At 30.9% G+C, this 144,179-nt stretch overlaps 7 protein-coding genes and 4 non-coding genes across 13 annotated transcripts; 2 read left to right on the forward strand and 9 right to left on the reverse strand.

Moving 5' to 3' along the window:
* The first annotated feature begins 31,834 nt into the window (after positions 1 to 31,834).
* Positions 31,835 to 38,464, forward strand: LOC127248536 (cellulose synthase A catalytic subunit 5 [UDP-forming]-like). The gene is made up of 14 exons (XM_051270916.1): positions 31,835 to 32,720; positions 33,584 to 33,779; positions 33,867 to 34,066; positions 34,143 to 34,242; positions 34,334 to 34,517; positions 34,606 to 34,872; positions 34,973 to 35,318; positions 35,420 to 35,557; positions 35,650 to 35,775; positions 35,864 to 36,076; positions 36,166 to 36,436; positions 36,761 to 36,957; positions 37,049 to 37,399; positions 37,474 to 38,464. The coding sequence occupies exons 1-14, from the start codon at positions 32,634 to 32,636 to the stop codon at positions 38,056 to 38,058; spliced, it is 3,261 nt and encodes a 1,086-aa protein (XP_051126873.1). The 5' UTR covers positions 31,835 to 32,633; the 3' UTR covers positions 38,059 to 38,464.
* An 11,889-nt stretch (positions 38,465 to 50,353) lies between these two features.
* Positions 50,354 to 55,811, reverse strand: LOC127248911 (protein LIKE COV 2-like). Its single transcript, XM_051271474.1, has 7 exons — positions 55,483 to 55,811; positions 53,118 to 53,170; positions 52,915 to 53,024; positions 52,496 to 52,663; positions 51,668 to 51,765; positions 50,767 to 50,893; positions 50,354 to 50,682 (listed from the first exon to the last, which is right to left on the reverse strand). The coding sequence occupies exons 1-7, from the start codon at positions 55,606 to 55,608 to the stop codon at positions 50,570 to 50,572; spliced, it is 795 nt and encodes a 264-aa protein (XP_051127431.1). The 5' UTR covers positions 55,609 to 55,811; the 3' UTR covers positions 50,354 to 50,569.
* A 7,935-nt stretch (positions 55,812 to 63,746) lies between these two features.
* LOC127248541 (ribonucleoside-diphosphate reductase large subunit) lies at positions 63,747 to 68,697 on the reverse strand. Of its 2 annotated transcripts, none has more exons than XM_051270924.1 (17): positions 68,187 to 68,697; positions 67,643 to 67,704; positions 67,469 to 67,556; positions 67,081 to 67,344; positions 66,723 to 66,963; positions 66,566 to 66,642; positions 66,289 to 66,459; positions 66,098 to 66,190; positions 65,866 to 66,015; positions 65,700 to 65,786; positions 65,460 to 65,624; positions 65,264 to 65,383; positions 64,795 to 64,997; positions 64,554 to 64,703; positions 64,314 to 64,461; positions 64,118 to 64,222; positions 63,747 to 64,035 (listed from the first exon to the last, which is right to left on the reverse strand). In XM_051270924.1, exons 1-17 carry the CDS (start codon positions 68,412 to 68,414, stop codon positions 63,943 to 63,945), a joined length of 2,445 nt encoding a protein of 814 aa, XP_051126881.1. In that variant the 5' UTR covers positions 68,415 to 68,697; the 3' UTR covers positions 63,747 to 63,942. The 2 variants fall into 2 exon arrangements, with proteins under 2 accessions (XP_051126881.1, XP_051126880.1); XM_051270923.1 differs by having other exon boundaries at positions 63,747 to 64,041; positions 68,187 to 68,693.
* A 1,102-nt stretch (positions 68,698 to 69,799) lies between these two features.
* On the reverse strand, positions 69,800 to 75,528 carry LOC127248542 (26S proteasome non-ATPase regulatory subunit 12 homolog A-like). The gene is made up of 11 exons (XM_051270925.1): positions 75,369 to 75,528; positions 75,067 to 75,264; positions 74,330 to 74,437; positions 74,144 to 74,248; positions 73,978 to 74,034; positions 73,689 to 73,885; positions 72,745 to 72,844; positions 72,476 to 72,588; positions 72,228 to 72,381; positions 72,015 to 72,092; positions 69,800 to 70,262 (listed from the first exon to the last, which is right to left on the reverse strand). The coding sequence occupies exons 1-11, from the start codon at positions 75,369 to 75,371 to the stop codon at positions 70,041 to 70,043; spliced, it is 1,335 nt and encodes a 444-aa protein (XP_051126882.1). The 5' UTR covers positions 75,372 to 75,528; the 3' UTR covers positions 69,800 to 70,040.
* An 11,904-nt stretch (positions 75,529 to 87,432) lies between these two features.
* On the reverse strand, positions 87,433 to 87,554 carry LOC127248976 (small nucleolar RNA SNORD14). The gene has a single exon (XR_007838222.1). It is a non-coding gene; the product is annotated as a small nucleolar RNA SNORD14 (small nucleolar RNA).
* A 39-nt stretch (positions 87,555 to 87,593) lies between these two features.
* Positions 87,594 to 87,690, reverse strand: LOC127248970 (small nucleolar RNA snoR99). The gene has a single exon (XR_007838217.1). It is a non-coding gene; the product is annotated as a small nucleolar RNA snoR99 (small nucleolar RNA).
* A 244-nt stretch (positions 87,691 to 87,934) lies between these two features.
* LOC127248962 (small nucleolar RNA SNORD14) lies at positions 87,935 to 88,057 on the reverse strand. The gene has a single exon (XR_007838208.1). It is a non-coding gene; the product is annotated as a small nucleolar RNA SNORD14 (small nucleolar RNA).
* Positions 88,058 to 101,164: 13,107 nt separating this feature from the next.
* On the reverse strand, positions 101,165 to 104,824 carry LOC127248760 (probable serine/threonine-protein kinase At1g54610). The gene is made up of 8 exons (XM_051271276.1): positions 104,664 to 104,824; positions 104,284 to 104,565; positions 103,923 to 104,207; positions 103,510 to 103,827; positions 102,797 to 103,018; positions 102,616 to 102,713; positions 101,615 to 101,708; positions 101,165 to 101,537 (listed from the first exon to the last, which is right to left on the reverse strand). The coding sequence occupies exons 1-8, from the start codon at positions 104,730 to 104,732 to the stop codon at positions 101,229 to 101,231; spliced, it is 1,677 nt and encodes a 558-aa protein (XP_051127233.1). The 5' UTR covers positions 104,733 to 104,824; the 3' UTR covers positions 101,165 to 101,228.
* Positions 104,825 to 118,957: 14,133 nt separating this feature from the next.
* On the reverse strand, positions 118,958 to 119,080 carry LOC127248973 (small nucleolar RNA SNORD14). The gene has a single exon (XR_007838219.1). It is a non-coding gene; the product is annotated as a small nucleolar RNA SNORD14 (small nucleolar RNA).
* A 6,070-nt stretch (positions 119,081 to 125,150) lies between these two features.
* LOC127248914 (uncharacterized) lies at positions 125,151 to 127,456 on the reverse strand. Of its 2 annotated transcripts, XM_051271481.1 has the most exons (4): positions 127,257 to 127,403; positions 126,909 to 127,007; positions 126,703 to 126,783; positions 125,151 to 125,629 (listed from the first exon to the last, which is right to left on the reverse strand). In XM_051271481.1, exons 2-4 carry the CDS (start codon positions 126,981 to 126,983, stop codon positions 125,261 to 125,263), a joined length of 525 nt encoding a protein of 174 aa, XP_051127438.1. In that variant the 5' UTR covers positions 126,984 to 127,007; positions 127,257 to 127,403; the 3' UTR covers positions 125,151 to 125,260. The 2 variants fall into 2 exon arrangements, with proteins under 2 accessions (XP_051127438.1, XP_051127437.1); XM_051271480.1 differs by lacking the exon at positions 126,909 to 127,007 and having other exon boundaries at positions 127,257 to 127,456.
* An 8,619-nt stretch (positions 127,457 to 136,075) lies between these two features.
* LOC127248706 (uncharacterized) lies at positions 136,076 to 140,581 on the forward strand. Its single transcript, XM_051271194.1, has 7 exons — positions 136,076 to 136,187; positions 136,950 to 137,105; positions 137,226 to 137,467; positions 137,537 to 137,783; positions 138,600 to 139,337; positions 139,873 to 139,939; positions 140,153 to 140,581. The coding sequence occupies exons 2-7, from the start codon at positions 136,959 to 136,961 to the stop codon at positions 140,158 to 140,160; spliced, it is 1,449 nt and encodes a 482-aa protein (XP_051127151.1). The 5' UTR covers positions 136,076 to 136,187; positions 136,950 to 136,958; the 3' UTR covers positions 140,161 to 140,581.
* Positions 140,582 to 144,179: the final 3,598 nt, after the last annotated feature.

The raw sequence follows: 144,179 nt of genomic DNA on the forward strand, positions 1-144,179 counted from the left end.
TAGTGACCCATCCGGTTGAGTTATTTCCTTCATATGTTGCCACCCAATGATGTCTTAGCTCGAATCTTTTTTTATAAGCCTCTCTAGTTTCTTCCAACTCTTCTTCTTTATCCTTCTCATTACTATCGACAAGAATCTCCAAATCGACATCCTCGTGCATTTCATCATCCTCACCTTCATCAATGGGAACTTGTTCAACAAGATGATCAATAGAATCCATAGTAGGAACAATAGATGAACCTTGTTAAGATTGACTTTGAGACATAGCTATAATTACAAATAAAAAAAAAATTAGACAAACAAATTAATTTATTTATTTTTAATGATATATATAATATATATTTTAACAAAATATCACATAAATTTATATATGAATATTTATTCATAAATACTAAAGAGAATCAGAAAACTCAGAACCGTGGATCTAGCAGTTCTATCATCAAATTTGTGAAACATATATATTTATATATATATATATGCATATGAAAACAAAGAAATGCAGAGAAAACTGTAAGTGGTGAAAAAAAATTATAGATCCAACTATCTACTAAATGAAATCGATAAATCCAAAATTGTGAAAATAAACTCAAATTTACCGGGTGGAACTCGGACCGGGAGGACAGCAGCAGCGGCGTGGTGGAGGAGGACAGCGGCGCCTGGTGGAGAAGAATCGTAGTAGCGGCGCGCGTGAAGGAGAATCGCAGTGGTGCGATGGGCGCAGTGGAGGAGGACCGCAGCAGTGGCGTGGTGGAGCGAGCGGGCGGCTGGTGGTGGAATGGTGATGTCGTATGGGAAGGGAAAGAAATATAGTAATTAGGGTTGTAGAAATTGGGTGAGAAATGAGAATGTGAATTGTAAATAATTAATAATTTGTATATCATTTTAGTTTATTTTATTTAAGAATTTAGAATTATATTTTAATTAAAATTGAAATTTAAAATATTTTTAATTTTGAATTTTTTAATATATATTTAATTTATATATAAATTAAAATTGAAAATTGGAATTATTTTATTTTTTATTTTAAACTAATAATTTATTTATTTATAAATTATAATATATAATATTTATAATAAATATATTATTTTAACGAACGTTCGCAAACAAAGCTCGGGCTCGTTCGTTAACTAAACGAGCTTATTTATGTTGTTCGGCTTGGCTCGTTAACATTCGCGAACAAGATTTATTTGAGCCGAATCGAGCCGAACCGAGCCGTGTTCACGAACAGCTCATTCATTTAACAGCTCTACCTGGGGGTGAGAATGGAAAATCCTGTAATATATCGATGGAATGCGCAAGGACTCTCGCATCGTGTGCACTGCCCTCAAACCTAACGAGAGGGTACACTAAGCGAAGATCATGGTCAGCAACTACTAAACAATTTTGCACTGGATCACCCTTTCGCCCTCGATAGCGTGGTTGTTCCGAAACCGTAACACTTGCATGAATAAGGGTGTCATCCATAGCACCGACACAATCCTACATGATGAGATGTAAAAGGAATTAGGTCACAATATATAAAACATGTTTGAAATTGGTGCAAGAATTGAAAAAACCTTGAAGTATCGGTAGAATTTCGTAGACGAAACAATTTTTGGATGCGTATGAGTGGAATTCAATGGACGAACAAAGTCCACCCCAATTTGTGTTATGGCGCGTCCAACCATATCTACATGGCGGAACACCATTTATGTTGAATGTTGGAACCGTTCCGCGGTGACACGCATTCGCGTCGAGTGGACAACAGTGTACAAAAATATTGCAACTGACTCGTACAAAGTTAGACATTGCTCCGGACAAGTGCGGCGCAACTATTTCGGTGATATTTGAGAATGTTGACTTACTTACGCGTATGAGATTCTTTATCTGCATAGGATGACCGTTAAGAAGCTCGAAAAAAAAATCTTGTCCTGATAGCAAGGAAGTGTAGGATGATGTCAGTCCACTGGTCGGTGTTTAAGCGACCGTTGCAGCCGCACCCATTACACATAGCATGGAGGCATTCATCTTTTTCTCATTGCTCTCTCTGTTGTGGAAGAAGCTCCTCAAAAGTAGGCAAATCCATGATACGTGCATGATCCCCTAATTGTGTGATGTGATAACTTGCAAAATAAAGTAAGGAAAATATATCAGCAACGAAAAACACGTATGACAATAACATATCTTATTTGAATCACAACAACACATACACAATTCTGCCCTACCAGTCATTACAATGATGCACCAAATACGTCAAAGAAATCTAAGATTGAGATGGAATCACATGATATCCATCTTTATAGAATAACAATGATCGAGGATACGATGTAATAACGCTGCAAGCACGGGTTCTTTTGCATATAAGAACTCCTGCAGACCACTACATAAAAGTGAATATAAAGTGGCATACTACGAGGTAGGCTCGTAGCAATATGAAACAAACGATAGGGCATCCACGGGAAGTTTTAGGGTAAGGTGTATCTAGTTTCCGAACCCACTCCTCCTGCATCTCCCGTGAGATGGACAAGAAGCATTCATGCATGTCTGGTATAATTAAGCTTATGTGTACAACATAGATAGTGCCGATAGAGAGGTCTTGAATGGAGTTCAAAACTTTAATGCAACGGTGGAGTGTGTTGTCTTGAGTTTCCTCATGTTTGCTCCGCTCAGAAACAAACAACTGAAAACCCTCTCATAGTGTTTCTTGCACCGCAGATGTCCTCTCCTTGTTCGCCGAACATCCAGCACGGCAGTGACATTGAGGGAGATAAGTCACCACTTGTGGACTCCCTACAGCAGTAGTGCCCACCAGTAGTTTGGTCATCCACCAACTTCTTTGTCTCTAAACCTTCTGTTGTGTTGTCTAAGGTTTTTGCTGCGGTACGGCCAGACATGGTAAGACGTGCTTCCATTCTTTCAAACTCAACCAATGTGAAAGAGCCCGCCCTCATGGCAAGGTAACCTCGCTACATTTCATCACAGTAGTGGTAGAAAGGGAAGCACCTCTTGCATCAAAGTCGAAAATGTAGCCGGGGCGTTGGGAAACCATGTGTTAACAAGTTGGTGTGCTTCGGATGCTTCTACATGATAAGGTAAACACAATAGAGGATTGTTATCTAATTGATCCGCCTTTTTAAAAAACCCACTTTAAGATTTTAGCACCAAGTACAAAAGTATTACCCTTTTCCATTCTTCTATAAGTACGGGATCCCCAGCCACGACCCCATGCTCAGCGTCCCAACCTAGTTCTGTTTGGTTGTTGCGTAGGTCATATAGAAGACGATAAGCTTCTCGCAGACGGATGTACTTACCATGAAGTTAGTAAAGTTTATAAGGTTGGCTAGACTCTACAGCAAACTCTTGAACGATTTGTCCCAAGCAGTTTTGATGAAATGTTTCTCTATAAAGTGGCCAGCTTGGAAGAGTGAGTAGATGATCGAAACGAGTATAACCTCAAGTTCCTCATGCATTGTCATTCATAGTCTTAGATGACTCTTCGCTCTGTGGCATCTATCCAGTACAATATGCGGTAGTATGTGAATGGTATGGACGTTTAACGCATACAACCCCAGTTTAGAAGGCACAATGATTTCTAAATAGTGTCGTAAACGAATCAAATCAAACCATATGTTGTAGTATTTGATTCATTTCGTAAAAATATTTGACCCATCGAGTAGCTGTTCAATTTATTTCGTATCCTACAATGTTATTTCTATTCGATAAAATAAAATTTCAAATTATTCCACTCGATGTCAATATTCTTTGCATATTTGATCTATATGTATTTACACATAAATACTTTTTTTGTATTAACATATAACAAATATTATTATTTAATTCTAGTTGTAATTACAATATATATCTATTTACGTAATATTTTAATATTAATTCCATTAATAATTCGTTTGATTTTAGTTTATTAAGATATATAAATATGCATACTATATTTTGTAGGTTCTGTATATATATATATTTTTATTGAATTGAATATTTTCAAATATAGGGACGAATACATAAATTTCATATTTGTATTTGAAATTTTCTCGAGTTGATTTACATCAAATTCAAATTATTAAAATCTCAACTACGAGTTGTAAAATTTTTTAATTGAATATCGAAGTGACAGAAGTTATTTGATTCATGCACGGCCCTATTTCTCATAGTTATTCACTATATTTTGTGTACAATGTCATTAGCGAGCATGGCAAGGGCCCTGTAGCAACTTAAATTAACAAAAAATATTTTCTATTGAAAATTACTGAAAGAAAGCAATGTAAAACATGTACCTTGCAGAATGGTGGTGGTATTCGATCACACAGTTATCCCGGGTTACGGGATTTTCTTGTAAATCACCTAGCAATAGAAATGAAGAGACAAGGAAATCATTTTGTAATCGCACACAGTTACTGAAAATAACTTACGATATCACATGTTCCCTTGCCATATATTTTTCAATTTTTCTTAAGAAGATGACGTAATAAGAATTTCTCATATATTATTTTTTAGGTAAAATACAATAAAGTACAACTCCATATCTGTTTTTCTTGCTACATGTAGTATACACATATGAGGTGTATGGATATATGTATATCTTGATAATATTCTTCAGTGGCAACCACTTAAACAAAAAAAAAAAAAACAAAGTGAAAATAAAAACCAAAAAACAAAACAATACACAATTTTGATGCTTCAACCTATATTAAATTTTAAAACATCGAAGATGAATGCCTATAGGAGTTTGTATACATGTATACACTCACAATGACCAACTTTCAACACATTTATGTAAGCTTTTGCCCACTTTATATACATAGGAGTGTATATTTATGTATACACACTCACAATGACCAACTACACATTATCCCAAATTATTAATTACAAAACACAAAGGACCACTCTATATTGGGAAAAGTATTTTTGTAATAGTAATTCTCCCTAAACACGTTGACAGACAACATGTAGAATTTGCAACAATGATTTTGGTGATGATCATTAATACATATATACATTCAAACATATATACATTCAAACACATCTACAGACATAAATATAAAAGTCAGTCAACAAGCAATGATAAATTGCTCAATCATCATTCCCACATTTTGCAGTTTACCAATAGTATGACTTGAAAAAGTATAAAAAATTTATATTTCACGATGTGAGAACAGAGAAAGTGTCAAACCTATACGTGATAACAAGCCGCAGTAGCAATAAAGCAACACACTACAAAAAAAATAAAATAATAAAATAAATTACAGCAACAACAACTATGAAATCAATTCATGTTTTCAAGTGTACAAATCATAGAAATCAACAATTACAATACACTACGGTAAAGCTTAAAACAGAGCAACAAACATTGCAAGGAACAATTGTGTATATTATCAAAATTTCACACAATTGCAGAAGTTGACATGTCTTTCCATTGAACTACATCCAATGTTAACATATATTTGTTCAACCATCATTTTATATGCACATAAATTTGTAATAGAGATAAAAAGAAAATTACATGCTGAAACAGAAATGTTCATTTCAAGAAATTGGAACCTACTTTACGGCATTTTTGTCACAATCCGAACCAAATTTTGAACAAACTGAAACATATTTTAAGAAAAAAATTTCACCTTAAGGAGAAAGCTCTCCGAAAAGGATTTTTCTTTGGTAAAAAAAAAAAAAAAAAAAAAAAAAAAAAAATAGAGAAATACATGCATAAATAGAAATGTTCATTTCAAGAAATTAAAACCTACTTTACGGAATTTTTTTTACGTTTTTTCCACCATTGCTAATATCTGCTGAGAACCCAAACCAAATTTTGAACAAACTGAAATATATTTTTAAAAATCTTTTTTACCCTAAGAAGAAAGTAAAAAAGGCTTTTATTTCCACTCGCCGGCGCTAATGTGGAAACCGGCGTACAACAACGACGAAGAGGAGGAGAAAGGATTTTACCTTCTAGGCATCGACGGCTGACTTTAGAGGAGCCTCACGTTTCCTTCTGATCGATCGATAGCGTGCGATTTTATGAAAAGGTAGGTCACGGATGAGCCCTGCGATTTTTTATGAGGAGGGTGACTGATGGAGGCGCATATGTTGTGGATTGGAAAGAATAAATTGCAATTCTTTCGGCGGGATAAAAATGGGAACACAATATGTAACAATGAAAAAATATGTATGGGATGTAAACCAAACAAACTCTTAATTAGTAGTTTATATATTTTTGTTTCGAAATCAAAACAAATATGTGTGGTGCGTGGTTCCATAGTTCACTTTTCAAATGTGATTTGATTGTGATATTTCTTTCTTCACTTTAACACGGCACCGTCGCTTTCTCCTTCTTTGTTCCAAAATTTTTTCAAATTTTCTCTCGACAAAGGTGATTTTTACACCTCCCACTTCGGAGTCTCCGCCTTTCCTCCTCATGTCAATGCCTGTCTTTCCCTATGATGTTATGACTCCGACAATATTGGACGTTACAGTGATTCTAGACTTACTTGTGAGTGAAATAAAGCCTTCTTTTTCACCCTCGTATGTTTCTTTTTAAAAAAAAAAAAAAATTGCCATCTATTATGATAGCAGCACACTATGTATTCGAATTTTTAAAATACAACATCCACTAGAGTGAGCCAAACCCCCTCTGAAGAAAATATTGCCCTTTTATTTTTATGGTTTAATAAATATTTTGAGTTCCTTCAAGAAGCTAAATCAGTTGTCAACACTAATGTTTCCAGTACTACATTTGACTCCACTTCGTATTTTTTTTGTTTTCTTATACCATGACATCAATGATTTTTTCTTCGAAGATGGCTAGTTCTTCATCTTGACACTTCCAGGGATTAAGGCCATTTTTTTTTCTTGGAACTATGGACTCCGCTTTGTTTTCCCAATTTATCTAATTCTGCCATCGATCTGAATTTTGTCCTTTGGGGCACCAGTCTTGGGCTAGCCTTGCTTTGTCATCCCTCTCCAAGAAGAAACATTTACTCTTTTGCTTACATAGTTCTTCATGAGACGGAGGCCTTTTTTCTCATTTTTTCTCCCTACTTGATCGTACTCATGGCCCGTCCTCATTCGGCCTTTATGACAGTGGCAGCGAGTCCCCTTTCCAGGTCACTGATTACCTGCATTATTGAGGGAAGTATCTTTCAGCCCGGGAGTTGTTCAATGACTTGAACATTTGGTCTACGTAAAATTCACTGGTTAGAAAAGTGTATCAGCCCCAACTCTCCGCTTAACAATTTGGCTTGATTCAAAGGGTGCCAACTATTGGCTTTCTTGTGTCTTCGCCTTTTGACTTACCTAATGGCATCATAAAGGACAATGTGGCGGCTTGGTAGGCATATGTGCATCATGTGAACTCTCAATTAGATTCATTTTATGTCTTTGAGCCAAAAACCATCACCGTTTTTAATCTATGGTGGGGAGAGCTCCAGAGTTTAGTTGATTTTTTACGATTAACACAAACTATTCTTAGGGTCCTTATACCGCTCCTAAGTTGGGTTATTTTTTAATTCAAAACGATCTTATTACGGCTCATCCTCAACATATGGATGACAATCGGCTGGTTCCGAAAGAATAGGCTGAGCTCTGTTTTTTTTTATTATTATTGTCTTGAGCTATCCCTTCATTCCCACAAAAATAGATAGATTCTTTTAGGCGTTTACCATTACATAAAAAAAATTCTTAAATTATCTGTTGTGCTGATCATGGAATCAAACTTCAGTTTTGTATATATTCTAAATATTAGTTCGTGATTTTTATCACTATTTTTTATTTTTTTTCATTTGTCAAATTTACTTTCTTTTTTTTTTGTCAAATTCAACGTATTGCTAATTTTAATAAAGTCAACTTTTTTAATATTTAAATTTATCTTTCATTCAACGTTTATTTACTATATTTGCTACTACTTTTATTATATTATTTCTTCATTATTTTTAATTATTAACTCAATTTCTACAAATACTCTCAATTACTTTTTAATAAAATATTTATTTATTGATTTATGAATCGGATTCAAATAGACAATTCTGTCTAATGGAGAGAATATTATCTAATTTTAGAATATGTATAAAATACGTTATTCTACCATTTTTTTTCTACACTTCTACTTATATTATTTTAAAAAAAAAATTATAATAAGATTAAAAAATTATTATTATTATCTTGGTGAATTGTATAATATGAAAAGCCTAAAATACTCTTGGGTTTAGTGGAGTCGAAAGTGAAACATGAAATAATATTTGGATAAATACGTGTAAGAATGATCATAAATTGGTAATTAAATAGGGATTACAAAGATTATAAATTAATATATATATATATATATATAGTTTAGGTGTCACAATTCTAAGGTGTATTTCTTTAGGAGGTTTTGGGGAAATTTGAATTTGGGTTGGTTTTTATTTGAATTTTGAAGTGAGTTTGAATTTATGTGTTTTTTTTTTTTTTTTTTTTTTGTGTTTGGGTTTAGATTGAGTTTGGAGAGTTTTGATGTGTATTGATTTGATGGTAATGAATATAATAATATTAATTTGTATAATTTGATATAAATTTATTTTATATTTACATATATATTTATAAATTTTTATTTATTTGTATTATAAAAAAATTTATTCTCTACGAAATGACATATATATTACATATATTTTATTCAATTATAATTATTATAATTCTTTTATATTTATAACTTTTAAAAAATAATAAAAAAATAAAAAGAAAAAATAAAGGGAAACACATAGCCATGTCCCCCAATCCGAAACAGCCCAGGTTGTTTGCACAGTAAATTTGCCCAAACTTGACTTGAGCTGAAAAAACAGAGCTTAATTGTTAAGTGAGATAATACATATAGGACCGATAGGATACAAATCTTTTATTAAAGATATTGAATGCAATGTTAATTTGAAAGTTTTTGTTGTTAACTGTTGAGAACTATAAAATTAATAATATTTTGTTTGCATATTAATTTTTTTATTAATTAAATAGTTTTAAAAAAAAAAAACAAAAAAACAAAAACAAAAACATAAATAAAAGTACCCACAAAATGTGTCTTCTTTTCAAATATTAATTTCATTTTTTTATTTTTTATTTTTTACTTAACAAATTGCAATCTTTATAAAATATACTATATATTATTTTTTTATATATAAATATCTTATCTAAATTTATAATAAAACAAAAAAATAAAATCAATTTTCAAAAAATTACACAAAAAATTTTATTATGTCAAATTTTATTTGTTTTTAATATTTTTAACGAGGATTCACTCAAAATCTCTTTATTTCTAATTCTCTCTTTAATAATCAAATATATTTATCTATATTTAAAACTCCTCATTTTTAGTAAAATTAATTTATGTTTATTATAAATAAATAAATATTTTTTTATTTATTTGTATTATATAAAATATAATTTTCTACAAAATAATATTAATATTGTATATATTTTATTGAAATATATAATAAAGATATTTAAAGACATACTCTAAAAAAAATTTAATCATGTATATTAATTATATTTTTAAAATACTAATAGCATCACTTGTATAAAAGATATAATAAAATAATGTTATCTCTATCCTCCAAAATTGATTATTTTAATTGTCAAAATTATTTATACATGTTGCTCTTTCCATCCGTCAAAATTAGTTATACTTCCTTTGTACTCAACTTTAAAATAAACTACTTATTTGTTTCGAGCACATTTATTTAGATAATGAAAATTAATACATTAATTATAATAAATTATGTTATTTCTTCTGTCCAATTTTGATTACACTTATTATAATTAATTTGTTACATAATTTATCATAATTAATTTATTAACTTTCATTATTTAAATAATTGTGTTCGAAACAAATAAGTAATCTATTTTGAAAGGGAGGAAAATTATATAATACTCCCTCCGTCCCAATAGAGTTGTCTTGTTTGTGTTTTTTTTTCGTTCGTTCCAAAACAATTGTCTTGTTTTCTTATTTAATAATCGTGGTCCCCACTTTATAACAAAATTATTCATACTTTTCTAAACTACCACTAATTATTACTCTAACCTATTTTTTAAAATTATTCAAAAAGCAAAGGTATTTTAATATTTTAATACCTACTCTATACTCACTTTCAATTAAATACTACTCCCTCCGTCCCAATACATTAGTCGTGTTTATCATTTTTGTCCGTCCCAAAACAATAGTCTTGTTTCCATAAATAACCATATCATCATAAAACTACCCTTATTTTTTCATTTTTATTACAGCCACTACTTTTTAGTCTAATACATTTACAAGGGCAAAGAAGTCTTTTATCCATACTTTTTACCAACTATCAATATAATATCAATATTCCTTAAATCGCATGCCCAACCCAACTATATTTATAGAACGAAAGAAATATTGTTCTTTAATTTCCGTACTCACTTCTAATAAGACATTTTTTCTGAGACGGAAGGAGTATTATTCATACATATGATTAAATGGAAATTATCTTAAGAAAAGTATTATCGTAAAGAGAAAGGCTAACAAGCAATGAGGCAAATAATTAATTGCATTAGTGAGTTGAAGGCCGAAAATGCGCGTTTGCTTTCAACTGAATTAAATTAAATAATGTGAATATATATATATATATATATATTATTGGTCAAGCTACCAGACGAGACGACCAAAGAAAGCTTAAATAAATAAAATAAAATAAATAAATAAATAAGTAAAGTAAGAGAGATGATGATTCATCCTTAAGTAAACAAAAAATTAACAATAAAATAAGCAAATGATGATGACTGCCATGATCATCATCATCATCATTGATACTACCTATCTACCTTTATCTATTTATGCTTTCTTCCACTTTTTGTTTGTCTATATTCATATTATTATTATTTTTAGAAAAAGTAATAGTATAAATGTACTTGTAGTTTATAAAAATTACACAAAACTTTTTATTATTTTAAAATTATTTTAGATTTTTTTTTTTATAGTTTCAAATTTTCTAGATTTAAACCATTATTTGAATATTAGTTATAGTGATTTTTCAATATGTGCTCTACTTACAAAAATAATTCGGAAATTTTGTAACTATTAAATTATCATTAACTAATGGCGAAAGAGGGGTTTAAATATTAAGTTTTTAAAATTATAAGTATGTCTAATGTTATTTTAATATAATTTGAGATTGTGTGCAATTTTTATAAAGAACGTGAATTTTATGCTATTCCGCCTTATTATTATTATTACTTCTTCTGTCTAGGTAATATATTTTTTTTTTGGATTGCACAGTAGTTTTAATGTAATATTTGTGTTTGACACGAGAATTTAGGTGGAAAGTATTAAGTATGGTAATTTGAGATAATTTTGATATTAAGTGATGTGATTGGAGAGATAAATGATTTTTTTTTTATTTGAGTAATGTGATGGGATAAAGTGAAGTGTATATTAATATATGTATATAAATATTATTAATTATTTTTAAATTTGAAAATATTGCAGTGAGTTTGGGACAAAAAAAATAAAAATGTTACAGAGTGTTTGGGACGGAAAGAGTACTAAATTTGTTAATTGTAATATAAAATATAAATATTTTATGAAGTATACGAATGAATTAATGATGTGAAAAAAATATATATATATTTTGATCGATTGAGCATGAAATTAGTTATATATGTAAATAAGTGTAAGATTGAAAGATATAAATTAAATAGTATATTTTGATCAATTGTATGTGCAAATAGTTGTAGTATATTTATAAATAAGTGTAATATTAAAATGTATAAATTAAATAGTGTGTAAAAATTATTTACTATCTATAAAAATATGCACATTTTTCTAGATAAACAAAAAGAAAAACAAATATGGATTTAGTGGACATATGGATCCCATTATATGTTACTATTTTCTATTTTTGTCCGTCTCAAAACAAAGTTATCACTTTCTAATTTAGTAATTGTACTACCTAACTAACATAATAAATACCCTTTCAACTTACAATATATTACACAAATATCATTACTTTTATATTACACTATACTAATAGGGGTATTTTTGTTTTTTTACTACAATTCAATATAATACTGATATTAAAAAATCTACGTGCAAAAAGCAAATGACGCCCTTCCAATGGGAGGGATGGAGTATTATTATTATTACTTTTTTGTCGCAATGGAAAGTAATTTTTTTTTATCATTTTTATTTATTTCACTTAAAAATATTTATTTTCTATTATAATAAAAGTAATTACATATTAATACCGAAATATCTTTAAATTTTACATAAATTACAATTGTACCATTAAATACGTATATAAAATACAAAAGATAAAAATATCAAAATTATATTATACACTTCAATTAACTAATAAAATAATATAATTTATTAATTTACTACTTTATATATTCACACACGCTAGTCAATATAAACTAATAAAATACTACTTTCTCTTCGTCCGCCAAATTTATTTTCGCTTTCTATTTTAGTACGTCCACTAAATTTATCACATTAATTTGGGAAAAGTCAACAAATCAACATTTAATTATTATTCTTCATTCAACATTTATTTATAACAAATACCACTAATTTTATTATATTTTCTCTCTTCACTTGCTTTATTTTTTAACTAAATTTTCAATAATATCCTCAACTATCTATCATTTTTTTAATAAAATATATTTTTTTTTTAATTTTCGTGTCGGGCCAAATACAGTAATTTTAATGGACGGAAGGAGTATTATTTATTAATTTAGTACTTTATATATTCACACACACGTGTAACTATAATGTTTGTGTTCCTTAGTGAATACTTCACAAGCTATGGGTATTGTGGACTCGGGTTGGTTAGAGGTGCCCATTTAATTTATTTACTTTAATTTAATGATTGCATTGTTTAAGAAATTCGTTAATAGCATGAGATCAATTTTTAAAAAGTGGTTTAATATTTTCAATTGATTTGAGAATAAAGATATGTTTCTTTTATATTTTTAGTTTGAATTATTTTTAATTGATAGATATAAAGAAAAGAAAAAAAATAAAATAAAAATGTCAATAGTATAAAATAATATTTTTATATTAAATTATTAATTTTTTGTTGAGTATGTAAAAAATATATATTGTAATAAGTACATGTGTATATATATTTCATATTTCATCCGTCTAAGTTATTTTTTTCACAAAATATAATAAATATTCTCTCCATTTCAAAATTATAGTCTTAATTGGATTAGGTACGAGATTTAAGAAATATTGATATTATATTGGTAGTTGAAAAAATGCATAGATAAAAGACTTTTTTTAACCTTGTGAATGTATTAGTATAAAAAGTAGCGGTAATTGCGTAATAAAAATGAAAAAGTAGGAGTAGTTTTATGGTGACATGGATATTTATGGAAATAAGACTATTATTTTGGGATGGACAAAAATGGTAAACAAGACTGTTGTATTGGGACGGAGGGAGTATGTTCTAGCGATAGTTTGTAATAGTTTTGGGGGGTGTTTGGCAAATAGTTTTTGGAAAGCTTTTAGCTTATTGAACAATTTTTAGTTGTTTGACCACTCAAATAGTTAATTTAGGTGTTTGGTAAATTAACTTCCTGGAATAGTTTTTTGGACCCAAAAAGCTAATTTTTGAAAAGCTAACTTACCCAGCGTTTTGAAATAACTTTTTTTGTAAAAAAAAAAAAAAAATTTATTCCTTATATGCCCTTAAAAATATATTATGCATTTTACACAAATAAATATATTTTTGATTATTTATTAATTATATTAGAATATTTTATTATATTATAGTTTTACTTTTATAAATTTAAAATAATTAATTTTTTTATAAAAATTATTTTAATTTTAAAATATATAAATTTATTAAAATCAACATAAAATAGAAAATATAAATATTAATAATGTATTTTTATATCAAAATTATATTATATAAATTTTATACTAAAAATAAATTAAATAAATTAAATTTATTGAAATTTATAAATATAATGAACTAATTGATAATTAACATAATGAATATATACACGAAAATTTTATTATTTTATATTTTACATCATTTTTAATAGAAAAAACTATTTATATATTTTAATAAAAATATATTATTTTTTAAATCTAACTGTAATAAAAATAAATACTTTTATAATACTTTTACAATTTTCAATAACTAATAACAAAAAATTTTAAACATCATAAATTCAAAAGAACATAATTGAATATATTAGAAATAAAAATAAAATAGAAATGTCCTCAATTGTCATTTTACGTATAAACAACTAATATCAAACAGTTGTTTTACCAAACATTTTAATACAAACAACTAATCGAGTCAGCTAGTCAAACCAGCTAATTGAATCAGCTAACAGCTATCAATTCATTGAATTAACTAACAGCTATCAGCTAATTGTCAAACACGCTATTAATATTTAATAATTATTTTACCCTTATGGTATAAAAAATTAAGGCGAGAGTATTTATGTAAATAAGTATAAATATTAAAATATTTGTGATATATAGTATGGTCTATACATACTAAAAATAAATAAATATTATGTGTTTTGATAACAAAAAAGGACAAAACTTATATTTACCAAATGAACCGATGAAGTATAATATTAATTGGAAAGCGTATCGAAAACTTTTTGTTAGGTGTATTCATCCTAAGTTGAATAGAAAATATATATATATATATATATATAAATAGATGTACGATATTAAATTTTAAATATAAAATTATTTTTAATTTAATATGTTAATAAAAAAAATATTTTAAAAACATATTGCCTTTTGACAGACAAATTATGACAAATAGTGAAAAAAATAAAAATTAAAAAGTGAAAAATTTTAATTTCTTAAAATTTTGAATTTAAATAAAAAAAGATAGGTTATGAAAACCCACACTACGAATACAAAAAGGATAATAGAAGAGGGGAATAAATTAGATGAAAAAAGTCGAAGAATTGAAGATTTTGTTATTACACTGCACTTTTATTTAAATTTTAGACTTAAATTTAAATAATATTTTAATATAGTATTTTATGAAAATTATTTCTTTTTAAAAAAATAGATATCAAATTAAAACTTTAAATAAACACTTATAATGAACCAAACTTTCAGGGTTTGTTTGTTTCGTAAAATAATTTAAAGAAATATTTTTTATATGATATATAAATTTTTTTGTAAATAATAGAAAAATGATAACAGCGTGTAATATTTTATTTTTTTAAAAAAAATAATAATTTTGTTTTTTCTTAAAACAAACAAACTCTCATATCACTATAATGTGATTTTATTTATTTGTTTGTTTATTTATTTTTATGACACTTTGGCTTCATTTGTTCGTGGATTTAGGGCAAATTCAAATTTCTTTTTTTGTTCTTATTAATTTTCTCTTAAAATATAAATTAAATATTTATTTTTTTATATTCTTTTTCCTTCAAAAAAATATCTATAAAGCTATATGTTTTATTTTTTAAAAAAAGTACATATATATTTTTTCAAAAATATTAATATATCACTCACATAAAAAAAAATAAAAAAAATAAAAACTCTTTCAAATTATTTTAAAAAACAAAGAAACATGTTAGATTGAGAGAAATAATATTTTAATTATTTTTATATTTTCTATAAAGATAAGATTAAAACTTTTTATAAAATTAATACTATAATATTTGAATTAAAATAAAATAGATGTAAGAAAGAGTCTATCAATATTAATAGTGCAAATAGATAGAAAAATAATAAATATATACTCCCTTCGTCCCAGATATCATGTATATATTGCCGTTTCTATCCCTCCCACGTACCATGTCACTTTCTTTTTTTGGAAAATGATTACACATTTTAATCTCATTTTAAACTTTTTAATTTTATTTTTTTAATTTTAATTAAATTAATTTGTTATCTTAATCTTAATTTATAATTATTTATATTATAGAATAATTATTTTCACTAATACATTCTTAATTATCTACTAATTACACCCCTCCTAAAATACTAGAGACAGTGTCTAGGACGGATGGAGTAATATATAATGTGTATACTCTTTATATAAAGACTAAAATGATAAATATATTGTAATATATAATGTGTATACTCTTTATATAAAGACTAAAATAGATTTTATTATTCATTTTTTTTAAAAAAAAATATATTAAATTACATAATTATTTTTTTATATTATACTATAAAATTATTTTATATTTAAAATATCATATCAATATTTGTTTATATCATATTAAATTACTATTCAAATTAAATCTTTTACTGCTAAAATTTCGAAACCACAAACAAACACACCCTATAGTTGTGTTCCTTTAGTCATCCGTTCTCTATTTCTCTTATGTGGTATAATATATTAAAATTTACCGTATATTTATAAAATGATATACTACTAATATTAATACATAATAATTAATAATATATCAAAATAATAATATAAGGGTGCTTTTATTGTAAATGATAGAATTGTAATTGTAATACATATATTATTCGAGTAGATTATATATTTAATGAATTAATTAATTCAATATTTACTTTGTATTATTAAATATTAAATAAAATTATGTTATGATTATTTTGATATGATTATTTTTTTTAACCCAAAATACTCTTCATAATTTTATATTAAATTATATTAATCTTATATATATATTTTTTCATTATAATAATTTATTAAAATTTAATTGTGATATTGTTATGATATACACATATATACTTTTATTGATTAGAAATAAAAAATATGTATTTTAAATAAAATCAAAATATATAAACAAAAAAATATCGTTATACTTATATAAAATACTTTTAAATATCTATAAGTAAGAATAATTTAGATATTTTATTAAGTAAGATTATAAAATACTAAATGATTAGATTGTGCTAATAATTTTATAAATTATTATTATTGTATCGGACTTTTAATTATATCTTGTCAAGCATAGTTTGTAAGTTATTAAATTTGATCGAGGATTTATCCAGGCACTCGTTGAGTAGCGATTGCGTTCCAATGTTATAAAAAAATAAATAAAATAATATTATCCACCCTAATCTTGGGGTAGTATACTCACCCTAATAGTACTATTTTGTATATTCATATTTTAACTTTTGTAAATTTTTATTCTATAACTATATTTAATTTAAACACTATTATTATTTAATACATCAATATCGGAAAAATTGCAAAAAATATCTCACATGTATACCCCATTATTAGTTTTGTCCTATATTTATCTATCTGACAAAATATATCCCACATGTTTGCAAAAATTGTTATTTCTATCATTTGGCCGCGCGTGGTGTGAATGTCACACGCGGGCAAAGGACATAAGTAGCGCATTTTGTAAATATGTGGAATATATTTTGCCAACGAGATAAATACAGGATAAAAGTGATAATAGGGTATAAGTGTGAGATATTTTTTGCAATTATCTCAATCAATATCTTTTTATTTTAATTCAAATGTTAATCTAACTATTTATTAAATTTAATTAAAAAAAATCACATTACTATGGGCAAACTATTTCTTTAGTCTCGTAACTAGACCCCTAATCATTTTAGTACCGTAAGTGGAACCTGTCGCAAACTAATCCCATAAGTGAAAATTTTTTGTTGTTTTAGTCCTCCGGCGTCGGAGACACCCGCGTGGCTCATCGGAGGCCACGTGTCCGCCAGGTCAGCAACACCCGGCGGACACGTGGATTTTATTTTATTTTTAATATTTATTTTTAATTTTATTTGCTTTTTTTTAAAAAAAAAATTTATTTGGTCCAATTAAAAAAATAATAAATAAATAAAATCCACGTGTCCGCCAGATGTCGCTGACTTGGCGGACACGTGGCTTCCAGCGAGCCACGCGGACGTCTCCGGCGCCGAAGGACTAAAATAAAATTTTTTTTCTACTTATAAAACTAATTTGCTACCAGCTCGAAACTAAAATGATAAGGGTGCGGAACTAAAAAAAAAATAGTTTACTTCATTATTATTTATTTCTCTTTCTATTTAATTTAACTTTTTTTATTAAATTATAAATTCACATCAAATCAATCATAACATATTAAATCATTATATATCAAAACTTTCTAAATTCAACCAAAATCTACTAAAGCTCGAAACTAAAATGATAAGGGTGAAGTTACGGAACTAAAAAAAATAGTTTACTTCATTATTATTTATTTCTCTTTCTATTTAATTTATTTTTTTTTATTAAATTATAAATTCACATCAAATTAATCATAACATATTAAATCATTATATATCAAAACTTTCTAAATTCAACCAAAATCTACTAAAGCTCGAAACTAAAATGATAAGGGTGAAGTTACGGAACTAAAAAAAATAGTTTACTTTATTATTATTTATTTCTCTTTCTATTTCATTTAATTTTTTTATTAAATTATAAATTCACATCAAATCAATCATAACATATTAAATCATTATATATCAAAACTTTCTAAATTCAACCAAAATCTACTAAATATATAAAAAATCAAATTCAAACCAAAAATCAAACCAAATCTTCTAAAACCAACCTCAAAGAAAACGAACCCTATATGTTTAAAAGCCAAAGAAAGTATTGCATTAAAATATATATATATATATATAATTAATATTTTAATAGCGCGAAATTTAAGAAATAATAGTATTTTAATTATAATAGATAGTTATGCAAAAATAATTTTACTTTTGTTTTTTTTAAAAAGTAATGATGTGATGGTAAAGCATGAATATTTGCGAAAAAAGTAGAATATTTTTGAAATAATTACTTTGTAATTGAACAATATAAAATATAAATATGTATATTTATGAGTGAACATATAAAATATATTATATCAGTACCTATTTTATAAGAGAACTATTTTAAAATTTAACTATTCAAAACATCAAACAAAAATCTCCAACTCACAGCCAATCAAACTATAAACACAATTGGAGACGAAATGAAAAGGTTTATACTTTGTTAATAAGAATATTTTTGGTTTTTTTACTTACATTTTTGGATAAATTTATTTTTTATATTAAATATGAAGAATTATATCACTAATACAATAAATAATATTTTATGTTGAATGATTGACTTTTTATAAAAAGATATAGTATATATTATATATATTGTGTTAATATGTGTATATATTTAAAGAGTTTATACTCCCACTGTCCTACTCCAAAAAGGCCATTTAGGATTTTATATTAAATTAAAAAATAATAATATTTTATTGATTAATGGAAATGCGTAAGAAATTTTTATATTTTACTATTTAATTTTATGTATAAATTAATTTTATGTGTAATAGTATGTTTGTAACTTAAGTAAAAATTCAAAGTGTTTTAGTATATGATTACTTTTACTAAAATAGAAAAATGATATTTTTTAGTAGCACAGTCAAAAATGATAAATATATATATATATATATATAGGAATTGAGATAAAAGGAAAAATATTTATAGAAATTTGTACCATTAAAAAACACAATGTGAACAAACCCTTTATATAGAACTGTAATAAAATTTCCAAATCATGAACCTCACGTGTACGAAAGGGATACGAATGAAACTTATGGCCACATACATAAATGAAAACAAATAAGTATATAACTATCGGACCAAAAATTTGGGGCAATTAGAATTCAAAGTCGTATTTCATTTCAATAAATTAGCTCTATGAAAGGATATTTAGCAAATCACCGATGAATGTGGTTATGTCCACGCCATTGTTAATGAAAATCATAATACAAGAAAATATTACAACAAGAATATTGATAGGATTAATTGGTTAATTAATCCTATTAATATATACATTCAAACTAATGTGAATTTAATAAGTTAATCTTATTACCCCATCAAGCGTGTTGTGTGGGATTATGATATACGCGAAGCTTAGACTGTAGGAACTCAAAGGTGGGTCGAGGAAGACTCTTTTTGAAAATATATGCTAATTGAAAATAAGAAAGCAAAAAAAAAAAAAAATAGTGACAAACTTGTCGAAAGAGACAAATTCATAGCGATAGTCCAAATCAATGCGCTTAGCTCGGTTGTGCGCCACCGAATTTTGACTTAACAATATATCACTCCTAGTGTGACTTGTCTGTCGGGCCTAGTTTGCAGGGTATTAGGTTCGGCCGGAGGTTTATCCAATGCGCACTTTCGGGTAGCGGCTGCAGATTCCTACGTCATAAAAAAAAAAAAAAAAAGTAGGCCGGGAGAGCGAATTGGAATGAAGCTCACGAAAGATATGCATCTCCCAAATCAATTCAGAAGCCCCATTCGCCACGGCCTAGTACTCATATTCATAACTAGAGGGAGCAACTGAAGATTATTTCTTGGCACTCCACGAAACTAGAGTAATTGTCAAATATTGGAAACCACCAATAAAAGACCTGTATAATGTAGGATTATGAATGAGACACCACCATTAACAAAATTTTCTTAGCCGTCAAAATGGTGGAGATAGTCTTAGACTCTAATAAGCCAGCTCGTTGAAGAATATCATGTGCATACTTGGCTTGACCAACAAACAAACCATCCCAAGTATAAGAAATCTCAAGACTAAGAAAATAACTTAGTCGTCCAAGATCCTTAATAGCAAACTCTCGATGCGTACAAAAGATAAAAGGTCGCAACAATAATTCATTATTACCCGTAACAATAATGTCATTCACATAAAGTAATAATTCATTATTATCCGATACTCAGATTCACAACTAGATCAAGCAACTGAAGATTGTTTCTTGGTGCTCCATGAAACAAGGTTACCGTTGAAAAAAAATTAAATACCCGTCTACAGATCGTCGTATCTCAGTTTAACATGCTCAATCAGCCTCAGAGTACTTAAGGATCGAAGAGTCAAAACACATAATAATAATAATAATAATAATAATAATAATAATAATAATAATAATAATAATAATAATAATAATCATAAGACCAGAGTGCAAAGTAACCTTAATATATATATATAAGGATAAAGTTCACTACAAAAAATGAGCATCAGTAGGTAATTGCATAAACTAAGTAGGTAAGCTAACTACATATGAAAGGCAGGATGAATAATTGTCATATATTGAAGAGCACCAACAAACGACTTGTATTATATAGGATCATGAAATGAAACACCACAATTGACAAGAGATTCCCCAGCCGCCAAAGGGGTGGAGACAATCTTAGACTCTAACAAGTCAGCTCGTTGAAGAATATCATATGCATACTTCGCTTGACCAACAAACAAGCAATCGGAAGTATAAGAAACCTCAAGGTCAAGAAAATAACTTAGTCGTCCAAGATCCTTAATAGTGAACTTTTGATGCGTACGAAAGATAAAAGAATACAATAGTAATTCATTATTATTCATAACAATAATGTCATCCATATAAAGTAATAGATAAATGACAGATGTACTCCGATGATAGTGAAATAAAGTAGGATCACAACGACTAATGGGACAAGAGCTAAATCTTTGAAACCAAGCAAAAGGTGTCCGAAGAGACCGTATAGAGATTACGTCATACGACAAACATGATTAGGAAATCATTAGTCAACAAATCTTGGAAGTTGTGCCATAAAATTTGATTTTTCTTTAACACCGTTTAGAAATGTGTTTTTGACATAATGTTGATGAATTGGCAACTATGTTGAACAAAGAGTGCCAAAATGATGCGAACAATCGCAACCTTAACAACTTAACTAACTAAATGTGTGATAAAGTCAATGCCAAGAATCTAGGTAAAGCCCTAGGTAACAAGACATGTTTTGTTTCATTTAATTGATCCATCGGCATTAAACTTTGTACGGAAGACCCATTTTAAACCGATTATATTAAAACCAGATCGACGAGGTACTAGATCTCATTTTTGGTTGGAATGAACTGCATCAATTTCCTCTTACATGGTTGCAAGTTATTCCGAGTGTTTAGCAGCACTCTTAAAACCACGAGACGTAAGTGTAGCAATAGGGTGGATAAAAGAAATGTAGATGCCAAATCAAATGAATAACGAGGCTTGAAGATGCCTGCCCAATTCCAAGTAATCATAGGGTGTTCTGGGGGTCCGGGATGTGACACAACAAGATCAACGGGAGGATCCAGAGCAATAAGTTGTTCATGGAGCTCAGATTGAACATAAGCTACTGGACCATGTGGGACTAATGACGGAAACTCATTAGGATCACCCAGGATGGGTGCTGAGACGGAATTTGTTTCGTCATTCAATTCTGAATAAAAAACAATTGTTCAGATAAAAAAGACTTTATTTAAATAATAAAAAGAATAGACTACCTTCAACCATTTCTTATCTATAAATTTAGAGTTTTGGAGTAGTAAATTTAAGGCGATTACCATCAATAATTCAATTTAATATACTTCATCTGTCTATCATATTTAGTCCACATGGGTTCGACGGAGATTAAAAAATAAATATTTTATTAAAAATAGAAAAAGTAAATAAGTAGTTGATAGTATTTTTAGAAATTTAATTAGCAATTAAAGAGAATGAAGATATAATATAATAAAGTTAATAACATTTATTCATAAAAGATAAGAATTAAATGCTGATTTATTGATTTTTTTCAAATATTACAGTAACAAAGTAAATCTAATATATGAACAAAAAGACAAAATGAGAATAAATTTGATGGACAAAGAGAGTTATAAATTTGTGTTTCGAGGGCAACAAACCCTTCATGTCCTTATGTAGCTCTTGCGGTGACAATAAAGACTTTTAAAAAAATTACTAAAGTCTTATTATTAGAAGTTTATCCCTATTCGAAACCTAAAAAAATAAAAAATAAAAAATAATGATATCGATTTTAAGAGAAATTGTGCCATGATTATTTTTTAAGAGAACATATTATTTCAATATTAATTTAATGGTGAGATTATTTATAATATTTGATACTAACTTTTACGATATCGATTTTAAGAGAAATTGTGCCATGATTATTTTTTAAGAGAACATATTATTTCAATATTAATTTAATGGTGAGATTATTTATAATATTTGATACTAACTTTTTTCAAACAGTCATAAAACAAAATATCATATATAAAGTTCCAACACAATAATGTAGACACATATGTCAATGCAATTGATTCATATTACTCCCTCCGTTTCTAGCTAATTTGTCCCCTTTAAGTTAGGCACAAAGTTTTAGATATTGTGTAATCAATAAGTAATTAAAAAATGTATTGATGAAAATAATTACGGTTTTAATAAAAATAATTATATATTAAAATTAAAATTACTAAATAGTTTAATTAAAATAAAAAAATTATAAATTATGAATTTTAAAATAGGATTAAACTGTATAATTATATTTTCAAAAAAAATGACAAATTACTTGGAATAGACAGAAATATAAATAATAGATAAATTAAGTGGAACCGGCGAAGTATATCACAAGCTTGGAATGTGTGTTTGCTTTATAATATTAACTAAAATCGTTGTTCAATATAATTTTTTTTAAAAAAAAATAAGTAATTAATTAATAATTGTCTTTTGAAAAAAAAAAAAAATCAACTGAACACATCCAATAATATGTCTTAAATAAATATTGTAATTATATTATATTACAACACTAATATAATTTTGTTTTTATGAAAAGAAAAATTAGTGATAACTTTTCATTGAATCACAACACATTTTCTATAAATGTATTATATAGTTTGCAAGAAAAATATGTAAATAAAAAGTTTATAAATTAAATTATAGAACTTCATTATAGTAACTGGATTGCCAAAATAAGTCGAAAATGAGTGTATTATAATAATATGCAAGAAATTTTAAATTTTCGATTTAGTTTAAATTAAGATATAACTTTAACGATTGATATTGCCCGTATTTGATTTGGAGTTTCTTTTTTTTTTAAAAAAAAAAATTAATTTTAATAACATTTTAATATTATATTTTATAGAGAAATATTATATATTTATATAATAATTAAATTAAATTAGATTGCAAAAGGAACAAACTCGAACGAAGAATTCAAATTATTAACTTGAGTCGAATATGAATTTATTAGATTGATATGCAAGAAATAAAATTAAATATAAATTAAAGCATACATTTTGAATGCAGAATTTGAGCTACCAACTCAATACAAAATCCAATCACACAAAAGTACAATTTTTAATATACCTTACAATATTTTTTTCTCGCCTCTCAAAATTATATCGATATTTTATTTTTATGCAAACTTATAAATAGTTTATTTATAGTAAAATATTTTAATCGTCTATAATTTATTACTATTATTTAAAGAATTAATAACAATTTTATTATTACTTTTTATACTTACTCTATCATTTTTATAATTTTTTAATAATTTTTTCTTAAAATTCATTTTACTTTTTATTTACCATATTTTAATATTACAATAACATTTTTTAATCTCTGTGCCTAATCAAATCTTAATAAAAATCTCACACCGATGGAGATGGAGTAGGAGTATTTCCTTTTTTTTTTTTCATTTATTACTTAAAATTTTAATTATTATTATTATTGTTGAGCAATAACAATAATAATAATAATAATAATAATAATAATAATAATAATGGCATTAGGATTCTGGATGGGTCTGAATATAAGTCAAACGGTCCAAAAGTCGGGCAAAAGAGGATGAGACGGCCGATACAGAAGTCGGACAAGATGAAGTCGGGCGAAGAAAGAAATATCGGCAGACACGGAGGTCGGACAAGATAAGGTCGAGCACGGAGGTCGGACAAGATAAGGTCGAGCACGGAGGTCGGACAAGATAAGGTCAAACACGGAGGTCGGACAAGATAAAGTCGAGCGAAGAAAGATGAGACGGCCGATACGGAAGTCGGGCAAAAGAAAGTCGGGTAAAGAAAGATGAGATGACAGACATGCAGGTCGGTCAAAAGGAGGTCGGGCGAAGAAAGGTCTGTTAATTGGTCGCTTAATTAAGCGACCTGTTAATCGCCTGATCGATTGGCCGGTCATTTGGTCAGCAGTAGTTCAATCGCTTGAAAGGGCGGTCAGTTGGTCGCTTGATTGGGCGATCAATGAATCGTCTGGACAAATTGTTGTTCGGTTGTTTGAAGGGACCGGATGGTGGTCGCTTGATTGGACGACCAATGAATCATCTGAACGAATGGTTGTTCAGCCAAGTGAAGGGACTAGATAGTGGTCGCTTAAATGGGCGACCAATAAATCGTCCGGACGAATGGTTGTTCAGCCGATTAAAGGGACTGGATGGTGGTTGCTTGATTGGGCGACCAATGAATCGTCCGGACGAATGGTTGTTCAGCCGATTAAAGGGACTGGATGGTGGTCGCTTGATTGGGAGACCAATGAATCGTCTGGACGAATGGTTGTTCAGCCGATTAAAGGGACCAGATGGTGGTCGCTTGATTGGGCAACCAATGAGTCGTTTGGTCTAGCGACCAGTTAGTATCTGGATTGGTCGGTTGGCCTGCGGTCCGTCTAAGGAGTCAGTGGTTATTTTGGGCGGCTGAGTAGCCGGTCAGGCCAACCGTCATTTAAGGCGGTAAGGTGTTCAGAGGCGGTCGGCCGAGCCAGTTGAGTGTTGTAACTGGCGCGAGCGGTTGGTGAGTCGGTTAACACACGTGTCGACAAAGGAAGACCTTATGGGCGATTGACAGCGGTTGCTGTAACCGACCAGACGACGGTTCAAACCGTTTCTTTAAGAGGTTATTTAAGGATTCGGGTCTGTTCTGAAAAACCATCTTCAATCGAAATCAAATTCAAGTGAATTGCTTTTAGGGATCACCATTTACTTTTTCAGTCTGTATTAATTAGTTTCTATTTTATTTATGTATCGTACGGTGTCTAGAGATTTTTAATCTTAGGCATTTATTTTATCAAATTCGAAGATAATCTCTATTTTCGGATTTTACTTTTTATTGTTGAAAATCGGCATCAACAATTAGCGACTACAGTGGGAGAAATAAAAGATTGTTGATCCTACATAAACAGAGAATTTTATACGACTGAGGTCCGGCCGAATCGTCAGAATGAGCCATATAGCAGGCTCACAGCCCCAAGTATCTTCAATACCAGTGGGAGAAACAATTTCACCACCTGCTATGCCGAATGCAGGGGAAGCACCACAAGTACCTACCGATGGGTGTCTTATGTTCAACAATTGAACAATCAGCAAATTTTGGTCATGCAAAACATGTTGCGTGAACAACAAAACCTCATGTTGCGTAAGCAACAAAACCTCATGCAAAATATGCTAGATCAGGCTTTATCAAGGATTGCTCTGCAACCCACTCAGTCACCGCCAGGGATGTCACCATCCAGATTACAAGCAAATTTTGCAGGGCCTTCATATGTAGACAACACTCTTCCAAGTGCCACTACTAGGGTTGACAGGGAAAAAAATCCTCTAACTTTCCCAGATAATGTTTCTTTGGGACCAAGAGTTGATAATACTCAGCCGAATATCTTAAGGGAAGAGAGGTTGAGGGGACAGGCTCATAATCCCATCCCAGTCGAGCCAACCGTCCCCAGAGAAGAAAGATTGGGAGATCAAATTCATAATCTCATCCCAGCCGAGCCAACCGTCCCCAGAGAAGAAAGATAGGAGATCAGATTCATAATCGCATCCCAGCCAAGCCGGCCTTCTCTAGGGAAGAGAGTTTGAGGGGACAGGCCCATAATCCCATTCCGGTGTTCGATCATATTCCACCTAGAGTGGATCCAGAAGACATCGCTCAAGTTCTGCGGGTACATTTCGGAATGAATCCGCAAACGGTGAATAGGCCGGCAAATCAAAGACCTTTTCCAAAAAGGATTATTAACGATTTTTCTCTCCTAAGGAATTATTGACCGCCAAACTTTCATGCTTTTTCAGAAGAAGCCGGATCCTCCACCATAGAGCATGTGGGTCGGTTCACAACACAGTTAGGAGAAGTCGGTAATAACCTTTTTCATAAACTGCAACTATTTGGTTTGTCTCTTACCATGACAGCTTTTTCATGGTTTGTAAATCTGCCACTTGGGCAAATACAAACCTGGGAAGGTTTAGAAATGGCGTTCCATGCTAGATTCTTCAACCTCTTGCCAACTGTTTTTTTTACCGATTTGCTGGAAATAAAACAATTTCCAGAAGAATCAGCCTCACAGTTCATCGAAAGGGTACGACTGATGAAGGGATGTTGCCCAACAATCATTGAGGAGAGTGAGATGACCAATTTGGTGGTCAGGAATATGCATATACAACTGCGAGAGGCTTTAACGGCCCACGACGTTCAAGATCTGGCCAGTTTAGCATCCAAGGCAGGGAGGTTAGAATCCCTTTTTAGAGAAAATGATCACGACTTCCGTCATGGGGGAGGTGCTGAAGAAATGGTAGTGCAAGATCGACCAACGCGGAGGTCACCACCAGTCCGCGATAAATGAAGGTCGGGTCTGACGTAGCCTCGGAAGATGGAGGTCGGATCCGAGGCTGACGTGGCCTCGGATGACGGCCTGCAAACTCCTAAACATCACGAGAAGTGACGCTTAGGAGTCGGACGGAGGAGGCAAGTTGTTGAGCACAAATAATAATAATAATAATAATAATAATAATAATAATAATAATAATGGCAGTAAGATTCTGGATGAGTCTGAATATAAGCCAAACAGCCCAAAATTCGGGCAAAAGAGGAATTCAGGCAAAAGAGGATGAGACGGCCGATACAGAAGTCGAACAAGATGAAGTCGGGCGAAGAAAGAAATATCGGTAGACACGGAGTTCGGACAAGATAAGGTCGGGCACGGAGGTCGGACAAGATAAGGTCGGGCACGGAGGTCGGACAAGATAAGGTCAGACACGTAGGTCGGACAAGATAAAGTCGGGCGAAGAAAGATGAGACGGCCGATACGGAAGTAGGGCAAAGAAAGATGAGATGACAGACACGGAGGTCGGTCAAAAGGAGGTCGGACGAAGAAAGGTCTGTTAATTGGTTGCTTAATTAAGCGACCTGTTAATCGTCTGATCGATTGGCTGGTCATTTGGTCAGACAGTAGTTCAGTTGCTTGAAAGAGCGGTCAGTTGGTCGCTTGATTGGACGACCAATGAATCGTCTGGACGAATGATTGTTCGGCCGTTTGAAGGGACCGGATGGTGGTCGCTTGATTAGGCGACCAATGAATCGTCTGAACGAATGGTTGTTCAGCCGAGTGAAGGGACTAGATGGTGGTCGCTTGATTGGGCGACCAATGAATCGTCCGGATGAATGGTTGTTTAGCCGATTAAAGGAACTGGATGGTGGTCGCTTGATTGGGCGACCAATGAATCGTCCGGAAAAATGGTTGTTCAGCCGATTAAAGGGACTGGATGGTGGTCGCTTGATTGGGCAACCAATGAATCGTCTGGACGAATGGTTGTTCAGCCGATTGAAGGGACCAGATGGTGGTCGTTTGATTGGGCGACCAATGAGACGTTTGGTCTAGCGACCAGTTAGTATCTAGACTGGTCGGTTGGCCTGCGGTCCGTCTAAGGAGTCAGGGGTTATTTTGGGCGGCTGAGTAGCCGGTCGGGCCAGCCGCCCATTTAAGGTGGTAAGGTGTTTAGAGGCGGTCGGCCGAGCCAGTTGAGTGTTGTAACTAGCGCGAGCGGTTGGTAAGTCGGTTAACACATGTGTCGACATAGGAGGACCTTGTGGGCGGTTGACAGTGGTTGCTGTAACCGACCAAACGACGGTTCAAACCGTTTCTTTAAGGGGTTATTTAAGAATTCGGGTCTGTTCTGAAAAACCATCTTCAATCGACATCAAATTCAAACGAATTGCTTTTACGGAAGACCTTTACTTTTTCAGTATGTAGTATTTAGTTTCTATTTTATTTATGTATCGTACGGTGTCTAGAGATTCTTAATCTCAGGCATTTATTTTATCAAATTCGAAGATAATTTCTATTTTCTGATTTTACTTTTTATTGTTGAAAATCAGTATCAACAATTATTATTTTTATTATTTTTTTAACATTAATCATCATATTCATTATCATATTCTTTTAATTAAAATTATCATGGATGTGGTCGGTTTATGAGATTTTGATTTTATTATTTCAAAATATATTTTCGAAAAAAACATCAAATTAAATGAATATTTTTTATTTATCATATTATACTTATAACTTAATTTTAAATTCAAAATATTATGCTAATACCTTCAACATAATTTAGAAAATGAAATTGATACCCAATGGCACACAATTCATATAATTTAAAGTTTTTTATTTTTTAAGAAAGAAAAAAGGAAGCTTACCGTTTTACTATGTTTATTTTTATTTAGAAGTTATCTTCAAAATGGAGTATAATATTACCTAATGTATATTATTAGTTTGGATGGAGGACTTTCTTTCGTTGAGTATGAAAAATTAGGTTGATAATATAAAAAATAATATTTTATATTAAATTATTAATTTTTTTTCTTGAGTTGATTAAATATATATATTTTTTTGGTACCATTTACCATGTTGATTTTTCTATTTTCATCAGTCCCATTTATTTTTTTACTTTTTTTTGGAAAAAATATTAAACACTTTAATTTTATTTTTTTAAATTTTTTATTTTTAATTATAATTATACTAATTAGTTATCTTAATTTTAATTTAAAATTATTTTTTTAAATAATAATTATTTTTATTAATACATTTTTAATTATTTACTAATCATATTTTTCATACCTAGGATGGAAGGAGTATTATATATTATGTTTTTTTAAAATAATATTTACGAGGAATAGTTCTACCAAAAAACCCGAACAAATCCTACGGGTGTTTGTTTGTGAGTTTGAATTTTTGAAATAGTAATAAGTTAAATTTGAATAATTATTTGATGTAATATGTTGAATATAAATTATATTTATAATTTAAAAAAATAAAAGTAATTATTTAATTAAATATTTTAAAAAGAAAAAAAGATTTAAATAATAAATTTTCGTGGTTAAACTCGCAAAAGAGCACAATCTATGTTATTTACTTGGCTGTGTTTGTTTGGAAGTTTGAATTTTGAATTGAAATTTGAATAATAAAAATTTTGAATTGAAATAGTTGTACGATGTGATATAAATATATATTGATGAAATATTTTAAATGTAAAATTAATTTTTAATAAATATAAAAAATAAAAAATAAATATTTGATTTGATATTTTATATAAAAAAAATTGATAAATAATTTAAATCTTTTAATAAAATTCTCCAAACAAACACGCCTCGATGTATTTACTTTTTAGCGATGGAAACTAAAAAGGGTTTTAAGGAAAATACAAGCAATGCCAGCTCAGCAGTTCGAAGACATGTGCCTGACCACTACACACCAATTTTATTACACATGCCATTTTAGTTAACAAACAGTAGGTAGAACTAGAAGAGTCCACTGTCTAACCCCCGATTTTACTATTCTATCCCTCACGCGTTTTCTCTTTCCCCGCTCTTTTTTATTTTTTTTAACATTAATGTTAAAAAATAAAAAGTAATACTCACTCGTCCTAAATATCTTGCAATATTTGTGTTTGATATGAAAATTTAGATGGAGAGTATTAAGTATGATAATTTGAGATAATTTTGGATATTAAACGATGTGATTGAAGAGAGAAATGATTATTTACTTTTTTTATTTGAGTAATGTAATGAGATAAAGTGAAATATATATTAATATATGCATATAAATATTATTAATTATTTCTAATTTAAAAATATTACAGTAAGTTTGGAATAAACAAAAAGAAATATTGTAAAGTATTTGAGAACGAGGGAGTCGTATTTTAACATTAAATTAATATAGGTGAAAAATAAATTAAAAATTATGGAATAAATTTATTAAAAAATCTGTAAAAAATATAATAAATAAGTAAAAAGTATAATAATAAATCAATTATTATTTTTAGTAACTAATAAATTATTAATAAATAAAATTATGTATTATAAATGAAATAAATACAAATTTAATACTCCATTCGTCTCATAACAAAGTATTCATTTTTTCATTTCAGTCCGTCCCATAATAAAATATCTATTTATTTTTTTAGTAACTGTACTATCTAACTAACATTACAAATACCCTTACAACTTACAATATATTAATCATTACCTTTATATCACACATAATAACAAGGTTATTTTAGTCATTTTTACTTTATTCCTAATATATTCTAATATAATACTAATATTTCTAAAATTACGTGAAAAAGTAAATGGATATTTTTTTTTTGAGACGGAGGAAGTACATAATAAAAAATTATAACATAATTCTAAGGAATAATAAGATATACTTATATACAGAGAGAATTAAATAAATAATAAAATACTGGGAATTTCCACACGAAGTAAACTGTGTTAGAAGAACACCACCTCTTCCTTCCTTTATATCAAAAAATATTATTATTATAATCATAAATTAAAATTTCTAAAGTGACAAATTAAAAAGAAAAAAAAAAGAAAATGGTCACAAAAAGGCAAAAATCCATGGATTTCAATACCTAGGTCCATCAACACCATTACCTTAAACTATTAACGGTGTAGATTTATTCGGTGCCGTAGTCCGGGGACTAGCAAAGAAAAGAAGGGTCCAGTGTAAGAAAAAGACATTCAGACACGAAAATAATATTAAGCACAAAAATAACATCCAGAGAGAGAAAGAAGAAGAAAGAAAGAAAGAAAGAAAGAGAAGACACACAAACACAGCTGGATTCTTGCCTACACAAAGGGCCACCCCACCCCGCCCCACCCCACCCATCATTATCACAACCACAAAATTCCTCTTTCTCTCTCTACAAAATACAATTACATTAGAATCCGCCACCGCATTCTCATATGGGGGCCCAAATTCTGCAATTCTAACTTCCCAAATCTTAATTAAATTAGAAGGAAGAAGCAGCAGCAGGACAACAATGAGAGAGAGAGGAGAGAGAGAGGAGAGAGAGTTTTGTGAATTGTTATTACAATAGATTATAGAATCCCAAGTCCACCCACGTCCATTTCTCTCTCTATCCCCACTCACTACTAATTCTTGCTTTCTATTATTGTTATTATCATCATCATCTCTCTCTCTCTCTCTCTCTATGTTAAAAGTCAGTCCGTTGGTTCTGTCCAGCCATGCTCCAGTGCAGCGCTAGCTAGCTTGTAAAACAAAATCCACGCGATTTCTTTTCAATATTAATTAATTGTCGATTTAATTTAATTTCTCAGCATTTATCAAGAGAACACACATTTATAAGCCTCGCCCCCCCTCCTCCCCAACCCTTTCTTTTTTCTTCTCCCTTAAAATTTGTTTATTACATTTATTCGTTTAATTTCTCGACTGTCTCCAGAGTCTTGTGCTGTGTTTTTTATCCGTGTCTTCGCAACTACACTTCACATTCACTCCCTGCCTCCAATTGGGTTCTTCTGATTTTGTGACGCAACCGGTGGATTGTTTTGATTTTTTTTATTTTTTTTTTACAGAAAGGTTGAATCTTGCGTGGATTTGATCGAGGTTTTACCTTATTCCGGTGAGGTTTTGGATAGGGAGGGGGAGAAGAGAGCAGCAGTTTCTGGGGGCATTGGGAGTTAAATCTAGAGCGGGTTTAGGTTGGGTTACGGCTTTGATTGCAAGATTTGGAAGTCAATCCAAAGGCGAGATCTTTGTAGAAAATTTTGATTCTGGATAGAGGGCGAGGATTTGAGAAATTTCGGGTTTTAGGGATTTGAAAGGGTTTTGGGGATTCTTCGTTGTTGTGGGGAATGGCGATGAACACTGGAGGAAGACTCATTGCTGGTTCTCACAATAGGAACGAGTTTGTGCTTATCAATGCCGATGAAACCGCCAGGGTGGGTCTGCTTATTTCTTGTTCTTCGTGTTCATAATCCATTTCCATCTGGGATGTTGGTTTTGCTTTCAGATTTTCATTTTTAGATTTCTGCTTTGTGGAATGGAATGCAATGGAATGTGGTCTGTCTATCTGTTTATCTGTCTATGTTCATCGCTTACTTGGGGATCTTTGAAATGCTGCATTTGTTGCCTATTCTGTTGTGTATGATTTCAGGCATTTGTTTGGTTTTTTATAACCTTAGTTGTGTATGTAAGAAGATTATTTTCGGAAATGAGACTACATTGATTGATTCATGTATTTGATTCTGAGTTCAATTCTTTCTTACCATTATGATATATGATGTTCTAGTTTGCTTCCAAACTGTACCTTGCAATGGCTGTGGATGGTCCAATAGTTTTCCGGGATAATGATCGGAATAAAATTTCGTGCAACCCTTTCTGTAGTGAAATTCTTCTGGGGATCTGAAATGTGCGATTCAGTTATCTGTTGTGGGCTTTATACCTCTGATTAGTCTTACCTTCACGTGATAATTTCCGAGAGGAAATTGACTTTGCTGTAGTTGCTTACATATGTAAAATGCAGGTTGAGAAGCTGTCCCCGACAGCTGTTAATTGCTGAAATTAAGAATGTCGTTGTTACGTGTACAGTCTTGTTAATTTCCAGAGAGTTCAAGAACTGGAAAGCTAGTCCAAATATCGAAAACTTGTGTCATTGTTTTCGAAAATGCTAAAAAATCTGTGTTTTGTCGTTTTTTGAGTATTGTCGAGTTGGTCATTGAATGTAAGACAAAATGTGCGTTAACTAGTTATGCGATGTGTAGTTTAAGTCTAATTAATAGAACTCTCTTGTCTCTTGTAATAGATTAAGTCTGTTCAAGAACTAAGCGGCCAAATATGCCAAATTTGTGGGGACGAAGTGGAAATAACAGTAGATGGAGAGCTCTTTGTCGCATGCAATGAATGTGCCTTCCCTGTTTGCCGGACTTGCTATGAGTACGAACGGAAGGAGGGAAGCCAGTCTTGTCCTCAGTGCAAAACCCGATACAAGCGCATCAAAGGTGAGTTCTTTTTTCAGATTATCCCCTTTTTTTTTCACTATTTGTATTTTTTTGATTTGGGATTTTTAATTTGCATTGGTACTTTAGGTAGCCCGAGAGTTGAGGGCGATGAGGAGGAAGATGACATTGATGATTTGGAGCACGAGTTCGATTATGGAGATGCCGAGGCAATGGGGATGAAGCAAAATGGCAGCATAAACTCTCTCCATGGTTATTCAGGCACAAATGCGAAACAAAATGTGTCTTCTCCATCTCTAGATATCCCTCTTTTGACCTACGGTGAAGAGGTAACTAAAAGATTTATCTACCTTCTTCCTTTTTGGCATGGTTGTCGTTAACTAACTTAATTTGGATTGCTTTTAGGATGCCGAGCTTGCAGAACTTAATCAGAGTGCTATAATTGTTCCTCCGTATGCAGAACAAGCGAATGGAATTCATCCATCTTCTGCTCCAGCGCCACATTGTAATTTTTATTTTGCCAAAGAGCCTTATTCATTTAAAGTTTTGAATGTGGTTAGTTCATTTAATTTATTTGGGGTGGGTTTATGTACTAGTGCACCCCCGTTCGATGGTTCCTGAGAAAGACATTGCGCTGTATGGCTATGGAAGTGTTGCGTGGAAGGATCGTATGGAGGACTGGAAAAAGAGGCAGAGTGAGAAGCTTCAAGTGATCAAACATCATGGGGGAAATGGTGATGGAGACTTTGACGGGAGTGAACTCGATGCTGATCTACCTATGTAAGTTGTACTTCTCTACTTTAAATTTCTGTCGATTTATTTATTTATTTTCTATTGGAGATTTTAATCTTTTTTGTCCCTTTGGTAGGATGGATGAAGGCAGGCAGCCACTTTCGAGGAAATTGCCAATTCCTTCGAGCAAGATAAACCCATACAGGATGATAATTATGCTTCGGCTCGTCATTCTCGGCTTATTCTTTCACTATAGAATTCTCCATCCAGTTCCCGATGCTTTTGGCTTATGGCTGACATCAGTTATTTGTGAAATATGGTTCGCTGTATCTTGGATACTGGATCAGTTCCCTAAATGGTATCCGATTCAGCGAGAAACCTATCTTGATCGACTGTCGCTTAGGTACATGGAATTGATTGTTCTCTCTCTCTCTCTACTGCTTTTAAATTATCATTTTAGCTTTCTTAATTCACTGATACCGACATTGTGCAATTATCTCTAGGTATGAAAAAGAAGGGAAACCTTCAGAGTTAGCCAATATAGATATATTTGTCAGCACGGTTGATCCGATGAAAGAGCCTCCTCTGATTACAGCAAACACAGTTCTCTCCATCCTAGCGGTGGATTATCCGGTCGACAACGTGTCGTGTTATGTGTCAGATGATGGTGCAGCTATGCTTACTTTTGAGGCACTTTCCGAGACATCAGAATTTGCCAGGAAATGGGTTCCATTTTGCAAGAAGTTCAATGTTGAACCGCGTGCTCCAGAATGGTACTTCTCTCAGAAGATCGACTATCTCAAAAACAAAGTTCATCCTGCATTCGTGAGAGAACGTCGTGCAATAAAGGTCTGTCTCATTTTCTTTTTTGAGTATGCAAATTGTTCATATGTAATTTTGTTTCCCATATTTGTTTAATTTCGTTTCCCATATTTGTTTATTGACGGCAGAGAGAGTATGAAGAGTTCAAAGTCCGGATCAACAGTTTAGTGGCCAAGGCAGAAAAGGTTCCCGAGGAAGGTTGGACAATGCAGGATGGAACAGCCTGGCCAGGCAACAATGTCCGCGACCATCCTGGCATGATCCAGGTTAGCTATAAATTCCACTACGATTTCTGTCATTTATCCTACGGTAATTTTTTGGGCTTATTTCATTACATTTTCAATTCTTGTCTCAACAGGTGTTCATTGGTAACGATGTTGTTCGTGATGTGGAAGGAAACGAATTACCTCGCCTGGTTTATGTTTCCCGTGAAAAGAGGCCTGGATTTGAACATCATAAGAAAGCAGGAGCTATGAATGCACTGGTAATAGAAAATAGGCTGTCATACTTCTTACACTATAATCCGGTCGTTTACTTACAGCACATGTTTCTTCTCTTTGTAATTTCTTCAGATTCGGGTTTCGGCAGTTCTGTCAAATGCTCCATATATTCTGAATGTTGACTGTGATCACTACATTAATAACAGCAAAGCTCTCAGAGAGGCAATGTGTTTTATGATGGACCCTACCTCAGGAAAGAAAGTGTGCTATGTCCAGTTTCCGCAAAGATTTGATGGGATTGATAGTCATGATAGATACTCTAACCGGAATGTTGTCTTCTTTGATGTAAGTATATCATTTCTTGTTTCGTTTGGTTTTGTTATTACACTTGCGTTTGTGCGCTAACGGTCATGGTCTGGCCTGTCTGTGAGTAGATCAATATGAAGGGTTTGGACGGTCTTCAAGGACCTATATATGTTGGTACGGGGTGTGTCTTTAGACGACAGGCCTTGTACGGCTATGATGCACCTAAGAAGAAGAAGAAGCCGAGCAAGACGTGCAACTGCTGGCCCAAGTGGTGCTTTTGCTGCTGTTGCTGTCTTAGGAACAATAAGAAAGAAAAATCGAAGAAAGATAAGAAATCAAAGCATAGAGACGCGTCAAAGCAAATACATGCTCTCGAAACCATCGAGGAAGGGATTGAAGGTAAACCTTTAATTTCAAGAATTGGGGTGGGGGTGGGGTGGGGTGTTAATGAATAATTAGGGTGTGTTTGTTTGCGGGTTTGAGCTTTTGGGTTTGGATTTTTGAATAGTAAAAAATTGAATTTGAATAGTTATATGATGGGATATAAATAGACATTGGTGTGATATTTTGAATGTAAAATAAATTTATAGTATAATATAAAAACATAATCTGAATAGTGAAAATCTGTCTTAAAACCGACAAAATAACACAACCTTAGAATTTCCTACTATGACTCCGCATGTACCAATGATGCTGATTTGTAGTTTTCTTTATTCATTTTAGAGACAACTAGTATTAGTCGAGCACTTCTTCCGCAAGAGAAACTTGAGAAGAAGTTTGGACAATCCCCGGTGTTTGTGGCTTCAACACTTCTTGAAAATGGCGGCGTGAACAAGGCCATTAGCTCCGCATCACTTTTGATGGAAGCGATTCATGTGATCAGCTGTGGTTACGAAGACAAGACCGAATGGGGAAAGGAGGTACGCCATGCCTTTAGTCTTTTGATTTTTGTATTACCATTTTTTACGACGAATTCTTGTTTCCCATCTAAAATTACTGGTTACGTACCAGGTTGGATGGATATACGGATCAGTCACGGAAGATATTTTAACGGGGTTCAAAATGCACTGCCATGGGTGGCGTTCCGTTTACTGCATGCCTAAGAGGCCCGCGTTCAAAGGGTCGGCTCCAATCAACTTGTCGGACCGTCTTCACCAAGTTCTACGATGGGCTCTTGGATCTGTCGAAATTTTTTTAAGTAAACACTGCCCGATTTGGTATGGCTATGGAGGTGGATTGAAGTGGTTGGAAAGGTTTTCCTACATAAACTCCGTCGTATATCCGTGGACTTCGATTCCATTGCTCGTGTATTGCACTCTCCCCGCCTTTTGTCTTCTTACCGGAAAATTTATCGTCCCCGAGGTATGTATTGTATCTTCCATGCGATATTTTTTGTTCTTTTGCACTGTAACTAACGTATTCTTTTGCGATTTTAGATAAGCAATTACGCGAGCATCATATTTATGGCGCTTTTCATCTTGATCGCCGTGACGGGTGTCCTAGAAATGCAATGGGGCGGTGTGGAGCTCGACGATTGGTGGAGGAACGAGCAATTTTGGGTCATAGGCGGCGTTTCGTCGCATCTATTTGCGCTCTTGCAAGGATTGCTCAAAGTGTTGGCGGGCGTGAATACGAATTTCACAGTGACGTCGAAGGGAGGGGACGACGAGGGTTTTGCGGAGCTATATCTCGTGAAGTGGACGTCGTTGTTGATACCCCCGACGACTTTGTTGATCATGAATGTAATCGGCGTGCTTGCGGGAGTTTCTAACGCAATCAATAACGGATACGACTCGTGGGGTCCGTTGTTCGGTAGGATGTTCTTTGCAATATGGGTTATAATGCATCTGTACCCATTCCTCAAGGGGTTGATGGGGAGGCAAGAAAGGGTCCCGACGGTGGTCGTGATATGGTCGGTTCTAATCACGTCGATATTGACCCTTTTGTGGGTTCGGATAAATCCGTTCGTCTCGAGGGACGGCCCGGTGCTGGAAATCTGTGGCCTCAATTGCGATGATTAGGGAACAGTTGGACAGGAAGTGTGTAGAAATCGAGCTTCCGTTCGGTTCTGTGCCGACGTCGTTTCGGGAAAGGTAAAATAAGAAGAAGGGGTGTGGTAGGGTTTGTGTTGTGTAGATACTTGGAGAAGAAAGATTAGGGATGTGGATGAAGATTTTGGGATTTGGATTGATATTTGGTTGGTTGCATTGATTCTTTTGTTGGTAACTCTTTTTGTCTGTCTGTCTGTCTGATCATATGTTTGATAATTATTTGTTGTGTTTTTTGTAAGTTATGACAGACCTATCTTCCTACCTCTCAAAGGGGTTGATTTTGTGTGTAAGTTCAGTTCAGGACAGGCACCATTTCATCGTCCTCATTCTTGTTCTGGTTTAATTTTATTTCAAGTATTCTTTTGTGTATATTTTACTATTATGGTGAAATATGTAATGTTGTTGGTGAACTTGTGATTGTAGTGTGACTGTCTTCTAGCATGTTAAGGGAAGGTTCAACCGGTTGAACTACGCACCTTCGGTTCGTCGGATTTAGTTTGCAGGCTATTAGGTTCGATCGAAAGTTTATCAAGAGTACACTCATAAAATAGTAGTCGGAGATTTTCACGTCATTAAAAAAAATAAAATTGTATTACTAAACTTAGTTTGTATGTTATTAGGTTTGACTGAAGTTTATCGAGAATGCACTTGAAGAATGACGGCTGTAAATTTTCACGCCAAAAAAACGAAAAGACATACGTAATGAATGTTATGCCATGGTTGAAAATTGGTAATAAAAGCTCTTTTTTATTACAACTTTGTTACAATATTTGGGCATAACATACAGTGTAACAAATATTTTGTCATAATAATTTTTGTAAAAAATAATTATAGTCAACGTTCTTTAGATGATTATAGATATCCTTTTATTACGACATTTAATCCGTCACAAAAAATATTCGTAATAAAATTATTACAAATGTAAGTTGTGACGGACAAATGTTTTTGTTACTAGTGATTAAATCAAATATTTTTAATGGTATCTCCTACGTTACAAATATTGTGGAAAATAATTTGTCCTTTGCTTCTTCATGAATAATACAAAATTAAATTTCAATCACTACAAAAAAAAAAAATTAAACTTTAATCATTCAATTAACAAAACACATTAAAAAATCTAATGGACGATAGACTATTAAGGCCACCCTCAACACAACGGGGGTGCTTCCCAGCTAGCGCCTCATGTCAGCATTCTTTTATAAAAAAAAAAATTGCTCCTGACATGAGAGACGATTACCTATGAGTGTACAGTTTTTTCATTTTTTATTGGGTCATGGCCTTTTTTTTATCATTTAATAAATAATAAAAATAATATTTATAATATATAATAAAATATAAAAATTATATTTATAAAAACTTTGTTTTATTTAAAATATTTAAATTTTGTTAATTAATTTTTTATTTAATATTTTAAATTTATAATTTAAAATTGTAATTATTATACGAGTGTGATACATAAAAATTATTTTTTCTTAATTTATTTTGTTAAGAAAAAACTAATTTATTTTTATTAAATATTACAAAATATATATATATGATGAAAATATATAATTTTTTATTTAAAAAATATATAAAAATTTTTAATAAAATGAAAAATATGAAAATTTTAAAAGATTTTTTAATGTGGGTGTAAAATATAATTGAAGTTCTTCGTGATATGACGGAGAGAAAAATTAACGTGCCATGTGGAAAAAACTTGTGGGGAGTTTCGGCGGTAAAGGTGTCATAAAACATTAACAAATCCATAAACCGATCATTGACTATATTACCAATACAATATCTTTCAATTCATAACAACTATGAATCAGATTAAAGAACAATATCAACCAAACTATGTGCGAACATAACAATATCAACCAAATCATGAGTTAACATACTTATATTTTCGGCTTTAAATAATCAACAATAGAGGTGACTGTACAAACTGCAATGATGTGGTAAGATATACTCCTTCCCATAATTCAAATATACGTTCAATTTTATTTTATTCGGCATCCAGGGGTCACGGACCGACCATAGAACATTACATATCTACAATACTTTCTGCCCTATCCCATCTGATATATCCCTCATCGTGAATATTCCATTCCCTCTCGCCTTCTGCCTATAGAAACACAGCTTTATCATCGCCAACCTGGGCTTCTTCGGACGACCAGTCAGGACTTTCTATGGTCACTTAAGCAGACCCAAACAGGGAGTTGAAGGAGGGGGACTTATCCGAGGCTGAAAAGGGGGCTTAGAAGCCCATTTATTAGGGACAATGGAACAACAGGGAGGAAACTTCGCGCAGAGTTCTATTACTATTAATGGGTGGCTCCGGGATTTCTTATGGGCACAGGCATCCCAGGTAATTCAGTCTTATGGTTCTTCATTGTCTAATTCTGCAACAACAAAAGTGCCTGGTCAGCCTTTGGTTCGATAGGCTGGTGATCTCTGAATCCGATTCAGTACTCGATGATGGTATTCTTCTTTTTTTAGTTCAGTATTTGACTAGGTAGGAGGCTCTTAGCTGCGATGCGATATGTCATGGCCAACTTTACCAGAGAAGGAAGGGAAATAAATAATAAAAAAAAGAATCCAAATCAAAAGGGATCGATGAAAGGAGTATTAGAATTACTTAAAAACCAATTAAACAACTTTAAAAAAAAATTGAATTGAACTAAAAATCCCACATGCTTGTACGTCCACTCAATCAGATAGACAATGAATACATATGACATCCCGGCCCGCAAGCTACACAAGATCGGACTTATCGGGATTAGACTGGCCCCACAAGTCAATATGAGTGCTTCCAGCGCACTTATTTCCTCACTTACGCGCACTTAGGGTTACCCATCCTCAAATTGCCCTATATGAAGTTTTTCGTGGTCCGGTGAGTCAGGACAGAAATACGCTATAAGAACTCGTATTGATTTATGAAACCAATTTAATCCTAATACGTCCGAACGTGTATGATTTGCAAACAACATAAATCTCTAATGGTCTCATCTCCACTGATTGTTACGAATAATGCATCCGAAATCAAAACAAAAGTAACAAATGCATATATTTAAAAAGGATTACTTTGTTATACAAAAGTAATCAAACACACAAATCTCGATTGTAGTTTATATTAATTATAAATAAATACATGTATTTTTTTTATTTACTTATATTATAGGAATCTCATTCTCTATAAAATAAATTCATATTGCATATTATGATATAAGTTTTAAAATATTTAAATACAAATTATAAAATTATTTAATTTTATATATATTAAATTTATTTTAAAACTATTAATATTATTAATTATATAAAAATTAATAAAATAATATTACAATTCACTAATATTAACTAATTAAATAATATTACTTTAAATATTTTATAATTAATAAAATAAGTCAATTAATAAAATAAGGCAATTACTTCGAGAAAAAGTAAGTATTATACTATCTCCCTTAACAAAAAATTATGTACATATAATTTCACTCATAATTTTATTATAGTACTTTAATACATAATTTTCTATTTACTTTTTCAAATTCATTAGTATTTTTTATTTGTTTTTTTAAAATTTTTTATAATATTCTAATAGTATTTTTTAAAAATTAAAATATTACTTTCTTCGTCATGTTTTAATAGTTTTATTTATTTTTTATTTATTAATTTTTAATATTAATTATTATATAAAAAATGATATAAATTTAAAAAAATAACAAAAATATTTGTATTAATATTTTATCATACTATTATAATAAATATTATACATACTTAAAAAGAGAAAATATTTTTAATAATAATATATAATGCAAAAGATAAATGAGATTGGAGAGCCGGACAAATAAAATATTATTTTTAATTTTTATATCCAACTAAAAATATACTTAATTTTATTATATAAACAAAAAAGCCCTAACCCAAACCCTATCCACCGCCTCTCCGTCCCCCAACGTTTTTGTCGTAAAACATCCGGTCCACTTTCCACCGCCGCCGCCCACGCCAGTTTCTTCCTCTTTCTCTTCCTTCCCCTCATTCTTTCCGTTATTTCTTCTCTTTATTTTTTGCCGGAACAGCCGGCTTGCTATATTGGGAAAGTTCAGAAAAGTGTCTGACCGGAGACCGCAACCCATCGGTTTTCATTATCTACTCGATTCATTCATTGTTGATTTTTTAAATTCTCCAATACCTTTCCCATGTCATCTAGCAGTGGTCGTGTGGGTTGTGGCTTCCGCTCAGACAATTTCTGAACTTTCAGAATTCAATGGCAAATGTCTCTTTGTTGATAATTTCTGTAAGAATCTTTTCTTATTATTTTGTTTTCAAATTTGAAATGCAAAAGGTAAGCGAGGTTTTTTTTTTTTTTTGGATAATTTCTTATTTATGGATCATGTAGTATTTCTATTGATGAGTCGGACATTTAGAAAGTTGATATTTTCCATAAAGGTAGATGAATTAGTTGTTACGATTAGTCACTTTTTTTTTTAATTATTATTATTATTATAAAAGGTAGAATGATATGTCACTGGTGGAATTCAAAACTGATCTCAAGAGTGATAGGAGTATTTTGCAGGCAATATAATGATTTTTTTTTGGTTAAGTAGTTTCTTGGTTGGCTTATTATAAATAGGTGTTTAAACTGTGTTGATCTAAGTGGGTTTTATTTGTGGACTAAACTTATGCCTAATATCTCCATACTTTGTGGCTATGATTAGATATGTTGTGTTTTGGTGTTTTTGAGTTATTTTAGAAATAGTAAAAATTTGAATGAAAAATATAAGCGGTGGATATGATGTTTTAATTAGACAATAGAATTTTTATTAAATATTTTAAATGAGAAAATAGGAAAGAATACAAAATGAACTTAAAAATGTAAAATAGTTACCTCTGGTAAAAACACCAAACCAAGTATGCAAAGACATGATTGAAAAGTTTGGTATGCGGAGCTCTAAGACTATCCGCGGGGACAATAGGACAAGTTGCCGAAGGATATTGAAGGGAAGGATTTTGATCAGAAGCTTTATATGAGTATTATTGGGAGTATGTTGTATCTTACTCTAGCAGACCAGACAGTACGTTTAGTGTCGGTGTTTGTGCCCGATTTCAATCAGTCCCGAAAGAATCCCACTTGAAGGCAGCAAAGCGAATCTCAAGGTATATTCATGGAACCTCCGAACTTGGATTATGGTATTCGGAAAGATCATCGGTTGATCTAATTGGATTCATTGATTCTGACTGAGCCGAATGTTGTGATGATCAAAAGAGTATAACGGGAGGATGTTTTTACATTACTGAAAACTTGATAAGTAGGAGTTCGAAGAAGCAGAGTTCGATTGTTCTATCCACTGTTGAAGTGAAGTATGTTGCAGTTGGAAGCTGTTGTGCATAATTACTTTGGATTAAGCAAATGTTGATTGATTATGGGATTGAGAAGGATTCGTTTGTACCGTGGTGTGATGGCACCAGTGCAATTAACATCACCAAAAATTCAGTTCAATATGGTCGAACGAAGCACATTGAAATTCGATACCATTATATTCGAGAGCTCGTGGAAGCTGAAGTGTGCAAATTGATACATATTGGAACTGAGTTTTAGAAGGCTAACATCTTCACCAAAGCCCTGGATTCTGGTCGGTTTGAGAAATTGAGAAAGGACTTAGTATGTGTTCATACCTTGCCTAATTTGATTTATCGAAGAAACTAGGTTCAATATTTATGGGATTTTAATTGGATATATTTTGAAATATTGGAAAATAAAAGAAAGGAGAAAAATGTGGCATTTTGCTATTGGAAGGGAAATTGTATAGCCTTTTAAGGCTGAAGTGATTGGCTCCTTGGGCAGTGGTTCGGTGTTGAAACGACGGTCTGACACTCACGCACGTTTACCATGATGGTGTATGAAGGGTTTTGATTTCCTGTGTGTATATCGATAAGGATCAGAGAGTATATTTTATCACTTACATTCTCTCCAAGTCTTAAATTTTCGGAATTGTTTAAAGTTCTTTCTCAAAAATTCTGATCATGGTGAAAACTCGTTTCGATGGTGCTTCCCGAAATGTGAAGCCAAAGATTGTGTCAAAGAAGAAGAATGGAACTTCCAAGAGAGGAAAGAAAGCAACCAAACTCATTTACCCTGTCCTCGAAACAGTTGAAGAACGTGGGAATAAGGGAGTGGTACATAGTGCCGAAGGAAGAACAACTGTTGATGTTCATATTGAGAGAATTGTTGTCCCAACTACTGGAGATTGCCCTATATCTGAAGGAATTGAAGGACAAGTTGAAGAAAGTGTTGTTGTTGTCCAAATCGATCTTTAACCAAGACACGCACCTATGAAAACCAAAAATAAAGGTGCTCTAGAGGAAATTGATCATCGATTGATGAAGTGGCTGAAGAAAATGCTGGTGTGGAAGAAGGAAATGCAGAGGAGAACGATGTTGATCCTCAAGGAAATGAAGTTGTTGCTGGTGGTGATGTAGACGGAGCTGCAATCACAGTTGAAGCCCCTGTTGTTGATGAAACTGCCAGTGAGCCCGTGAATGCAAATGTACCTAATGAAGGCGGAGTGTCTACCGAAGGTGGTGAGCAACCCCTTAAAATTGATGAGGAGTCTTCTGCTTTGGGTGGACTCCGCAAAATAAAGTTTAGAGGTTTGTCTCGCGATGCCCCTGCCCCTACTTCAAAGACTTTCAAACAAACTAAGCCAAAGTCTCAAAAGTCCAAGGAAGTTTTTGATGCCCCTGCAGTCCGTGAGGACAAAGCCTTGAATGAGGCTTTCTACTATGCATCTGGATGTCGCTATGCATAGGAAGTCATTACTGAAGCCCAGTTCATCCGAAGAGCCTACACCGATGTCGGATTTTGTGCCTTCTTGGAGGAGAGGCATTTGTTGTTTTGGGCAACAAGCTTGGAGTGCTACTGTCCCCGTCCTGTGAAGGAGTTCTATGCCAACCTTAGTGGCAAGGTACCGGATCCTAACTCCTTATGGTATCATAAGATATATATGCGCGGAAAGATCTTGGAGTTTAGCACTGCAGTGATCAATGAGCTGTTGCAACTACGGGGGAACGACGAAACAAAGCTGTCATCCGAATTGCTGAAGGAATCAACAAAGGAGATTTCCAAAACCATTTCTGTTGGGAATGCCTCAACATTTGGATGCTCTAGAGTGACTGGTACCATGCTGACGATGAAATATCAATGTCTTTTTCGAATTTGTGGATGCAACTTTTTCCCACTGTCAACAATATGAATGTTAGCATTGATATGGGTACCCTCATTTTCTCTATTGATAAACACTTAGAGCTAATTAATTTTGGCTATCTGGTGTCAAGAAGATGATCGACTTTTGTTCTAATTCAAAAGTCGCCTGGACACAGTTGCCCTATCTGGGCTTGATTTGTCTATTTTGAGTTCCAAGGGAATTCACCCTGAACCCGATGAGGAAGTGTTTCCCATTCAATCGTTTTTAGCCCAGTCCAACCTAAAAAATTTTCATAATGACTTTCTCCTCGGTGCCCACTTGACGCTGATGCCCGAGTGGAGAAATGTAAAGAGTTGTTAGAATAAAGTAATGAAGGAACATTGTTCTCTGTTTGTTGCCCTCATAACTCAGAAAAGGAAAGTAGCACAAGTCTTGAGGCTGCTACCTCGTTATCCCAGTGCCTTTGATGAGGAAGACGAGGTGCCCAACGATGATGATGGTAAGGAGGAAGTTGACCTTTGACCCCTTATTTTTTAGGCTTTGCTACAATACAAGGGGAGAAGATGCAACAAGACATAGGAGTGTGTGCTGTAGAGGGGGAGTGCTTAGTAGTACTAAGTATTGCCATCCGCCTTTTGCCATTTTTTTATTATGTTAATTGAGTTTTTGATAAACTGTTGGTGTTTGACTGATGTTACAACATTCGGATGTTAAAGCCGTCTGTGGCTTCATATGCCAAAAAGGGGGAGATTATTGGAATATCCAAATTGCCAAAACTTTTTTTTGCATCTATTTTTAGACACCATTTCGCGAAACCTGCTCACAGACAAAATGTTAACCGAGTTGGTCACTTTGGATGTATTCAAATATGTCCTATACACGTTGGAATGAGAAACAAATATGCCCTGTGAAGACACGTGCAGGAGATGTCAATGAAGTGTCTCTTTCACCCTGCATGGCATCTATGACCTTGTACACACTGCAAAAAACCCTGCACTCAGTCAACTTTGTCTTATGTGTGTAGTGTGTATTTTGTTTGTATGTTTTGTGTTTGAATCGTGGATGATTTAGAACACTCTAAGTGCGTTTTTCTCTTCACTTTACATAGTGTTAAAAGGTTCATTCATGGAAGTTTGAAGTGACGAAAAAAAGGATTTTTGGAGTCGAAGTCGAAGGAGACAACCAATTGGTATGCCACTTTATTCTTAGCTTGACGTTGGTCTGCTGAAGTAGTTACGAGTTGTAACAACTAGTCCATTAGAGTTTGTAAAACTGAATGGAGCTTGGGTAAAAGATAAGTTTGGTAGAGTTGTTGGATGTCTTGTTTGGACTAAGAGTTTGACTTAGTTAAGACTCCTGGATTAGAATCCCTCAGACGTTGGTTGGAAAATTGAACTGGGTAAAAACCTTGTGTGTTGTTCTTTGATGCATTTATTTAGCCATCGATCTGTGCATGACCACACATTGTAGTTTCAACCGCGAGACAATCACATTGTAAAACTATGTTTACTTTGAGACGTTGGACCTCTTATTTTATTAGCATCCCCATTTCCAACACAGTCTTAAGCTAGATCTACTGATGCAATTGCAATTTGGTATCTCATCATTTCTTCTTTTAAGTATTCTCGCCATGGTTGTGCATACATTTTTATTGGCGTAATATTTTTTAGAACTTTCTTATAAACTTTTGCAATGCAGAAATTTATAACATTTTGAATTACCCAAAATTCAATTATACGATCCGATCCCAGCAGTAGCTAGCGATGCCATATTTCATGACCTCAAGCGAGGCTATCTTTATGTTCTTGCATGAAGTTCCACTTCATGTTCCATGCTTATGCATGAACACTAGATATTTTTCCCTTTTTGAGCTACTATCCCAAATTTAATGAAGTTGCAACCCCAATAGTTGTTAGATTATACTACAACTTATTGTTAGACCTATAATTTTTGGTTTTTTTCAAGAAAACCAATTGATGTTATTTTAAGGAAAGATTAATTTGCCTACATATAACTTGTGTTTCTAAACCCTAAACTGTGTTGTATGTGGAAGTCAACAGGATGCTAGATTCTCACCAGTAAGCCTTTTTAAAAATATTATGCTTAATGCTTATTTTTTGTTAAAAGATAAAAATGATGTAGAAATGGTGGCGTAAAGTGGATGAGTCAAGCAGAAGCTGCTTGAAAGTTTCTTTGCCGCAATGGATTTAGGCTTTCTCGCTGCTGTTATACATGATGTTAATAATAAGATTGGTTTTTAGCATGATTATATATATAATTTATAGCGGCGGCTACAACGTTGAATTTAAGATTCAGCATTGTATAGAATAACACATCGTGTACTATTAGACAACACATAATGTTACTACAAACAACACATTGTATATGCTAATATAATACAAATACAACACATGAACAAAAAAATACATGCTATAGTCTCAATGGCACAAAATATTACTACAGACAGCTCATTGTCTATGTTAATATAATACAAATACATCACATGCTATAGTCCCATACAACACACACAACAGTTGATTTTAGCACATGACATACTTGTATACAACACATTTGTTATTATTAAAAAATAGCACATACCTTTATTATACACAACATGTTGTGTGTACCGTGCTTCAAAAATCAGTACTGTAACCAATCTTATAATTTATGTCTATTCTGTTGTGTATACCGTGTTTTTAAATTTGTCAAAATAATAAATTTTAATAAAATAAATCAATATAATAGCAATAATAAGAGCGACAGCTTAAGATATTTATTATTTATCTACTATTGGGTTGATGAATCAGTGACCATTGACAGAAATATATACTTATTATTGCTTATAAATAATTAGTTTTATTGCTATTGTGCATATTATCATTTCTGGTTGTGTAAAGATTGACTTGAACAGTTGAAAGATTTCTCTACAAAAAGTTCTGTAAGTATTACATGGTGTGCTCTCAAGAATATTGTAATTGCTTAAGTGAGGTTGCCATTGATATTGTTTTATAAGTGGGGAACTCTCTGATAAAAATAACTATGCAGTATTGTTCATGTAGGAAAGATGTTTAGGATGCGAGGGACTATGAAAAAGTTTGCACCGGCATCTCAACGGCTATGTTTGATGATTTATGATTAGATGAATAATTTTTTTTTTTATGTCATGTATTTCGATTGCTTACAGCTTTAATGAATAATGACAATCATTCACTTAATATATGCATATTATAAATATAATTGTTAAAACTGTTAGTTTCTTTGGAGTTGCTATTCTTCAGGCATTTACCTAATTTACTAATGTGAGCTTGGTGCTTTACTTGTTATAAATATCTCAAGCCCTTGGGATTGTGTCTATGTATATCTGCATGTTTAGCTGTGTTTATTAAATTTGTAATAGTTATAGTATTTTTTGAAGTTACTGTACTTCTCTTGTTAAATTTATGTCATAACAATATTTGCAATGTTACAATATCTTTCTTCTATGAAGTGTGATTATCTATAGTTTACTGAACTTTGTATTGAGGAAATTTTCTTGCCTTAGCTTTCTTATTTATGGCCTTTCATATACTTTCCTTTTGGTTGTTGATTCTTGCCTTAGCTTTCTTAGTTATGGCCTAACATACACTTTCCTTTTGGTTGTTAATTCTTGCCTCAGCTTTCTATGTCTTCCTTAATGAAGTCTAATAATATGTAATAGTTTGTTTATCTACCACTGCTGCTGCCGGTGATCAAGAATTGGTCTTTTATTGTAGTTATTCAAATAACAAAATGTCACTATTAGTTACTCAGATATATATTTAATATGATAGGATTTTAGATAAGTGTAAAATTTAATAGTTTTGCAGTTGAGTTAGAAAAGGATGGATTTTTTTATGTCTTAGTAAAATAAAATCATATTAGCTTTTAATCATTGTTTCTTCTTCTCTGTACTATTAATTACAGTTGGAGATGACATATTTGCCTGCATTCTGTGATGTAATTGATGTGTTTTTGGCAGTGAGAAGATTGCACATAAGTAGGATACACGAGAATTTCAAGTACTTATTTGTGACAAATAATTAGAGCCGACAAGAGCTGATCCGACGCTACAATCTGATACGAAATAATTGAGTTTGGGTCAAAGATTTCAATCCGATTATGTATACGGATTGATATGAACTCGACATGACAATCCGATTATAATATATTAATATTGATTAATATATTTATTATATTATGTAAAATAATTATAATTTAATGATTTGTTCATAAATTAATTTAGACTAAGTTCAATTTTAAATAATTTAACCTAATGCATTGTACATATTACACTCAAACTAATAAAAATTAATATAAAACGACAACACGACAAAATATAATTTAATTTAAATAAAAAGTTTCGAGTTAATTCTGTATACGGATCAACACGAGTCAATCCGAATCCAATACGATAATAAACGGATTAACACGAACCCGACATGATAATAAACGGATCAACATGAATCCGACACGATAATAAACAGGTCGGGTTAGAATTGAGTAATTTAACCCGTTTAAAATATTAAAACCAACACGACCCTTTGCCAGTTCTATAAGTAATCTACTTTTTACACCACTTTCTTAAGAAATATGCTGAGGTAGAGGTAAAGTTGTGCTTTCAAATGTAATGGAGCTTAAGTGTTATTGTAATAGCATATTTTATGGTTGTATTTTGGAGCTTTTGTATTATTGTCATAGAATATATATATTTTTTTAATTATACTTACCACCAAAAGTATATTTGGGATTCTAGAGACTGAGATTTCTTTTTGCCTTTTCCTCTTAGCCTTTTTCTACATGTGTATCAAGAATTATTTCTAATAGATAATTGATAAAATTAAATTTGATATTAGTTGTGCCTATTGGTTTTAATAAAATAGTATTCGACTTCAAAGTTTGAGAAAAAATATCTAATGGTTCAACCAAAGAGTTCTTTTGATGGTAGTTTTGAGAATGTTGAATGCAAGAAAGAACAATTTAGCCACTTAGGCTACAATCTCTTCAACAATGCAAATTTATATTTTGTATCGACGAGTGACGTAGCACGGCCGAGTTACTAGCCTATATAAATATATATATATATATATATATGTATACATATAAAACACTTCAGTTAAAAAAGAACCATAGAGTTACAATGTACTAAACTCTGTTTAGAAGAAAGAATTGAGATTGAAAAATAAAAATAATAATAATAACACTGATGCTCAATTCCTCCCTTTTCCTTTTTTGCTCACAACACTAACCACAAGAAGCAATTGTAGTAGTTCACTCTTAACTAGTTAGTTTAGTCTGCCCAGGGCAACTCTTTCACCTGCCCTACCAATTCGACGATCCACTGGGGTGATCGGTGTGATCTTTTGGGGCATCGTCATACCCCCAGACACAATAATTTCTGCAAACATCACCAATTAGCATGACATGATAATGAAGTTCAGAGACTTGCTACAGTTTGGAAAGTAAACAAAAAAACACTAACCTATCCCTTCACGGATAGAAAGATTCGGTCTGATGATATCCTTGGAGTTAACCAACAGCACATCTCCAATATACAAGTGATTTGTTGGAACAAAAACACTGCATAGTTCTTCATCTCCGTCGTCTCCCTGATTCCAAACATCACAAGCCAAAAATCACTGTCATATCCTATCACATCAAATTATGCATCCACCGGGAGGGTGGGAGTGGGAGTCAAGAACTCTTTCCACACGATTCCGTTTCAGTTTTCCCTTCTCCCGCAGCACTAATTTGCATTTAAAAGTTACACACTCTCATGAATATATAACAATTGAACTGCCCAGTTTAAAGAATCAGGAAGTGTGACACTGCTTGAATTGTCCCATCAGATTACCTCAATCAGATAGTTTATTATCAAATCAAATTGTATTAATATTTTATTATCAAAACATATAATCGTTATTAAACTGATTATTAATTTTTGAAAGATTATTACTCAACACTAATTAAATTTAAATGGAGTTAGATATAGAATATAAGAAGTTATATGTACCTGACCCCAGTTATTCAAACCGAAAAATCTTAGGCCGATCAATCGCCATCCTACTCTACATTCTCATCTCTAAAATTTGTAACCTCTTGGTACCATCTCTAGTTATAACTGGTAGGATTGAACCTTTTTGTCCCATAAATTAAAGGAGACTGTTGGTCCAAAGTGATGAATGTAACTAGGAATTCAATAACTAGTAATAAACTAATTTTTAATTCTCATGGCTGGCATGTCATAGGAATAGAAAAATTAATTAATTATATTAAAAAATTTAATAAAATTACTTATTACTCATACAAATAGTAAAGTATATAATTTAATTTTAAAAAAGATACTATTGATTCAACACCAAACAGAAAAAGCACAACAATACCTGAAGAACAACTGATGAAGTGATAAAGCCAAATGCATATTCACCCACACGAGGATGGCGTATAATGGCAACTTCCTTAAATGCAGTTTTATTTTGATCTGCAACGAACATGAGGTGTAAATGCAAACAGTGGATCTGAATCAGATAAATCCCCCATTTAAAGAAAATTGCTGGGGAACTGGAGATTCGTAAGGAAGAATCTCAAACTCCGTTGCACATGTCATGCCCCATCTTTGAGGTAGGCCAATACGCAATGGTTTTGCATTACAGTTTTATATAAATTATGTTAGCTTACTTCATCAGTTAGGGAGACTACTATTAGGAATTCTCTAATTGAAATGGGGACCCTTCCACAAATACTGCATGAATAAAAAATGATCTAACTTTTCAGCTGGTTTGATGTAGGATGCTTAACACACAACTGAAAGTGTTTTCTTCGTGTTTATAGTCAATAATTTACTGATGATGAAAATATGTACATGAGGAAGTACTTGACATGATACTTTAGGGTCATATTTACTTTGGATAATTATAACATAAAATTTATAAAATCATCCAAAGTAAGCACCATATTTGAAACCCATCAAGCAAAATAAACGCAACATATTTTGATAATATACGTGAGGAAACCATAAAGACATGCTCAATCCACAGAAGCAGAATCAATACAGATCACAAATTTATTAAAACAAAAGCCTATGAAAGCAGTTTAAGATGAGACATCCATTTCATCAAAGCAACAAAATGTACAAAGCTTTGCAGTCTAGGTGATCTTATTCATTATATATGTAAAAACACAAAAAGAAAGATGAGTTTTTAAGTTTTTACCAGGAGAAATTGCAGAACTGATTTGCTTGGAGGCAGAATAAATATGTTTCACAAAGGGCATTCGCTTTATAAACCATTCTCCGATCCAGAAAACCGTAGCGCCCAACCATGATGAAACAAATACACCAACAAGAAATACAAAAAGCAATGATGTCACAAATCCAAGTCCTGCACAACAACAAATTTGCTCAAGAACCATGCCCCCCACTCCCTTACTGGAGAAGGTAAGAAGAAAGACGATCAAAGATAAAGTCCAGAACATGGCCGCAATGCATTTATCTCAAAGGTTATTGACTGGAGAAAGGGATATAAATTTATGAGATATGTCTCAAGATAGTAATATAGTAAACCAGAACCAGATTAAATTATCTACAAGAGATGCATTTTCATGCATGAAATACAGAGATATATAAACTTACCAAATATGTCAACACCCAGCTGAGCATACAGAGGACTGAAGAAACCATCAACAAATTGAATGAACCACCAAGTCACAAAAAATGTAACAGCCACCGGAAATAACACCACACTGCATTTTCAATGTTAAATATTACACCATGTTCAACCAGAAATTCATAATAAATTGGAGTATGTCAAAATCCAACTGAAATTAAATATATACCATCCAGTCATGAATTTTTTAGAAAACCAACTTTGGAGCACGAAACAGCATGCCTGTGCCAATGAAATCAAGGACTTTAGACATTACACACAAACATCTGAACATAATACTACGCAACCTTACATCAAGCTTGGAGTTTAACATTTTAAAATAATTAAGCATATACAAGGAAGCTTGCGGATAAAACTACTAACAGGAGCACCAAGATGTGAACTCTTAACAATGTAGTGACCATCATGCAGATACACTTACGACCTTCTCATCAAAATTCATCAACAAATTAATGCTCTCTAAATGTAGTTAATCACCAAACTCAAGACCATAAAATCAACAAGATACTCTAGCTTATGAAATCCAATACAATAATCATTATTTTATAAAAAATAAAAAGTGAAATTCACTTTCAAAACAACAGAAAGAGATTTAGAATGTGATTGTGTTTTAATGTAAGCAAGGCATGGAAAATACTGATATATAGAGAGAGGATAAAAAATCATTCTGCTTGTTGCTTTATTCAAGTATACTGTTCAGGTACACACATGATATTGAAGATCGAGTATATTTTTTGGTTCTATTCTATTTTCATTTTGTATTGTCCACATAGAGAAAGAAAAAATCAGAACAATCTTGTTGAAGCTAAGTATATATATCCTTTACAGAACTACTTTCCTGATCTTTTTCATTTTTCACTTAGGGTGTGTTTGTTTGGGGGTTTGTATTTTGAGTTGAGATTTGAATAGTAAAAATTTTGAATTGGAATAGTTGTATAATATGATATAAATAAGTGTTGGATGCGATTTTTTGAATGTATTGATTTTTAGTATAATATAAAAAAATGAAAAATAGGTGTTTGATTTGATGTTTTTGGGGGAAAAATTTTGATAAATAGGGGAAATTGGAAAAAATCCCCCAAACAAACACACTCTTAGAAAATTTAGTTGCATACACAACATTGGAATCTAGTTATGTAAGGGTAGAGCTTCTATTCGCAGCCTGCAAGACAAACAATCAACTAGTCAAGGATTCTGGTCTATGAATGTGTGCTGTTATGTGTTATGGGCCAACAGTATTGTATATTGGTTGAGATCATAACCTATTAATGATGCAGAAAACATGGAATATTCCCAAAGAAATAATGCTCCAAGCATTCACCCCTCATCTTCGGGTTTTCATATAACCAGCTAATTCCATGTGTACGAACTATTTTGGTGATATCACAGTGACATAATATTGGCAGAATTTAGGATTAATTTTAGTCTTTGGATGTAAGGAAAATTCGAAGAAATGACAGAAAAAGAGTCAGAAGTTTGGGAGGGGGATTTTTCTAAAACACAATGTTGATTAACATGCAGCATCCTTAATACTTAAAGTTAGTATTTCATATACTTAAATTCAACATACCATATAACTATGATCAGAAAATTGAATAAATCAATATTTGAACACAGATTTATTTATTCAGTGACAGCAATTTGATATGAACAAAACAGCCTATTATGTATCTATAGATAGCAAATTCAACAAAATAAAACAGTAGATGAATAATAATTCAATTAAAGTCTTGTTATTGGACAGCTAAATTAATAGTACTTAGCATCTTTTATATCATGGTCAGCATTTCATATATAAATATTTAACATCATTCCATTTTTAACCAAACAAATCTCTCATATATAAATTCAGCATGTTGAACTACAGACGACTATATCTAAAAATCACTATGCTGATTTTCCCTATCTACACCCGATTAGCCTGCTCACTAAAATGGGAGGGATTATAAGCCTGTATTAGCTCTCCTGCATTTGGGCATTAATTTCATTACTTAACAAGGCAGTAGGAGCTTCATCATACATGGAATCTGGTTTGCGTTGTAGTACATTTAGCCAATTTTATGACAATGTTGAATATTAGGGTTACGAAGGCTACAACTAAATGCTATTTTTCCATTCTGGTGATGATGGGGTATAAAATTTAGAGAACTAAGTCGAGGTATTACGATCTCTTAGCATATCGCATCCCTAGACAAATAACAAAGTTGATTGAATCGATCCAAAATGGATTTAACAATCTAATTATCAGAATGCAGTACTGAAAAAATGGTGGCAAACTTGAACCCATTAAATTAAGAAGGATTGAACTCAAGAAATCAAAATAGATTCATTTCGGAGCTAATTAACTAATGTCAATTACTTTCCTTATCCGGATAGGAAATTCATCATTCAAACGAAAAAATCCGCCAAGCTTTCCATTCAGTCAACCCTTAATCCAGAGGATAAATAAATATCCCCTAGCAATTGTGACTACAAATGCATATATGTTCTAAGTATTTATATACGAAAAAATTGGTAAATGAAAACCAACCAACCCTACGAGTGGAGGAATCGGGAGAATTGGGGGCTGGCTTTAGCGGATCTTCGGGATCTCGTCCTTCTTCGTGAACACCGCTGCCTTGACTCAGCGGCACCGACGTGGCATCCTTCTCCTCCGCCATTGATACCAAAAATAGCAGAATGCTCTGAGATTGCACCACCTGTTCTGTCGGGAATTTAGTACAAGATCCAGAATTTGAAAATTCGATGACAAGATAGATGGATATTGCACTGCACAGTGCACCCCACCCCACCGCGCGGTGGAGTAAGCGTAAGGCCGAAGAAAGTACTACTACTGAAGCTCAACGTACTTTCTACTAGAAAGTATTAATACAAATTTTAAAAAGGTGAAACTGACCGAGAATTATATGGGGCGTGTTTCTAGTCGTTTGGTATTATATACAACACATACTGCATTTATATGCTATTTGTTAAAAATGTGTTATATAGCACTATATAGGCTCTGTTTATTTGTAGATTTTTATCTCTAATTTTATTATTATTTTTTTTTAAAAAAAAATATTAAATTAAATATTTATTTTTTATTTATTTTATTACATTAAAATTTAATTTTATATTAAAAAATTATATTAATAAATATTTATATGATATCAAATAATTTTCTAATTCAAAATTTTACTATTAAAAAAGAATTTAACATTTGAATTTGAATTCAAGAAAATTTGTTGACTTCAACATATTTAGGATCCTCATCTATTCATTTCTTTCAACTATTCTACTCTTTCTTCTACATGAAAATTTTTATGTAGGTGTAATTATGATTTCTTAACGGTCAAAATTATGTCCTCTATTATAAAATAATAAAAACGAAATCAAATATTAAACAAAAACAAAAACGAATATTATAGTCCCAAGATGATAAAAAATTATCATTTGTGGTTTCTTCATGATGCATCTATGTTGTTACATATACCAGGCTTTGACTGAATGTTGTGACGGAACTTCATTTAAAAAAAATAAAAAAAAGGGGATTTTTCACTTGCTGAGATGTATAATATTCAGGCTGGTTTCGATTTTTCAGATGTATCAGAACCTATGAAAATCAAATATGAAACTTCAAATACGAAAATAAAACGACAAAAATAGTAATATTTTATTGGTTAATAGAAGTGTGTAAATGAGACACTATGAAAGATGTCTTGAGCAGTCCATACCATGTTCGCCGTCACGGATCGGCCCTTACTGTTCCAGATACGTCGCGGCGTCTCAGACAAATATCGGCCTATATGATTATTTTTTACAAAAATTTGTATTTTAAACAAAAATAATAATAAGCAATTAAAATACATCAAATCATAAACATAATCATTTTTTAAAATATATAACATTAAAGAAAATAATCACGGCAAGTGTATGCCTCAAACTGTTAACCTCTCAAACTGATGAACAAATTTTGTTAGCAATTCCACCGTATACAATAAATATTAGACAACACCCTATGCACTCCATAAATCCTAGGACATGTAAAAAACTTAACAATCCAAATATCTCCATGCTCATGAATAACTACAACAAAGACTCTGTATAGGTCGCCTAAAGTCCTATTATCCAAGACCCAACAAAGGTATCATCATGTGCATATGTCTCTAAGATGCACTGCATCAAAGACCAACAACATGAATGCTAAATGTCAGATTTTTTAACAAAAAAACAGCAACCGACTTTCACCTAGATAAAAATTCCAAAGTCTAAGATTGTTACATTGAAACTCAACACCAAATTTCCACCATTCTGGCTCATACCATGGCCGTCCCCTGAAATTAAACAATCTTTATAAGTAAAATTAAATTCAAGCAACATCAAGTTGTTATATATAAATAAAAATTAGAAATAAAATTTTATAAGATGTTTGAACTATGTTTATGTTAAACATTTATACTTATCATTTAATACCTTGTAGAGGGTCGTGGAGCTTCAAAACCATTTCCATCTTCTGATCGATCATAGTATAAATATCCTTCTCTAAATGAACCCCTTCCATATACATCAAAACCTCGATATTTTGTACTATTATTGCTTCTGCTTGATGAAACAAAATTTTGTCTATGATCATCAATACTACCCGAACCAGATGTAATCCGTTCATAATATGTTCCAACCAATTGGTTGGATCCAAAGATATGAAGATTGGCTGAATCCTGAAGATGTATGGGTAGATTAGATAAACTGTATCCCAAGTAATAGGGATGATGATATGCATTTGGTTGGTTCCACTCCTGTCTCCCCAATCTATTACTCGAACTCGAATTGTGGGAAGAATCTCCATAAGAATAACCTATATTCAAATCTTGCATATGTTTGTGAACTTCAGAATATCTCCTAGTATCTGAAAAATTTGAAGCATCGGTTTTACTTGAAAATTCTATTAAACTATTTAGAAAATCTCTTTGAGCTTCTATCTAGGACGATATCCATGATCAGTGTCTTGGGTAGCATAATAATTTTCATTTCCTTGAGTCCATCACATATCGCTTGAGTATCAACTATCCTTGTAGCTCCCACTCCCACCACCACCATCATCAACACCACCACCACCACCACCACTACCATAACCACCACCATCATCATCATCATCACCGTTGCTATTATTCTTATCTTCACCGTTAGTTGATAAATATGAAGATTTCAATATGATTGCTTTTTTTTTTTCTTGCTCATATTTTTTTTTCTAATTTTTTCTCTTCGGCATTCTTTTTTCCATCGGCTATAAACTGAGATAAAAATATATCGCTATCATGATCATTACGCTGACTGTCACTTTCATCTCCACTTTCATCAATAGTCTCATCCAACCAACTCAAATCACTATCATGGATAAGTGGAGATTCATTTTCTCTGACCCATTCATCTAAAATATCATTCTCATAAAAAATATGATTCAAATCAATCGGGTCGTAGAAATCATCTGTGTTTGTCCTTTGCATAAAATTTTTCACCCGAATACGCATGTTTTAGTGGACACAGGCTAGCTTACGTAGTTTCTCAATAGCTAATCTATTCCGAAGTTTAGTATGGATCAAAGACCACATACTCCAATTGCGCTCACAACCAGATGATGTGTATGTTTGACTCAAAACTTTTAATGCAATTTTCTGTAAATTAGGGGTTTCATCACCATACATATTCCACCAGCCAGCTATTAAAAATGGTAAAAAAAATTAATAATAATGCAACATATTGTAACATGTTAAAAAAGTATAATTGAATGATAACTTTTATAATGCATACCTAGTAAAGATGTAGCTACAACTCTAATAGCAAGTGCACTTTCAAATTCTCCAATTTTGTTAACAAATGTATTTATCTATAAACAATATAATGTAAAATTATTAGAAATTAATATATATATATATGTTTTCATAACAATGCACAAATATATATATATATTTCTTAAATGCTCAAACTATTTTATTTGAAATATTATTTATAAGTTTCACACATTTTACTTCATTCATAGTCTTTACTTGTATATCCAAATCTGACTCGAGTCTTTTAATAACTTCTTTTACTTTTTTCGAACCTCCGATGAATCAAATTCACAAGTGCCAGAGTATTGAAGTCCAGGATTTAAAAAATAAGCTGCATAAAATATATTTAAAATTAGAAAATAAAATAAACGAAAAAAAAAACAGAATAATTACCTGCAGCATGCAAATCTTGATGCAATTGGTTATATTATCTTTCATCAATGATATCCCAATATTGCTGAAAATCTTTCACTGCGGTTTTAATTATCATTTTTGCCCTATCCATTGCCTCATTGCCTTATAAATGATAGGTAGTGTAGGTTTTTTATCTTGATCAACCACTTTTAAAACCTTCACCAAAGGTTCCATGACCCCACAAATTCGGCGTACCCGTTTCCAAAATTTTTCATTCAGAATCATGTCTGATATATCTCCAACTTCATATCTTCTTCTCGAGGTATTATTGTACTCAACTCATTCTCTAGAAGTACACGTTCTTTTCAAGTCAGTTGCATATCTCAGAAGATTTTCCATTGCAACAAACTCGGTTGCAAATCTTATATGCCTGGTCGCAACAGATCTCGACCATTCGTATATGTTTTCATCAAATTAACCACTTTATTACTGTTGTATATAAATCCTGTAATTCTTCTGGCTTCTTTTATCGCATCCTTCACCGACTATATCTCTGATGTCCTCTAACATCAAATCAATGCAATGCGCAGTGCATGAAGACCAAAAAATGTGTTTCCTTTTCCTCATCAGTTTTTTCCCAACAGCCTTTATACTATCTTCACTATCAATTACGATTTATACAATATTGTCAACCCCTACTGAATCCAAAACCTTATCCATTAGGGTGTAGACAAATTCTGCAGTCTTTACCTTATTCGTACAGTCGAACGAACTGTGATATATCATATCTCTGTCACAGTACACCATAAAATTTATGATTGAATGTTTTGTGCGAGTACTCCAACCATCACACATAATTATACATACATATGTTTTCCATTTATGCTTTAAAGAATCAACATATTGTACAACTTCTTGAATCTCCTCGTTCAAATATTCACTCCCAAATTTGCTTACCAGGAGGCCCTTTAACTCCAGGTCCAGCGGATGCAATCGTGTAAATCATTGTTTGATAGTAAGGACCAATATCGGTAGTGTGAAATGGTATAACATTAAAATGAAAAAAATTTCGAAATTGCTCTACCCACCTTTTTCGCATTATCTTTTAAAAACATACTTTTAAAAGACTTATTCTTCAATTGAAACATGTATGGATTAAGCTTTTTTTGATGCAAACCTTCTGTCTTTCTCGTATAGCTTTCGAAAAAATTTCTTTTAGCTCCTTTTGTATTCGAACTGTTTCCTCCTACAAAGATAAAAAAATATATGATTATATATAGTTGTTATTTCAAAAGAAATATACTAATATTTAAATATATTTTATAAAATTCAATAAATATACCTGCTTTAAAAGCTTGGTATATCTCTTGATACAGAAAGTCTACGTTGCTGCTCTATAAATTTCATATTTCTGTTTTCAGTTATTGCTCTTTTTAATTGTTTTCTTTCAAGAGCATCTACCCCATCTTCATTTATTTCAAAAACTTCATCTTCTTCCTCGTCAGAATCATCTTTCAAACGAATGGAATTGTGCAATGCTTCTAATTTTTTTTATTTGCTGCTCAATACTTTTTCCTTGGATCAAGTGTTTTTTAGTAACTTTCTTACTTTTTTTGGAGCTCTCGTACATGCTTCAATTTGACCTGTAACATGTGTTATATGTTGTTTCATCCTAGTAATCCCAGCGTGAACAATTTTTTCACAATAATTGCATTTTGCTTGTTTTCTATCATTGCGTAGCATGATCCTAACCAATATCTTTATGTAGTGTTATTTTACACAAACTCTGCAATTGAATAATAAAATTGTTAAAATATTTATAAGTAGTAATTTATTAGTTAATTGGACAAATTATACATATTATTTTACTAATAAATCAAATTTATACAAAAATTTACTAAATAACTAATTCGTAAAACTTAGACTTAGAATATATATTTATTAAAATTATATATATGTATAAACAAAGTTAATTTTAATAAAACTGCCTTTATATAGATTAAATAAAATTAAATACAATCTAAAATAATTAAACCTATCAATTAAATAAATCAATCAATTAAAATAATTCAACATTAATTTCAATCCAAAAATTAAGTAACAAAATTAATTTTAGACTGTATTTTAAAAAATCTAAATTAATTAAAGTAATAATATATATAATTATCACATGTCTTTATTCCTCAGCGAATCTCCAGTTCTTCCTCCCCAAATCTCTAATACCCGTCAAAGCTGAGTTTTTTTCTATACAATACCAACAATCTTTCTTCAATAGGTGAAATTTTTTCTCCAACCCTTCCACCACAAAGACGATTCCTAAAACTCACCTTCCCCAACACGATAGATACCCAAAACCTACCTTATTCACCAACAACAATTATTCTTCGTCCAGCCGCCAGGACAGAGAGTGGAAGCGAGCTACAAGAGAAAAAATAGGTAATGAAATGGATAAGAATGAGTTTTAGATAAGATTTGTGTGGATTAAAAATCCTATCTAAAAAATCGGATTTTTGTATTGATCCGGAACGGTCCTGACTGATCCAGCAAACCATGGTCCATACTGTATGGTATATCCTGAGCGTGTTACGCACAGGGGACGGCTGGTCTGGGCTTCAACATGGGCGTGGCCTAAGCGCCGGATGTGTCAGTTTTCGGACACGTTACATATGGTATCAGAGCAGACTTTGACGGTGGTGGCGAACGAAGCGAACAAGTGGGCCATTGCTTGGACGAAGGAGCATGTATGTGAGCACGTCAAGGAAAAGCATAGGAATTGGACATTCCAGAAGGGAGTGCTCCCAAAGTGGGGAGTATGCTCGACGTGGGTGGTAGGCGAGGTATAATCAAAACTTCTTTTCAAACCATTATATTTCATCAATAATTTGAAGTCATTATATATTTAATATTTTGAAAATACTTTGTGTCAGAGACTTCAATGACACTTCAAATTCACGTCAGCCTTAAAGGCATTTTTTTAAAAAAACATATATATGTATAAAATTATTGTATATGCTCTGAACATTATATATAAAAAAAAATGAAAATATTATTTTCTGAAGGAAAGTGAATAATATTGAAACATGGTTAAAAATAATAAAAAAAAAATTCAGGATACCTTTTGTTGCAAGTTATAACTTGAGTTGGATTTTTTTTTTTTTTTTTTTTTTTAACTGAGTTGATATTTAGTTGTAAATTAATTTTTGTAGCAACAGTGTATTGGTTAATAGTTAGTTAAAGTTAAATATATATATATTATTTGATGTTGCAATTTGAATAAAAAAATATTTTAAAAAAAATTGAATGTAATGATCCGTTAATGCAATACTTTTATGTCCCAATCTAAAACGGCATTTGAGATTTTGTAATAATAAATTAAGAAATAATACTCTCTGTTTAATTGATATTGTTCAAAATATATTTATATGGTTGTTTATATAATTTTTTATTTTTTATTTTCTGTTATGAAGTGATAAATTTATTCTTTATAGTAAAGTAAAATTTAAAAGTGATAAATAAATGAAAGGTAAAAAAAGTAAAAATTGTGTTTAAAAGAGAAATAAGACAATAGTTGTTGAACGTTACAAATAAGAAAATAAAATATTAGTTTATAGGGGTGGAAATAATATTTTATTGGTTAGTGGAAATGTGTAAGATAATTTTGACAATTTTGCTTTTAATACTTTTTACTTCATTTGTCTCATTGAAAGGTTTTCGTCCATCCCAAAACAAGGTTACCATTTCCTAATTTAGTAATTGTAGTACCTAACTAACATAATAAATACCCTTTCAACTTACATTATATTACACAAATGTCGTTACTTTTTTATATTACGCAATACTAATATTTCTGCCTTTTTCACTACAACCAATTATAATACTAATATTCAAAAATCTACTTACAAAAAGTAAACGATAACCTTGCAAACAGAGAGAGTATAAAATAATTGTATGTTAATATATGTAAAAATTAATAGGTACTTTGATACTAATGTAATTATGTTTACTATAATTATAAATAAATACTTTTGAATGTGACTTTAACGAAAATAATAAAAATAGTAATTTTAAAATTCTCAAAAATTTTCTTTTGTCCTATGAACTTTAAGATATACGAAGTTTCATATTCGATTTTCATAAGTTCAGAAAAAAAGCCGATCTTGAACATCATACATCTCAGCACGTGAAAAATCACAAATATCATATCCATTCAACTATATCCAACCCAAACAAAGACAAAATATATATATATATATATATATTAGGATTCAGTCTACCATAAAAAATGAAATTACAAGTTTGTGCTTATAATTGATTCCTGAACTCCTTCCTGTCTTGGGATTGATTGATTGGTTCATTGTGTATAAATATTGAATCAAAGTGCAATTAGTGTACCCAATTGAACCAAAGTGAAAATACATCAATTGCAATTTGATCCAATCAAATTATAATTGCTATTTAAGTTTAGAATCCTGTGTACGGCATAGAAACCACTTGCTGTCAATTAATGTTTACATATATCTCCTCTACCATCAAATCAAATCTCATTGCTCTATACAAACATGAACATGATCATCAATTATTTTATCAATAATAACATTTAGCAGTGGATTAGATTAAACTGAAGAACATGAGCCACATAAAACACACTAAAGAACAGACAGAGAGTGAAGATATATATATATGAAATAACATGAAGAAGTAATAAACACCATTATCAATCCATCTTTACTTACATGAATGCATGCATACTATACTATATCATATTATATATAACCCCTACCCACTAAATACCATTCATTTTAGAAACACTTGTCTGGTGTGTTGTGGGCTTCTTTAGCTTCCACAGGCGAGGCACTCATCACGGTTGGTTAAAGAGCAAACTATCTGTGCCATCTTTGACTTGTCATCATCTTCATCCTTCTTCTCCTGCAACTAAACACAAATTAAATTAATTCACTTTTGGATCTAACTGAACTGTAAGTAAGCTAAGCCAAGCTCCTTCACCTACATTCTTATTATTACTATTATTATTTATAATTGTCGTATCAACTGTGAACTTGATTGCATCTGCTGCAGCACGTGTTCTGAGATAATACATTCCAGTCTTCAATCCCTGCATTATTCCAAGATACATAATTATATTTAAATACCATACCGACCATTTCAGTTGGATAAGATGAGCAGGAAATGCAGAAGTAGCTTACCTTCGACCATCCCATGAAATGCAGCGACGTTAGCTTTGCAAAACTAGCTTGATCCATGTGGATATTCAGGCTCTGGCTCTGATCAATGTAACACCCTCGATCAGCAGCCATATCCACCAACACCCGTTGTTTGATCTCCCAAACCGTCCTGCAACAATCATATATACATGTCTACAATAAAAAATGAAATAACACATGGATAGAGGTTGGTTTATGCAACTTTGATGAATGCACACATACTTGTAGATTCCTTTGAGTTCTTCAGGAATCTCAGGGACCTTTTGGACTGATCCATTGTCATAAATTATCCTGTTCTTAACGGCAGGAGTCCAAAGGCGCATCTCCGTCAAATCGTGAAGCAGATGCTTGTTAACCACCACAAACTCGCCACTGAGAATTACATTAGCAACCAAAATCAGGCTACAGCATGTCAATAAAGAGACATGTTGATAAATAAATCGAGAATGTAGATAAACAAAACCTTAGAACTCGGCGGTTGTAGATATTGGATGTGTACGGTTCAAAGCACTCATTGTTTCCAAGAATCTGGCTTGTTGAAGCAGTTGGCATGGGTGCCACAAGAAGTGAATTTCTCACTCCTTTTTCAGCTATCTTGGCCCGAAGAGCATCCCAATCCCATCGATCAGAAGGCTTCACTTCCCACATATCTGGCTGAAGGATACCCTGAAAGATTCAAAGCCATTGTTGCAAAACAGAGCATCAGGTGCCATTTCCCCTTCTACATGTCCTCAAAAATTTGTTTACTTAACTCAGCAGTCAGGACACTTGTTTTCAATAAGACAAGAATTGTTTGTTGATTCTTTTACAGAGTTTTTTTTAGCATTTCAAAAATCATAAACAAAACAAATAATATAGTCTTCAATAAAAAAAATGTCAATCAAGCAAGCTACAAATGCAACAATAAAGTACGAAATTCCCACAAGGTTTACCTTGCTAACAGGAGAGCCAGCATACGTTTCATAGGGACCTTCTTTCTCTGCTAGTTCGCATGACGCCTTTAGTGCATGATAATATATGGTTTCAAATATATCCTTGTTCAATTGTTGGGCCTGCAATCAAACTCAAAAATCAAATGTGATTCAATCTAAGTGCAGAGAAAAAAGTACAATTGCCAGTAAGTTTTACCTCAGGAGAATCAAAAGCCATGCCAAGCAAGATAAAAGTGTCTGCAAGACCCTGCACTCCAATTCCAATTGGCCTGTGGCGCAAATTAGATGCTTTTGCAGTCTCAACTGGATAGTAATTAACATCGATGATCTTGTTAAGGTTTTTTGCAACAATTGTTGTGACCTGCAGAAACAGAAGAATGCTCAATAGTAGAGGAAAGTATTTCAATGTTAGTACATATTAGCATATAAATAATACCTCAGCCAATTTGTCGAAGTCAAAATATCGATTTTGGGAGCCAATGCTACCAACAAGTTTGGTGGGCTGTGATTCCATCTGGACACCCTGCAATTAAAAGTAAATCTAGAAATAAATAAACAGGACAATGTGCAAGCAATTAAGCCAAAAAGTGTTGAGATTTAACCTTTTCTCTAACATATCGTGGCAATGCAATGGAAGCTAAATTGCAGACAGCAGACTCGCTAGGACTTGTGTACTCAACTATCTCAGTACATAAGTTTGAAGATTTTATGGTCCCAAGATTTTGCTGGTTGCTTTTCCGGTTGCAACTGTCCTGCAAAAGTTAAGAATATATAACAAAAGTGTTAACATAGCACAAATAATGATTCATATGAAGCTTCCTCACATTAGCTAACCTTGTACATCATATAAGGCGTTCCAGTTTCAATTTGGGACTTCAAAATTTCAAACCACAGATTTTGTGCCTGTACAACTTTCTTAGCCCGACCCTGTATGCATTCATACATGAAAAGTAATTATTCAGAAACTACTATTCAAGATATTAAAAAACTTGCATCATAAAGCATAGTTAAATTTGGCTGCCTACCTCTTTTTCATACCGAGCATACAAAGCTTCAAATTCCTTTCCCCAGCAATCAGCAAGTCCGGGAGCCTCATTGGGACAGAACAATGACCATTGCCCATTAGATTGAACCCTTTGCATAAACAGATCAGGTATCCACAGACCATAAAACAAATCCCTTGCACGATGCTCCTCCTGAAAAGATGAAAAGAAATGGAATATATATCAAGATTATTAGGAAAGACACTGAAAGACTAAAATAGGAACAACAAATACACATTTTAAACAAATCTATCTATACCTTTCCATGATTTTTCTTCAGATCAAGAAAATCAAAGATATCGGCATGCCACGGCTCAAGATATACAGCAAAAGCGCCTATCATCATCACATAAAGCAAGTAAACATAAAATTCAATAGGAACAATGGATTCATGAATAGGAAAAACATTTAAGTACCTTTTCTCTTGCCACCTCCCTGATCAACATAACGCGCAGTGTCATTGAACACACGAAGCATTGGGACAATGCCATTTGATGTTCCATTTGTTCCACGTATATAACTTCCTGTAGCACGGATGTTATGCACCGAAACACCAATTCCTCCTGCTGATTTGCTGATAACAGCACACTCCTTCAACGTATCATATATACCCTCAATGCTATCATCTTTCATGCATATCAAGAAACAGCTGCTAAGCTGCACATTAAAAGAATCACATCCCCAATCAACAAACAAAATTATTATTTATCATAACTATAATTGCAAAGATATATGGAAATGCATGATAGTATTGAGTATTCACAATGTTCATACTTGTGGTCTCGGTGTCCCAGCATTAAAAAGTGTGGGAGACGCATGAGTAAACCAGCGCTGGGACAGTAGATGATATGTACTTATTGCTGATTCAATGTCATCTTTATGGATGCCAACAGCAACCCTCATAAGCATATGCTGAGGCCTTTCGACAACCTTCCCATTAAGTTTCAATAAATATGATCTTTCTAGAGTTTTGAACCCAAAATAGTCGTAGTCAAAGTCTCTGTCATATATGATTTCGCTATCAAGACGAGTTGAATTCTGTTAAAATGAAAAACAAAACAACATTAATGTGAAAACAATTCAATAGAAAATAAGCCAAAAACTTCACTAAATGGATGATAATTCATACAATTTTAAAATCACAAAAACACTAAATCAATACCTTCATTATAATTTCATAAATTTCATCTGAAATCAAGGGAGCCTTAAGTCCAGACCTTTCGCTGACATGGCCATACATGTCTTTTATCCTGCAACATCATATTATATAATGAACAACGATAATAATAACAAAACAAAGAAGAAAAAATATGCAATTAAAAGATGATTGACTTACGTTTCAGAGAAAGACTTCTTGGTGTTCTTATGAAGATTTGAAACAGCAATCCTGGCAGCCAACTGCATCATTTCATAGCATCATACCATTGTTAATTTGTTAAAAAGGTTAATTGGAAAATTACAAACCAATATTAAAATTTCATTCACAGGCACACCAAAGAAAATAACACTAGTCAGCGCCAAATTTCTAATCAAAGCAGATCTAAACGAAAGTGACATATAATTTCCAATAGAAGAAACCCAATATCAAAATCGAAGAGTGTATGACAGAAGACTAGAATGTAAAACTCTAATTTCCAGAAAGAAATCAAAGTATCTGATCACAAAAACAAAGTTAAAGGAGAGAGTTAAACAGAAAATCAAACCAACAGAAGCATAATCACGTAAAAACCCAATATCAAAATTGATAATTGAAAGTGAGTTACAAAAGACCATGAAACCAATATTAGACATGTAAAACTCTAATTTCCAGAAAGAAATAAAACAAATCAGGGTACCCGATCACAAAAACAGAGTCAGAGCAAACAGAAAATCAAACTCACAGAAGCATAATCGGGGTGGCTGGCCGTCATAGCAGCGGCGGTTTCAGCGGCCAATTCATCGAGTTGACTGGTGGTGACCCCTTTGTAGACGCCTGCACAAACTTTCTGGGACACCAAAACGGGATCGCAGTGGTCGCTACTAAGCCCGTAACTCAGCTTCTTCAATCTGGCAGTGATCTTGTCGAAGTGAACTGGTTCGTGCCTCCCATCCCTCTTCACCACATACATTTTGGCCTCTTTTACTCTTACCCTTACGTCTATCACGCCGCCGCTGTCTGCAGTAGCAAAAGCAAAATGCGATATTTATAGAGTTAGGGTTGGAGGGAACTTAACAAATTCGGGAGTTTTGAAGTTTTCCCGCCCAATTGGAGGAGGGTTTCGTGAGTGGCGCAAAAATGGGGATATGATATGAGAGAGCGGTGGTGGGGATATGAAGAACAACTGATCGTCTGTAATGGTGGATATTATAATTATTCTTATTTATTATTTATTAATTAATAGAGTCTGGCGGATTAACTTTCAGGCTTTCATTGCAAGCTTTTTCGTCAAGGATTTTGGACCACATTGAGCTGTGAATTCCTGTAATTTATTTGAGACGAGGCTTGTGAATTTTTGAATTTTGAAACTTTGGCTTCCTATGGAAGTCTGTGACTTTTTTTTAAACATATGTTTTATATTATTTTTTATTTTTTTAAGAAAAAAATATTAAAATATTATACTTCTTTATAGTATAATGTATCAAAATTCTATTTTAAATTTTTTTTTTTAAAACTCTTTCAAAAATCTAAACATGTTAGCTTGTGTTTGTTTGTGTGTTTCAAATTTAAATTCTACTCTTTTTGTTCATCATTTATACTTGATTTTTACATGAAAATTTAACAAATAGTAACAACTAGAGTATTATTTTGTGTAAAAATTTGATACAATAATACTGATAAATAAATTTAAATTTGAAGATTTTTTAATATAATATGCGGTATGATCAAATTTAAAATATGAATGTAATGAATATCTTTTAATTTATTTTATTTTTTTTGAGAAAATCAAAGATGTGTTGGATATTTTTATTTTTACAGTGTAGACTGTTTTTTCAAAAAAAAAACACACTCTAAATCAGATAAATATTTTGTTATTCTTAGTATTACCTTAAAAAAAAAAATTTTAATTCAAAATATCCGACATCATAATAAATCACAGGCAAAACCAACCTACCCTGTTAACAAACCTACTCTAGTCTTCTAAAATATTGACATCATAATAAATCACAGGCAAAACCAACCTACTTGTTACCAAACCTACTCTAGTCTTCTAATGTGTCGCCTGGCATTTATTATAAAAAAATAAGCTAAATTGCACAAAACGTAGTCGCGCCAAATTTCTCATACTTTTAAAGCTGCGATTCTTATTTAATAGTATTTGATGCAATTTTAGAAATACGCAATTTCATAAAACTACACGTGAATTTTGTGCAATTTAGCCTAAAAAATAAACAGTAGCATGAGAATATACAACACGACAAGCATTGTGCCCTGCCCTCTGCAAAATAATGTCAACATGATTTTTTTTGCAATAAAATGGTTTTCAAGAAACAAGGAAAGAAACAGCTTCAAACATCACTAGAACAGAACCACTATGATTTAATGCCAAAGGCCAAATGATGTGCAGCAAAGCAAAGGAATTATGGCGAAAATCTGTGCGTCCCAAATCAATAGAATGATGGAGGATATATAATTCATACCTTGCCTGCCAAATTAAGTCATACCGAAAATCATAACCAAGCGAAAAAAAAGTGTCATCACAGTCGGCACTTACAAAAAAAATTTAAGGATTTTGTTCTAGATGGCATCCGGCATTTCAAACTTTGAGCACAGCAGCTTTGTGAACCATTGTCTCCTTGTGAATTTGGTGGCAGCTCTTCTCTACAAGGTCGAGCAGTTTCTCCAAGTTCGATGCCCATGTATTTAGAATATCATTGCTGTCCTTGGCGACTTGGAAACATACAACCCCCATGGGTCTGTCAATCTTCGCCACCAGGGCTTTCGACACAACCATATCAGAGAGATGTTTCTCAGCCTCCTGTGAGAAGAAAGAAATGAAAATATAAGTTATGCCAGGTGAAACGGATATGATATGATCAACATATAATGAATATATGTTTCTCAGCAATGTTATTGGGAGTTTTACTCAAATGCTCAAGTCATGCAGATTTCCTCTGAGAAAAAGGGAGAAAGTTAAATCTTATTTTTATATATATAATGATCAAATTAGCATCCAAACATGTTGGCACATTATGTTAGATGGTGGCCATAGCAGTTAACATAGACAATATCATGTGTATCATTTATATTGCAGCTCAAACAGAAACCGCAAGATAGAAATATATTGCCAAAGGAACAACTATCAGAAACTCAAGAAAAAGAAACGATCAAAAAGGTTAGCAGCATTTCACGAGGATGTCGCCTATAAATAGTAAATCAAAGTATTCACTGATGTAGAAAGAATAACTGGCTGTCAGTTTCAAAATAAACTTTTTTTAGAAGAGGGAAGCACTTCCATTATAGTGGGAGTGCTCAATCAAGGCAAAGAGAAAAAGAAGAAATACAACTAACATTTGGTCAGGAAAATAAGAGTTGTAAATGCCTATGTGAGAAGTAGATAATAGAAGATTAAGTCGTACTAAAAGCAAAAGAAGACCTAGAAAGAAGCGGAATAAACTGTTATGAGAGGTATGTTGTATATAAAATCTAGATCAGAGCATCAGCCATGGAGTGCAATGGCAAAGGGAATCAGTATAGCCAACCCAAAGTAAGATAAATGATTAACAAAGATTTTAATAACAGAAATCGTAGTTCCCATGTAAACTTTTCATGCCTCCACCTTAGAGGTTACAGCAAATCTTATGTTGTCCTGCTATGCTATACATGCCTAATGACATAAGGAATCAAGAGAAACATTAAAACTTCACAGATAACCCAAAGAAACAGATTTATATTTTTTCTGCAACTCAATTACTTCAAAACAGAAAAATATTCAACAGAGCAACACGACAGGAATACAAAGAGGTTACTTTGAGCAACTTACCAATTAGAAAAGCTTTGATATGAGTACTAGGAGTGTTCCACTTTGGTAATTACCGATTCACCAATCAAAGTTTAATAGAATTTGGTTGTTCAGTTGATATGAAGTCACAAAAAAATCATTACAAAAGTATTTGCAATTTCATATTCACTTATCAATTACCAGCGCTTAAATATGAGTACTAGGAGTGTGCCACTTTGGTAATTACCAACTCACCAATCAAAGTTTAATAGAATTTGGTTGTTCTGTTAATATGAAGTCACAAAATCATTACAAAGGTATTTGCAATTTCATATTCTCGTAGGCCCTGTTTGAATAAGAGGATTTGGATTTGCAAGATGATTTCAGATGAATACAGTTAAAAATTCATTAAATTTGATCACCATTTAAAAAAAAAAAAAAAAAACAAAAGAACACATTAACACATATGGTACAAAATCAAAACATGTTGAAAATTCAGATTTAATGACCAAGACAATTTCATGAACTGAATTTCAATTTCAATTTTCACCGTTATTGAGAACCAAGGCATGTGGTCCTATTCAATATATATATATATATATATATAATTTCCTTGTCCAGTTGCAAATTGTTCCAACATTTCACCATCTAAAAATATTTAATCCAACTAACAAGCAATGGCGAACTTGAAACAATGAAAGAGATCAAAGTACAATATGGGAAATAGAAGGCACAGATCAATGCCCATACAACTTCAAATAAAATATTTCACAAAGCACACGGACCAACCTGGGTGGTAAGGCATAATAAATCAGCAAGTCTCTTCAAGGTTATCCGTGAGTAGTATTTTGAGACGACAAGAATGTTCTGCAAGACACTTTATCTTAGCGATACTTACAGCATAAACACATAAATGTCACTGTTGGTGGTTGAAATGTAGAATCATCTTAGGAAGCAATAATTCAAGGACAGTAAAAAGAATGTGAGCTCTATGAGCATTACATGTTCGATTACTCTGAGTTTCAGATCCTCGGTTGCTTTTTCACCCAAAGAACCACCAAACCTGGTCTTTTCACTCTCAAACTCCTCTTTGAATGTGTCCCACAAGGCTGTCCACTGAATAACTTCCATGGTAACTAATTGTTTCAGCAGAGATCTAAAGAAAGGGATAGCAATACCAATAAGATTAGGAAGAATATGCAACTAAATAAATTGAAAGCGAAACCATTATGATATCATATAGTGCTAACTTGAAATAAGGAATTTCTGAAAGGTTCCTATCCTCCAGAGTTGAGTTAAGAAGACTGGACTGCATTGGGTCATGGGGTGACAAGACCAGATACCAGCATATTTTTCTCAGAACCTGCAAATATTGGAAAAAGAACTCAACTTACATTCAGCCAGGAACATGCATTAAAAAAAAAATTTAGCTAAGTATATTAATTCCTATATATGATAAGTACTTAATAAATATTACAAGGTCGAAGCATTGTATTGCCAAAATAATAGATGCACATACCGGAATCCACAAAGCAGGGTCTTCTTTAACCGATGGAATTTCATATATGGACTTGTAGCATCGACATATTTCAAGGTAATCATTGCTATGAACATAATACCTGAACCAGGTGAAAGAAATTCAATCACTTCATGCACACAATTGGCTAATTCCTTAGCCAGAATGAAGAGTGGATGAAAGGATATAGAAAGCTGATTGATATCTCATTTCCCGTCACATTTTATCTTAGTTCAGTTATTTAAGATGAATTCACATGATATGCACAATTAGTTAGTCAGGTATAAACTTTTATCGTCTAAATCCCGCATTGCTCTCTTTACAACAACGTTCTAGTATCCAAAATCATATCTATAATAGAAAATGATTTGTACGGATTGTGACATTTAAGTCCTTAATTTCAGACAATGATGGTGCATAAATAAAAGAAATCTTGGAAGAATTAATAAAAAATTACCAGAAGAACTGTTTAATGGTCCATCAAGAATGTATTATCAGAAGTCGCTGAAAATGTACCATGCATGGCTCTGTTTACTTGTGGGATTTTATCCTTGATGTTACTATTCCAACTTTCTTTTCCCTCCAAAACATCAAATCAAACTCCCATTTTTTATTTATTTTATTACACTAAAATCTAATTTTATATTCAAAAAATCACATCAATACATATTCATATCACATCAAACAACTATTTCAATTCAAAATTTTACTATTCAAAATCAAAACCAAAAGCCATAATCTTACAAGTAGAGACACCATTTTTTTAGTAAAGGGTTCACCATAATATAATAGAAACTAAAATATAGAAGTCCAGACAAATTCTGGATTCAACTTCCTAGTTAGACATGAAGTTCACTGAGTGAGTGGACTTACACTTCAGTCTAATGCAGCAGTATTCCAGAAATAGGAGAATCATACAAGCACATAAATAAATGAATGGTTCGTACCGAATCATTAGTTGGTAGTAAATCTGTTTCAACTCCAACAATGACGGAATATCTGCAGGAGGCTCTTCAACAATACTCTCACCTTCTTTAGGCTTCTTCTTTTCTTTGGAAGTATCAGCTTCAAAAACCCTAGGACTTATCTTTCTCGATAGTATTTGTGCTCTGACATAGTCCTCACGATCCAAACACAAACGGACCTACAGAATTCAATGAACAAGTTAGTTAACCCATTGCAAGAGTCATTCTCACTTGGACAAATTATCAACTGTAGATGAATTAAAACAGATACCTGCTCGAGTATGAAAGCTATTTTTTCAGTTTTTGCCATGGCGCCAAATGTTTCAACCTGCACAACAAGTCTATCAGAAAACTATTGAAGTTCCAAGAACAATTGATGCAGTAGAGCTAAAATATCATATGGTAACAATCTAATAAAAAGACTTGATTCCACATACCGCAATCTCTTGCATCAACTCAGCAGCTTCAGCTATAAGCCCTTGCTCTTCTTTGATCTTTGCAAGTTTCTTTATTAATCGAGCTCTCTCTATCTCCACATATATCTGTCATCAAGTTGGCCAATTAACATCTAAACAAAGTTGTCAACAGCTAGACTATGGAGAAGTTTTCAGCACAGGAATCACCTTCCCAGCAGATACGTTGTTAAGGGTCTTAATTAGCTCTACTTTGGTATCCAGATCAGGAGTCTGGTCAATATACTGCATGGCTTGTTGGACCATAGCTTGAACAGCCTTCACAATATCAAGAAAAAGTACAATAATATCAGTTACTCCAAACATCAAGAAACTAAATAAAGAAAAGACACATCCATTACTAACTTGCACATAATAGAACACGTTTACAGAGAGATGGCAGGAATCATAAGAAATTAAATATAATTTTCGCTTTTTATATCTTTGATAGACACAATAAAACTCTAATATTAAGGGCGAGGAGAAACACAATCAGCAAGACAGAGCACAACTACTACACCGCAGCAGATGATAACAAATGACTGCAATCCATAAAGAAGGAAAGCTGACAAACTACCAACAATCACCAAGATTAGAACTTTGACGTAGGTCATAGTAAAATTTATTAAGAACACCTAACACATAATATTTTCCATCAACGCATAAAAGTATGCCTACAAACATCAACAATGCAATGTACGCCGGACTAGAGAATCAAATCTAGTTATGGCCTATCTACAAGAAAACGTTAATTGAAAAATATAGCACCTGCAGTTCATCGCATCACACCAGATCTCAGAACAGAAAACAAAAATAAATTCACACATCTCGCTAATTCAAAACTATAATTTCAACCAATATTAGGCGACACGGGCATACAGAAGTGGCGGCATAGGACTCGAAAAAACCTGTTTCAACTGTCCACGGCGCTTGGAAATGAGCACAATCTGGTCGTTGAGCGTTTTCCAAGCGCCGGCATCGAAGCAGAGCTGCAGAATATCGGTAACAGCTTTCCGCGTGCCCACGACATCTCCCGCTTGCCTCATCTGCTTCTCCACGTTAAGCAACGTCTCAATTTTCGCCTCCAAATGACCTCCTCCATTTTCCTACACGATTGAAAGTAACGAAATCGAAAAATCATGCCACAAGATCCACAATTGGACGCTCAAACAAAGTGAAAAGAAATCAATAACAAAACACATTCGCTAACCATTTGCAACGATCGGGTTGGAGTTGCGGAGAAATTGGCGTGCAATCGAAGAAAAGGAGTTCGAACCCTAAGGATTGAGAAAGGGGAAGGAATGAATAAATGACAGTGTAGAAAACCCTTTACCGTCAGACCGACTCGACTCTGCGTACGTAATAAAACCTCACCCACGACTTTTCAAAAATTATAAATAAATATATTTTTTGAGTGCCACTTTTATTTCTTTTGAATTTTTATTCTATTTTTTTATTATTATTAAAATTTTGTGTTTACAAAAATATTTTTTAAGAAAATATTATTATAATAAATATTATTTAAATTAAAGGGTTGTTTGTTTAATTTTTTTTTTCTTGAGGAATTTTAATATGTATATTTTATCCTTCAATATTTAATATAAAATTACTCCCTCCGTCTCACATACACAGACACAGTATTTTATGGGGTGTAATTAGTAGATAATTAAAAATAATTATCCTATAAGTTAAGATTGATAACTAATTAGTTTAATTAAAAATTTAAAAAATAAATTTAAAAATTTGAAATGAGATTAACGTGTATAATAATTTTTCAAAAAAGAAAAATGACATGGTACGTGAGACGGACAAAAACGGCAACTTGGACATAGTATGTGGGATGGAGGAAGTATTTTTTATATTATTATATAATTTTCTATAATTTATAATAAAAAAAAAATTCAAATCAAAACCCAAACAAACAAATCCTAAAATAATCCTAAAATTTTTTATTTCAATCCAAACTAAGAATACACACCATATTTATTATTCTAAAATTTGTTAGGATTAGTTCTTTTGTAAATTAAAATTAAAATTAAATTTATTTATCTTGTATGTATTTAAAGAAAAATATATCTTATTTTTTTATTTTCGTACATCTCAAAACAATAGTTTTATTTTTATATTTAATATTTTATATTTAATAACTACCGATAGACTCACTAGTGGCTAACCCAATTAGTGGAACAACGCCTAACACGAATGAATAGACAAAATACGTTTCAACTACAATGTGTTTAATCCTTGAATGACCATGTACCTAAGTGATCATGTTGTCCGACTACTATTGTCCACTATCGCCAAAGTGTTACGGTACTGTAATACCCGATCCATAATCGAGTTAGTCAATTAGATGTTTTGTTAACTAAATATCTTAAAGTTGTTAATTATCAATGTGTTAACTTCAAACGGATTTTATAACTCATGTCTAATTTTTATGAAATTTGCTTCATTGGATAGGTTTTAGTTACCATTCCAACACCACAAACAGTGAGTCAATCCGAGTCCAAACGAAAGAATTATAACCAAAATAGTATTCAAATGTCTGTTGTGTATTCAAATACGATTTCAAAAAACGTCAATGCGACTTTAACTCTATTTTTCAATATAAAATATTAATTTATCTCTTATATTTAACATTTATTTCATCCCCCCAAACATTCTTAGGGAAACCCTAGCCATCACCCAAGTCTCTCACTCAAGTTGTGATTTTGGAGTAAATTTTATACCTTCTTATTCTTTATTCTTAAAATTCGATTTCATAACATATGAACATTATTTTAAGTTATTTAGTTTATTTAAATCATGGACTTACTGTTTTAAAACCATATTTATATTTTTCGTAATTTTATCTTCATTTTGACATATTATATAAGTTATTTGAAACACAAATGAATTTTATATGATTTTCTAAAGTTATACATTCATTTTCTTGATAGAAAAATATTACAGAATGCTCGACGGATTTTCTGTAACTTTTAGATGCTATTTTCACACTTTTGATTCATATTAAATATATATATATATATATTTGTGTTACCTTTAATTAGAGACAAAGTTTATTCCATTTGAATATAAAATGAATTGTATATAAAATTTTAAAGTTACACACCTTGTTTTTTTTACGAATGATCTGTTCGGTATGTTTAACTTCTATTATATTCTTTTTGGAACTTTTTTTTGTGTTTTTGTTTATTTTTTAATATATATATATATATGTTTTATCTTTCATTAGAGACCAAGTTTGTCCCATTTGAATGTAAAATGGAATTTTTGTGATTTTTATAATACAACTGCTTTGTTTTTCCTAAGTGAACAAACTATTTGAGTTAAGATGATATTTTGGATGTAATTAAAATTAATAATTATAGTTTTTGTCTTTGAAATATAACTTAGGAATGTTACCTTTAATTTAGCATTAGTTTCATAATGTTTGAGCCAATGATGAATTTATGGTTAGTTTTATAAGATCTGCGGTAAATTTAAGTAGGTTGATTGATCGAATTTGATGATTAGGTGAAGTCCGACCGAACCAAGTCCCACGAGTCGGTAGTAGTAGAGTGGGGTAGCTTCCCCTAAGTAAGGTAAAGGGTTAAATTATGCATATTTGAAATGATTGACCATCTAACTACGTGTCTTAGTTAAATAGGTCCTTATAATATATCTCATTATGTGACATATTGTGAACTTGCTATTAAGAATTCATAATTTTTGTAAGCCTTGGATTTGGCTAGACTTAGCCTTTAATTGGCAAGTTGATTATTAATTTGTTTGTCGTGGATTTGGCTAGACTTAGTCGTTAATTAACAAGTCGATTATTAATTTATGTATATCATGGATTTGTATTGACTTCGTCGTCGATTGACAAGTCGTTTATTAATTTCTATATACTGTAGATTTAGCTAAACTTAGTCGTTGATTGGAAAGTCGGTTATTAATTTGTTTATGCCGCAGATTTGGCTAGACTTAGCCGTTGATTAGCAAGTCAATTTATTAATTTGTGTATGTCATGGATTTGGCTAAACTTAGCCGTTGATTGACAAGTTGATTCATTAATTTGTGTATGTCGTGAATTTGGCTAAACTTAGTTGTTGATTGGCAAGTCGATTCATAATTCGTTTGACATTTCAATGTTTTTTTTTTTTTTATTTAAGGATGGTTGACGGTGATCTAATTCTAAAATGAATGTTGATAGTACGGCCTTGCGAGTAGCCGGATGAGATTACGGTATATTCTTCGAACTATCTCTTCAATCGCCTGTGGATCGATAATCAGCCGCGGCGGTGAGGGTATTTCTGCGTATCCTCCAGGCCGTACAAGGGCTGATGCTGGTCTTCCCGGATCTGGGACCGATTTGTCCAAATTTAACAAAGTTGACCCTCTCGGAGCCAGCGGGTCTTTCTAGCCCTTTTCGGCGCTGATGATGCATCCAGGGGTGGCGGAGGCGGTGGATCTTTTGAAACTATTTAGATTCAAATTCGGATTCGAAACCTCTTTAAGAGCATCAACAATGGCAAATACAAAAAAATAAAAATAAAAATCTTCCAATAAAAACATCAAATCCGACACAAAAACCTTACATACGAAGGCCATTGCAATTGCTCTGAGAAAGGATGTCACCACTTGACTATAGTCAAATTAACACTTTCAGCTTTAAAAATTAACTTTTCTAGCATTTTATTTTTTTCAATTGTTTGTAGAAGAATTTCAACCGGCGTCTTATATGAAGTTTGGTGGCATGAAAAGGAGATTACTTTCTCCAACCAGCGCTACATCTGGTGGAGTTGTTACAACGCAATACACATTAATTAGAAATGTATTAAAAAATTTCATTAATAATAAAATAAACACAAATACTACATAATTAAAAACTAGATTGCTCTATTTAAAACATAAACTACAATACACAAAAATAAATTTCTTAAATAAATCAAAACAAAATTTCTAATTATCTTCTAACAATTCTTTCAACAATTTTTTCTTAAATACTTCTTCATTTAAAGTTAGTTGATCCTTCGCAAGTAAATTGTTGAACATTTTATATTTTTTTGATTAATTTTTTTTTTTATTGTTCCAATTGTTGTTTCATCTTTTATTCTTCAAGGTAGATGATTCTTTCTTGTTGTTCTTGTTTCTACTTGATTATTTCTTCTTTTAATCCATAAGACGTACTAAATATGACATAGTTTGTGTATGTGTAGCTTCCATACCGGAAAAATATTCATCTTATTTGTTAGAATTTTTTTTATTATTATTATTTTTTTTTTGTATACTCTTTCCCCCATTTTTTTATTCTCCTTCACACCAGGAGGACGAACAATATAAGGATTGTCATCACTACCACCACATGGTGTTGTTGGATTAGAATTTGATGAATATCCTCCAACTTTATTAATTTTTGACCTCTTTGAACTATTATTAGCATCTTGTGATGCTTCATCACAAACTTTGAAATTTCCTTACCATTTTGGTTCCTTTTTTAAATCATGTCATGCATGTTCAAATACAAATGACTTCCGATCATTGTCGTAATAAATATTGTGTGCGATATTTAATACATTATCTTGAGATTGTCCACTCATTTTTTGTCGGTTAGCTTGCTCATAGCAATCAACAAATTTTGTTACTGCTTTATTAATTTTATGCCAACAAGACTTACATTGAGATACGCCTCTTGAAATCCATTGATCTTGTTTATTTTTCGATATAATAGTCCACCACGCATTTTCAGAAAATAGAAGTTTTTTGATCAGTACCTACAATCGTATCTTTGCTTGTGTTGAGTCATCTACTGACGAAGAGAATATCTTCTTCGGGGTTCCACATTTTTCTTGTATCTCCCATAGAACTGATAACTTGCACATTATCATCATCTTGTTCATCAAGATTGTGAATAGGAACTTATGTGCTAAATCTTGAGATATTCAAACCATCATTTCTTTGGCTTGAACCACTTCCCCAAGTAACCGGAACATTTGGAGATTGGTTCATAAGATACGGTGTGCCACCAATTGGTCGGAAGTTTAAAAAAACAAGAAAAGTTTGGACCAAATGAAAAAGGTGGTCGAAGATAAGAGTATTGAAGCTAAAAAATAATTTGTGGAATTTCGTAATTTTGTTGATGGTTTGGACCGTATTCATCCCATTGCTTAATGAATTGAAATCCATGATTAGTGAAAAAATAACTAGAGGAGTATTAGATATACTAACATATGCACATCAATAGTCTATTTATATAGATTTTTTACTCACATGCATTAGTGCCATCATTTCATTGTATAAAAAAAATATCAATTCTTTCATTGTATAGTCATTTCTTTCCATCAACATCTAATGCATGTTATTTAATTTATTGTACTAAAAAATGATTCTTTAGATTTTGTATTGTCACTTCTTATAATTAATACACAATGTATATCATATCACTTCATCGTACAAAAAATAATTAATTAGTGAGCATTGTATTGTTATTTCTCGAATTAATATAATTAACACACATTGCATGTTATATGTATTTATTGTACTAAAAAAATTGATTTTTCAAACATTGTGTTGTCGCTTTATTGTACTAAAAAAAATTGATTCTTAAAAAAATTGTATTGTCACTTCTTATTATATTTTACAAAATATATTTTCAAATTAATTTTATTTAAAAATTTTAAGTATATATAAACATATAGTTTCACAATCTTTTAATACATTGTGTTTTCACTTTTTACAATCAATAGACAATATTGTCATGTCACTTTGTTGCTAAAAGGAATTTATTCTTAAAGATATATTGTCAATTCTTATTATATTTTACAAAATATATTTTCAAATTAATTTTATTTAAATATTGTAAGTATATATAAGCATGAAGTTTCACAATCTTTTATTACATTGCGTTGTGAATTCTTGCAATCAATGGACAATATTGCCGTATCACTTTATTGTGCTAAAATGAATTTATTCTTAAAAATTTTTATTGTCACTTCTCATTGTATCTTACAAAATATTTTTACAAATTAATTTTATTTAACTTTTTTAAGTATATATAAGCTTGCAATTTCACAATCTTTTAACTCATTGTATTGTCACTTTATTGGGCTGAAAGAAATTTATTCTTAAAAATTTGTTTTATTACAAAATATGTTTTTAAATTCATTTTATTTAAATATTGTAAATATATATATATAAGAAATTTTTTTCACAATCTTTTACTACATTGTCTTGCAATACACTATTATATATTTCACTATCATTTAAAAAACAAACAAAATGTCACTTATATCCCTCTTGAGTTCAAGTTCTGATTCAGATGAAGATTTTGAAGCACTATAGTTGATGCAACACTGTCAACACTGTGCAAAAATTTTGAAAAAAAAAAGTTACTAACAAAGAGGAAAGAAGTTTACATCAGATCCGAAGAAGAGCTTACATAGAAAGAAATCGCGAGGATGGGCATAATAATTTATTTTGCTGAGAATTCGGTGTATACCGATTCTCAGTTTCAGTGTCGATTTCGAACAAGGGGACATTTGTTTCAGCGTAATGTAAATCGCCAAGAGACGGAGTTTGAATTCTTTCAACGACACTCTGATGCACGTGATCGACTTGGATTATCACCATAGTAGAAATATATAGCCGCTATGCACATGCAGTCTATAGAGTATCGGTTGACCATGTATATAATTATGTGTGTATTGGAGCAAGCATTACAAGGATGTGTTTGATTAAGTTTGTCGAAGTTGTAATATCTATATTTGGTGATAAATATCTCAGAAGTCAAAATGCAACCAATATACAACGATTACTATATGTTGCAGACAGTGGCGGAACTAGGAATCTAAACAAGGGGGGGCGCATTTCTTGCACACAATAAATATCAACACTAATAGTTATAAATTCTAATATAAGCAATATTAAACATCGTTCAATAAAATTATACATCTGGCAATTGAATTCTTCGACTTGCCATATTCTGAAAACGTTGCAAAATAGCTTCAATTTCGATTTTTGCAAAAATTTCTTTCTCAATAAAGCATTGTAACTATCCGTGAGAAATTCATCCCCCATTTTGTTATGCAAATCATTCTTAATAATCTTCATCGCGAAGAAAGATCTTTCAACAGTAGCGGTTGCAACCGGCAAAACCAATGTTAATTCAACGAGTCGATATACAAACTTCAGAGCAATATGCCAGTTTCTTTCAACCATTCTTTTTGCAAGATCACCAATACTTTGAAGACCGGAAAAAAAAATGGCACACTCAGATTTTTACTATCGCAATATACTGATTAAGTTTTTCGGTCAGCAAAACTTTATCAGAAAAATCATCCGGATATAATTCAGCAAGACACAGTAACTTATCAAGATCAAAGCTAGCAAACGAATCTCGAGGATCAAGGCATGCAATGCCAAAAAAAAGTTCTAAACTTGATTCCGCAAAACGATTATCAATTTTTTGTGCAATGAGATCAACAACCTTCCATGATTAAAATAAAAAATATATATTTATATAATAAATATATCATCAAACACATGTAATATATTTAAATATTATATGTATTTACAAATAAATACCTGAAAGAATATATCCCGTCGAAAAAAGTGCAAATAAGTCTTTGGTTGGCCATGGACTTTCCTTTCAAATCTAGCTCAACCAAACAAAGGATCTTCCAAATTCGGTACAAAAATATCCTTTTCAAAGAAATTTTTTTTGATCATTTCCAACAAATCATCCCATCCATCTTCTCTATACAACTTCAAATCATATTTCAATGTTGTAATGAGCAATGAAAACAAATTTGAAACTCATCATTTTACCAATTATACCTGCTGCAGTTCCTCGATTTTTTTTATTCGGGCTATCCTCCGAAATAGTATCAAAAACATCTTTTATTGCATCCCACATATTTAAAATTCGGTCTAATGTCCTATAATGAGAACCCCAACGAGTATCACCTGGACGAGCCAAACTTGTTTCTTGATTTTTGCTTTTTCCTTTAACAATTTCACCACACTCAATGCGCCAAACAAGATCTTCATGGTGTTTTTGTCGCATCGCATCACTTCTTTTACCTGAAGCTCCAACAAGATTCACAATATAGATTAAATGATCAAAAAAATCGCTTACTAATACTTGATCCTTTGAAGTTGCGACAACCACTAACTGAAGTTGATGATCAAAACAATGAACATAATATGTTTGCTTATGTTCATTTAGGATGAGTGTTTTAAAATAATGAAACTCACCTCGCATGTTGGAAGCCCCGTCATAATCTTGACCTCTAAGGTTATAAAGTGATAAACCATTCTTTAAAAAAAAATCATCAATAGCACATTTTAAAGAGTTTGAAGTAGTATTACTAATATGTACTAGTCCAACAAATCACTCATTCACTTCTCCCCTATTGTTTACATATCTCAAAACAATAGACATTTGTTCCTTCATAGAACTGTCTCGAGCCTCGTCAATCAAAATTGAGAAAAATTTGTCTTCAATTTCATCAAAAATAACTTTTCTCACTTCCATACCACAAGCATTAATAATATCCTTATGAGAAGTCAACTGATTATTTCATAGAGCATTTAAGTTTATCACTTTCTTAACATCTTCATTATGATCACAATGCCAATTAAAAATTTCAAGAAGATTACCTCTTTGTAAAGATGCTTCCGACTCATAATGGCCACCAAAAGCAAAACCTTATTGCAAAATCAATCGAACTACGTTCACAACCGTTGTCAAACGAACACGATAATCAAATTCTATTTCCTTACTTTTTTGGGATAACAAGTAATCAGCATTGTTCATCTGATCCCTAAATGATGAAGCTTGAATTTTAGCACTATGATGCGCACTTCTTGTATTGCCTATATTCTCTTGAAATTTGTCTAAGGCTCTTTTCCAAGTTTTGAACTAAACTTCAGTAAAAGTAGTATCTCCACCGTATTTATGACCTTTACTAAACAAGTAGCATACTAAACAAAATACAGCATCTTTTTTAACACTATATTCAAGCCAATCAAATTTATCAAATCATGTCACTTGAAACTTTCTCATAAATTTACCCGAGCTACTTTTTGAAAAATTGCATTCGCGTGGTTGATATGGACCTCTAGCCAAATATCGCCTCCTCAATTCACTAATGTTAGCAGGATAACTATCAATAGGTTGAAGTAATCCTGGATCACAAACTATGTCAATTTCCGACAATAACTCTACTTCTAATCATGGAATCTTAGTTGGTTTAGCTTCTTTGTCATTCCTACTTATTTCAGTTGGACTAGATAAACTTGGAGTTGTCCTCTTTGATTTAATAATAAACTCATCAATAATTTAATACCTAAATAATAACAATAATTCATCTAATTAACAGCAATAAAAATTATAGGAAATCAATTCTAATTCAAAAAATACAAATGTATTGAACTAAAAAAATAATCTAAAGTATTCAAAACAAATATCCAAAGACAATGTAAAATCAAATTCACCAACAATAATCAAATAAATCATAACACCCAAACTCAAATAAAAAAATAGTAAACAAACCAACAAAAAATAATGCAGTATTTAAATAACTTACAAAATATTGTCTAAATCGTAAATCTCGTAAAACAAATCCAATGTAGTTGCACACAATCAAACCATCAATTACTTCTTAGTGTTCTTTCCAATTATTCAATCCAAAGTTTCAAACCAAATACCAAAATATTGTAATGTATTTCAATGAATTGTATCGATATAAATATTTGTATATTTAAGACAATTACAACACAATTAAAAAATAACTAAAAAAAAATTAAAATTAAAAGTAAAACAAATAAACAATATTTTATATTTTAAAATTTGCAAGAAATTTAGAAACTGCTGGTTTGCAACACGCATCTGCACAAGAGCAATTCGCCCAGCCACAATCATCGGCTCGACGGCGTGAAGGAAGGAAAGAACAGAGTGGTGACCGGACAATTGCGAAAAATAGAGCCATAGAATAATGAGCAATCAATACGCAAATTCGCAAAAGAGAAGAGAATGAAGCAAATATTGAAAAATTTGAAAATTAAAAATAAAAATTATATCAAACTTAAATTTAATAATAAATAATTAATCATAAATATATATATATATAAAAGAAAACTTGATTTGGTTTGGAAACATCAATTTTTACGTGAAGACTGTAAACATACAATTATATTAGAAGTTGTCGCATTACATGACTTGTGGATTAGAATTTTTTTTTTCGACACACTAGGTACAAGCAATATCATTAACATTTTTGATTGATCACAATTATTTAATGATATTTTAAATGACAGAGACTCATAAGTTATTACCTTACGGTAAGGGTGAACACAGTTTAATTATTTGCAAATAAGTATTTAATATTCAAACCCGTATTTGAACCAAAAATTCAATTAAATAAAAAAAATTACAAATATTTGCAAATAACTCAAACCAAATCAAAATTAAAATATATATATATATATTAAAAAATAATTTAAATTCTACCTATAAAAAAATATTTACAAATATTTAATATTCAAATGAAAATTAAACTAAAAACAAATATAAATTTTAAAATATAATAATATAAATAAATTTAATTCAATTATAAAAAAACTTAAAAACCAACCGAACAAATATCAAAGTCCAATATTTATATTCAAAGCCATGGTCAACCTTCATCCCATCTATTTGTCTTCCACAAGATTTTAAGACATAATCATTTGTACAAATATCAAAAAACCACTCAAAAAATTGTAGAATGTGATTCAAAGTATTAAAAGCTTGATCTATCTTACTTACAGGAAACATTGTTTATTATTATTATTTTTAAAATAATTAACCATTTTAATTATATTTTAAAATTCATATAAATTTTAATTTATAATTATTTTTATTATATAATACTACATCATTTACATTTTTGCATATTAATATTTTAAATATGAATTATTACCAAAATATGGTACAAATAAAAAAAATTACAAAAATATTTTTATTAATATTTTATAATATTTGTAAAAAAAAACTTCTTATAAATATAAAAATATTTTTAATATTAAATATTTGTTTGGAAGATTGGCTTAAATCCAATTATTCATTGAATTTTTTCCCCCCAAAATGTCAAATCAAACACCTATTTTTTATTTTTTTATATTATACTAAAATCAATTTTACATTCAAAACATCACATCAATACCTATTTATATCACATCATACAACTATTCAAATTCAAAATTTTTACTATTCAAATCCCAATCTAAAACCCAAACCCCCAAACAAACACACCCTTAAAAACAAAAGATAAACATAACCCATAAACATTAGTAATTTTACTTATACATATCTTGATTAATTATTAATTACACAATATCTAAAAATATAAAACTCCTTGCCGAATTCTCCGGCATTATACAATTATACTGTAGATTTCTTGTATGCTTTTCAATAACATCTTTGCTGTTGAGAAATCTAAAAGTATAATTTCTCCGCTCTCCATGTTCCTCGGGGGCTATCTCCAACCCATTTATCCAATTTTAACTTAAAATATACAGATGTTTCAGCAATTTTACTCCAATCATATCGTTACACTGTCACAACGCCATGATTTCTGGCAACCCAGCGCCATTATAGACTCTGGGTTCGAGATGGCCTTAGAAGAACATCAACAATTTCTACACAATCCTTACCATCAGGAAAATAAGTACCTCAATTGAATTACAAATTAAAAAACTAACATGACATCTAGAAAATACAAAATTGACAATGCAAATAAATACACTACGTGTGACAAGAAGATTATCAAAAAATTAATACTACACCTTATAACTCCAATTTTTAGAAATAGAAAATTAACTTTCTAACATAGGCTTTAAAGATAAAAATAAATAAAATGACACAAGTTTTGTAATGGAGCAAAATTTACTTGCAAATTTTTTATAAAAACCATGACCCATCTTCGAAAATCCAATTAATTTCCAAACTCTACAAAATCCACAAAAGGAACAGACGATTTGCTACAAATTTAACAAAAACCACTTGAGTAAGCAAATCACATCTTTCTAAAAAGGTAGTTTCTAATATATAAACATATTTCAAGAAACATAAGAGAATGATGGATCTTCTAAAAGTGGAAGAATTTGAATGATAAACCAAACCAATCCATTACTATCCCTACCGATGCCTGTCTCCAAAAAAATTCCAGAAACTAGACAATCACAAATCCAAGGTGAATTAATAGCCTAATCAAACATGAAAAAGAAACCATGAAATATAAGAGAAGAATTCTCAGACATCCAAGGAAGGATAAAACAGCAGAAGCTCTCAAGCCCGGCGAAAGGCGAAAGCTCTTAGGCGGCCACTGCGAATGTTTTGAGAAACAAGCCTTTGGATTTGTCATCATCGTTACCAAAATCTACCAACATATATATATATATATATATATATGAATTTCCCATCATATATGGCTAGCAATTTACTGAATGAAAATGCTAACAAAGTGAAGATGAATTCAATCTGAGGGACTCCTTCAGATCTCAAGCTCTGTCGACGCTTGAGGGCTCAGACGTTGAGAGTCCCAACCAGACCACCTACAAAATTCTTAGAGACCAAAATCAAAATCATTAAGAAATCAATTGAATTCCTTCAGAACACTGTAAAATCATTCACCGATTACAATTAAACAAAAGAAAAATAAAATAAAATTACACTTAAAACACAACATGGAAACAGATGAGAACAAATAAAACCTCCGCCAAACAATAAACAACAGCATAAGAAATCGAAAGTGTCTCAGACATCCAAGGAAGGATAAAGCAGCACAAACTCTCAAGCCCGGCGAAAGGCGAAAGTTCTCAGGCGGCCACTGCGAATGTTTTGAGAAACAAGCCTTGAAGTCATCATCACAGACACCGTAAAAATCAATCAATCAAAAGCAATTTTTTTCTAAAACCTAAAGAGAACAGTACACCAACGGATCTCACCAACACAGCACCGCAATACGACATGATCTGTGAGGAAGAGTTGAGAGCGGATGCCCTTATATAGCCATGGAGAATTAGGGTTTAGTAAACCTAGAACAGTCTGGAAGATTTGGCCCATTCTGACATGGGCTCGTTGATAGACTTGTTCAATCTGTTCATCTAACAAAAATATTAATAATTGATTACGGCAAAAACATTCATTATTATTAATTTTTTATAATATTAAAATTAACAAAAATAAATATATATTAATTATTTCAAATTTATAAATTTTTATTATATAATTATATTTAATTTAAATTATATTATTATTTAATTAATTAATATTTTTACAATTAATTTTTAACTTAATTTAATTTAACTGTTTACTAAATTTATTATTTTAATTAGTATTTCTACTGTTACAATCTAATCAATTACTATTACTCCTATTATTATATTAGACAATAAATAACTAATAAATATATATTTAAATAAAATTAATAATAAAATTAATTGTTTTTGAATAAAATTAAAATTTTAAAAAATGAAAAATATAAAATTATTAAAAATAAATAAATAAAAATTGGTGATTTTTAAATTGAAACTATCACACCTTAATTTAAATTTTGATCCGAAATGTTCAATTCCAATTTGATCTTTGATAAATTGAAACTGTTAAATAAAAATTTGATTTCAATTTGATCTTTTGCTAAACAAAAATAGTTTGTTCAAATCATTTGAGCATGTCTACTTCTTGTTATTAATTTATTTCCGGGTTGTTATTACAACTAAATAATAATCGATTCTTAGTAAGTTACCAATAATCATAATAGCAATAAATATAAATTAATACAATATTATAATATAATGAAATATTTGGAATAATCAGGGCCTGGGCCCGGACGAAATGGACGACCGCCCAGGCCCCAATCTAAATAGAGGCCCATTATATTTTTATATTACATATAAAATATTTATATATACAAAATATTTGATTTAAATGTATTAATAGATGGATGTGGTTTGGTGGTTGAGTACTACATGCACTATTCTAAACAAATCTATGCGTACCTTTAAAATTTAGAAGTATTTTTTTATACATTAAACAAAATTAATATTAATACTCTTTCTGTCCCGTTGGAAATATTAAGAGGGAGTACTATTATTGATATTTTGTATATAAAATGTTTGAAAATTTATTTTATTCAATTATTTATATTTTATTATACATAAAAAATATATTATTTTTACATATTTAATGGCCTCTAATTTTTGTTTTAAAATTGTTTAAACAAAATCAATATTAATACTATTATTCATATTTTATCTAAAATGCTAGAAAAAGTTATTTTATTTAATTATTTATATTCTATTATAGGTAAAAAAAAAATAGAGTATATCATTTATATTTATTTAAGGGTCTTTTATTTTTGTTTAAATTTTTTTATTTTTTATTTTTGCATTAAAAAGAAAATAAGTATTAGACAAAATTATTGTTATAATTATACAAAATTGTCAGTAACTCTCTTATTGTTTCGAAACTCAGCGTAAATCTTATTTGTATTTAAAAAATTACATGACGCCCTTTTATGGATGATTATCATCTATATTTTTTGCATGGCGGGAGTTTCATATAACATTTGTTAAAATATAAGGGAACACCACATAATTTTTAAAGAACACGAGAAATTTATGCTAAATTTCGAAATTACATGAAAATTATGGGCAATTTCACACTATTATTATTATTGATATTTTTTGGTATAAAAATACTAGACAAAATATTTTTATTATAGGTAAAAAAATATTAAATATATATTTAAGGACTCCAAATTTTTATTTTGCTCCCGGCCCTTTGAAAGTGAGGACTGGGTCTGAGAATAATTTGGTAGGCTCAGGTCACATCCCACTCCACGCCAACTTTAAGCCTTCCAACGATGCAACACCACAAAAGGAAACGGTAAGGGTTTTGACACTAAGGAACCCAAAGAAGGGAGGAGATTGCACAAAGGTAAAGAGGAACATAAGCGACTATCTCTCTCGGCTCTCACTCGCTTCACTCCCTTCCAAACCCATTGCCTCACACACACACATATACATATATATCCTTAAGCACATATATATAATAAGTTGTACGGATGGCTATCTGTTATTACGTAAATGTCCTTAATAGTGTAATATTTATTATTTTATGAGAAGTTGTACGGATGGCTATCTGTTATTATGTAAATGTCCTTTATAGTATAATATTTATTATTTTGAGCAGTTATACAAAGTGGTAATATTATAGGCAAGTATGACTAAATTTACCAATTAACCCCCGCATTGTCAGTTTTACTGAGGATATTGGGTGTTGTTGAAGTTTGTGTTTTCCAATTTCATTTGTTATTTTATAGTGATTTACTTGTAAAAAATTTATTGATATGAATATCATTTTATAGATCGCAACATTTACTTTAATATAATAACTTAGTTACAATATTTTAATGTTATGATATATTAAGAAATGCATTTGAAACTAATGCAGGAGTTTTCGAGTTTGTTGATGACGCAAAACAAAAATTATTTGAGTCCGACTGGACGGTTGATCAATATATATCATTTGTACATGAATTAAATATTTAATTTAGCTAAAATTAAATATTTAAATAATACATAAATAATGTCTAAAAATATAATTCAAGAAACACATTAATTCATTTAATTTATACACAAAAATAATTACAAATATATTTAAAAATTAATAACTTAATAATGCAGAAATTATTGGGAGCAGCTGGGAGAAAACAGAATTAATAGGAGCAGCTGGGAGAAAGAAGAGTAAATGCAATAGTTGGGGGAGTCCGGCGGATTAAATGCAGCCGACCAGCCATCGTTTTAATTCCGCACAGCAGCCGACTACGCTTACCTCTATGCAGAAGTTTCCGCGCTGAGTAAATGCAGCCGACCAACTATAAATGGTTCCGCTGGTTTCTGTGCAAAATTAATACGACTGTCATTCAATTAATAATCATTGTACAAGGATTTTTGTACTAATTAATACAAAATTGACAGGTATTAAAAATTACACAATAAATATTTAATAAAATAAAATATACTATTTATTTAAAAATATTTATTATGCCATCATTAAATATGTAAATTATATTTCCTTATAATATTTAATTTAGCTAAAATTAAATATTTAAATAACACATAAATAGCATAAAAATATAATTTTAGAAACACATCAATTAATTTAATTTATACAACCAAAATAATTATAAAATACATATTTAAAAATTAATAACTTAGCAGTAGGGGTGTCAAAATTCAATCCGACCCAAAAAACCAAACCCGTTCAACCTGAAAATTTTCAGGTCCGTTTGGGCATTTCGGGTTTGAAAAAAATCGGGTTGACCCAAATCCGAAACGAAAAAAATTCATGTCGTGTTCAGGTCGGGTTTCAGGTTGACCTGATAACCCGAAAAAAAAAATTCAGGTCAGATTTTGGGTTTCGGGTTTCAGGTTGACCTGATTTTTTGTTTTTTGTTTTTAATTTATAATATTTATGTTATATTAAAAAAATTAATAAAATATAAAAAAATAGAAAGAAAAACAAAACCCCACACACGAATTAAGAAAGAACAGAAAGAAAAATACAGACACCCTACGACTAGCATCCTCCCAAAGTAAAAACCCTATTAAGAAGAAGCCGCCCTGCCGTAGCACCACGCAAACACCAGTCGAATTGAAATTTTAATTTGAAAATATTATTCTTCTCTCAAGTTTCATACGGCGTCGGAGTTCATTTGGAGTAATTAAATCTGAAAAATTGTTTGTTCCAACGGTTCATTTCTTCCGGTAAATTTTTATATCTTCTCATCTATTTTATCTTTTAATTTTTTTTTCTTTTCCACCTTCAAAATATAATTTATTTATAGTTCAGTTTAAAGATTTTGGAATATTTTATAAAAAATTTGAATGTATGAACGATTTACAATTTAGTTTTAAAATTTTTCTTGAGTTTATCCGTAATAAAAAATTGTTTATATAACATAATGAACATTAAGATGAAATATTATCTAAAATTATGTTTTTTCTGTTTTAGTTGTATTTATATATATATAATCAAATCTCTTTCTTCCTCATATTTTTATAGTATTGTCATTATTTAATCTGTTGTTTGCATACTCTTGATGTGTATATTATAACTAGTAATAAAAAAAAAAAATTTATGTTGTGTAAGTCATTATGAACTCAAACGAAGATCTTGAGATTTTGGATGATGAGGATGAGTCAGTATGGATCCTCAAGCCACTTTTTTGGGATCTAACTCTATAAGTCAAGAGACCGATTGAAAGAAATTGGAAGCAACATCGGGTTCCAAACGTAAAAGAAGACTAAATCTAAAGTATGACAACATTTTGAGTTGTTGCCACAAGAGGAGGGCAAACCATTGAAATGCAAGTGCAAACATGCGGTGATTTATTATCTAAAGATATTGGTCAAGTTTTATTAGATTGTGGTAATAATAGTCTTGGTGTGAGGACACAAAAATTTGATCAAGAACGGTTTAGAGAGCTTCTTGTCTTAGGCATTATCAAGCATGAGTTGCCTTTTCAGTTTGTGGAATATGAAGCATTTCGATCTCTTTTCACTTATTTGGAGCCACAAGTCAGTCACATATCTAGAAATACTGCTAGAGCCGATATCATTAAGATGCATAAGAGTGAAGCAATTAGACTTGGTGAACAAATGTGTGCATGCTCTAATAGAATTTGTTTTACATGTGATTTGTGGACTTCTATTGCCACAGATGGTTATCTTTGCTTGACAGCACATTATATTGACGATAATTGGGTGCTGCAAAAGAAAATAATCAATTTATCTTATATGCCACCACCTCATTCGGGCATTGCTTTATGTGATAAACTTTCAGGCTTGTTGGCTACTTGGGGTATTGATAAAAAAATGTTCACTATTACACTAAATAATGCATCAGCCAATGATGTATTTGCTGAAATTTTTGGGGACAGGCTTTCTTTGAAGGGAAAACTTATATGTCGTGGTGAGTTTTTGCATGTTCGTTGTTGATGTCATATTATCAATCTTATTGTGCAAGATGGGTTAAAGAATGTTGATGAATCAATTGAAAAGATTCGTGAATGTGTCAAATATGTGAAAAAGAGTCAAGTACGGAAGCAGCAGTTCTTAGAATCTGTTAATCAATGTTCACTTGACTCTAGGACTGCATTACGACAAGATGTGCCGACTAGGTGGAATTCTACATATTTGATGCTTTCATATGTCTTGTATTATAAGCTTGTCTTCAATCACTTGAGGTTAAGTGATTCTAATTTCAAGTATTGTCCAGCATCCGATGAGTGGGCAAGGATTGAAAAATTATGTTCATTTCTCGAGATTTTTTATGCTGCATCAAATCTATTTTCTGGGGTGAAGTATCCTACTGCAAACTTGTACTTTCCTGTGGTTTTCAAGATTGAAGTCACACTGTATCAAGGGTTGTGTAGTGATGATGGATTCTTGAAGACAATGGCATCTCAGATGTTTTAGAAATTTGACAAATATTGGAGTGAGTACAATACTTTATTTGCTATTGCAGTAGTTTTTGATCCTAGATTCAAGTTGAATTTTGTGGAGTTCTCCTATTCTAAACTTTATGGGCAAGACAAAACAAAATTTGAAGACGTGAAGTCTAAATTGTTCTCTATGTTTGATGAGTATATGAGTTTTTCTAGAAAATCTAGTGCTTCTACATCTAGAGGAACTTTAACTCTTGAGGAAAATATTGATGCAGCAAAGAAAAACGATCATATGGACATTTTAAAGGTATTTTTATTTTGAGTTTTTAATTTATTTTTATATTAATTATTGCATAATAAAATTGTATATTTAAAAATATTAATGTATTTGATATTATTTATAATTACAGGAATTTTGTTGTTTCGACCTTTCGATCCTCCAAAATAGTGAGTAAAAGAATGAATTGCAGTTGTATTTGAAGGAACCAAGAATGAATCCATATCATTCCATTGATGTTTTAGATTATTGGAAAGTTCATGGTTGTAGATATCCTGAACTGGCGAAGATGGCACGAGATATATTGAGTGTACCGATTTCTACTGTTGCTTCAGAGTCAACATTTAGCACCGGTGGAAGAATACTTGATCAATATCGCAGTGCAATGAAACCAGATGCAATTGAAACATTGATTTGCTGCAAAGATTAGTTATTTGGAACAAAAAGGTTATTTATTATAAATATCTAGTATTTACTTTTATATAATTTATATTTAAATTTATTATCTACTTTTACTTTATATATAGGAAATAATGGGGTTGCATTGGATGATTTCACTCATTATTATGGAGATGTCTTCGAATGACTTTGCATGGAGAACAAATTGAATCCACAAAGATGTCTTATTTTGAGGATTATGTAAGTAATTATCTCTTTTAAGTTTATCCTATTGTATTAATTGATATAAAAAACAGTAATATAATAATTTGTTCATGCTGAAAAAAATTGCAGTTGTTGAAGTTACTGTTGTTGTTGTTGAAATGCATAGTATTCGGGATCTCAATGAAGTTGATGTTATTGATGAATTGATATATTTGTTGCTTCTTTGTGTTTATGTTGATGTTGATGTTGATGAATTGTTAATGTTGTTACGTCGTTGTTTTGGCCTGAATTTATGTTATTGTTTATGCTTATATGTTTGGCTACTATTGATATGTTATTTATGTATTATATTTATGTTTATTTATTTTATATTTATATTGATGTCGTTTTGATACTATTTTTTTATTAAATTTTTTAAGGTAAATTTGTAATTTTTATTAAACTTTTTTAGGTAATTTTAAAATTTTTCAGGTTTTTGGGTTTGTTTCGTGTCGGGTTCGTTCGGGTTTCGGTGATTTGAAACTAAACCAGGTTGACCTGGACCCAATCCGAAAAATTTCGTGTCGTGTTCGGGTTTAGGGTTTCAGGTCAAATTTCGGGTTCGGATCGGGTTCGGGTTCGGGTTGACAGTTTTTCTGTTACTCCCATGGCTCAACCTGACACGAACACGACCGAAAACACGAATTGACACCCCTACTTAATAGTGTAGGAATTAATGAGAACAAATGGGAGAAAACAAAAGTAAATGAAGGTTGATCGAAGTAAGTGCAGGACCTGGGGGAGTGTGGCGTATTTAATGCAGCCGACCAACCGTCGCTTGAATTTCGCACAGCAGCCTACCAGTCGTCGCTTGAATTCCGGACAGCAAAGTCGGCCGTCGCTTGAATTCAGCACAGCAGCCGACTTCGCTTTCCTCTATGCAGAAGTTTCCACGTTGAGGAAATGTAGCCGACCAGCTATAAAATGCTTCCGTTGATTTATGTGCAGAATTAATGCAGCCGTCGTTCAATTAATAATAATTGTACACAGATTTTTGCACTAATTGTTATTAAAAATTACACAATAAATATTTAATAAAATAAAATATATTATTTATTTAAATATATTTATTATGCCAACATTAAACATTCAAATTATATTTTTTTTATAATATTTAATTTAGCTCAAATTAAATATTTAAATAAAACATAAATAATGCATAAAAATATAATTTAAGAAACACATCAATTAATTTAATTTATACAACACAATAATTATAAAATATACTTAAAAATAATAATAAATTAGTATTTTACACACAAAATTAAATAAATACAATTATTGAATTAAATTAATATAAATTATACCAAAACTCGATATTAATAAATAATTAATTTAATAAAAATAAGTTATAAAATATATCAAAATCAAGAGTTAACCGACTTTCCTCTGGACGGGTTGTCATCAATTATTCCATGTGAGGCCAACTGACTCCCCCAGTGTTGCTCTAAAATATATTTATATAATTCATTCTCTTTCTTTCTCTCACCATTCCATCCGATCAATTCGGTCTCCCACTTCTTTCATTATTTTACATAAAAAAATATAAAAATTAAAAAGTTTTTAAAATTGGTTGGTTGCACAGTTTTAAAAAAATTATTCATATAATTCATTCTCTTTTATTTCTCTCTTTTTTCCATCTCACCAATTCGGATAGTCACTTTCTTTTTATTTCAAAATATCTACATTCATATTATTTATTTATTTAAATTTATATATTCATATTCATATAATATAATTTTTAAAAATTTATTAGAAATTTGAAACATATTAATATATATCATTTTGTAGAGTAATTTAAATCATATAACAAATTAATATAAAAAAAAAAATCACAAAAAAAATTCTATCAAAACAAAAAGCCTACGCGGTGTAGCCGCACATATACGAGCACTAGTATATATATATAGGGCTACCAAGAAACCACATAAGCCCCAAAATTAGGAATAAACTTCCCTGTTAATTGAAGAACAAAAGACCCGGAATAGAATCAGATTTGAATAAGACTGAGGAAAATGAAACATATCACCCTTAGAGCATCAATTTCGAACTGGAGGAGAAGAGATGCCGATAATAAATCTTAATCGATACGAATGAGATTTGGGGAAAGAATGATCCAATTTAAGGATCAGGGGTCAGGGGTGTATAAACCGGGTCGACATGGGCAGGGTTGGATCGGGTCGGTTCGGTTCGGTTCGGACCTGAAATAAAACCCAACATGGATAATAAGAAACTTTTAAGGTTATAAATTATTACTGATTAAATACTCCATTAATTTTTTGTGTCGGTTTGTTTGGATGTTTTGATTAAATTCTTATTATTTTTCAATTTTTTTTTCAAAACATATTAAATTAAATATCTATTTTTTATATTAAATTAAAATTAATTTTACATTCAAAATATTACTAATTCTTATTTATATCATATTAAATAATTATTCAAATTCAAATTTTAGTATTCATATAAAAATTCAAACTTAAAACAAATACACTTGCACAATTTAGTTAGTTTTGTTGAGATTTCTAATCAAAATCAATACTATTAATTCCAAATATCATCTCAAAATAGAATTGGCAAAGATACAATTTGATTCTCATGAAATGAATTATTGATCTAACCTAGTAAATATTTTGCAAATGGCTTTATTCATTCAGTAATTTCACAACCACATTACTCTCCCTTGCTATTTTAACATGGTCTAACAACTTTAGTGGCGCTGGGTTGGTTTATTTGGCGTCGGTTGTCTCCAATCGACGCCAAATCTTGCGTCACTTTTTGGCGTTACTACAGTGCAACGTCAAAAAATGGCGTCGCTCTATATATATATATTTTTTAATTTTAAATTTAAATTTTAAAATTTATTTTTTATTTTTCTAAATTTTTTAAAAATTTATTTTACATTATAAAAATAAAAAGTTGTTTAAAATAATAGGAAAAATTGAATATTTGAAAAATAATAGTGAAAAATAGAGTTATGATTAGAGTTAAAACTGGATAAATGAAGTTGATGGGTTGGAGATGGGGTAATGAAACTTTTCTGAGGATTTAAGCACATATAAAGTCTGAGGACGTTTGATTTAAGAACTATACTCACTAATCATGTAAGACATTCTTACATGTGATTATATTCATAATACCCCAAAAAACCATAAAGCTATATATTCACAATATATCTCAAACTATTAATACACTATTTAGTAACAAGATGCACAATCATAGTAACTGAACTATAAGTATATATTTTACATCCTTGGCCTTTGTAACAAGATATAAGTTATGTTTAGATAAAAGATTTTTGAGAATTTTAGAATTTTGAAAAGTTAAAATAATAAAAGTTTAGTATTTAATGTCATATTTTATGAGGAAAAAAAATTATATTTGATATAATATTTTTAAAAATTTGAATAGCATGAAAAACAAAAGCAAAACTAAATAATAAGAGAAAATTATCTACAGTAATTTAAAGTTTACTCAAAACAATAAAATAGACACTTAAGTTTGGATGAAATATCACGGATACTAAAATATAATAATGTGATAAATAATCTTGTGAGAGAAGAAAGCAATTTCCATATACCAACACACAGAAACAAAATTAAACTCATAGCCGCCTCTTAGCAGGAGCAACCTTAAGAAGGCCTATATTTTTAATTTTATCTTACTATTATTAAATATATTACAATTTAATTTAAATTTTATCCCTTATTTTTTTTAACTATTACTCAATCTAATTTTAGTTCTAAAATTAAATTATAACCCTAAATTTTCTAAAATTAATTCTATCTTCCTCGCATTTGCATTTGGGATTTATAAATATTTTAAAAGTGCATTATTATTATTAGATATATTAATTATTAAAGTTAAATTGAAATTGTATCTCATATTTTTCTCTACAATTATCTAATTCAATTTTAATTCTAATAAACTCTAACTACAATTTTTCTAAAGTTAATCTCAAATCCAATTATAATTCTAATAAATTCTAAACAGATCTTTTAAAAAATTAATCATATATTAGGTTCGTCTTTAGAATTTATAGTTATTATTATTGAGTTATTGGTTTTAATAGTCAAGATATTGTGAAATTTTATAGTAGTCGACATGCATCGCAAACTACGCCCGGCAATCCACTTCACACCATAAAAAAATAAATAAATTATAGAGCCTATTATTTATTTTTTGGTCTGGGCTTAAAAATATCCGAGACGCCCTAGTTAAACTTATTCGAATTTATCAAACTATAAAACTAAAATTAATAAATAGATGTCTATGCAATGTAAATGCTGGAATTAATGGAACATGATGCTAATTTATTTCAATAAGCAAGAATCTGAATATTTTAATACAATAATAAATACTAATCCATATTAAAATGCTTTCACATAATGAATAGTTTGAGTATTCAAATAAGTAATTTCAATTAGGAATTCCATTACATATCAATTTTTATAAATTATGTATGTATTAGATGTTGAAAAACATCAAATAATATATTTTTTATTAAAATTTAAAAATGCTTTTATACAATGTAGAAAATGATAGAATTTTGTATTTAATACTATCAAATACTGAGCTGAATAATATAATACAAAATTATCTCAATGCACATATAAAAGGTGAAATCAATCAAACAAAATGCTAATTCATTTTAACTAATAATAATCTAAGTATTTTAAACAACAATGAATGCTAATATATGTTACGGAAATGCTAAACTGAAGCAAAATAGATTATAATAGTTTAACTATTTTAATTTTGTAATAAACACTAATACATAAGATGTGGAAAGTATGTCGTATTTTTCATTTCGTTTGTCTAGTTGAGAACATATCTTTGAATTACAACATATTATTGTTGCATTATTACGACGTCATTCCTACTTTGTTGTTTTCTTCTTTTGTTTGGGGGTTTGGATTTTGAGTTGAGATTTAAATAGTAAAAATTTTGAATTTGAATAGCTGTATAATGTGATATAAATAGATGTTGATGTGATATTTTAAATGTAAAATTAATTTTTAGTATAATATAAAAAATAAAAAATAGGTGTTTGATTTGATGTTTTTGGGGGAAAAATTTTGGATGAATAGTAAGATTTTGGTAAAATCCTACAAAGGAACTGATAAACTTCAATTTGATTTGGTTTCATATCATTGTCTTCTTTGTATCTCACTTAGTTACAACAATATTTCATTCCGATGCGAGTCATTTTTTAATTTGTTCTACCTTTTTAATCATAAATACAAACCCCTTATTATGTGCATACTCACAATAGAAATTGAAAACATTCTATGGTTTTGTAAATTTCAATGTATGTCAATCTATATGGATCCTCTATTTAGTACAGGCTGAAAAATGTCGAATAATATGTTGTTTATTGAATTTTAAAATACTTTCACACAATTTAGAAAAATGTTGAATTTTGTATTTAATCTCATCAAATGTCAAATTGTATAATATAGTATGAACTGCTCATCTATGCACACGCAAATGTTAAATTCAACCGAACAAAATGCTAATTTATATTAATTAAAGTAATTTGGATATTTTAACACAAAATAACTCATTATTCAAATTCTTAACCGATGCAAACAAAATTCTAAAAATTTGACTATTCTTCAGATCTTGAAAAACTATAAACACAATTTTATAAATTATTCTTCAAATTTTTCTAGGTATACACAATAATTTGTCTCTCTACTTTTCTAGCATTGATTAATATACAAATTACACAATGTTATAAATCAAATATAATCGAATCCAATATAATATCTACATTTTACTTAGGTGGTTAGACAATTTCAACTTCATCACCCACTGTTGATGAAAGAGATTAAACATCTGAAACTTCAATTTATTCGATATCTTTATTGCTTATTGAGCGGACAATTGAGGTTTGAATAAAAGCAAATCGGTTTTGCTCGCCTCAATCGATATTGTCCATAAATTTTGTTGAGTGATTTTGCTCTATTTTTCAGCATCAAAATTGAAGCAATAAGAGGAAAAAAAAATTATATAAACCAATGATGGGTGAATTATATTTATACCCCTAAAATATTAATTTTTGCAATATAAAAACTATTGGTGAATAAACAAGGTATTTGAATGTTGTTGATCAGCACCAGATTAGTCAATAAAACTCGTTCTACAATTAATCACAATATTGAAGTTTGAAGTTACATGAGAAGTTGATATCATGAAAAATCAAGATTTTGAATAATTTCCATGGTTTGATTGTTTTGTCAAAAATAACATATATTTTCCAAATAACTTAGGTTGTATTTTTTTGTGACTTTTAGTCCAACGGTTTATTATTCAGATTCTTTTTGCAAACAATTAATTTTTCTTTTTTATATTATATTACAAATTTATTTTACATTCAAAACATCAATTCAATATATATTTATATCACATCAAACAATTATTCAAATTCAACATTTTACTATTCAAAAATCCAAATCTAAAAACCCAAACCCACAAACAAATACACCCTAATTTCTCTATACATCATATAAAATATATATATATATATACATATATATTACTTCAAACTATTTAACAAAACAAACAAACTCTTTATTTATTTATATATCCACATCAATTATTAATTTCTCTTCAATTAAGCAGCAGCAGAGGATACATATACATACACACATAGCACCCAAGCCAAGCTCAGTTAGTTTTCCTCTTCCAAACCAAACAGCTTTGATATCTTGTCAATGTCAAGGTTCCTAAAATCAATGTTGGAAATGGACCTCCGGTACAGGCTCGACTTGCTCTCTTCCAGATGGTGAGCAGCTTCTGTCAAAGACGCCAGCAGGAGAGGGTAGTTCTTGATGTTCTTCAGAGCATTCGGATGCGCCTCAGTTATTGCCGATCGCTGGTTTTGTTGAGAACGCGTGATCTCCTGCTGTTTGCTGCTCTGCCCGGTGGCTGTTTCTGTCTCTGTCTCCTGCCTCATAAAGTTTCTCGCCATGTGCATGTCCTAGTAATGCCATTCTATTCAATTATTACGAAAAACACTTATTTGCTGCATCGATGAAAGTGAAAACGATGACATACCCTTATCTGTTTTGCATATGCTGTGTCTACAAAATCTCTCGTTGGATGATCAGTTCCATCGGTTTTCTTGGATTGTTGCTTTCCATCGATGTTTCTGTTTCACAATGTTGTAGTACCAAAACATTGTATAAGAGTAGTCAGAATAATGCCTATCCTATCCTATCCAAGAAATAAAAAATGTACTTATATAATCCTGTCCGAAGTTCTCATTTCTATTTAAATTTTGTAATCAAGCCAAAAAAATGCCATAGGAAAAACTCATTTTTTAGTCCCTGTATGACTTCCTCTTATTAGGATCATAAAACTCTGTAATGGATTAGTCCCGCAACTTAAAAAAATATGACATAAATAGTCCTTAGGCGTCGGAATTATGGTCCTAAAATGATTTTAGATAGAGGTCCACTTGTAATCTACACGAGGTCCGGCATGCCCGATGCTGCTATGCTAGCAACTCTGGCGTTTGAAGATCATTTACGATAAATACTAATTTAATATAAAATCTAATTATAATTTTAAAATGATATGAGTCACGTACGAAACTAAAAACAGTTTTCCCAATGCAATAATAGGTTGGTTACGAGTAATTCCACTCCAAAAGTTATAGGATGTTAAATTTGAAAAGAAAATCATTGCTTGATTATGCTTTACTTGTGCAAAAAATAATATTGTTAGTCAATTTAGTGATGCATTTTGTAGGACTAAATGAAGATACAACAGCCTATACTAATTTTAAGTTCAATTGCAAGTCAATTGTTTCGAAAAGATCAGACAAACAATGTTGGGGATGACTGATGATTCCTAAGCCAAGCATTCTTCGTTTAGACCATTCGAATACTTAAGATATCACAATGTACAAGCACCTATGGTTTCTATATAAACTACTCGAGCAGGCAAAACTTTTAAATGGTCTCCCATGTTGTGAATGGAATAAAAAACTTAGATCATACACAGATGAAATCGCAAGAGGAAAAAGAACATAAATTCATAGGACGAAGACATACCTAAATCCATTAATGGATTGGATTGGGGGAGCATCTTCCTCATTCACTATCACGGGTAAGCCGGAAATATCACATGGCAAGGGGTCGACAGTAAAGAACTGCAGAGTTTGTATAATAAATCAACAATGTCTTATTTATCTTGCAACTAATACCGAGCAAAAAACTTGTAAAAGCGCTATACTTGATTGTTGAGAGCTGAAGTAGCATCCCCCCTCTGTCCCGGATCAAGAGCTAGAAGTTTCCCCAAAAGGCCAATGGCTGCATCTGGAATATTCGAAAAGGTTTCCTTGAAATTAGCTTTGTATTGCTGTGGGGGTCGGAATGTTGCCGGTGGCTTCACTGTCTTCCAGAAATCTTCTGATGGCGAACCGCACAGCTTGTAGATTTTATGAAGCTGCTCAATCTGAGTCCCAATGGATTCTTGTTTAGCTTCAAGATGAGTTAAAAAACAGCAATATGTATATATATATATATATAGATAGATATAGGATAAATTACACAAAACCTACGTGTGAGTTCATATAAAATTGTGCTAAATCCCTGTACTTTTAAAATTGCATTAAACTCTGTTAACCGTTGTGCGCCCAAATTGCGATCTAAACTATATATTTGCGATTAAAATTGTATTAGACTCTGTTAAAATATATATTTGCAATTTTAGGGGTTTAGAAATTGAAATTTTAAAATTTATTCGCAGTTTGAGCGCATTTAGCATTTAGTTAAATACCGTTAAATAAGAACCGCCGAGTGATTTGACGCAAAGTTTATGATACCAAGAGGAGTTTGACGTAATTTTAGAAATATAGGAGATTTGAAGCAATTTCGTGAAACTACGGGCGAATTTTACACAATTTAGCTATATATATATATATATATATATGAAGATTTTACTACCTCATTTCGACCGGGCATAATGGGGCGCCCTACAAACATCTCGGCAAGAAGGCACCCGGCGCTCCAGAGATCAATGCCGACTCCATAATCAGTGGAGCCAAGAAGCAGCTCAGGAGCTCGATACCACAATGTCACTACTCGCGTCGTGAGGGGCCGTTTTGGTTTGTTCTTGTAAAAATTGGCTAGCCCGAAATCCGCAATTTTGAGGATCCCATTCTTATCAATCAACAAATTCGACCCTTTAATGTCGCGGTGCAAAATCCCTTTCTTGTGACAATGCTGCAGACCTGAAAGCAACTGCTGCAGATAACACTTCACCTACATACATACATAATTACACCAGATGGATTTCAATAAGCTCGATAAAAAGAATGTCGGAGAAAATTGCAAATTAAGTGATTGATTTTATTTACTTGTTGTTCCGTGAGCCTTCTGTCAGTTTGGGTGATAAGTTTGGTGAGGTCAGACGGCATGAAATCGAAAACTAAATAAAGACTACACTGCATTCTTGAAGTGGCTATCCCTTCAAGTTTAATGATATTCGGATGATCGAGCTTTTTTAATATTATGATCTCTCTTGCCATGAATTTGACGCTCTCTGCTTCCGATGTATCAAAACGAACCTTCTTTAGCGCGACAATCTTCCCGTTGGATTTGTCTCGAGCCTTGTAGACATTGCTGTATGTTCCCTTGCCAATCTGCAATGCCAATTAATATTACATTACATACAACAAAACCAACAATGTTGAGAGAGAGAAAAAAAAAAAGAGAGACCTTTGCAAGTTTGTCGTAGGAATCGGCAGTTTTGGGAAGCAATCCCGACAGCAAGTTGCTGGGAATGTTGTCGACAAGCCACTTAGGCCATCCGTCGAACAGTTCATCTGCATCTGCACCTCCTCCTCCTCCTCCATTAATGTTGATACTAATACTACTTTCTCCGACGGTCTTCTTCTCTCCTCCTCGGCCCTTGTCGAAATCTTTTACTCCTTTGATGTAACCGTTTTCGAGCTTCAGTCTGTCCACAGCCCTGTGGCCTCCGTGGGTGGCCTCCTTCGCCTGCACGCAACCCATTTGGCGATGACGATCCCCCTTAGGGGCTGTGGTTGTCGCATACTGAAGAGAAATGAAGGGGTGGGAGGGAGGAAAAGACAAACAGTTAAGACAGGAGCGGTGGTGGTCGGCGTCGCTTTCGCAGTCGCAGCGCCGGCGCTGTCCAACAACATAACAGACTAGGGATTAACTCCAACTCCAAGAAGTAGAGTCCAACGGATCCATTATCGATGATTTGGGGCTGCTTTCTCGATGCTCTTTCTGCTTCCGCCATCGATCCGTGTATGTATCACGTTTGTTCGTTTGTTTGTTTTGTATATATATATATATTTTTTTTTTAATTATTATTTTTTTATATCATAATTGTACTTGAAAAATTTTTCAACGGTCAATTGGATTTCAATCCTACATCTATTTTCATATCTAGGGGATGTATTTAATTGACATTTTAATAATTTTTTTTTTTAATTTTAAAAAGTGTGATTTTTGATGAATTTTAATAATTTTAATTTAAATGAAATATTACATATTTGATTGAATTTTTTATGAAATTATATGAATTTAGTAGGAATAAAGAATAATTTTTATTCATATGTATAATTATATAAATTTATATGAAATACACATTTTATAAATATAAAATATTTATAATTAAAGTTATTGTATATTATTATATTTTTATAAAATAAGATTAATAAATAAATGAGAAAGTTGGAATAAAATCTCCGAATGAATTCACTTGTAATTCGGTTCCTATTTAAAATAAATTAGACTTTAGTCCTACTTTATAGATTAGGTATACTCCCCAATTGTATCTTCCTCTCAATTAATGTTATATACGCAACAGGTACTCGAAATAAGTTTATCAATACTTCAAAGTTGTAATATATACCAACATTATTTTCCGTTCTACCTCAATTATAATCATATATACTTCTACTTTAATATCGCGTACATTTTTTCACAATTTTTTTTAAAAAAATAGTTACACACGATTTAACAGGGGTTGAGGCAGGAAACTTCTTATAACTCCCCTAATCTTGATTTTAAACCCTACATCTTCCATCTTTAGGCGAACTGACGTTCTTCAATCCCTAGCGATCAAGTAACGTCTGATCTGTGCAAAAATATTGAAGAAAATAACTGACCTGCTCCCATCCCCCGACAAGCTCGAAGAAGTAAGTGTCTGGTCGGACTTTTTCGATTTTCTATTCTGTTGACATTAGTATTTTATACCGTGTTTGTATGTCTCAGTTCGGTGTTGAGGAGCCTGACTATACTTTTAGGGGACTACTGTGTATTTGAAATGTATCGTTACGTACTCCTGATAGATTCTGATAAATTTTTTTAATAAATTTGATATTTGGGTAATATAGATTGATGATATTTATTAATAAACCGTAGGTCGGGTTGTGCTTGAGTGCAATTTACTGCATAATCCGTTCGGACAAGAGAACGCGAAAAAATTAGTGTATTTACGAAATAAATACAATTAATCGACCATGGATAAACCGAATTACGTAACAAAATATTGTGTTATTTTTGCAGACATGCTTTTTATACTTGTACAGTTGTACCTAATCGCAATACACCTATGGCCCATGGTAAGGAAAACACCCGAATACATAAGATGTCGGCATCAAGGTGACACTCTCGATTGCAGTCCTTTGGTCCACATGTTCGCCAAAAGTTATGCCACGCGAATCCGGAAGTCTATCTCATTGGTGGTATCGATGACGAGTTTGATAATATGAAAAACTACCATAGTAAAATTGTGGCCAGAATACTGAAAGGTGCATCATCCGAACCGTAGATTCTGATGAGCAGCACAAGGTAAGTGAACGTCTGTAATGAATTTGGGATTGATTTAGGTTATGTTATTTGTGTTTGGTTTGGGTAATATGTAATTTTTGGATTGTCGTTGGTGAATTGGTTTGATTGGTCTCCGATTCGATGAGATTGTATTAAGATTGATTGAGAGATTGAATCGTTGGTTGAATTTGGTGAAACTTAATATTTGGAGTAATGCTATCAATTGTGTTGTGAATGATTGTAAGATTAATTATTCACATAGTCAGAATTGCAATAATGCACATGATGTACCTTCACAAAAGATCGATGTACCCGTCTAACTAGATCAAAATACCTTCAAAATACATATATTTTCATATACATGTTACCCATCAGTTAGTAATGTTATCCTTGTAAGAAGACAACAATGAACCAAAAAAGTTATGCAGACTTCTCTTAAATTGGAATTAAATAAGTCATTATAAGACCTTGCAATGGTTGAAGTAATGCCTAGAATGAGCAAAAGTGCATTTACGGATACTTGAGTACATCAGTGGTGCACCTAAGAAAGAAAAATATATACACGTACTGCAAAGGTTTATACCCTCTCAATCGTTGTCATTTCTCTCAACCACCAATGAAGTGAATAAATGCTAATAGAAGAAGTGTTTTCATCGAGTTCCTTAATTGCCTCATCCGTCAAGGGATTGAGTGAGGTCGACCACATTCAAAGATATCTGCTACTACATAAATAATACCTAAGCAACTGTCAAGGGATTGAGTGAGGTCGACCACATTCAAAGATATCTGCTACTACATAAATAATACCTAAGCAACCATCAATAATACCTTGATTTCAGTGCTTGTACCCATAACATACTGCATTAAATATCAAAATACCCCGGGGTAGTTTTTACGTACTTATAATACGATCTCATATGCTCCAGTAATGAGTATCTATATTCTGATAACTTGTTCTTGGAAACGGATCATTCTGAATTAGAAATATTCAATTGTTGTTGGTAATCATAGGTAAATTAATCATTATAGTGTTCTTGCGAATCTTAGAACTATATGAAAAAATAAACGACACATATCTACTATGAATTGATAAACTATATAAAAAATACTTAGTTGGATAACGTTGAAAATACAAGAATAATAGAAGTTCTATGATGCAATATATTATGCACCAATATATCCATAGTTCCATTATAGTCCAAACAAGTCTCATTCTTATATAATTGTGTCATTGAAAGTAAATTTAATCTCACAAAAATACTATTGACACAATAAATAATTTTAATAAAATAATCATAGAAAGCAATATATACTCACATGTTAATGGGAACCGGGAATTTAAACAAGATAGAAATATTTCTACCAATTTCTAGAGGGTATTAACATTCAAAAAGTACATGTTTACAAGAATCCAATGGGGAAACACTATCATACATCATTGCTCCCACGGATTGATTGTTATTTAAACCTATTACATAGTAATCCATATTGTAGCATATACAACAATATTCGGTCCACCAAGGTTAACAGAGGAAGTGCTCTTACCGAGTTTGTGAATCAGTTCCACTGCGTGAGTTAACTGAAATCAACTAAATTTGAGGATACCTGATAGTGCACAAATAATACCTAAGCAACCATTAATTATGCCTCGTTAGTCGGTGTTTGTACCTGAATCACATACTTATATACCTGCATACAAAATATACGTGCCCTGGCACAAATCTGACGTACATATAATAATAGTCTTATATGCTTCAGTAACAAATATATATGCCCTGGTAACATGTGGTTGGGGAATCGGTTGTTTTCAGTTCGAAATATTCATTTAATGTCGGACCAAAGATGAATTCATCATGGTAGTGTTCCCACGACACTCTGAATTGTATAAAAAAGTAAACAATACATATTTACTATGGATGGTTAAACAAGTCAGAAATGACTTAGTTAAGTTGTATGATATATGTACAATCATAGTCCAACCTCCACTTGTAGATGTCTAAACAAGTCATAAGTGATAAATATATTGGTTGTTAGAGTACATGATTGTTGCTTCAAACCTGGCTTGGTGTACGAACTCATACTAGTTGTGTACCTACTGCTACTTCATTTAGAGAATTTTCCATCGTTGTAGGAACTCAACTAAATTCAAATATATCTGCTACTTTACAAATAATACATTTGTAATGTATATATACTCATAAACTCAGTGTTAATACTTGAGTACTTTATTCACGTAACTGCATACATTATCTTTATATCTTGTTTCATTTTTCACATACCCATATACACATGTTACATACTCTAGATACACATACTTATGACCGTACTTTCCGTTCATCTACCATGGTGCAATGAATTTATAAAAATTTTCAATGCAGTTTTGGATCTTCCTGTTGTATATTTACATGACACACCTTGAAATTAACGAGGACATGGTCGGATACCTTCCTAGGCATAAGCTCTTCGATCTCAAATCCAATCGAGTGAAATGGATCATCCAAATCCTTAGTCTTGGATAATGATGACGATGATTGTGGATGCCCTTCTTGATCTATATCCTTCAATTGTCTTCGAATAGAACAAAACAAATTCAAGATCTATCTTGTCCTAAATTAGATCCAGTCCTTCAAAAAAAACTTTATATATCACAAACCTGAGAAAAATCAACAATTATTATAATGTACACAAATAAAATACACGAGTGAACCATCCAAAACAATGTTTTCCAAATAAGAAAAAGTAACAAAAAGCAAAAAATGACCGATTATTGTAGAATTTCTTAAGAACTGGATATGTATATCAAACCAAATGAAAAACATAAGAATATTAATAAAGGATTTGGATGAAACTTCACTAATTGCACCTATATACATACATAAATAGAGTCTATGTTCATTGGCTTTCAAATATCTCAACTCCATAAAACAATCGACCCGAAATTTCCCAAATCAACAGTGCAATACAAAATGGTTTTAGTTATTTATCATTTGAATAGATATAGACAATTATTTATAGATATGATATGTCAATAGACAATGATTCTATTTTTAATTAATGCATCATACAAATCAAAAGTTTCGATAATGGAATAGTGGTTTGTTTTAAATTTTGATAAAATTAAAATGAAATGTATTGATAAAAATATCCACGTATGAAAATTTATGTTCTTCTGTTTTAAATGCAATCTGTTTAAGAAAAATATTTGATAATTGTCATCTAAATTCTCAATAATAGCCAATCAAATCAAAGATGCTAATTATGGGTCATGTCCCTTGATTTACCATAGACAATAAACTAATTTGTCGAAATTCTTGTACTTGGAGTACATTGTTACATACATATATTAAGTTGACATTCCCCAGAGAAAATTTTACGTACCTGTAATATGATTTCATATGCTTTGGTAGCTAGTATCTATGTCTTGGTAACCTATACAGAAGATTGTTAAATATAAAACAAGTCATCAAGATTCTTCCACCTGCACAATTGAATCATTACAATGTTGTAATAATTATTACAGAGATACAAAATTATACTTCAGTATATGTAAGAACTTTCAAAATCAACTTATATAATTAAAAAAAATTAAAGAACAAATTGTGAAAGTATTTGAAAATATTCATTTCATAGGCATCTCAGAGAATTTGTTCCAAATTGCATTCATAATCACATCACTACACAAACTCTGAATGACTAAAATTAAAATATAAAATTTTTTTGGCACACAAATTTTTTCATTACCTCAATCAAATCAAGAACCGCAACAAGGTTTTCAATCTTGCAAAATCTATCAACTACAAACCTATATAAAACCATACGCATCTCACATATAAACAATATAATATAACTTAAAGAATCGTTACAAAAATAAAGAACTGACAATCAATCCACCATGATGAAAAATAACTATTTGTGGCAATGTTAAAAGTATAACTGCTTATTGAATATCCAATCATTGCATATCTTTGACATTAGGACAAAATCTTTTTTGGGGCATTTTATCGAACATATTATGTGCATCATTCAAACTTTCACCTTACTAATATTCATATAGTATATTTCAAAAGAGAAATATAAGAAGAAAAAAATGAAGTGTGAATTTAAATGGAGAGAAACTACTGAATCCAAAAGACTAGATAAATTCTTCTAGACATAATACTTCATCCGAAAATAAAAAGTATTTTATACTCACCTGAAGGTTCGAGTGTGACGGAGAGAAGACATGTAGTGGATACTCGATGAAATCTAATGGGAACATAGAAAAAATCTCTTGAAACGATACCTACAATACATTTGTCCACCAGAGTGAAGAACAAAATGATGAAACCAACAGACGGGAGAAATTGGAAAACGTGCAAAAAATCGAAAAGTTGTGCGAAGAAACCGACTGGAAGCAGAAAAGTGGGTTAAGCGTTACGAACGAGTAAGAAATAAAGATCTCTGCAAAGCAGGGCAGATAAAGAAATTTAAAATAGGACCGAACTTCAATAACATAAGGTGCAGAGGGATTTTATCTCAATTATCCCTAAATAAATAATATATAATTATTAATAATGTAAAAATATTATAACATATATAACACTATATTGTATATTAATATTTTTTATTTTATAATTTTTAGTATTATATTATTATTCAATATATCAAATTATTTTAATAAGTTTTATTAGTTATTATTATTATTTATATAATTTTTTTTACATAAAATATAAATATGTATATAAATAAAATAAAAAACATAATTTACGATTTTTAAAAGTAAGATTAAAATAAAGAAGTAAATAATATAAACTAAAAGTTCAAGGAAAAAAAAATATATAAATATATATTTTACTGTGTCATCCATATATAAAGTGTATTCGATAATTGAAAATGGAGACTGACATTGGAGTCACAATATATTGTATTCAATAATTGAATAGAAAAGACAACAGTAATATATATATATATATATATTTCTTATGATAACAATATTTTTTAATATTATATTTATAATATAAAAATATATTATATTCGATCATCGAAAAAAAAAAGACAACAGTAATATATATTTAATATAATAATAATATTTTTTAATATTATATTTACAATATAAAAATATATTTTTTCAAAAAAAATTGATAATAATTCGTTATTATATTTTATTTTTAAATTATTATTAATAATAATAATGATAATAATAATTTATTTTAAGAATTCATCAAAATCTCTAGTTATTATGAGAGATTTTATATTATACAAATATTTCAGAATTTTCCATCAAAATCCAATAAAATCCATAAACTTTTGTTAAATACCTCGTCATTTTAAGAGACTCTTTAAAGTGTGGATTGAATACCTCCATATTTTAAAAAACTTTTAAAAATTTAAATTGAATACACCCAAATTTAACAAAATCCTACAAAATCAGGATTGAATACACTTCCTTTAAATTTAGTTCCTGCGTAGTTTTGATTAACTCTGCACTCCCCATTTATTAAAATCGTTATTAACTCCCCACTATTTTTTCATTTCCAGTTTTGCCCTCATATCAACCAAATATTTATTTTATCAATTTTATTTTTCTCTCTCTATTTGTTAGGTTTTTTGTGCAAATGAATGAAATTCTGTCCAGCCTTTGGTTTCATTTGCATAAAGAAAAAGATTGTCTACGTCGTTCGGTTTCATTCGAGAGGAAGAGTCTGTGACTGATGGTGAATATGTGTGATAAGTTTCGAGCTCAAATATCAAATTTTAGGTTTCTTTCGTGCAAGAGAAAAATGGGTAAGACAAATATTCGATTCCTCAGCGTACGATATTCTTTTGGTGCGATAATTTTGTTGATTAATTAAGATGGTGTTGTTAGAGCTCGCAATCTATTTCGGTAAGTATTTTACTATTGCTTCGGTGATTGTTACCTTGTTTGAGATTATAGTTGAAGTAGTTGCTAATTGAGTTTTATTATAATCTTTTGTAAGGAGATTATACATAGGAAAAAAAAATTGTGGAGGTTGTTGTGATTTCTTGCTAGTAACCGTGAACATTTTCACGGATACCTTTTCCCAGTATAGTATACTTATATTTATTAATTTCATACTCATATTATTTGAAAATACCCTAATTTTTTTGGTATATACTATGACTAATCATCTATGAACCTTGATATTTATTTTATGTGCATGTATTAAATAATGTTAAAATTATGTAGTTATACAACAGTGTTTTTCGAAAATGATAAAAAAATGAGAATGACTATGCTAGAGTCTAAGGTATTTTCTTCGCGTTGATAGTCGATAATTGAAAATAATACATTTTTTGACATTCGAAAATTATAAAGTCAATTTTTGTCGTATTTTCCGAAACCACAACGTATACTATCTTCACTACCTAGTGAACAACTGCCACACTTAGGTATGTGTAAAGTATATTTGTCATTTATTATTATATGTACAAAAAAAATAATTAAATTGCATATAGGTAATGAGGAGATATCCAATGCACAACAAGAAACGATGAACATTCATTTTCAACAAAATCGGTTATGCTCCTCTACAGATGAATTTTGAGCAGCATATAACGTATGTTATGGAGGCTTGTTAAGGAATAATAAATAACAATATAGTTACGTTGCTGAATAGTTTGGTGCGCTCAGCAAGGTCATTACCTTTTATCGGGAAGCTTGATTTCATCCGGCAATATGTGATGTCTATGATGAACCCATTAATTTGGTGCCGACCCACTATATGTACGTAACAACATGTAGACAAAAATAATTTCTTATACAACATCTGTCCAACCTGATCAGCCAAATAATATGTGGTTTGAATCACAACAGGTGAAACAAACTAAAAAGCATGATCATTGTGGTAGTCTATGACACAATCGAAGAAATTGCACGGAAATTTTATCATAGACATTTCTTGCGTATTTCCTATGGCTGGAAGTTTCTTTTGTCTATGGAAAACTGTGTTGAACGTAAATTTGTGTATAAGACCATTATTGAGTGATTTGTAAATTCGATTATATCTCCTATATATTACAAGGCGTATACAACTATTATGTCGAGGTATATATCTATCCAAACTAAAATCTTTCAATATAGAAAACAAGAGTACATGAATTCATAAGGGAAGTACATTACAAGGTATTGTAATTATGAAAATATGATTAGGAGTAATAACTTTTAACAACAATACATTACACATGAATTTGTTTATTAAATTCTACGTAATATTTGTGGTCATTTATGTCCCTTAAGTACTCATTACGGTATAACATGGTCCATAGTGTTACGCATGAGACATATTGAACCCCTCTCATCCTATGACAAATGTATTAGTCATTGATGTGTACATAAAATGTGTCTATCGGTGTTGTCAAATAATTAATACGAGTATATCCATTCAATTCAGAAGTATGTAACTTGGTGAAATAAATGAACAAATCTCATCATTGGGGTATGTCGCTTCCACTTAAGGGTCTCTCGACACTCAACCATAATTATGACTAACTTAGATAGCTATAGGTTGAATATATCATTGCAATTTTATTGAATATTGGTTTCTATAAACCAATACTACTGAAACGATCATTGTGATCATTTGTTCATGTATTCAAGGATATATGAGAATGTTACATAAGATATTTTTGACATAATATATAATGTTGTAGATTATGATAAGACATATCGATGCATTAGTGGATAACTTAAAATATATGTCTTAGTCTCCACACTCTTTATTGGTTTTGTCCATAATAGCATTTTGTAAACTAGAAAACACATCCCAACAAACAAATATATTAGAATATATGATGAGTAAATATTATATTGAGACATATTAAAAATATTCACACTATAAGTATTTGTCATTAAAATGTACATTCAATGTGTCCATCAGTGCTTTCAGGACAGTATGGTGGGTACATATCTTTTCAACACATGTCGAATATATATATAATTACTTATAAAGTCTATTCTTTAATAAAAGTACATCCAATTGTGTCAAAAGTATGTAAGTTAGTTAAATGAGGAACACATTGTTCAAATTTAAAGGTTTCTCTACACTCAACTATGAAATTTTGCACACCAAAGTATATTTTTTAATTATTTGTGTACGTACCTCTAATTCAAACGATCATACTTATAAAGAATGACACACGTCATAAATTACATTAGAAACTATGATAATTCTTAATAATTTTGGCAATCATTGGGTGTGACAACATTTAAAACACATTCACAAGTCTGTAAGAATATATACAACACAGATTCAAATTTATGATATAACTATATAGGTATGTAACTTTCTTATAGAGGAACGTCAATTAAAAACTAGCGCTCACATTATATATCATTTGTTGTAAGTAAAACATCTAGAGTCATTAACGGTACAATAGTAAAACAAACAGAATTTTCATAAGTCGACAAAGTAGATACATGAACAACCAACAATATGATAGAGATATCAACAAATACCTTCAGTATTTAAAAAGTCATTCCACATTAGAAATAGGTTGTAGTCACAACTGATGCCAATGTAGTTTTTTTCCCGAACAATTTAGAAAAACGGTGTGAGTTGCAGGTCTTTAAGTTGTTTAACATTCATCCCAACTTTAAGTTTAGTGATCTTTGTATAGAATAAATGTATACAAAAATTGGGAAGTAAGCCATTTGTATTCTTTTTCGGCTATGACATCATTTCAAAACAAAGATATGTCTTCGTAAGTATACCTAACACAAATACAAATTTATAATATAACTACAAAGGTAAGTAATCTTTTATGTTGAGACACATAAATTAACAATCTAGGCACACCAAAGCCAATGGAAGCACACATAAACAATATAAAGAACAAATAAAATTTCTACTAATCGATAAAATAGATACATTTATAACCAACACTATACCATAGATATCGTCTAACACCTTAATACTTAAAAAAATCACCCAATGGAGGCACAAGAAAAAGAGATAAAAGTATATCATGAATTAAAAAATATATATATATATATACAAAATTGAAATATCGATTCTAGCAAAAATAACAAACTTTAACTTACTTCTTGGAACTCTGTTTCGGAGATGAAATATTTTCAACATTTTCAAGTAAGCAGCATAATTTTGTTCTATCTTCTCTTTTCATCTTTGATGGGAACAAGTTCCAATGCAATGATGTTCGATTGTATTTAGGGTAACGTTCAATGACAACGGAATGAAAGTAGGAGGTGAATAATTTATGAAGAAACAAAGTGATTGAAATCGTGAGATCATTAATATTTTTCGTTTTATTTTATTTTTTATATTATTTTTGTAACAAATGTAAGTACATAAATAAAAAAACTCGAAGTACGTTACTTCGAAATTATATTTGTACAATCAGATAACTTTAGAGTATATAAATAGAGAACATAAGTTTATGTAAAATCAACCAAAGTATATAAAAAAATTTGTTACATTAAATCATTATTTCAGGACAAATTGGATAGTAAGAAATGCAAGAAAATACAATGTCCTTTATTAATCTGAGGAGACTAAACTTAAACATTTATTAAATAACAAATATTTAAATCAAAGTCACTCTGTTTTTTAATTTGTTATAATTCTTTTATATATATATTTAGTCACATAAAATTTTATTAAAAATAATTGTAGAATTTAAAATTATTAAATTTAATAAAAAAATAAACTACTAAATTAAAAATAATATGAAAAAAGTACATATATATATATATATACTAAATTACTAAATTTGTAATGGAAAAAGAATGTTCATATTTTCAGTAGAAGACTATTAATTACTTTTAAAATAATAAAAATAAATATTTTCATAATTTTCAATACCAAATAATAATATTCTAAAAAGATACTAAACACGTAAAAGCTCAAACAAAAATTTTCAATAAAAAGATACTACACACTTAAAGCTCAACTAAATATTTTCAATAGCTAATACCACACTAGAAAAATGTCTCGGTAATTCAATTGAATAGTAAAAATTTTGAATTTGAATAGTTGTATAATGTGACATAAATAGGTGTTGATGTGATATTTTAAATGTAAACTTAATTTTTAGTATAATAAAAAAATAAAAAATAAGTGTTTGATTTGATATTTTTTGAGGAAAAGAATGAGATGAATAATGTATTTGTGGGAGAATCCTCCAAACAAACACACCCTATAGTGAACACTTGATTAAAGATAGTACATTTTAAATAATATAATTTAATAAATTAATTATAATAATTATAATATTTTTTATATAAATAATATTTTTATTATTATATTTAAAAAGTTAATATATAATATAAAGAAATTAAAATAAGAGTAAAAATCAATTTTGATCCCAATCAAATATGTTTATTTTTTTTTTATTTTTGGTCCAATTCAAAATTAATTATCCAAATTACTCCTATACAAAAAATAAATTATCATTTTTGACGTGACAATAACGGAAATTAACGTGACAAGTGATCTGAAACAAACACGATCGGTCCAATTCAAAATTAATTATCAAAATTAATCCTATAAAAAAAATAAATTATTATTTTTGACGTGACAATAACGAAAATTAATGTAACAAGTGATTTAACTATAATACAGGCTTGTTATTTCAATTAAACAATATATCACTATATTTATACCAAATTGAAATAGTACTTAAAAATTTAAAAAGACTACTGGGTAAATTTAAATATTTCTAAATACATAAAATAATTTATATGTTATTAACTATATTAAATTTAAAAAATAAATATTATTACTAAATTGTTAAATATATTTATATTAACTATGGGGTCATCCTTATTAATATGAAGTCTGACCCAACAATTTATTTGAATTTTAAATTATTGGTTGAATTTGAGCATAGGCATGTTTAGTTTTATAGTTAATACGATCGTATTTATTGTCAAAGAAATTTGGAGAGTTTGTGCATTTATTTTTTACTCAAAACATTTGATAGAAACATTTTTCAAAAAATATTACATGCTATACATGTATTATTTTTATAGAAAAAAAAATAATTTTTGTCTCAATATAATCAAAATTTATCAACTTTGGTCTTAATATAAAAAAAAAACTCATTAATTTTAGTCTCAAAATAAAAAATATAACAAAAAAATAAAATTTTAAACTGAAATAGAAAGGTGGTGTAGAAATATATATGATCTTGAAATATACATGACTATCAAGATATACATGACCATATAACAACATAGCTGTGTAATAATATGGTCATGTATACCTTTCTATTTCAGTTTAAATTTTATTTTTTTGTTGTATTTTTTATTTTATTTTATTTTATTTTTTTGAATTTAGAATAATTGATATAATTAAAATGAAAAAAAAAATCAACAACAATCATAATATAATTAAAATATATCAATTTTACTTTAAATATAAATATTTATCAAACATGTTAATAATACATTAATTTTTAATACTATTATAATATACAAAATTAAAAAATAATTATATAATTAGATGTTTGTAAAAAAAAAAATTTATGAATAATAAAATTTTATTCAAAACCTTTCAAGAAAATATAGTATATAAATTTTTATTAGTATTTGAATTAAAATTGATTAATTTTAATTATATTATAATTACTATAGATTTTATCCATTTTAACTCCATCAACTATTTTAAATTCAAAATAATTTTTTTAAAAAAATATATCACAAAAAAATAAAATTTTAAACTAAAACAGAATAATTGTATATAAAATTATGTACTAAAATATACATAACCATATATAATTATATATAATATATTTCAGATCAACTGACACATCACCTCTTTTGTACCACATCAGCAATTACATGATAGGACCAAATTAATTAAAATTATTTATATTAAAACTAAAATTGATGAATTTTTTATATTATGACTAAAATTAATTAAAATTATTTATATTGAAATCAAAATTAATTTTTTCTCTATATTTATATTATCAATAACTATAATAAAAAGACCTCCTTTAAAACCAAAAAAAAAAAAAAAAAAAAAAAAAAAAAAAAACGAAGAAGAAAGAAGCACACCCTTAATTTTGGATTTGAATTGATTTTGAAAGGTTTCAATGTATATTTACAAAAGTTTTGCAATTGAGAGTAAAATTTACTTCCAATTTATTTTTGTATAAAACAAAACCAATCTTGGAAAATCCAATTAATATCCAAAAGGATATAACCCAACAATAAATTAAGACAACAGAAGAGAAGATTTGCTATTCATATAACAACAAAATAAGCAAATCACAAGATGATCACTGAATTAAAATCCTAATTGAACATGAAAAAAGAAACCATGTGATAGAACAGAAGAATTCTCGATATCCAAGGAAGGATAAAACAGAAAGAAGCTCTCAGATACTGCGAATGTTTTGAGAAAGGGATCAGAAGTTGGGAGTCCCAACCAAACCACCTTCAAAATTCTTAGAAACCACAAACAAAATCATTACGAATTCAATCGACTCTCTCGGAACACTGTACAATCAATCAATCATTCACCGATTACGGTTAAACAAAAGTAAAAAAAAAAAAAAAAAAAATTAAACATGGAAACAGATCAAAACAAATACAATAAACAACAGCATAAGAAATCGAAAGTGTCTCAGACATCCAAGGAAGGATAAAGCAGCACAAACTCTCAAGCCCGGCGAAAGGCGAAAGTTCTCAGGCGGCCACTGCGAATGTTTTGAGAAACAAGCCTTGAAGTCATCATCACAGACACCGTAAAAATCAATCAATCGAAAATAATTTTTTTTTCTAAAACCTAAAGAGAACAGTACACCGACGTATATCACCAGCAAAGCACCGCAATACGACATGATCTGTGAGGAAGAGATGAGAGCGGATGCCCTTATATAGCCATGGAGAATTAGGGTTTAGCAAACCTAGAACAGTCTGGACGATTCGGCCCATTCTGACATGGGCTCACTTGTTCAATCGGTTTCGACCGGCGGTTCGGGTTTGAACCGGCACTATCATCGAACCGGAATCAAAATCGGTTTTCCCACGGAACTGTGGGTGAAGAAGGAGAGAATTAGGAAAGGAGGAGATAGAGAAAGAACTGAGCAGGGCGGCGGCGACGGCGGCGGGTGTGGATGTATAATGTACTGAGAATTTATAAGATAAAAACATCATTATTATTTTTGCTATAAAATTAAAACAATTATTACTATTAACAAAAGGAAATACTATTAATGATTTATATTTTATATTGATAATTTTAGTAGTTATTTCAATTAGGAATTTCATAATTTCATAATTTATAAATTATGTATGTATTAGATGCTAAATACCTCAAATAATACTCCCTCCGTCTACAAACTAACGTCCTATTTTCTTATTTGGGACGTCCAACAACTATTGTTTTATTTCCTTTTTTAAACACAAATTTTACATTTTTACCCTTCATTTATTACTTTTAATCTCTATCATACAATTAAGGGTAAAATTGTCAATTGATAACAAAAAAAAACAATTACCTGAAATATCGTGCAAATATACTTTAGGACAATAGAAATTGGACGGAGGGAGTATAATTTTGGTTAAACTATATAACACTCCCTTCCGTGTTTTAGTAAAAATGCACACAATAATGTATTTTATTTATTGCGTGAAACTTCTCTATTAATGTAAAGTTTACATGAAGAAGTTTGGTATCCTTCTGATTTTCATTAAAATTCAAGAGCATTCTGAATGTTTTTAATTCGTTAGATCAATTCTACTGACAATCCAACGATTGAGTTTGATCGAGGGTATTTTGGTAATTCAAAAAATTAATTAAGATATCTAATTAAAAAAAATCAATTGGAAAAAAGTATTGTAACTACCTCCGATAATTTTGGAATTAAGTTTTTCTTAACAAAATAAAAACGTTTGCAAATAATTATTTTTAAAATCGTATAAATTCAAATTATAAAGATGTATACAATATCGCGAGATGATGTTTCTATAATACAATTATGATGTTTTTCATGAAATATTCTTCTTATATAATTTAATTAAATAATGTTCAAGTAAATACATTATGAAATATTCTATCAACTCGCCGATTATAATATGACAATTATTTAAATAAATTTAAAATCAAATATATATATATATATATTAACCCTTTAACCCTTTCCACTCTATCTTATTTACCAAGCCCTAAATTCATCACGCAGATACCTCTCTCCCGTAGCGCTGCCTCCGCCTACAACACAGTCCGCGCCGCCGCTGACCTCTTTCAGCCACGCCCGCTGCCGCCGCCAACCTCTCCAGCCATGCCCGCCGCCGTCAAATAACCGTCGCTGCCATCAATTCCTATTCCATCTGCACATCCGCACTTGACAGAAATCGGTAACGACGCACAATTCCTCTTCTATTTAACATTTGACGAATCTTCCAATGACAGATTCAACTAAGCGAGATCTCAAGGCTTCTATTAAATCCGAAATGAAGATAACGAAGCACATTAAAGTACCATCTATACCATGAAAGATAGCAGATTTCAATATGAGAAGCTCTTTCGGCCAAGCGGACACATTTGGTGGTTGTATTTTCAATACTGCGCAATGTTTTCATAGTGATCATGCGTCATTCTTGATTAGTCTCTTTTACAAAAACATATAAACACAGTTATTCTTAAAAATATTTTTGTTGGCCTTCGGACACGTACGATGTATATTCATGACACATATGTTTAACTCATGATAGACTGATGATACTAAACATTATTGTGCGTATTTTTATTTCATATTATAGTTCATATTTATGATTTACATATTGCATAGTTATGATATATTTATCAGATTTAAATGATGGACTATGTTAGATATATTTTTCACCATTATATTTATAAATATGATATATAACTTCAGTAGGTCATATATAAATTATGTAAGTTGCATATAGGGATGTTGCACGTATAGTTATGATATATTTCATTTTTATGATTTTTATTTATGATTTATATATTGAATAATTATGGTGTATTAGTCAAGTTTAAATGATAGATTATGTTATATATATTATTCATCATTATATTTATATGTATAATTGAATGACAACATTCTTTGGACATGTTTGTTTATTATTGAGGTAAACTTTACTATTATTTTTGTACTTTTTTTTATTGCGGCAATAATGAATGTATTGTATATTTGATTTTCACTTTTTGCATTTGTTTTTGCACAACAAATATTTGTCAATACGCAATCTACAATATGACTTGTACGCATTATTGGAGGTTGAAAAAGATGCATTTGTCAAATAGTCGTCACCTGAAAAGTTAAATGATATATATTGTTCTAAGATATGTTGTTTATTTTACGAAATTTAGTATTATGATGTCGCTTGTGCGCGAATATTGAGTAATTAAATTACTTGCTTTCGTTTTTTTAGGTAGTAGTATATGATTGAATAATTTTTTTTATATATTTTTTAGGTATTTGAATAATGAAAAAAATAATAGATATGATTTAATTTGAAGACTGTTCAAACTTTCATACTTGTAGGATGTTGATCTTAACTTTAAGGGCAAATTATTTTAATTCAACATTTTAAAATTTGGATAAAGTTATACTCTTTATCTTATTGGTTTCAAATATAATTTCATAGAGCAATCGATTAAATTATATTAGAAAATTAAAATTTTTAAGTGAGTACTTACATAAATTCTACAAAAACACAATAAAATTTCAAATCGTCTTAAGAAAATAATGTAAACCATTTTTTTTTTTAAATTTCAGGCTGCATATCATTCGCACATATATTGGATTTGACAATGTGTTTGTTTGGGGGATTGGATTGGATTTACACTATTCATTCAATTTTTTTCCCCCGAAAATATCAAATCAAACACCTATTTTTCATTTTTTATATTATACTAAAAATCAATTTTACATTCAAAACATTACATCAACATCTATTTATATCACATCATACAACTATTCAAATTCAAAATTTTTACTATTCAAATTCCAATTCAAAATTCAAACCCCCAAACAAACACACCCTTAAGTCTTCTATTGTTAATTCTTGTGTGCAGTTATTTATACGTGGATCGACTAATACGACTATGATGCATATATATTTAGAATATGATGTTTAGAAAATATGTATATGATGTAATAAAAATTCGTCAATACGTTACTTTCGCAATTGATAAAAAAACTTACCCCATTCTGTAATTTCTAAAACGTTATCTTCGTCCAAAATACACTGGAACTGACCGAAATGCATATCATTTTGCTTCATCTTGTTCTACGCTCCGACTTTTCACAATTTATTTTCTTAGATGGATATCGGTGAAAGAAGATGTAGTTATTTTTTTTTTTTATGTGAATTGACTAAAATTATGAATACGACCTGCATCTATCTGTATTCATATTCCCCTAATTTATGGGGGGAACAAAACATTGACTTATTAATTATTAAAATTAAATTACATGTTACCCCTAACTGAAATCTCATTTGTTGATTAAAATTTTGATAGGACGGTTGACAATTTTTTAGGATGGTCCTGAATACCACCCGGATTGTTAATGAAACACCCTCTCATTGTCCAAAAATGATGTTCGGTTCTAAATAAAGTCCTAAATTACTCAAAGTTTTATACAAATAAAAAATTATTTTTTGAATAAAATAAATAAATAAATAATTGATCAATCATTTATTTTTATAGTTGATTAATCAATTATTTATTTATTTATTTTATTAAAAAAATCATTTAAAATATTTTAAGCTTTTTAATTGTGTATAACTTGCATAATTTAGGTATTTATTTAGAACCAAATATCAGTTTTGGTCAAATATAATGTTTCGTGCAAACTTTTAATAACATTTTTACCCTATAATTTTTTATTGACATTTAAAAATGCTTTAATATAATATAGAAAATAATGAATTTTGTATTTTATTCTATCAAATGTCATACTGAATAATGCTAAATAATACATAAAATTATCTCAATCGGTGAAATCAATTAAAAAAAATGCTAATTTATTTTAATTAATAATAAAATATAATACAACAATGAATAACAATATTGTATATGTTACCTCCGATGTGAGTCCATTTTGAATTTTTTCAGCATACTCACAATATGCATTCTATGGTGTTGTAAATTTCATAGAATATCAATTTAGGATTTGTTGACAATGTGATATCTATTGAATTTTAAAATATTTTCATACAATTTAAAAAAAATGCTGAATTTTGTAATTAATCTCATCAAATGTTAGATGTTAAATTCAGCCTAATAAAATGCTAATTTATTGTAATTTAAAATAATTTGGATATTTTAATACAAAATAATTACTAATACTTATTATCCAAATTTTTAACTAATGCAAACAAGATTCTAAAAGTTAGACTATTTTTCCAAATTTTGAAAAACGATGAAAACAATTAAGTTCAAACAATTTTTTAAGTTATTCTTCAGATTTTTTTAAACATACAATAATTTATCTATCTATCTAATTTTCTAGCATTAATTAATAAATAAGGTACACAATTTCATAAATCAAATTCACTAAATGAAACCCAATATAATATCTAGATTTTATTTACTATGGTTAGACAATTTAACTTCTGTCACACACTATTGGTGAAAGAGATGCAAGAGAAAATATAATTCCATATTCACTTTGAAATCATATTTTTATACACTATAGAGGCGAGAATGGTCGATTCGTGTCGGGTTGACTACTTTAAACGGGTTAAATTACTCAACCATAACCCGAACCCGTTTATTATTGTGTCGAGTTCGTGTTAACCCATTTATTATCGTGTCGGATTCGGATTGACTCGTTGACCCGTATACATAATTAAATCTAATTTCTTGATTCAAATTAAATAATTTTTTGTTTTGTTGTCGTGTTATGTTAATTTTTAATGATTTGCGCGTAAATTAGATTGAATTATTTAAAATTAAACTTAATTTAAATTAATTTATGAAAAAAAATTAAATTATAATTATTTTATATATAAAATAAATATATTAATCAATATTAATATATTATAATCGGATTATCGTGTCAGATTTGAGTTGAGAGTCTCAACTCTAATCCGACCCGTCTATTATCGCGTCGGGTTCGTGTCAACCCGTATACATAATTGAGTTGAAATCTTTGACCCAAACCCAATTATTTCGTGTCGGGTCGTCGTGTCGGGTCAGTTTTTGCCCGGGTCAATTTTTGCCCGCTTTAATACACTATAACGGAGATATACAATTATACCTATACACACAAGCTCATTGGGCTTAACCATAAAAACTAATATCTAATGAAAGAATAAGGTAAGGACAACAAAAGGAATAGATACATGTCAAGAAATAAGAAACAGGTAAAAGCATCTGCCCCTAATGCATACATCTCATAGTCATCAAATCCAAATCTTCCAAAAACCATGGCATAATATGTTGCACTAGTACAGAAAAAAAATTTCGATCAACAAAATGTAAAAGACTATCAAAATAATACTACATCCACAAGAACTTAACACTACAATGTAACTAAGGAAACAAAACAAATGTAAAAGCACAACTGAAGGAACTAAATCAATTAACCAATATACTGAAATACCACTTGTTCAGACACCGGACGAAATCAACATATGTCGGACAGAAATTAGAAAACATTAGGAAAATACTGGATTAGATTTATACATAAACAAAAACCAAAAAAAAAAAAAAAAAGAAAGAGAAGAGCAATGCCCACATATTTGACAATCTACTCAGGCTACACAATTACCTCGAGTTGGCTGCTTCCACAAATTCGCTTCTTGTCCTTAAACATTGGCACATTTGGACACCCATATATGTTTTTCAGGTCAACGCTTGTATAGGAATTTTATAATGCCACTGCCATACCCATTAAGTTTCATCCTCTCTGACAGTAACTTTCTTTGAAAAGGATGGTTTCAACAAAGAGAATCATGGCCAGGGCTATCAGGGTGGATATCCATTGGAGTATCATTCAAGCTAGGGGGGTTCGAATCCCGGATTTGGCTACCATTGTTTGCAAAGTGGCTTCCTTGCTGTGATAAGTGGTAGCTCTGGAGACTACGACGAATGGGGCTAGAGAGCGCATTGGAGAAAATGGTGTTCTTGGATTGGTCTAGGTTTCCTGGGCGTGTTCCTTGTCCAACAGTAGTAGCAGGACCACATCCATTAGAATGTATGGCAACTCCTGAGTGAGCTGTTGGCATTGCAGAATGAGATGGGTTCTGTGGCTGAAAAGGAACCCTAGGGGAAGATGGATGCTCATCTGTTCCACAATCAAATTCATTCTGCAAATAGTTTAATTCATTGAAAGAACATGTTGTTAGAAGGATACTGCCTATGTTATGCATTCCCTCGGGGAAAGGTTAAAACTACTCGCATGCAGCATAAAAGAAGAAATCAAGATACAGTGAAGTATGAAAGTTCATATGTTTGAAAATGTAAAATCAATCCAGAATTTGCTAGTAACATCAATGGATTTCTTTCTTTTGGAATAGAACTCTTCAAAATAAGGTTTAACTACTCGAGATACCATATCATTTTTAAGAGAAGAACAACTGCAAACATATAATCAAACTTTATCTTTCATTTCCTTACACAATCAATGCATGCATGAATGAACCAAGTTATTATGAAAACACCATACCACAAGTTACTCCAACCTATAAACAAATAGTGGCACAATATAAATTCAGCAGCTGCAACAGCAATAAACATGTGCCCCTCCCGATTAGGTAGAGGTATTGTAAGAACATAAACAGGCATCTTGTTAGAAAGGTAAATACTCATCAACCACTTGGAAGTGTATAACAAGAAAAGAAATGTGAAGGCATTCCATTCTGGATTACTCACACACACTTACACAAAGCTTAACAAATTATCTTAAATATTTTTTTCAATTCCAGCAACAGTAAACTAGAAAGAACAATGGAAATCATTTGATCAACAAGAAATCATAGCAGAAAAGCTCAACTACATCCAGCCTAAGCCTCAACCAACTCACTTTGTCTAAGAAACATAAAACCAGAAAATACTTCTAGGGTGCTATTATGAAGATGCATAACCAGAACAGTCTCTCCTTCTAATTTGTCTCTATGACTTGCATCCATGTTCATAACCACCAAATATTTGATTCTAAATTGCAAGCTAACAACAATTATAAGCTGCATACACATAACAATTAACAACCCACCACAGTATATTCTTCATATGCAAGCCAGTAATACAAGAGAAATAAAAAAAGTAAAAAGGAATTGGCATATTAACAGGCATTACCAAATTATCAAGCAATCACAAATAAGTCAATGCTAGTTCACAAGAAGTAGAGAATAGCTATAACAAAATTAGCAACCGAATGAACCTCAATATATGCAATGATGTCAGCAGGCATTACTCTAACTCCATCTTCTTGCTGCCTCAAAATCCAACTGTAAATTTTCTCCTGCATTGAGAGAAAAGAAGGTCAAAAACAAATAATCTAGATTAATTGTTTTCGGGAACCCAACAAAAACAATAGCTACCAATGCCAGCAAAGACATCAAAATCCTATACAGCGTGCATTCCAACCTTAAGGAATGGTCTGTCCACATAACATTCAATCCAGGTGAACACGAAGAGCGAGAAGTCCGAGAACAAATCCATTTTCTTTCAATTATCAGCAATGGCCTTCAGAACGAACAGGAATTGAATTGACAAACAACTCAACCTAAATCCCCATATGACCACTCTATCCCGTCCTAAACAAACCGTTTCCGACTAACGCCGCCCCCCAAACGAAACCCTCAATTGACGAAAAGCCCCCAAACCCAGGAGCAAATAAAAAAGAAAATAATAACCAATCAATAATAAAATTGAGCAAAATCAATCGATTGCATAGACATATATATATAGAGAGAGAGAGAAGGCTAAACAAACCAAGGCGTGGCGTTCGCCGGCATGGAAAGAGGAGCGCTGGTGGTGCATGGCCTGCGAATACAACTGAGAGAGAAAGTTTGCCGCACCGCAGAAGGATGTGTACATTCCTCGATCCACCTCATCAAGCCTGGTGGCGTCGGATTTCCTCTTCTTGGCCATCCTTGCGGATTCGCAAAAACCCTATTTGAGATGAATCTCCGTGCTCGAGTTCACAAATGGAGGAGAATGGGCCTTTTATACTGCGAGGGTGGGTGCTTTGTCATATCCGGCCTGCCACGTGGCATTACAGCATGGCATGGCAGGTGCCGCCTCTATTTGGCTATGAGCACGTCCGAATATTTCACTCCACACCCATTCTACAATGCTATTCCCATTTTACCCTCCCTAGAGGGTGTCTAAAAACAACATTATTGTATACGAAAATTTGTATGTACGAGTATCTTGATTGATGAAGGTTATCGTTTGACACAACGTGAACTATGACAATAATCTTAATTTTGATAATTTGTTTTATGAAATTAAGTCGATGATAAATATGTCGATTCTTACCATCATACATTGTGTTTTATGCTCTATCAATTACAGATTTACTGTCACAATAAAGGGTAATGACAGAAACATGTTTGTCCGATTATGGAATGTCCTTAAGAAAGTGGCGAATTTTTTCCGCCTCATCTTCAGCTTTGTCCAAAGCAATGAACTCAAAACAATTTTGGACTTGACATTAATTGTTTGTTATGAGAATTTCTAGGAGAATGTTGCACCAACTAGTGTAAACACATATCCACTAATTGATCTTGAATTGAATGTGTTAGATATCTAATTTATATTTAAGTAGTCTTCTACTACAACCGGATGTCTGTTATAGTACAACATATAATTTCAAGTGTGTCGTAAGTACCTAAGTACGTGAACAATGGATTTCCAATGCTCGCGACTTGGATTGCTCGTTTACGTGCTCAATTTTCCTATAGCATAAACTATATCATGTCTGGTATAACTCATAAGGTATATCAAGCTTTCAATCATTCAAACGTACTCAATTTGAGATTTGTTCTCTCTATGGTTTTTGAATAAATGGATACTTGTGTATAGTGGGTTTCTCGCTATTCCTATGTCATCATTGTTAAAATTTTCAAATATTTTGTCTACATAATAAGTTTGACTTAGTATCAGGCCATCATTGGTTCTTTTGATCTAGATTTCTAAAATCACATCAACGAAACCTATATATATCATGTCAAATTTAGAATTTTACATGTCTTTTGTAGATTTGATGATTTTATCATTGCTACCCATGATAAGTATATCTTCTAAGTAAAGACATATAATTACATAACTTGACTCAGTGGTCTTTACATATATACACTTAATTACTATGCATCATGGTATGATTAAATTTGTCATGCTATTTCTATGGAGCTTGTTTAAGTCCGTACAATGATTTTACAATTCTACACACTTTATTTTTTTTTTCTTGGAATAGTAAAACATTATGGTTATTCCATGTAAATTTCTTATCAATTTCTCAATCTAGCTATTTTGACATCCATTTGATGTATTTAAAGATTTCGCATAACAGCTATCACTAGGATCATCCTAATGGATGTTATTCTTATGACATGAGAACATATACCAATATAATCTAGTCATTCTCGTTGTCTATAACATTTGATTACAAGTCTAGCCTTGTACTTGTCCATTGTGCCATCCGGTTTAAGTTTCCCGTTGAAGATCCACTTTTATCCGAGACGTTTTGAGCTAGGTAGAAGATCTACAAGTTCCCATATGTAATTATAAAGAATAAAATCGATTTCACTTTTTATGACTTCTTTTCAGAGGGGCGCTTCAGAAGATCTCATAGTTTGTCCATACGTTTGAGGCTCGTTTATAAAAGATATATGAAATAGTCATCTTTAAATGACTTTTCAACTCATACTCGCCAGCTTCTTTTGAGCTCAGGTTCTTGACATAGTTCGAATTCAGATTTGTCTCTTTCCATGCATCATTTTTTGAAAATATGTTCCTACAAAAGTAGGTGCGAAATATAGTTCGGCCAACCGAGAACACGAAATATTGGGTCAAGATATTCCATTATTGTATTTTTTTGGGATATACGGAAGTTTTTGAATCGAATACCAAGGGTGTGTTTCTTTAGGGAGGTTTGGGGAAATTTGCGTTTGAGTTTGGTTTTTATTTGAATTTTGGGATGAGTTTGAATTTTGTTGTTTCTTTTGTGTGTTTGGATTTGGTTAGGGTTTGGGTTTGGGGAGTTTTGATGTGTATTGATATGATGGATAATGAATAAAATAATATAAATATATATTAAATTTAATTGAGAAAATTCATATTGTATGATTTGATTATGAATTTATATTATATCTAACATATATATTTAAATTTTTATTTATTTGTATTATAAAAAATTTTATTCTCTACAAAATGACATATATATTGTATATTTTTTTAACTTATAATAATTATAAATATTAAATAAATAAAATATTTGAATTATATTTATATTTTAAATTTAAAAAAAAAAAAACAAAGTGCAGCTTTTGTGCTGCTCTGCAGCGGTTTGCAGGTCTTTTCTGCTGCACTGCAGTGGTTTGCAGGTTCGCCCGATTTAGCGCCCAAATCACTGTGCACGGTGATTTTGCCCAAACCGGGCTTGGAGAAAGATATCCCAAGAAACAATAAACAATACTGTTATGTACATATTTTATGTACATAAAGGGTTTTTTCCATTTTTTTCTAAGAAATGATGTTGAAGCATATAATACTGCTTAAAATAGCTCCTCTACCCCCCACATGTTTTGGGGCAGTCCACAACTTAATAACATCACATTCATTATTTATTTTAATGTGTGATTCACCCATCGGAATTTCGTATTTTCTATCTTTATCACTTTAATTCGTTTAATTTGTTTGTTAAGCTGATTTTCTACTTTATTTTTGTACAAAATAAATTTACTTAGTACCTCATAATTTCTTTTTTAAATAAATGCACATAACATAATTTTGTATAATCGTCAATTAATGTAATAAAATATTTATTAACACCATGTGTTATTCTGAATTTTAAATCGCATACATCATTGTAAATCAATTCAAGAGGTTCAATTTCACGTTGAATTGTTTGGAATGACGATCAACTTTGTTTTGCTTCAACATAATTTCACATTTATATTAATTTAATTCAAACAATGGTATATGGTTTAAACTTAGTAATTGATGTATTGAATTATAATTAACATAACCTAATAGATTATGCCATAAAATAGAAAATTCAACAATATAAGAAACAAACTTATTATTATTTTCAATGACTCTCGTAATAAATCATTTCAATAATTCATTCTCTACAGATCCCTTATCCACATACACTTCCGATTTGTGCAAAATAAAATTATCTCCATTCATATTAATATTAAAGTTGTGTTTTATCAAGAGCATTCCCAAGACTAGATTTTTTGTCATTGCCGGCACGTACAAAATATTGGTTAGCATCACAACTCTTCTAGACGTCATTTTCAAAAGCCTTTTCCTCTCCCTTTGACTTTGGCAGGAGCATAATTTCTCATGTAAATCATTTCTCTTTTGATAGGCTTCAACAAGAAGAACTGATTCATGTTCATACATATATGGCATATTGCTCTCGTGTCGAGCCACTATTGTTTCTTACTCGATCATACCAAGTTTTCCTAAGAGACAACACATGTCAGATCAAATGGTTCTTCCTCTTTAGTAACAATGTTTGTCATATTTACCTATTTCTCCATTTTCAGCCCCTTGCAGTTTGTCAAACGGTGTCCTAACTTCCTACAATTGAAACAATTGCCCTTGAATCTACTCGTCAATTTTGCTTTTGCTTTATCAACGCCGCCAAATGGCTTCAACTTCTCATTGTCCTCGGAGCAGTCTTGAAATGAGAGCCTTGGTCTTTATGTTCGATCACATTGGCCTTGCTTCTAAGCATCAAATATTTATTACTTGCTATATTCGATCTATGCTACACTTCAGTTTAGAGATGATTGATGAGTCTCGTCATATTCGTTCCCTTCCGTTAGTGTTTCAATTAAAGCTTAAAATCACTTCAACCAGACGGTAATTTTTCAATTATCATTGCTACTTGGAAGGTTTCACTCAACTCCATCCTTTCGGCCTGAAACTTACGTAGAATCAATTGAAACTTATCAAACTACTTCGTAACACTCTTTTCGTCCACCATCTTGAAATTAAAAAACTGTCCCACAATGAATTTCTTGGCACTAGCATCATCGGTGATGTACTTTTTCTCTAACGTCTTCCACAACTGTTTAGTCATTAGGGCACACATGTAGAAACCATACAGAGAATTGTTCAAGTCGTTAAGTAAATAATTTTTGCACATAAAATTTGAACAATTTCAGACTTTTATAGTAAAAAATAATAAATATGATATATTTTTTCTAAAAAATAAACGAGAATATTTTTTTATAATAATAATTGATAACAAAATTTGATAGTTATTGTAGGTTGTATATCAATTCGCAGGGAATTTTATTCGAAAATCAATGAGTAGAGTTTTTATAGAAGAACGATCAGATATAACAATTGTGTGGTTGTAGACCCTGGATAGTTATCACAATTATTTATACTCTTTTTACTGGTGAGTTTCCAGGTCGAACACAAGGATTTAAAGTCATGAATTTCAATGGTAAAAATCTTGGAGAAGCGACGAAGAAAAGAAAAGGGTCCGCTTGGAGCGGGCTTGAACCTTCTACTGAAAGCGGTAAATAAATCAGTAAAAATAAACGGAGACGAGCGAAGCGAAAGCGAGAGGCAGAGTTCCAATGGTAAACAAATGATCGGGGTATGGATGAATCGCGGTTACCAGAGGATTGTGATGTGAGTGAGCGGCATATTATATGTATATGTATATGAGCGAATTAAAGTGAATGAGAGGCGTTGTGTCTGAACTGTGCGTTGCGAAATGGGTAGATTTCCCTGGATGCAGCGAGCGAATGACGTAAATGTGTTATCGGAAGCATATATGTATATTACGAAAATGATGATAGAAAGATGTTGTAATTACATAAACTCGATTATAAAGAACTCATCACACTGGTATTTTGGCCTGGGGGGATTTACAATAAGACTTCAATGACACCCAGAATTAAGACATTATAAGAAAGAAACGCTACTGTCACTAGGAATTTCTGCGACCTAATAGACCCCCGTCTATGTCCCGTTAATTTTCCCAATTTCTACCTCATTAGTGGCTTTACCCCATGATGTTGGTACTATTTTATCAGAATCAAATTTAGCACAGTAGTTAAGTAGGTCGACAAGGCTCCCGCGTACCTAACTACGTTGAACTACCTTGAGACCGCTTTTGGCGCATCACAAGGCTTAATTAATCAACTCGTCTCTCGCTCTATACCAGTGATATGAAATTCTCTAAAATTGATTTATATAAGTATGGAAAATTGTGGAAGAATTTAATTTGAAGAAGGGAATGATATTTCCTTATATACTACGAAAACGCGAAAAGGATTAGACTACAAAACTGTAAATGAAAGCAGTAATCTAATCTAAGAAAGCATTAAAGACGTGGCCAAGGGAGAGGGAAGACGCCCACTCCCTTGGCCTTTCCTGTGGAGAACTCCCTTACAAGGTTGGAGCTCTCGGAAAACAGGAAGACGACGAACGCTGTGTATATTCTGAAATTGTCCAAGAATTCGATCAATCTACATAAAGATATCTGGCCCTATTTATAGCAGGTGTAAAGAGATGGTTGCAAGAAGTTGTTAGGCAGTTCCAACCGCTGGGCAGTTAGGCGGTTGCTGGTGGTTATTCTGTTAAAGCAGTTGCTGGCCATAACTCCCAGGGTGCTCGCTTCGCTTGCGTTGAGGGCACAGATCTTCCTCGCTTGCTGGAGAGCAGGAGGGCATCAGCGTAGCTCGGCTCGCTTGTGCTAGCTGGAATTGGAATGGCTGTACCGCTGCATTTGAAGTACTTAGTTGAAATCTGGTGATAGTCTGCAGCGGCGGGCATCTGGAGTGGAGCTTGCAAGCGGGAGAGGCTATCGCTTGCGGCTATGAAGGTGGCCGCTTGCCTCTCATGCCTTAGTGTTTTCAAAGTGTGTCTTGGGCGCTTGCGAGCGAAGGCGGCTGTCGCTTGCGGCGTCTGCCTTAACTTTTCTAGCTCTAGAATACCGCTTAAGAGGGCAAAAATCGTTAATAGTCTCAACAACGAATTCTGGATCATGCCTAGTGATATATATCAATATTGTATGCCGATTACGAATTATTTTGATGGTTCTTATGCAGAAATTCAAGTAATACACATTTTTGTCAACCTAAGAATATGCTCATATTTGGAGTCATCAATAATAAAAAAGATATAAATTTGAAAGGTATTACTTCCTTCGTCTCTTAACAATGCATTTATTTATTTTTTTTGCATAATTATACTTACCATTAAAAATATTCTTACATTTGTATAATCTTTTATACAAATATCATTAGTTTGCACTATACAACACCAATAAAGATTTTTTTTTTTTTTTATCTTGATTTGTACCTGTATGAATATAATATTAATACTTAAAGTTCTAAAAAAATAAATAAAAAATGAATACGAGAGAAGTAGTATATAATTTATATAAAAATAAGATATTTTTTAATACACTTCCCGTGTTAACCCAAACTACTATTTTTACAATTTCGTCGGTTTCACTTAAAAGTATTTATTTTTTATTTTAGCAAAAGTAATTATATGATAATATCAAAATACTTTTAACTTTTAATTAAATTACAAATATATTATTAGACATATAATTATTTTATAAAGTCAAAAAATAAAAATGAAAAAACTTCTTATACATTTTCACTAATCATTATGGGTGCGATTGACAATTAGCTGCTAGCGGAATTCAATTAGTTATTTATACGTAAAATAACAATTAAGGACATTGAAATGTTATATTTTAAAATATTTAATTTCGTTCATTTTAATTTAAAATTTATGACAATTTTTGTTATCAATTATTCAAAATTATTAAAATATTATGAAATTTTTTTTTTTTATTTTAGATTTGAAAAAAATATTTTTATTATAATATTTTTTTATTGAAATTATGTAAAATATGAAATAATAAATATTTCATGTATATATATATATTATGTTAATTATTGTTTATTGTAATGTAAAATTTATATAATAAAAAAATATATAAATAAATTAATAATATTTGTCTTTTCTATCTGATTTAATTTTAATAGATTTATATATTTTACAAATAAAATAATTTATATGTAATAATTAATAATAATAATTATTTTAAATTTATAAAAATAAAATTATAATTTAATAAATTATTAATAAATACTGCAATAAAAATATATTTATATGTATGAGATAAATAATTAATTTTCAAGGATAAATTAAAAATAAGCCAAATTAAAGTGAAAAAACTCTTCCAAAACACTGGGTTTATTAGTTTTTTAGAAATTAGGTGGGTCCAAAAAATTATTTCAAAAAACTAATTTACCAAACATGTAAATTATTAAACAACCTTATTGTTTAATAAGTTGGGTCCAAAAAATTGTTTAATAAATTAAAAACTCTTAAAAAAATTTTTTTCCAAACACCTCATAATTGACTTGTATTTACTCAAAGGTCACTCAACTTTATAAAATAAAATAAAATAGCAACTAAGAACTCCAGTGTTATAAAAATAAAAATAAAACAAATACTCTATTTAAATTACACATTAAATCTTTTTTTTTTTTCAAAAAACCACAGATTAACATTACCTGAATTGATATAAAAAATATTATAAGAGTAATAACAATTAAAAAAATATTCGTTCAGTCCATGAATAAATTTCTTATTTAATTTTTGTATGTGGATAAATTAAATTAAGGCTTTATAAATATAATGTAATAAAATAATATAATATCTATTTTTACCTTTAATATTAAACTAAAATAATACTTCATTAGTTCCAATAGAGTAATCTTGTTTTTTTATTTTCGTCTGTATAAAAACAATTGTCTTATTTTATTATTCAGTAATTGTGGTCTTCATTTTATAACGAAATTATTAATTTTTCAAACTACCTTTAATTATTACTTTAACCTATTTTTTTAAAATCATTCAAAAAATAATGATATTTTAATATTTTAACTTTATACTTTATATGCATTTTTAATTAAATAATATTATTTTTTAATTTCTGTGTCTATCCCAATAGGACATTTTCTCTAGAACTGAGGGAGTATGAAAAAGTATAAAATATCTGTATTTTGATATTTAGTTAAAAATTATTAAATTATAATTTGTACTAATTAAAATAATACTTCATCCTTTTTTTTTTTTTTTTTAAGTCTTTACTGTTTTACAATAGATTAAAAAATAATAATATTTTATTGGTAGATGAAAGTATGGAAAATATTTTAACATTTTTGTTAATTTTTTGTTTAAAGTAATTGGATGTATAATGATATTTTGTAATTTAAGTAAAAATTAAAAATATTTATGTACTAGTATATAATTTTTTTTAAAAAAATTTAAAAAATAATATTTTAAAATAAGATATAAGAAAATGAAAAAAATTATACTTTCACGAGGAAATAATAAAATGAAAATTTTACCATAGTAGATTACATCGACAATATTACTTTGTGGAGCCCACAGTAACGGTTGGCTCAGATTAGTCTGGATTCTCTCGGCAGTCAATATTGGTCCAGGACCACAACACCCCGCCAGTTTGGTTTGCTTTAAAAATCAAAAAATTGAGGCGGCGGCTGACCCAAAACAATTCCCGCCACCGTGCCCACAAAAAGCATCAGCGCGCACGATCAACGCCGCATAGCTAGTGGGGGAGACCGGCCTGGCCTGGCCTTCAGCAGTATATGTGGAAGACAAGGATTCATTCTGTTTGTATGTATATGCATATGTATGAATTTTGTGTATTTGTGATCGATTGTGTGCCTGTTTGAATGAATTTCGTCAAATTGCTTGCCCCGAAGGCGTTTCTTGAATCTGATCTCGCCAATTTTATTTTTTATTTTTCTCCATTCTAAATGATCTTTGTTTGCTTGAATTGATGAAGCTGCAGTTTCTTCTGAGAATATCTTTACCTCTATAGTGAAGATATTAATTGGTACTCTTAGGTTTTAATTGCAAATGGGATAATATGATCGACGAATTAATGCTCAACTAGAACGATACCTGCTTTTTCGTTTATTCTGGTTGATTTTGGCTTTGCGTCGTACTTGCTTTCTTCAGATTTGGTCTGGATTCCCACCTCTCACGTATTTGAAATTTACTGAAAGTTCGTTATGTAGTCACTAGTTTTTGTGGTTAATTTATGTGGCCAATAATTTTATAGTCTGGTGCGCTATGAGAGCAATGATCTCAGAGGGAGGGCATTTGATGTTGAGTCAATGAAATAGTGTTATTATTATTACATTAAATCTACACTGTAATGAGTAAGTTTGGTAGAAAATATAAGCTTGAAGATGGTTATTTCTAAGGCATGGCGTATTGATTAATTTGAATTTGAACAGAGGTAGCAGATTGCATAATTATTCAATTCTCGAAGCTAGTATATCTGTGCAAGAATTTGTGTAAGTTATTCTTAATGGATTAGTAATCATATATCCAGACAAAGTGAATGTTTGTTTGATACATATCTTGCAGCTGTCTTCCATGTTTATAGACTATTGTGTGGAATCTGTCGCAGAGAAAATGAGGACGCCTAAATTAGAGCCACAGCTAAGGAAGCAGATTCCACATTCAAAGATTAAATTACAGCTTTTCCCAGTAAATAAGAACACTCGGCGAGGATTAGAGAAGGTATATATTGTGCTGTGCCAAAAGTGAATAGGCTTCCCCATTTCTTTTATAAATTGATAACTAATGAAGTAATGCGTTGAAATACTTAGGTGTCTTTCCTTTTGCTATATTTTGTTGCAGGATGGTTATAACCCATTTTTGGAACTCACTTTGAGTGCTCGGAAGAAGATATCATCGGTTGTTAGGCACTTGGATACAAAATGGGGCAGTTCAAGTGTAGCAGTTGGACAGCTAATGCTTGTGCCCGACACTATGAAATTGGAACAGCGCCTGTCTAGTAGAAGATGGACTATTAATGATCGTGCCATTACTGTGTGGGATGTGTATCTTGCAGTGAAAACTCCTTCAGTATTCTGCCTCAGGTGTGAAAATTGAAGTCAGTTATGTGTCGAGAACTTCTTTTTATTCCACTTCACTTGTTTTTCTTTCAGGTATGGATGGGGCTCTAATAATCCTTTGGAGATATGTAATGTGCCTCCAAAATCTTGCCCTCCAGAGGATCACATCTCTTCTTTGGGAAACAACAAACCTTTTGGAAGATTTTTGGATAAAAACAATCAAGAAAATATCTTAAATGACCATGAGACTCGCGTAGACCAGCAAAAAGAGAATGTGAAACAGAGCTTGCTGTTGGATGTGAAGGAACTGAAGGTCTTGGATGTGCATAATGATACTCTGGTAATCTCTTGGTGCACATTTTCACTTATATTTGTGTGAAGCTGAATTTATAGAAATTTATTAATTGTTTAAAAAATTTAGAAAATTTGTGATTACTGGTGAGTGTTAGTCTTTTTCTTATTAGGCAGATTTGGTTCATTATAAGATTAAATATCAATTGTCCTGTGTGGAACTCATGTTTTTTTCGAAAAGGAAAGACTGAAAATAAATATGCAAATAACCTGATTAAATTGCTACTTAATAAATGTGGAATCAACATCACATATTGAGCAATAAATAAAATAAAGTGATTGTTTGAATTTTACCATGGTCTTTTTGAAAATGCAAATCTCATTGGGAAGTAGTTAAGATGTAATCCTTGTTATTATCCTTGTACGTCCAATAGCTAAGCTCAGATAGTAGTTAAAACATTAGATGATGCTTGTCAATTTAAAACATAGAGATAACATGTTTGTTTGGTTGTGATTTAAAATTGATTTGAAGTTGAGCGTTGATTTGAGTTTTTGTTTAAATAGTATTTTGATTTGATATTTTGTGAGCGGAAATAGTATATTTATTTTGGGAACCATCCATAGTGAATAGCATTGATTTCGGTTTGAGATGACAACCAAACACTCTTTTCATGCTCTTGTGTTGGTATGTTTTCAAGGTAAATTTTTGGCAACATATTAAAATTATCTACTCTTTTGCCTTCGGTTATATATTTGAACCTCCCTCAAGGCCAATACACTTTAGGTTTATAGATCACTTATCTGACAGAAGTTAAAACTTGATCTGCTGCTTATGAGAATGTGAGTTTGCATCTTCTTTTGTTAGGATGATAGAGTGTTGACGGACGCTGCCCCTTTAGAATCAACAATACCGTGGGATGATTTAACTAACTTGAGCATTGGAGGTCTACTCTCTGAGATTTCTTTGATGGGTAAAATTAAAGAATCAGATACAAATAATGCCAAAGACTCTGCTGGACAAATATCTAACATCAATATGTCGGGTCTAGTGTCTGAAGCATCCCTGCAATGTAAGATAAGCAACCCAGATATGAAACTGGAGAACAGATCAACATTGCAACCAATATGTCTGACAACCAGCGATACAAGCATTGGAGGATTATTAGGCGAAGCATCTTTGTTTTCAAACAAGAGAAAGTTGGATACACAATCAGCCGAAGGGAGGCTTGCACCACCTCAGTCTCCATGGGATGATAGTTTTACCAATTTAAGCATTGGAGGCCTGTTGTCTGAGGTATCCTTGCAGGCCAAGGCTCGCGCCAAACTGGAAGCGAAAGAGGACCACTCAAACTTGCAGCCTAATATATCTGTACCTGACTCATTTGATGCTTTTATTGCTGCTCAGCTGAATGCAGATTTGCAAGCGGTAAAACCAACGAGCCATGAGTTGAGATCATCTATCTTGGATGCTGAGGACACATGCCATGCTTTTCCTTCTCAGAGACTTCAACCATCAAGCACGGATGCTCTGAGATCTAGCCGAACTAGTGGATGCAGCGGTTCTGCAAATCCTACAGTCTTTAAGTTTCCTAACCTTGTTAAGGTATGTGAATATCTACCATAAATTGTTTTGCAAATTTTATATACATTTTGTGTGTGTTGTGTGATTATTAACATGGGACACCTTCATAACTAGGCAGCAAGGATCATAAATTTTCAGGTGTTTTGAATGTGTGAAATAGTTGTGCTCTTGTTAATTTGAATGATTATGCTTAGTTAATATTTATTTGTAACATATATTTGATTTGATAGAACCATTGTAAAATGATTGATTTAAGTGTAGAATATAAGATACGATGATGTAGTATTATGTGTTTAAGCGAGCATGAAAATTTTGAATTTGAGTATAGTTTGATAATTGAAGATGTATACTAAATAGTTGCATTTTTCATACTTATGCAAGAAAAAAAAAATACTGATTTATACTTTGTAAATTTGATGTTTTGAAATATTTTTGGATAGAAAAAGACATCCAAAGTTCCAAACAATGATTAATAGGTAATAATCACTATTTAGCTCCTACAAGAGAAGTTTCAGATGAGAATTTGACAGAGTTGTTGGCGAAAACATTCATTTAGGTGTCCTCTGTATGCTGTTTCCACCCGAGGTGTCGATTGTTACTTCTGAAGTGCTCTTCTATTGTTGGTACCGTTCAATATTTTACAATAACTTCATTGGGCAATATCTGATTGTTTTAAGCAATTTATTCTACAAGATTTATGTTAAATATCAGTAGAATAGAGTGTGCAACATCGTCATCATTTAACTCTAGAAATCTGAATGCATTTGCATTTTAAGTTGTAAGTCTACTTTCATACATACATGTTTATAATCCTACTTGTATCTTTTGATCTGCAGATGGATAGAGAAGCCAACCTAAGTAATGATATTTCGCGAAGATGAATCTTTGGCCTCATTCACTTGGAACCATTAATGAGTAAGAGTTGTCGTCGGCTCTTCAGGTATCGTCATTCACTCAGGCAATACTGTCTTCGCTTTACACAAAGTGTGTTCTAAAGCCCAACTCATTTGTTGCCTAATAAAATCATACTCTTATATATGGTGCTGTAAAATGAAAAGACGATGGTTAGTCTGCTGAGGGGTCAAATCAACATGCACGATTTCATGTTGAAATCAAATTAAATCAGGTAAGCTGCAGGTAACTTTGCCTGCAGACTGAGATAGGATTGGATTATAAAACAATGGGATAATGGTTTCTTACATTCGTATGAACTATGAAAACAAATTATTAAGGAATGATTGCTTCAGATTTTGATATGATCACAATAAGCAACGTTGTATAAAGTCTTAATCCTAAACCTCCACTTTCTTTTTTTTTTTTTTTTTTTTTTTATTATTCTTTCGTTTAAATTCAAATATAATTATCTAGTTTCTTTACTCAAATGTTACCGTATCGAAATTTTGATATATTTTTTTGATACGGTATGTGCAGCATTTCGATATTTGATATTTTTCTCACCTCTACATAGGATGAATTAAGTTGGAAACAAATTTGCAGATTCAATAGAATTAACACCACCTAGAAAACATTATCCATAGGGATTGTTTCCGGATGTCTTCCTCAACTCCTTGAGAGGGATTGTTCAAGTATTTTATAATGGCTTCTCTTTAGTTTACCTTTCTATAGTAACAGGGTATATGTACTTCTTCGAGATTCATTTGATGTTAAAATATTTTAGATATTCAGTTTTAGATTTAGTAGATTTATATTTATATTTAATCTTATTCATAGATTAGATTACTTAGATTTGAGTCTATCGAGTATGTTTTGTATTGCCTATATATAGGTTTCTTATTTTGATGATCAACAAGACAATCTCATTATTTTTCTCAAAATTTTTAACATGGTATCAGAGCCTATTTTTCTCATGCCGTAGATATAGCCTACAACCTACCAACCCATGTTTCTCTAGGTACATTCAACCTGGATTGTACCCGGAGGTCTTGTGATTTTGAGTTAATGCCTTTGCAAGTTGTCTTTTTGCAAGTCTGTCTCGTTTCGTCTCCGATCTGCCATCTGTCCACTGCTTGTCTGTTGCCTGTGTGCAATTTGAAATCTTTGTTGCTTGTCTGTTGCCTGCGAGCGATCTGAAACGATCTGTCATATGTTCGTTGTCTGTCTGTTGCTGCGTGCGATCTGCCATTTGTCGTTGTCTGTCTGTTGCAGCGTGCGATCTGCCATATTTCGTTGCTTATTTGTTGCCGGAAATCTGTCAATGATCTGCCATCTGTCCGTTGTTTGTCTGTTGCCTACGTGCGATCTAATTTGTCTGATGTTTGCGATTTGTCTGTTTTCGGCTCCGGTGGTCATATGGTTTTCGACTCCGGTGAAGAGTCATCTTGTTTTCGGCTCCAGTGGAGCGTCATCTCGTTTTTCGGCTTCGGTGGAGTCATCTTGTTTTCAGTCATCTTGTTTTCGGCTCCGGTGGAGTCATGTGATTTTCTGCTCCGGTAGAGTCATGTTGTTTTCGGCTTCAGTAGAGTCATGTCGTTTTAGGCTCCGGTGGAGTCATCTCATTTTTTTACTCCGGTGGAATCATCTTATTTTCGGCGACGGTTGAGTCATCTCGTTTTTGCTCCGGGGTGGAAAGTCATCTCGTTTCCGGTTCCAATGGAAAGTGAACTATTATTTTTATTTATGTTTTTTTTGTGTGTATATATTCAGATATCTTATAAGCTCAAGTTAGTTTCTGTTATATCAGTTAAGTTTGAGGGGATGTTAGAGATATTTTAGAAATTCAATTTTAGATTTAGTAGATTTATATCTAGATTTAATTTTATTCATAGATTAGATTACTTAGATTTGAGTCTATCGAGTTTGTTTTGTATTGCCTGTATATAGGTTTCTTATTTTGATGATCAACAAGACAATCTCATTGTTTTTCCCCAAAATTTCTAACAATTGATTTGTACTCCATTGCAGCTTGGGCCAAATTATTCTCCATATTTTCTTCCTTTGGGACAGAGGTCAATTGTATTCTCCGTACATATATATATATATATGATATAAATGAGTATTGCTGTGATGTTTTAAATGTAAAATTGATTTTTAGTATAATATAAGAAATAAAAATAGGTGTTTGATTTGATATTTTTGGGGAAAAAAATTTGGAGAATGTGCGCCCAAATCAATCGATTTGTGTTGGCCAAAGGATTTAAGTCAACATTAGGTCTCGAAGGTATTCTAAACAACTCCATGAGATCACTTGTTTAAAAAATAAATTCTATTTTCCTATTTCCACATACATAATATGTATATGTACACACGTATATGTATAAAATGTTATACGTGTGTATATATACACAATGTGTGTATATATACACAATGGGACAGTATTCTCCGTCTGCATAAGGCTTTATTTATATACAGGCCTAGTCGAAAGAATAATATGAAAAAGAATTCGAAATAATCTTAGCTATTCCTAAAAATAAGGAATTAGTTGGAAAAAAAAACAAATCCTAACAAATATCAACGGACAAGTTTTAACCAATAACCTCTTGTAAATAATTTGTTTTTGATAATATAGAAATCCGCAATCGTTACTCGACAAATGCGTTATGGGTAAATTCTGATCGAATTTAATAGTTTACAAACTAGACACGACAAGTTATATTAGGCGAATCATGTATGACAGACAAGACCTAGAATTATCTGACCTCCGGTCACGAGTTCGTCCCTACAACACCACCGGATCATCTTTTATGAGACATAATAAACATGCATTTATATATATATATATAACGTGGGAATCAACAGCCGCTACCGAAAGTGCGTACTGGATAAACCCCAAATCGAATATAATACCCTGCAAACTAGGTCCGCCAAGGCAAGTTACACTAGACAAATATGCATTTTGTTTTTGTTTTTGTTTTTGTTTTTCTTAATAATGTGGGAATCTACCACCGCTACCCGAAAGTGCGCACTGGGTAAACCTCCAATCGAATCTTCCCTACAAACTAAACCTGCCAACGCAAATCACAATAGGCAAACCTGTAAGCGTCGGAATTTAAACTCATGACCTGACGGACGGCTGTAGTTTATATACAATTATATCTTTTTAAGGCTGGGAAAGGCCCTATAAAAGAGTCATTATTTATAGTTATGTCCATATTTGTTATGTCTGACTCTGTCTATAAGATTTGTTTAAGCTAAAACAATTTCTTTGGCTAGATTCAAGCCGAGTGTCACTAAAACTCCTTTCCGCCAAAAAGAAATATCGTCTTTTGGCCCGTTGGGCTTGGTGTAACATACACATAATAATAATAAAAATATATAAAATATTATTCTTTATAAATACAAATACTTCGTAATAAAAACACTTAAATTATAAATTCTAAAACAAAGTTATAGTATTAACATATTCATATATTCCCTCCATCTCAACTTATCTTTTTTATCATTTTTGTTTTTTTTTTATGATTTTTTTTTGTCACACTCAAAAATATTTTTTTTATATACACTAATATCAAAATATTTTTAATTTTTATTTAAATTATAAACATATATAATTATTTTATACAAAAGTATTAAAATTTCATGCATATTTTTACTAACTAATAAATAATATTAATTTTTAATCTATTGCAAAAGTTCAAAATGATACATTCAAATGAGACAGAGTGGGTATATTTTAAAAAAAGTTTTATATATTAAATTCATCAATATTGTATGCTATTTGTATAATAAATATATACTAGTACGATATTGAATATATTATACTTTTCTCTTCAGCAAATATTTATATATATATATACACATATATTATTGTTGATGTAATTTTTCAACAAAAATAAAGTAAAATTCAAAGATATAGAAAATATCCTTAAACTTGATTAATTAGTGCCTGAGATTAGGAATCTCTAA

The sequence above is a fragment of the Andrographis paniculata genome, unplaced genomic scaffold (assembly GCF_009805555.1).
Source record: "Andrographis paniculata isolate CXL003 unplaced genomic scaffold, ASM980555v1 Contig34END, whole genome shotgun sequence".
NCBI classification, from domain to species: Eukaryota; Viridiplantae; Streptophyta; class Magnoliopsida; order Lamiales; family Acanthaceae; genus Andrographis; species Andrographis paniculata.

What these genes read in the sequence shown, in the direction of transcription:
- LOC127248536 (XM_051270916.1), top strand. Translation starts at nt 32,634, where the DNA reads ATGGCGATGAACACTGGAGGAAGACTCATTGCTGGTTCTCACAATAGG. An exon ending in ATGCCGATGAAACCGCCAGG is followed by an intron (nt 32,721 to 33,583) that starts GTGGGTCTGCTT and finishes CTCTTGTAATAG; the next exon opens with ATTAAGTCTGTTCAAGAACT. An exon ending in GAGAACGTCGTGCAATAAAG is followed by an intron (nt 35,319 to 35,419) that starts GTCTGTCTCATT and finishes TATTGACGGCAG; the next exon opens with AGAGAGTATGAAGAGTTCAA.
- LOC127248911 (XM_051271474.1), bottom strand. Translation starts at nt 55,608, where the DNA reads ATGGCGGAGGAGAAGGATGCCACGTCGGTGCCGCTGAGTCAAGGCAGC. An exon ending in CCGATTCCTCCACTCGTAGG is followed by an intron (nt 53,171 to 55,482) that starts GTTGGTTGGTTT and finishes TCATTGGCACAG; the next exon opens with GCATGCTGTTTCGTGCTCCA. An exon ending in GCTGGGTGTTGACATATTTG is followed by an intron (nt 52,664 to 52,914) that starts GTAAGTTTATAT and finishes GTTGTTGTGCAG; the next exon opens with GACTTGGATTTGTGACATCA.
- LOC127248541 (XM_051270923.1), bottom strand. Translation starts at nt 68,414, where the DNA reads ATGTATGTGGTGAAGAGGGATGGGAGGCACGAACCAGTTCACTTCGAC. An exon ending in TTTATGAAATTATAATGAAG is followed by an intron (nt 67,345 to 67,468) that starts GTATTGATTTAG and finishes TCATTTTAACAG; the next exon opens with AATTCAACTCGTCTTGATAG. An exon ending in TGAAGAAAAATCATGGAAAG is followed by an intron (nt 66,460 to 66,565) that starts GTATAGATAGAT and finishes TCATCTTTTCAG; the next exon opens with GAGGAGCATCGTGCAAGGGA.
- LOC127248542 (XM_051270925.1), bottom strand. An exon ending in TAGCTTTCATACTCGAGCAG is followed by an intron (nt 73,886 to 73,977) that starts GTATCTGTTTTA and finishes TGAATTCTGTAG; the next exon opens with GTCCGTTTGTGTTTGGATCG. An exon ending in TCAGAAATTCCTTATTTCAA is followed by an intron (nt 72,382 to 72,475) that starts GTTAGCACTATA and finishes CCCTTTCTTTAG; the next exon opens with ATCTCTGCTGAAACAATTAG.
- LOC127248760 (XM_051271276.1), bottom strand. Translation starts at nt 104,732, where the DNA reads ATGTTGTTGGACAGCGCCGGCGCTGCGACTGCGAAAGCGACGCCGACC. An exon ending in TTATGCCCGGTCGAAATGAG is followed by an intron (nt 103,019 to 103,509) that starts GTAGTAAAATCT and finishes ATTGGGACTCAG; the next exon opens with ATTGAGCAGCTTCATAAAAT. An exon ending in CATATGCAAAACAGATAAGG is followed by an intron (nt 101,538 to 101,614) that starts GTATGTCATCGT and finishes TGGCATTACTAG; the next exon opens with GACATGCACATGGCGAGAAA.
- LOC127248914 (XM_051271480.1), bottom strand. Translation starts at nt 127,415, where the DNA reads ATGGCCAAGAAGAGGAAATCCGACGCCACCAGGCTTGATGAGGTGGAT. An exon ending in CCGGCGAACGCCACGCCTTG is followed by an intron (nt 126,784 to 127,256) that starts GTTTGTTTAGCC and finishes CTCTCAATGCAG; the next exon opens with GAGAAAATTTACAGTTGGAT. An exon ending in ACATCATTGCATATATTGAG is followed by an intron (nt 125,630 to 126,702) that starts GTTCATTCGGTT and finishes AACTATTTGCAG; the next exon opens with AATGAATTTGATTGTGGAAC.
- LOC127248706 (XM_051271194.1), top strand. Translation starts at nt 136,959, where the DNA reads ATGTTTATAGACTATTGTGTGGAATCTGTCGCAGAGAAAATGAGGACG. An exon ending in ATGTGCATAATGATACTCTG is followed by an intron (nt 137,784 to 138,599) that starts GTAATCTCTTGG and finishes TTCTTTTGTTAG; the next exon opens with GATGATAGAGTGTTGACGGA. An exon ending in AGTTTCCTAACCTTGTTAAG is followed by an intron (nt 139,338 to 139,872) that starts GTATGTGAATAT and finishes ACATTCATTTAG; the next exon opens with GTGTCCTCTGTATGCTGTTT.